Source organism: Hypomesus nipponensis, chromosome 26, assembly GCF_054491055.1.
Source record: "Hypomesus nipponensis isolate SF chromosome 26, ASM5449105v1, whole genome shotgun sequence".
NCBI classification, from domain to species: Eukaryota; Metazoa; Chordata; class Actinopteri; order Osmeriformes; family Osmeridae; genus Hypomesus; species Hypomesus nipponensis.
Window position 1 is genome coordinate 1,341,273 of NC_140386.1, and position 104,117 is coordinate 1,445,389.

Genomic DNA, 104,117 nt, shown 5'->3' on the forward strand with positions numbered 1-104,117 from the left:
TGACGTGAACTCCACTACGGCTAGCAGTTCTCGCCATGTGGTGCAATCATTCTGTTCAGTTTTGGATAATTTACAGCTCCCATATGCCAGTACGTGCTCCCCACCCTGCTGAAATTGGGACAGCAATGCCAACGGCGCCAATGCCAGTGTCACTTGCATCAGTGTCCAGTATCATATTTCCCCTCATCCAATGGGTATCCCAGGACTGGTGTTGTGGTTAGCCTTTGTTTCAGGTCATCAAATGTCCCATGGCATGCTGAAGTCCACTGGAATTGGGCATACTTCTTGGTAAGGTTGTGGAGGGGTTCAGCTATTGTGGCAAATCTTTCACAAATCGCCGATAGTACGAGGCCAATCCAATGAACTGACGGACCTCCTGGATGGACGTAGGTGTAGGCCAAGCCTGCACTTTCTGTATTTTAGCAGGGTCTGTGGTCACTCCTTGCTCTGAGACGATGTGGCCTAGATAGGCCACCTGATGGTGGAAAGGGTAGCATTTTGCTGGCTTCAACTTCAAGGTTAGCATTGTGCAGCCTATTGAAAACATCACCTAGACGATGCAGCATCTCTGGCACATCACGGCCCAGCACAATTATGTCATCCAAGTACACAAGGCACATCTCCCACTGCAGGCCGGCTAACACCCGGTCTATCAGCCTTTGAAACGACGCTGGCTGAATGGCATGCCGTTCCATTTGAAGAGGCCATTCCGAGTGCAAAAGGCTGCTGCCCGACAAGCTCGCGGGGTCAGTTCAACCTGCCAATATCCTTAGGCAAGATCCAGCGTGTGTCTTGGATTCGGGGCAATGGGTAGGCGTCCTTGATGGTGCAGTCATTCAGGGCACGGTAATCCACACAGAGACGGTAAGCGCCATCCTTTTTTACGCACCATCACTATGGGCGAGGCCCAGCTGCTATGGCCGCGACAGGCCACACCGACTTCCAGGCTCTGCTGTACTTGTTGATCAGTTGAGCAGTGCTGCTTCTCCCATGCCATCCAACGTGGAGGTTGCTTGACTGGAGCTCCTGGCTGGGTCATGATGTCGTGTTGCACCAGGCTAGTGCGGCCCAGATCACCTGGTCAAGTAGAGAATGCATTGCCATAGGTGCACAGCAGTTGGGCTAGCTAAAGCTGTTCGTCTTGGTTAAGCTCAGCTACACTCTGGTCGTACAGCTCTCGCAGGTGCTGGGGAACAATAGGATCTTCCGACGGTTTGGCACTGGCTGTGATATTGGCAGGCGCCAGGACTTCAGCGGGTTGGAGAAAACCCGCGATAGCTCCCCTTCTAATGGTTACAGCTGAGTTTCTAGGATTGATGATGTGGAAGGGCACACTTTGAGTGTTGTGCTTCCACCAGAACACGGGCAACGAGCACCTTATATTTCTCTACGAAGCCCTTGGTGGGACTCAACATCACTTTGCCTGTGAGATGGTCTTTAAGACAAGTGTTGCCTCTGACTACATACTCCAATCCAGCATCAACCACCACCGCCCTGGCCACTCTCACCACCCGCGTCCTGACGGGCCAATGCTCTGAAAGTATGGCACTTCCTCGCCAAAGAGTATGATGCGGCTATTTCCAAAGTCAAGGCGTGCTTGGGCCTGGGTGAGGAACGGATGACCCAGGAGGGCCTCTTTGCTTGTGATGTCAGCCACCAAAAAGTGCACGTTCACCTGCCGGTTGTTGATCTGGACCGGAACGTGAACCCGCCGACCACCGGAACATCACCAGGTCCAACACCCAGCAACGTTTTCACAGCTGATGGTTGAAGTGGGGTTTGTACGTCAGGGTGAATGGCATTGTAGTGGTGCAAGGGCAGCACACTCTTCCGTGCCCCACTGTCTAGCACAGCACAGACATCCAACTCATTGATTTTCAGATGAATGCTCATTTCTTGACTGTGGGTTCTAAAGTGAAGCACAGTGGACTCTGGGTTGTGAGGGAGAACAGCTGGTGGTTGACCCCTGGTAGTCTTCCTTGGAGAGGGGCAATTTATTTTCATGTGGCCAATTTCAGAGCAGTTATGACAACAAATGTATTCCCACTTAAAATCCTTATATCCTTTCTGTGAGACTGCCACACGCTGGTGTTCAGGTGTGGTTGATTTGAAACTTGCTTCCGGGGCAGCCTCTACAACATCCACGTCTCCTCCTTCCCTCATCACAGCTGTACGGGGCTTTTGCTCAGACAACCCACGTACCCCAGTATGTGTGAAGCTGGTGACACATGACACTGCCCGCTTGGTGATTTCATAACGCCGGGCAATGTCGTAGGCTTGGGGTAGTGTATGGGGCCTCTTCTCCAACAACTTCTGCACAATCTGTGTATCCCCAATAGCATGAGTGAAAACTTCTACACCTCTGGCATCTTGCTCTTTTTCAGTCCTGTCACTATAGGCCACAGACACTCTTTCATATGTCATCCCTTAACAGATGGAGAGATTCACCTGGTTTGCGGACACCATACCTGCAAACTCTGAAGGGCTGAAAAAGGTCACACATTTTATACAGCCCAGCCCAGCCCACCTCCCTGCCCCCCCAGGAAAAGACGTCAGGTAACATAGTCAAAACATTTATTTACTATTTACACCACTGAACATAAACTCCTCAAAAAAAGTTCGGAAACGTTGTTTCGGACGATTATTCCTCCGCTTCAATAATACCAATTGGTATTGTATTTTATATAATTGGAAAGCCTGATTAGTCACCTTTACAACAAGGTACAACTAATGAAGCTTAGCGCAAGTTCAGTCAGGCAAGACCAATCCTCGGGCTCAATCGTAGTGTACACTACTCACTCCCCCCTCTAAGAATGCCCTACCTTTCCCTGTTCCTGGGTCGGGCGGTCACTGGGGTTCAGGTTGATTAGCGCTCCCGCCTACAATACATGGCGTCATATGATCCATGCCTTTAAATACGATTCTCTCCCTGTGTAGTTTGTTCATGCTGTCAAGTGCGCGACCCTCCACCTCCACCAGTGTCTGGACCAGTGGCGGAACTAGAGTTTTATACATGGAGTGTCCAAGGGGTGGCCAAGGCTACTTCAGGGGGTCCATAGTCCAGAGTCTTGGGTCACTGTTTTCATTCATATATACAGTATAATCTGTCTCTATAAGTGTTCGAACATCCAAAGTATTTTTAGGAAAAAAAGCTCAACAGGGATTTATAATAGCATTTATGTGTTACAGAAATAACACAGTGCATAGTTTATTTACAAAAAAAGTGAATTTACACACCCTAAAAAACACTGCAATTTGACTTGACAGGTAGCAGAAATCAAGCAGAAATTGACTGCCCAACAACATTACAAATTTACAGTATAATATTTATCTTCATATATATTATGTTAACTAATAGCAAAGAAAGGTTTTGGAATTGGCAAATCAAGACAAAATCAAATCTGTATGATAAGAAACCCTTGGATGTATAATTTTAGAATGTCAGTGTACAAGCTAGTACACAGTGGAGGTATTATTTATTATACCTACAAACACAGATGTAAACACAATGTTACTGTTAGGCTAAATTGGGAACCGATCTCTCGTCTATCTGATTACCGTAGTTTTCAGCAAAAAAGCCGCATCGTGTATAAGGCACACACCCCCCAGAATGAGCATTTTGTGTTTATAAATCGGAGTATATACCGCATTGAAATACAAGACGCACTTGGAAAGCAAACAACGTTACCGTTGCGTGGACCAGTGCCCACGATTGATTACTTGCCATCTAACTAGACAACATTCCCAATCAGGGTGAACACTCAAATTCTCTAAAGACCGTAGCATTACACATTTCCAAACAGAACGAACACAACACTCCAAACAATGCTTATTTAACTAAGCTAATGCCTTTAACTTAGTAGCTTTTCAGCTTGCCGCAGGTCATTCTGGGTACCAAGCGATCTTACAGCATTGTGTAACACACTTCGGTTGTGGATAGTATGTCCAGAAATATGTCTACACAATTAAAAAAGTTTGCAAATCCTTACTATGGAAGACCTTTCTATGTGATAACAGACAAGGGTTTTTTTGTCCCTCGGGAGTTGCCGTAGGCTAGTCTGGTCCAAACCAGACCCTCGTACATTACATTTGTACAGAGGGTCTGGGATCTCTCCATTGACAAACGTTAACTTCCTAGAAGGCGGGTCCTCTGTTGAAGTTTAAAACTATTGGATCCGCCCAGAGCCACTCTGATTTGCCATAACCAATCGCAAGCGTTCGCCTTAGCCAACTCCTTCACCACTACTGTAACGGAGCTAGCTGCCGTAGCTGGAAAATCAAACTTTTCCCGAACCCTGTGGGGAGGAAGGCCACAACATCATGGCCACCAACAAAACTCAGCAAGGAATGTTCTTGCTCTGGCTTTAACCTATGCATATTTGGCAGCGTTGCTGCCACAACCGCAGAATAGTTTCGCTCGCATCTTTCTCCGTCGCCATTACTGAACTACTCAAACTAGTGCACGACATTAACGTCATCGTTCTCAGCCAGTCCCTCTGTTTGCTGATTGGACCTACAAAAAATTTGTTTCTAGAAACTGACTTCAGAGCCTAGCTCCCAGACCTACTACTGAAGCAAAATCCAAATTGAGCGGAAGTACGTAGGAGGGCAGAGCCAGGTTAGCCGTATGCTTGATGCTGTAATAATATGTGAAATCAGCAAGGGCTGTTTGAAGAGCAATGTCAAGAAGAGCAGTGGTAAAATACAAGTTATGAAAAGAGACCGCGTTTGTGTCTTATTGTCCACAAGATCATATACAATTAGATCTAAAACGAACTTACAAAAGCTCGGTTACACTACCAAAGTTATAGTAATGTTGTTAGCAATGCTAGCGTTATTTTGCTAGAGCTAGCTAGGCTATAACATTTCACTGGGTCTACTAGCCATTCGCCTACTTTAGCAAGTCACTGTATAGCCTACTGACTGTCTCAGTTTGTCTGTTATTGGAGTTGAAGTTCTAACATTGACTTACACAGCTAGGCAAATGAACATTTGTAAAAAAAAAATCTGGAAACCTATACCCAATCCAAACCTTAAAACTTACTTCAAATATTATGCCTTTGTCAATCGCGAAAAAAGCTTGTGGAGCTGTGGAAATATTCTCTATTCTGCTGGCTGTTCTTCTTATTCTTCTGTATCTGGCAACAAACGTCTCTCTTCGATTTGAATAATGCACCGCAACGCATCAAAATAAATGCCTCTCTCTAATGAGGTCAAATGAGATGTCAATCAGCATCAAATTTCCAATAGCGAATTAAATTTTGGGGTGGCACCAGGGGTGGCAAATCAGATGTCGGGGTGTCCAGTGCCACCCCAGACACCCCTCTGGCTCGGCTACTGGTCTGGACTCCGCGGGGGATTCTTCTTCGGGCATTGGGCAGGCGTCCGTTGATTTATATAATTCCCCGTGGGGTCCAAGCTCCAACCATTATAGTACATTTATTATTCTGTAATAAATATCTTTCACTTATCCAGGTCTCTTCTGATTAAAGTAAGGATCGTGCATTTGTGGAATGAGCAACACAGCTAACCGTGTGGGTAGCTACCCAAAGAAATGTGCCAATCCCCTTCACATGGGTCTTGACCTCGATCTTTAGCCAGGCCCAGCTCCATTTGGACCTCAGCCCTGAATCAAGCTGTGCTTTACAAAATGAATCCTTCTCTTTAAGCTCGCTTATTCTGGAAAACAATTGTCTATATTTTACGTGCTGGACCAGGGCTACTTTTTCATAAACATTTGTTAAGGCTAACTCCGACTGCATTAAATCAACGACAAATGATCCGCCAGAGCAGGTGTTTCGATCACTCATTAAACCAGACACTAATTGGTCTTGTTTCATTACGTGTTCGTTTTCATTTCGCTCATATCTTACGACAATATATAGATTGAAAATCAGATAACAATACTAATGCAGTGGAGGAGATAGCCTTGCCAAAATCATTCACATTGAACTAGCTCTATCATTGTAGGTAGGCTACTGCAACACATTTTGCTGATCTTACGTTAGCTGACAAGCTGACTGGCCGACAAGTTGACTACTGTAGCCTTTTCAAAGAAGACGCTGCAGTTCACTTGATTGTGATTGTGATCAATTGATTGGCTAAATGTCTCGCCTGACGCGTCACCAAAGATGCTTTATTGTGGAGACGACCGCAGTAGGTTTTTGAAACTCCCGTTTATGGGAAATTGTAAACCCCCACCCTAATAAAAACTCTCCGGATCTGCATGATTCACATGGATGACATTTTTTTCATTCAAATGGCTATTTTCAATGAACAGTGACAAGTTCGCAGGTATGGGACAAACTCTCTCAACTTGATAGCCACTGCAGCGCATGCTCTGAGGATGGCCCATAGGCAATTTCAACTTCCTCCACCAGGCGGCTGTAATCCCACTGAGCTGACCGTGGGTTCCTGTGGACAATGGCCCCTGCTGCACCTACCAGGCAGAACTTTAACTGAGTGCCCATGGTCTCTTCAGTCCAGCAGTTCGCCTTCGCACAGCTCTTAAATCGGTGCAGGAATTCCCTCCACAGGGTAGTACCATCATACTGGCCAGGACGCAGGGTGGGGATTCTTTCCCTGTAGTCATACTCATCCTCAGAGGAAGCCTGATGGTGTACGGAACAGGGCCGGCGTGCACGTGACTTATGTGGCTCATGTATGGGGCATGGGGGATGACAGGAGACTGGAGTGTTATGAATGAAACTCCCTGAGTGGGCAGTGGCAAAGGGGTTAGTGCTGGGAGTTGCAACAGTGGTCTTTAATGCCACTGCCGGTGTGTAATCACCATGATTATGCATGTGTGAGCATGGTTCTTTACATCTTACATTGGTCCCATAGTCTCTTTCCACATCAGCTTTAAATCGGTATGTGTCTAATAACTTGAGTGGCCCGATTGGTATATCACATGTTTCACTTGCATTTCTTTTTAATGCATCAGTCTGGCCATTGCATGAGAAAGGGTTATCGAGCCAGTCATATTCGTTTCTCAAGTGCAAACAGTCAGTTTTTATTTCAACTTCCTCCATAGCAGTGAAGGACATTGGGCGGGTAGAGTGGCTGGTCACTTTCCCATGTAAACTTTGTTCACGTTCATACACGAGGCGCTGACCGGAGGCTGCCATCTTGGCTAATGTTCAAACGTTGTATGGAAAACAGTACTGTTATGCTAACTGCTCCGGTTTATCTCACCGGTTATTTCACAGTGTGCTTACCACAGCAGATATCTTCGTGGTCGCCTGTGTTAACCTTTCCTGCTCTGTCTCTGACCGTAGTTGGAGATTGCAGGGGAGACTTGTTCAACGCTCCAGGGCTGAAGTATTAACTTATGACTTCGGGGTTAATTCCCTTCTCTTTCTCTCTGATTCTGGTTAGCAAATGTGTTCTTTCTTGATGATGTATTATTCACACACTGAAATACTGTTACGTGCACATACGTTTTGCTCCGGTTGCTACATCAAACACCACTTGTTAGCATCACTTCTTTTTCTCTCTCTCCTCCTCGCTCTGCCACACCCACCCTGTAAGTGCTGTTCTTAAAGGAGCCGCACTAACCATTTTACAACACAGGGTTTTCTGTATCACGACGGTGGATCACTTGTTACCGGGGTAGATCGCCATGGTAACACATGCTGAATGGCTAACCTGGTCAGGAGCAGGTTAAGATGGAGATCAGAGATCAACCGGTATAAAAGCCCCGCCCACTAACTCATTCTTGAGGATAATGGCGTCACCGTTCATAGAAGATCCTGTGGAGCTTGGTGCGCATATAGTGAGAGGTGAGCTGAGAAGAGCCAGAACATCAGAATCAGAAAGGTTTTTAATCGCCATGAACATTTTGCACAGACAAGCAATTTGCTTTGGCAGTAAGGTCCATACATTAAACATATAGGAACCTTTAAAAATGTCATATGAGATCTAAAGGTACATAGACTAGCAATGCATAGAATTAAAATAATTTAGAGAAACATTTGGAGACGACAAATCCCTTTGGCATTCCCTGATGAGAATCTTTATGAAAGATATAGATTCTCAGCTGAGGGAATTAAGTATATTTGCCAGCTCTTTGAGCCGTATGTTGCCAACGTGACACATCGAAGCCATGCGCTCACAGTCCCTAGCCTATGCATAGTGTTGCGTTATATCGCTACGGGTACTTTTATGTAGTGTCTTGTTGATATGTTATTCCTATTCACTGGGGTGTCTCCCCTTAACCCCTTATGTTGTCCCTGGGTTGCTTTGACCCATTTTCTAATTATTTCCATATGAGAAATTTGGGTTTCCTTCAAACAAAACATTTCAAACCAAAAAGAACAATGTGTATGGTACCGTACAATGCTCTACACAAGTTAAATGATCATTTCACTACTTTCTAGGACATTGAAAGAAGGAAATTGTGAAAACACCCACTGAAGACTCAGAAGGCACAACAAAGAAGCCACAAAAAGGTATAAAGACCAAAACGTAGAAAAAAGTTTAACAATTACATCCTCATGTGTTCTCCCTTTCTCCCAAGTCTAATTTTGTGGATGTTTATTATACAGCAGTATAGTTTGTGAGTGAATAAAACTCCCCCACAATTTAAGTTGTGTTCCATCTAAACTTGTTACATGGACATTATCATCCAGTTAGGCCTATTTGAAGATTTTAAGTACACTCTTTATTGGGGTAACATTTTAACAGATTGAATAGATTGAATAATTTTGCAATTAATTATATGAAATAATGCGATTAATCGCGATTAATCATAGTAAATAATTCGATTAACCAGATTTGTGCGGGCCCGCCCGTGGGCCCGAAACGCTGCCTCCTCCTCCCCCAGTTACTAAATGTGAACAAATATATTTTTTAGACTGCTACACATGTTATACATCATTGGAAAGCTACTATTCTTGTGCTTCCATTGAAATAAACCAATTCAAGATTAACTCGCAACAGCAAGTACCGTCAACGTTTTTGTGCGGTGACCTTCCTTCAGCAAAGTCAGAGAAAAAAGTCACTACTTACATACGATTCTTTGGAATGTGCCAGGTATGCACACAACCCATCAAAACCTCATCTGCATATTGCCAAAGGTCCAAAGTATCTAACCATGTCGAGAAGTTGTCAAAACAATGAATTATAGCCGATCTTGTTGCTTCATTCTTCAATTGCCAATCATTCTTATTTCAGTCTCTCACGCACTGTCGCTCATAGGAGGAGATGTGGGTCGAGTACTAACGCGGGGGTAGTCTTAAAATGGCCGCTACACTCTGCCCTTTCGATTGACATATTGTTTGACCCAATAGGAGCTTCCATGCCTCGTTGACAGCCCTCTAAAGCCAACCAGGTCTGTGCGTCCCCCCCCCCCCCTCCCCAGCCGCACTCTTTCTCGACGATTATTTCCAACTGGCTTCGACTGGCTCTGAAATAAGCAAGTTAGCCTTGTAGCTTAGCGCTGGCTGTAAATGGCGATACCCCATTTGTTATGTTTTGGTGGAGCCTTCAAAATAAAAGTCGATTGCACAATATGGTTGACAGAATAAGTGCCAATCCTAGGAATCAGATAAAGCACTCCAATGTGTTCATGCTTCAGTTTTTGTGTTTCAGTATACTAATGTGGGATTTAGCTATTATATATGATAGTTCTAAGTACCACCTTTCATTAGAGATAACAATTATACCTTTTTATACTAAGAATTTGACCTTGGTTACAAGGGTCATTCTGGAGTCTCCAAAAGGCCCTTTTAGAAAACGCCTTGATGTACTCTTGTAAAACATGTGACAAATATGAATATATTGTGGTATTATGTTTGACTTTTGATTTGAATTAGGTAAGGCTTCAACCTGTGGTCCAATTCTGTCTTCCAGCTAATACCTTCCATCTCTAGGCCTCTTCAGGCCTCTGTTTTCAAAACAAAATCTAGGCGGAAATAGAAACTTTCACTTTCCTTGTGTTTAAGCTTCTATTACTGAACACCAGTAGGACTGACAGATGTCCTGACAACAGGGAAAATAACTTCAGAGTGTCAGCTTTCAAAAGACACCATTTACATGCATGTACTCCAAATGGTTCAAGAACAGCTTTCAATTTACTTTGGGCATGCTGTTTTGGCGTTTTTAGGCACATTTAACAGGATCCAGGAAAAGGTTAATCGCAATTAAATATTTTGATCGCTTGACAGCCCTAGTTTTAACAGAAAATTTTGGTGGAAATGTTATTAAAATTTGTTAAAAAAAACAAACATTTTAGTGTTGTTTTAAGTAACAATATTTTGCTGTAATTTTAATCTAAATATATAAATTTACATTTTGCCATTGTCTTTCTATCTGTATTTCCTGTCATTTAGAAATACAGAAAAAACACGTATAATCTTCAGAAAAAATACTGTAATTGAGTTTTTCCTTGTCTTCCTTGAGGGTTCAGGTTGGTTGAGGGGCAGTTCTATGGGCGTATGTGAAGCCCTCTGTGACATTGCTTGTAAAAAGGGCTATATATATATATATAAAGTGGATATACTTTCAGAATAGATCTGAGAATTTTGTTACAAAAATGTATGTGTTTACTGATGTCAAAACTGCCTGCACATTGCAAATGAATATGCATTTGCTGTATTTTGAATTAACCCTACAATTATGACAACTAGCTCAACCATTGTGCATGTAATGACTTCTGTTATTAACTAAATGTTTAGATGTTTGTGGTGGTAAGACAATTTAGCAGAGAACCAAAATAGTACATTTTGATCAACATAAGATAAGTAATTCATTACATAGGAAACACCAGATAAATTAAGGCTACATCATTTACATGAATGTAGGCTACCACAGCATTGGCAATTTGACTAGAATAAATGATGTCGAGGTTGAACAAGTACTTCAAGGGAATTTCTATTGTGATTTGAGAAATATAGGTACCAAAACCACTGAGAAGAACTGTCATCACCAGCTGCATCACAGGCACTGCACTATCTATTTATAATTCCAGGAATTATAAATGTGTGTGTATGCAACCAATTTTATCACAGGCACTATGCACTATCTATAGTAAGTCAAGTAATCTGTATTTCTGTGTTTCACTCACATCTTAATCACCTACTACATCACGGGTACTATGCACTAGTAAAGTTAATTGTTAAAACTAACATTTTAGATTTTACTGAGGCACTGCAGATTTACTGGGGTACGTGACAGTTAGCCTACTGATTTTGTTGTAGCCTATAGTTTTCTTAAAGAGCGCTCTTGTTTATTTTCGATATATTTTATTTGTCCATGCGTTTTGCTCCCATATTTGGAAATATTTTCATGGTGACGTTGACGTTGAACAAAAAGATAAATTAGTCCCATGACCTTTGTTTTGAAATTCTTGAGAATAAGATAACCGGAAATAAATTCCATTTAGAGCAACAACAACCTGGACTTCATATCTGTTCGAACTTTGTGACACAACCCTGAAACATGGCACCGACAGGTGAGCGTTGTAATTGATGTAATGTAACAGAATGCTAGTAAATAACTAATAGTTTTGTGGAACACTAGCTCGCCGTTAAAAGTGTCCTTAGCTTGCTACTAGCTGTAGTTTTCCATGTTTTTACGCCACATGCACGCTAGTCTACAGTAGCTGCCCGCTAAAACAACAGCAGTGACGCTAGGCTATTTACTTTGACTATTACTACTAGCAGCAGCTAGCTTGTCTAGGTAAAGCTAGCTAACCTTTAGTTCATTAAACCAGATCGAAATGTAATGTCAGCAATTGAGTCCATGCTCGACAGCTTGCTAACATTTAGCAAATTAGTGTTTACTTTTTCTATTGTCGTCGCCAGCTACTAGTAATATTAGAGCTAACTAATAGTAGTAATTACTGTAATCTCGTCCATCCCAATTCTGTTCAAATGGCTGCCTTCTGGTCGGCTGAGAATGAAGTACTTTAAAATCTCCGTTAGGCGCTATTATTGTAATTTATGAAGGAAGGTAGACTAGTACTTCATTCCCAAAGGAAAACTGCGGATTTTACGTAATTGATCAAACTCGCACGTTATCAAAAACGACATGAAGCTAGCTCACTGCTTCTATTGTGCCACACTGGACTTGATTACAATATTATTACTTTGTTAGAAGTCGTTTACCAGGGTCCATTCACCGTTTACATAAGCATTTCATGTATTTTCATGAAACAAATTTTAAATTTCTACCAGAGCAACAACATGCAGAGTCAATAAACCAAAATGTAGGATATCTTACATCCAAATTGAAATGCAGAAATGTCTTCCTGCATATTAGTAATGTAGCCTCTGCTAGTTGTTCCAATACTGGAGGAGGTGAGTGAAGGTACTTTAAAACTGTAGACAAATACAACAAGGGACCTAAATAAGGAAAATATTGAATATATCTTGTAAAGCGGGACTCGGTGCTATCCACATTTTCCTAAAACAGTTCATGCAGAGCATTTCTACATGGATCGTGGTTGTCTCAAAGTAAACCAAGTAATAGTATTGCAATTCTTTCATGAAATTTGACAGGAAAAATAGTATTTGGTAGTCCGGCACAAGTATGTGCCAACAACCGTCTACGGTGGGACCTGACCCCGGAGCAGATCGATCAGCTCTCTGATGAGCTGATTTCCAAGACCAAGATGGTTTATGATTCGGTTGGGTCTTTGGAATTGACCTCAGTGACCTATGAGAACACACTGAAAGCCCTTGCTGATGTAGAGGTGGAGTACACAGGTGAGTGGTAATTAAGCATACTTCAAACTACTATTGGAATGTCGAGCCCCTAATCCTAATTTTCAGATCTCCCATTATTGTATTGTAGTAATCAAGGGGCATGCATTGTCATTTTTTAATGTTATCGGTGGAACAAACACTTTAATCCAGTGCATTTGCATTTTTTTATACATTATTTCTAACAATTTAGTAAGAGGTAAGTGTTAATAAGAGTTAGGCCTAAGTAAAAAAACTACTATTCACTTTGATAAGAACTGGGACACCTTTCACAGCAACACTCAGGAGATGTTGTAACCTTCATTCATTTGATCCATCTGATTCCATTTCAACAAATCTAAATACTGACTGAAGGTATTAAAAAACAATGGTTGCAAAAAGTCTGCGTTGGCAGGAAAGAGGTATGCAGTTGTATAGACAAATCAGCACTTTTTGCATAAAGGCTAGCTAAACCAGCCGACAACCTACTGTTCATTGGCTTTGTTCTGAATCCAGTTAATAGACAAGAGAGTTGTATGTTAGCACTTGCATGGTTGTAGCCTTTTATAAACAGAATGGTAACAGACTCATTTAAATGACACAAAATAGTATTCCTTGTACCTCTACAAAGAAAGTGTGGACCAGTGTAGTTTTTACCACAGGTTTTCACAGAATTAGTCACCCATAATAATAGATGTAATAGTTTTGAGTACAAGGCCATTGGATCTCAGTTGAAGTGAATTAAGTACTAATGCATGTGTGATGTTTACCTCTAGTCCAGAGAAATATGCTGGATTTCCCTCAGCATGTGTCCTCCTGCAAGGAAGTGCGCACAGCCAGCACTGAGGCTGACAAGAAGTTGTCGGAGTTTGATGTAGAGATGAGCATGAGAGAGGATGTCTACAAGAGGATTGTAGCCCTGGAGGTGAGAGTCGTGGAATCTGTCCCAAATGCCCCTTTCCCAGATCTGAGAAAAAAATGGAAATATTTACAAAGACTGCATTTTGTAACATTGATTAATATATACATTTTTGCAGAGGGCTCAATTTACATTTTGGAGAAGTTGCAATCCAAAAATCCTATTCCAACATTCTGTAAGGCTATATTGTGCCACTTTCTCAATTTCATGCACACACGCAAACACGGTCTTAATCATATCTAACCAAATCAGAATCAGAATACAGTTTAATAGCCAAGTGGTTTAAAAAAACAAGGAATTTACTTCGCAATACACTTGCGAGGATCAGCAACTGGAACCGTGAAAGGACATCAATTACTCGCAAAGTCATGACAACTAAATAAACAACAGCGCAAGTACAGCAAAACACTTTCTGCTCAGTCAGGCAGTGACAAACAGGGCTGAGGATAGTATAGGATACTACTTACTAAAGTAGCACTACTACTAGTAGCTTATGAACTCTGGCTGCTCATTTTAAATTTTTTGTGCTTTATGAATGTTTCTTGTACAACCCCAATTCCCCAAAAATTGGGACATTGTGTAAAATAAAAATAAAAATAGAATTCAATGATTGGCAAAACTCATAAACCCATATGTTATTCACTATAGAACATATAAAACATATCAAATGTTTAAACTGATGAAATGTACAATTTTAAGAAAAAAATACAGTAATTTAGAATTTGATGGCAGCAACAGGTCTCAAAGTTGGGACAAACCCATGGTAGCACTGTGTAGTTGTCCATCTTCTTTTAACAACAGTCTGTATATGTCTGGGTACTGAGGAGGCCAGTTGCTGGAGTTGTGGGAGAGGAATGTTATCCCTTTTGTGTCTGATACAGGATTTTTGCTGCCAATGGTCCTGGGTCTTTGTTATATTTTTAGTTTCATGTTCCACCTAATGTTTTTATCTGGTGAAAGGTCTGGACTGCAGCCAGGCCAGTTCAGCACCCAAACTCTTCTATTACGAAGCCATGCAGTTGTAACAGACGCAGGGATTGGTTTATCATTGTCTTCCTGGAATATGCAAGGCCTTCCCTGTAAAAGATGTTGCCTGGATGCAAGCAAATGTTGCTCTAAAACCTGTATATACCTTTCACTATTAAGGGTGCCTTTCCAGATGTGCAAGTTTCCTGTTATATAAGCACTTATGCACCCCATACCATCAGAAATGCAGGCTTTTGAACTGAGCGCTGATAACAAGCTGGATGGTCCCTCTTGTCTTAAGTCCAGAGGATTTAGCGTCCAGGCATTGCAAAAATAATTTCAAATTTAAATTCTTCTGAACACAGAACAGTTTTCCCACGTTGCTTCAGTCCATTTTAAATGAGCTTTAGTCCAGAGAAGATGGCTGTGTTTCTGGATCATGTTCACATATGGCTTCTTCTTTGCATGATAGAGCTTTAACCTGCATTTGTGGATGGTACGGCAAACTGAGTTCACAGACAATGAGTTCTGGAGCCTTTTCTGAGCCCATGCAATGATTTCCATTCCAGAATTATGCCTGTTTTTTTACTCAGTGTCTGAAGATTACAGGCATGCAGAATTTATTTTCTCCCTTGTCCCTTATATAGAGATTTCTCCAAATTCTCTTTTTTTTTCTTTATGTACTGTAGATGATGAGATATTCAAAGTCTTCACAATTTTACGTTGAGGAACATTATTCTGAAATGGTTCCACAATATGTAGATGCAGGTTTTCGCAGATTGGTGAACCTCTGCCCACCTTTACTTCTGAGATGCTGCCTCTCTGAGATACTCTTTACATACCCAGTCATGTTACTGAGCTGTTTGCAATTAACCTAGTTATTTCCAAATGTTCCTTTAGTTGTTTTTTTGTTAGTAACACTTACTTTTTCCTGCCATTTACTGCCATTCTCCCAACTTTTTTGAAATGTGTTGCGGCCATCAAATTCCGAATTACCTTATTTTTTTCCATAAAACTGTACATTTACTAAGTTTAAATGTGTTAGATGTTTTCAATGTCATATTGTGAATGACATTGTGAATGATTTTCAAATCATTGCATTCTGTTTATATTTACATTTTGTACAGCGTCCCAGTTAATGTGCCCCAATTATTGTTTAAATACAACTTAAACTTTGAAAAGCCATGCATTTTGTATCCTTTGTCCTTATTGATTAATCGATTATTGATTGTTAACGTGTTCAACTAGGAAATTGCAAGAAATGTGCAGCCCTAATTTCTACTCATGAAATGTCAACATCGGACTCACAAATTAATTCAGAATTTCCCCCTCCCGGTCTGAATGAATGCAAGTTGACCAAAGAACTGCCAGGTGGCACATGGGAGAGTAAAAAAATATTTAGATATTGCAATAGGACTGGGGAGTACATTACTGAACATAATAATACTGCTTTGTTGAAGACTCAATTGTGATTGGTTTATCTTGCCATTCAATCGTCTGTTATTTTGGAATAGTAGACTGCTGCTATGAATAACATACAGATATGGACACAGTTCTGATTCTAGATTTGGGAAACCCCCCGGAAAGAAGCAAACAGATATGATTGAGGTAGAAACATTCCCAAGGAAGTCCAATTCAGCTCCTTATAAATAGAAATGTTCAGTTTAATGTAATTTATAATGCTAAGAAGGCTACAGGGTTTGTTTCTGCATTTCCAACCATATCATTTTAAGCAGAAGCTGTAAAGTAATTTCTAAATCAATATTTTCTGTTAAAATTATTGATTTCTCTAGTAAGTAGCTGTGTGTGGATAACACGCAGTGTCATTATTGCAACATAAAGTTGTTCAATCCCCAGAACAAGCACTTAACGTGGGAGCTCCATACTGTTAGAAAAGCATTGCAGGTGACTAAAGCTAGTTGAGAAAGCCGTCATCCAGGAAAAGGATAGCTACACTTAATAATCACAAATGTAAAATATATTTATATTAGTTTGACCGTTACTATAAAGAATCCATGTTATGTCCATGTTTATATCTCTTTATTGTCTCTATACAAAGTAGAAAATTATAAAAATATATAGCTGCAAGCAGCGATGCGGCTTCCTCCACCAAAATATTATAAACATGTACACTGTAGAAGATCGAGAGTTGGACAACAAAAGACTAAAAAACTACTTCATGTTTGGCCAACAACAGGCTGAATGGGGTTTTGAACTCATGAGCATAAGGTTACAAATCAGTCTCTCTGTCCTTTCTGTTACACACCAACTGTTGAGATTGTATGAATAGAAAGGGCAGAGTATTAGCTTTGGTCATCTTTGGGACAAAGGTTAAACGGTTGACATTTCAAGGTGAAATTGCATGAAATTGTGCATGGTATTTCAGAATGATGTCATCCTGTTTAACTAAACAGATAATTAAAATGATGACAGGCCAAAAGATAATGGCTGGATTCCAACCTACTACCTTATACTTTACAGGTCACCATCCCAGCCCATTGAGCTATTCTCAGTGTTGAATAGTGTCATGTTCAGTAACTGTATTAAAAAGTAAGCTGTTTCTCCTGTGGTAAGCGTTGTTAGATTCAGCCAATGTTGCTTGTACATTTCGTATGAAAATGGGACAACGGGATGACTGGGTTGCTGCTGTAAAGAATAACTTACTTACAGTTTTTAGAAAGGTTGTTTGGAGTGCCATAACTTGTCATTGAAGGGAATTTCAAATCATGCCTAGCATCAGTGGGGATGTGTCCTGGCTTAGGATACTGAAATGAATTTGTGCAACGGACAATCACCCACTTGGATGTTGTATCAATGTGCCAAATTAGAAAATTCATGACCGGGGACTTTTTGAGATATTGGGGCGCAAGAAAAAGAAAAATATTAATGAGAATACCAACAATAACAATAGGTTCCATCCTACCGGAGGAACCCTAATAATACCAACAATTACAATATGGTACTCCTACCGGAGGAACCCTAATAACATTAAAAAGCACAGGAAGCATCCAGCAGCATTCTGTAAACATTTTGTTAAACTAAATTTAAACTAAAACTTTACTAAATTTGTAAAATAAATTTAAACCTCAACAAGCGACACATGCAAAAAAAAAAATACAGATACATTTTTTGGGAAAATCGGTTTTGAAAATTACCAATAACCATAAAAATGCTTATTAACGGCGCCGATAATTGGCGTGGTCGACCCCTGTTACAAACATTTTTCTTCAAAACATTCTTTGTACTTTCACATGCACTTCATAATAAGAAACAATTACAGTAGGCCAACTAGTACTTTTGAATGTTATGGGTGTTTTTATTAAAGCTATAGGCCGCATTTCCCAAATTTGTTAAGAAGCTCTTAACGCTAAGAGCTTAAGAGCTTCTTAAAGAATATGGGAAACGCGGCCATTATGTGTAATTCAGAGAGGATAGCAGTTAGCAAGCTAGCATTGAAAGCATAGAGCCATCCCTCGCTTTGGAGGTGTCTCCAAAGTCACGCCTCCTGTAGCACACATAAAAAAACGAGTCCACAAACGATATTAGCTAAATACTTCATTAAATTAACAGTTGAAGTGCAGAGCAGAGGTCATTAGACCCCAGTGAAGATATCAAATGTTTTATCTTTGCACTTGATCAAATTCCAGGACCTTGCTTTCTTGACTTTTCCTAAATATGTGTGTTTCATCACCCAGTATTTTTTGCTTTTCAAATCACACCGTGGAAAGCTATTTTCCTCATGTTTTGGTTTAATTGCACATTCTGCCATTTTTCCTCTGCCTTTCAAGGCTGTAATTTGCCTTTCTATCAGCAGATGTTGCAAGGGTTAACTCTGGAGGGCATGCAGGCAGGGCGTGGAGGCAGGGCCAGCAGGCTGGCAGGCAGGGCAGGCCCGTTGGATGAAGCTGTCTTGGGGTCAGGGCTGAAGTGACGCTGTCCAGCTAGAGAAGGGTAGTCCAGCAAGGGGTCTGTGTTGCTCTCAGCATCCTTTGTTGCATCCTCTGTTACACTCAGCATCCTCTGTTGTTGCTTTCAGCATGCTCTGTTGCACTCTGTTGAGCAGGCCTCTGCATGACCCTCCAGACCTGTCAAAGTGAAGAAAGGGTTCATGTCAGTAGTAAAAAAAAATGAAGCTTTTTCCATCTACACTTATAAACTACAGTTTTGACTGTGAAATGCAATAGGACTAGTTCAAACTTGAATCCAAATGTGTTGACCTGATGGAGACCCATGTGAAGTCACTCAAAACACGGGTTTGATTGCAGGCTCTGGCAAGAGTATTTACCTCTAACCTGGTCAATATATACACATCTGACCAAAGACAAGCTTGACCTTTGCCTGTAAACAGTTTTGCTGACTGTCAGAGACGTCTAAATAGCTTGACCTAGTGAAATTGGCTAAACTAGCCTGGCTAATGTTGGTTGCTTTCTCAGGGTATATGACGAATGAAACAGGCTCGCCTTGAAAAATCCCTGACGTTTTTGAATGAAATACAATGCCAGTGGGTGAGCCGAGTCGGACTTTGAGGCTAACGTCAAAACAATGTACCCCGGGACGCAGTCTCACTCCAATTGTCCTCAAAAAGTCCACAAATCACAAAAATAATTGGAGCATCTGGCTAAAAGCACAATTCCCACATCTCTGGAAGGCTGCCTTGCTCGACTTTTTTGGTGTAGACTAGGGCTGCCACTAACGACTATTTTTCTTTCGATTAATCTGTAGACTATTTTATCGATTAGTCGATTAATCTAAACGAATCATTTTCCTAAAAAAAAAAAAAAACAGTTTTTTAAACAAAACTCCAGGTTTAAACTATCAACTCCAACGTTAATTAAAATATTTAGATAAGGTACATAACACATCCCAACATACACACACCCCTTTTAAACCAAAAATTCCAAGTTGCTGGTTCTGGGCTGGTGCTTATGCCAGTTCGGTAATGATTAGATAGTGATATTCGCCAATTATCTAAGAACCAGGTAGTCTACATTTACCACACTCTAGAGCCGGAGTAGGGCTAACATCTTTAAATCACTTCATACGCCTCCATTGTCCTAGCAAAGCGTCATGGTTACGGTTAACAAGTTAGCTAAATAGCAAGAGCTAACCTAGAGAGCCATCTTATCGACCAACGTAGAATAAACCCTGATTCTAACCTACCTAAACATTTATTCAATGGAAACTCTAAGGTAGCAGGCAGACAACTTTATAGCTTTAATAATGCGTGTATTTAGCAGCTACAATGACAACATAGATTAAAAAGGCTATCGCTTATAAACATGAATAGACAACACCAGACAACGGTGGTTTTGCCTTTTTTGCGCCTGTATGTTTTCTTTTCAGGTGCTCGTGCATAGCGCAAGTGCTGCTGTGGTAAGCCATTTAAACTTTGCACAGTGTACAAACCACCTTATTGTTTGGTGATAGCGTTAAGTCGAAGTATTCCCATACTTTTGAAGCCTCGGGTATTTGAGGACTCGGGTTTCGGAACCAAGTCGGACTCTGCATCTGCCATGGTATTTGAGCGTTGACTGGAGCCGACCAATGACTTGAGCCAACAACGACCGACGTCATGCAAGCACCAATTACGATGTGATATTGAAGAAGAACACTTGTTATAATGAATTGAAGCGTTTTGTATTTTTTATAATAAAAAATTTGTTTTAAAAGATGCGTCGATTTAAAATATTGATGTCGACGCATTTTCAGCGTCGACGTTGTCGATGACGTCGACGAATCACGGCAGCCCTAGTGTAGACAGAACTGTAAAATGACTTTAACGACCCAAATCAAAATTCTGAGCCGAAGGTCTGTGGGGAATCGCTTTTTCTGCTGAAGGATAACCACCTTCTTGGTGAAGAATTCGTCGAGATGCAAAATGGATCTCTAATTATAAACACAGAGGGAAACAGATAGCTATTTTTCGAGTTCAATTTTCCGTCACTTCAAGCTCACGATCTAAAGGTCTAAAAGTGCTCAAACTTTCACCATCATTCAACAGCAGTGTACTTTCACAAGCCCAATCATCGATTGTAGCTTAAAATGTGTAAAAATAGGTGACATGACTTACCGAACGTGGCTGCCTCAAACACGGCTATCAGGCGATTCCAGTTGAAAACAACAATGGCCGTCGAAAAAGAATTTATATTTGTAACGGCGAGCTGCGATTGGAAGCAAAAATAAAACAAGAGCTAAAGACCGAGGGTGGGATCTTGGTCAGCAGACAATTTCCAGAAAGGATGTGTGTGCGTCGGGCCAAGCTTGCGCGTGTGTCAAGTAGAGTGAACATCTGTCCCGCTTTGCGCTGTATCGTACAGCATTTTCAATATGCGACGTGCGGGACAAGAGGTGAAAATGCTGAAAACGCAAAGCTGGACAGGTGGTTACCCTAGTGTAAAGGGGCAGGATGAGTCTGTGAGAATTTGGAGCGCATGCTGTGGAACAATTCAATTGATTTAATCATATATAGAAATACCAAGGTCAAATTGTTTATGGTACTTCAGAGTGCTGTCATCTTGAACCATATTAGGTTTGAAAAACCATGAGTCAAAATTATATTGGATTTATTGACACAAAGATATTGAGGCAATGTGGACATTTACATAAATACACCCCTTTCAGCCATTTTGTAATGCATTTCTTATTCAATTTGACCCTTCATAAAAACATGTATTCTACAAATCTGTAAAAAATGTCAAGTTGATTGGATCTGTGGTTCATGAAGGGTTTTGAAGGTTGTACCAAATTTGGACAGTACAAGAAAATTCATAAGCCTGACAATATGGCTCCCTGAGACTTTTTTGTTCCCCATGAGAAATAAGGCATGTAAACCAATTTTCAGGCATTTTGGAGTAATGGGGCGCTGGGGAAATCACGTAGACGCTGGTTTTATAGCGCCACCTATGGGCGCACATGGGCCACTAGCCGCCTGGGAGTAGTGAGTGACCTGTTGTATCGTTGTGCCAAATTGGAAAAAAATGGGTCCAGGACTTTTTGAGCTATTGGGCCATTTAACGGAGAAAAATAATAATAAGAATATTAACAAAAACAATAGGTTCCCTCCTACCGGAGGAACCCTAATAAAGATGCCCTAAAATGAGTGGCCGTCTAAAATTTGAACTGGTACTGTAGTTTATTAAATTGTTTTAAAGAGCACATGTACAAAAACAATTCTGCTGTAGTATTGATGAAAGATGTGGTTGTTGCAAGTTAGAAAATGTCCATAACCGTATTATTTTGAATTAACAATTGTGTTTAGTTAAACCTGTGATGAGTTGGCCATACTGTATTTGTTTGATTGTAGCTTTTTAATGGTCTGAGAAGCGGCCTGAGCTTGAGTTCCTTTACTGCTAATTAGCCTTTTAAAACAACTAGCAAAGTTGTGGTTCACTTTCCCATAGACACTAGTAACATTTTTATCATTGGATTGTGAAACAGTTAACTAAGTTCATTTAATCAAATTTGATTATTGTATCACTCACTTGGAGTAGGTCTACAAACTTTGGGCAATTTTACTCATTTTACTTTTCAGGGTGTGCAAGGATGGCATTAAAAGGGGTTACTGATGCACCACAGAATTCATTTTTTCCTGGGAATATAGACAAGCGTTTGAACAGTCTCTCAGTCTAATATTTCTCTCTAAACTCTTGGCTAAGAACTTTTACCGATATTTAGGAAAACTCAAGTGGTAAGACAAAATGTTTTGTGAATATTGCCCTTGTGCTATAATCGTCCACTTGTGTGTGTGTGGGGTGCAGAGTTTGGAAAGAAATATTAAACTGAGAGAAAGGGCGTGGTTGACCTTGTTGCTATGAATTATGTCAACAAGCTTACTAACTTTGACCCAAGTGATTTAATCAACAATGGTATCATGTTGCCATTTTCAAATAATATTTTCATGTTGCCTTTTAAGGGATGTGTATAAATGACATTTATTGAAGTGTATTTATGGCAAAACATATATAATCCTGCTCTATGTTAAAGTGTGCTAACTCAGAACTTTATTATGTATATCGGGTGTTCTCATAAACCCTTTCCTAATTTGCAGAAGCTTGGTATGGACTCCCCGAACCCTGAATCTAAGAGGTATATGGAGAAACTCATCAAACTTGGCAAAAGGAATGGTCTCCATCTGCCCAAGGAGACACAAAATGTAAATATACACATTTTCTGTCTGGCAATGGCAAGAGTAATTCACATCCAATGTTCTCACCCTTTCAAAACTTAAATTCATACATTTATTTTGCTTCTTTGTAACAGATGATCAAGAATATCAAGAAAAAACTGAGCAACCTATGTATTGACTTCAACAAGCATCTAAATGAGGACACCACTAGCTTGGCTTTCACCAGAGAAGAGTTAGGTGAGTGTAAAAGCCTAACTTTCCAGAGGTGGGTTATAAAAGTGCCTTAGTTGATTTCTTTACTTTGTAGGCAACAGTCAATGAAAACTTTATTGTAAAGAATAACATAATTATACATTTGATCCACGATCATGTCTTCTTCCAAATTGTGTCATTTGGTGCAGTGTTGAAAACGGTTGCAACAAATGGAATGGAAATTGAGTTTTTCTTTTTTGGATTCATCCCTTTCAAGTGCCGCAGTGCATATGACAGTTCTATGAAAAGTTAAGCAGTAGATCATTTACAGACATTCTCTGCTTAATTTCAGTATATTATTTTATATTGAGTATATAACTTGGTTTACGTAATCTTCAAAATGGTATGATTTATTTTAAATACATTTTTATTGTCACATCACTTTTCCAGTGGCGACTGGTGACTCCAAAAAATTGGGGAGGACAGAAAAAGAAAACCTATGGCGTGTTGTTGGTAGCAATAAGTCGACTAGCAACTTATTCATTAAATTTACTATAACTAGATTAACTTGATTCATCTGAGGTTTATCCCCATTTTCCATTGCTCTAAGTAGCAAATATAATATCATACTGTATAGCCTATTGATCGTAACGCAAAGGATGGGAAAAAAAATGGGCCAGGTGACCAAGAGTAAAAGACGCATCTAATCACTGCGGGCATGGGATAATTTTACAAAACAAAACCCTCTGTAAAAAAAAAAAAAAAAAAAAAACAAGGTATAGATAACTTTATTAATACCATGTAGGCAAATTTGATCCATGCGATTTTTTTCCTTAGAAGCTTGAATTTTATGTTGCCATTTATATGCTCCCTGCTTTTGTGTTGCCAATGTTTCCTAAGGTCGCAGTACAGTACCCCTTGAACCTTTGTACTTTAACACTATTGTCTATCATTCTCGTCTATGCCGTGTAGCCCAGAAACTAAAAGTGTTCTTCATTTAAAAAATCCACAAAATCTTTGGTAGGGGTAGTCATTCTGGAGCAGAAAAATCTTTGTTTCGCACACGCTGCTACTAGCTAACTAGTAGCTAGCTAGGTGCTAGTAGCTAGCTAGGTACTAGCTGCTACTGAAGATGGCAATGCAAATTTAATACAGTAACTGAACTACACATTTCTAAAACCAAGAAAACCATTTATAAACTTCCTCAGTCTCCTGTAACACAAAATGCCTCATTTGAATTGAATGATATTACTAAAATGCTCAATTAACACTCTCTGTCTCTATGAAACAACAAACGATTGGTTTGAGGACGTCCTCCGGAAAAACCATAGTTCTATCACAGAGAATGCTGTTGAGTTACCATAGACCTTCAGTTCAATACTGGCTATTTTTATACATTTTCCGGTGACATATTAATATATTTATTATAGTTTTATCAACAATTTGTACCTCTTCCTCCCCTGATGAGCTTCCACTGCACTTTTCCTTTATGTTAAGGTCCCATGACATGCTGTTTGTCGAGGCTTTTATATAGGCCTTAGTGGTCCCCTAATACTGTATCTGAAGTCATAATGTAATGTTGTAATGTATCCCAATTACAACTGAAAAAGACTAGTTCTTAAGGAGGCATTCTCTTGTTCGGACGGTCGTTTATATATTCGTTAATTGTTATTTATATTATTATTGAGTTTCATTTTTAACACAACCTCAAGGTTTGTTGCAGACACAAACAGTATATTGCACTGTACGATAAGTAACCTGTGTTATTATTTTAGGCTAGTTATCTCAGTTAAGCACTAGGGATGGGGATTTGATTAATTAATCAATTTTTATTAATACGGTTCTGTTATGTAGGCTAATTTGCCTGACATGACGCAAAGCATACAGTAAACACATGAACCACCACACATTCTGTCAATAATTGTGACACATGGAAAAAAAATGCATATTAACTTGGAACCAGAATCCTATAGGATACGGTGCGCCATCACACAAATGCAAAAATGCAGGACACTAAGCTTCTTGTAGCGCCAAATTAAATTAAAGGAGACTCGCAGCAGAATGCACGGTCATGAAGCCTACCTTTTTTGATTGTTTTCATAATTTCTAACGTCACAACTATTAGAAATCATGACACATGGAAAGCTTATTTAAATTTGTCATTATTTTTTAATATATTTTTTTATTATACGCTCATAAGTATTCAAAAAAATTATCTGAATACATACTAACTTTCGGATATCCGGATATTTGATTAACCACTCCCATCCCTATTACGCACTAGGATTTACTCCAGAAAAGCGCACGTAGAAAAGTAGCTTCATTCATTTATGTATGGTTATCTTTTTATTAGTGGTGGGCCGTTATTATTGTTAACATGCTGCGGTAACGTGAGACTTTTATCGGGCAATGAAAAAAATATTGCAGTTAATCTCTTCTCAAAGTTGGATTGGGAGCTGGGTCTATACTACGCAAGCGATGATGACTTTCACCTTGAGATTTTAGTGCGGATGAATACCTAGCCTAATTGCAGTGTAAAGGGCGAGAAAGAGTCTTCAAACCTGTGTATATGCCTTGTGTATGAAATTATCACATCAAACGTGACGTGCCACAGTCCCACACATAGACTAATTTGTGGCGGTGCGCCACAGAATCAACACCGGCCGCCACAGATATTGCGTTTAGTTATAATTTATTTTTAACGCTATCTAAAACACGCAGCGTATTCATTCAGCTGCATTTCCTTTCCCTGCTCTCCCTCTGTCACTCACGCGTCTCTCACATACACACAGTCTCAACGTCAGCACATGTTAGCAACGACACTATGCGATATCAGTAAGCCTTCAGCATTAGTACCGTAGCTAAGTCTAGGAAAGTTTAGGTTACTTTTTGCTAGGTACCTATGAACATGTCTTAATCTGCTAGACAAGTGGGTTCCCCATCGTTCTTTTGGTGAGCTGTCTCACGCGCCCTACTTACCCGCCGTCATGGAGCCGACCAGCTAAATGGTTATTTAGCACTAGCGTTGCTACCTGCATATATGCAGAAATGTTTTACAATATGGCTTCAACCAGTGCTGCTCAAGCATAAAGACAGGGTCAGGGAGAGAAAGAGATAGATTTGTTAGGCATTGAAGAAAGAGTAGGAGAGGACAGCATCCAGCATAGATAATACATATTTACATTTAGTCATTTAGCAGACGCTCTTATCTAGAGCGACTTACAGTAAGTACAGGGACATTCCCCCAAGGCAAGTAGGGTGAAGTGCCTTGCCCAGGGACACAACGTCATTTGTCACGGCCGGGAATTGAACCAGCACCTTGTGTTTGCACCTTGTGCTATGTGGAAATAGTTTACTGTAGGAGTTCTTCCAGTCTGAAATACCACCTAAACGCAAAGCATCCCTTAACTAATGCGGAAGATGCTGGGCAAAGCACTGATGTAGCGCAGGGGAAGAGTCGTCGTCAAACTACTATGTTTGAGTGCAACCGAGGCAAGCCCGTCAGCACAGCTCTATCAGCCAAGCTAACTAATCTAATAAACAGTTAATAAACACTAGTACATCTTATTGAATATAATTTATTTTCATCACCAATTATCATAGTAGAACAGCTTTCTCAAGCAGTTTTTGATGCATTTTGGAAACAGGAGATGAGCCCCCTGGTCTAATGTGCCACCTGGCTTGAGAAACCCGTTCTCAAAGACTTACTTTTAGTCATTATTTGGGTAGCACACATATTCTGAATGCCTTTGGCGGAATTCAAATGAGCCATTTTAATGTAGATTAATCTAGATTAATGCCAATAGTACAGTGAGATAAATCTAGATTTAAAAAATTCATCTAGTAATCAATAAAATATCTAATTTAAGAATGTTCATGTAATTTGACATGAATGAATAAATAGATTTGGTCCCTCCATGTCCCTTTTAATGTATAGTCCACTCAAGTTACCTTCAAGATTCCAAGCATTCCAATGCTTACACAGCTCTTTCACCAGCTCAAGAATAAGCTTATATTTCCTTTGGCTTTCTAAGCTGTTGTAAAATAGTCATTTACTCATTTGTAGTAACTCACTTGACTCATTAATATCTCTATTTCAGAAATGCATTTATTTTTGCATCCCCTTTACAAAATGTACTTTATTTAACCATTACAATTATTGTAGAGGCAAATGTCACAACATAAGAATTGCGCTTACCCGTCTACACAAATGACTATGTAGTGAAGCAAATAAATATATATATTTTTTTTTTTGCATAGGCTATACCTATTTTGCTTTACATTAGGAATGGGCGATATAAACGATATGCGATATAAACGATACAAAATTGGCCTACGATAAAGATTAATTATATTGCACTATATATATCGCAATAATGCATGTTGATCATGCGAACTACCCGCGAAATTTAAAGGATGCAATGCGTCTTCGTATTCTTCATCTTGCGCAAACATGGATGTAAGCGAAACGGAGGAGCTGGTTAAAAAGACCTGTGCAACGTCCATTATTTGGACTTGGTTCGGATTTAAGACGTCCGACAAACAGCAGCAAACTATACTTTGTTAAGTGTGTGGGGCAACAGTTCTGGCTGAGAAAGGAAACACAACCAATCTTTTCTACCACCTCAAAACCAAACATGCTACTGAATACCAGCATTGCCAGGCAATGCAGCCAAGTTCCGATTCGAAGAACGCAGGGCAGCATCAGATCCAACAACAGATGATCCAGACCTCCATCCAGAAGGCATTTTCGAAAGGTACTCCTTACTGTAGAAAGAGCCCGCGATGGACTGAAATTACAAGGGCCATACATTTTTACTTGTGTAAGGACACGGTCCCGTTTCAAACTGTAGAGAGGCGCGGCTTTAAAGCCATGATCAAGGCTATTGATCAACGATACGAAGTGCCAAGCCGCAAGTATTTCACAGAAACGGAGATGCCAAAATGATATGCCGAGTTCCGCGAAAAGGTTCAAAAAGAGCTGTGTGACTTGAAATACTTTGCCACTACAACGGACCTGTGGTCCAGCCGTACCATGGAGCCCTTCATCAGCCTGACCATTCACTATATAGCGGACGATTGGAATCTTGGCAGCCGGTGTTTGCAGACGTCGTACTTTCCTGCTGAACATACGGCCGAGGAGATAGCACATGCGCTCTTGTTGACCTAATCTCGATCTTCTGCAGTGTACATGTTTATAATATTTTGCCATTTTGAGGAGGAACCTGCATCGCTGCTTGCAGCTATATTTTTATCTACTTTTACTTACTCAAATTTGGTTGGGTGGTTAGTAATACATTTTTCTGTGGTGTGATGAACTCAGAACACATTTATTATTACTTTACAGAGACTTTAACCGGGATTTCCACAATTGAGCATGCAAACTCATGCCAGTGGGTAAGCCCCCACTCGGTGATTTATTACAAACGATACAACTCTAGTCAAAACTAAACAGGATCTTCTTTAGTCAAGGTCAGATAGTTTGATGTGTACTTCAGCCGTTCCAACCTTGTCTAGTTCTAAAGGCAAACAGCAAAGCATACGTTATTTCAGTTTTCCAGATGCTGCGTTGTAGGCCTTCACTTGCTATGTTCCTCACATTTTCTGTGATGACGACAACCAAAATATGTGTGCTGTCTGGTGTTTTTGCTGTGGGAGTCCCTAATTAGTAGACATGCCACAGCTGCAGCACTCATCCACTGACTGGGAAAGGGATGCAGGTAATACCAGTCATGGACCACCTTTCCCTGGCCTGTTTCACTCCTGTTTACTGTTAAATGCTGATGGTGCACGTTCTGCTTTTTTTTCTTCTGCAATCCAAGGCTGCGATTCTCTTTTCCATCAGCAGATGTCGCAAGGGCTCCTGTATACAAGTCTTCTGTGTTATTCAGACAAAGTTAATGTATATACCTAATATGTATAGTGTGTATATATATATAATTTTTTGTGCTGTCAGTTTAACGCGTTATTAAAGGCTTTAGCGCAAACCCATTTTAACTGTCAATTTTTTAATTGCGAGAAACATTCTTTTTGGTCAAGCAAACTTTAGTTTTTTCACATGCTGTTGCAACAACTACTGCCATTAGAAAAACTACAACACCACACCGGAAATAGCTTGACCGGAAACAAAACAACAGGCACGCTGCACACACTTGTTTGGGCTTGCGAGCTGGCGAAGAGAGTTGAAAGAGTAGTAGGCTAACGTTACGTTTTGAGTTGATGGTGAGCGTGAGACGCCAAAATGGATGCCAATAAAATTCTGAATGGAAATTTTACTTTTAAAAAGTTGCCAATTGGTTTCGTTGACAAGACCAAGTGATCTGTGTGTTTTGTCCTTGTGAACTGAGCTATCATCGCAGCACATCCAGTCTGAAAACTTGAAGGCCAAGCACACAGCTGATTAGAATTCTCCACCCCCTCGTCAAAGCCAGGCGATTGCAATGTTGTTAAAAAAAACAAAAAAAACAATGTTGTTTAAAAAAAAAAAAAACATTTGCACCAAGCAATCTGATCCACTTTTCCATGTTGATAAGAGCATTAAAATGAAAAAAAATTATGGGACCAAAAGAAACCAAGGGACATTTTGAATAGATACAAATGTGCGATTAATCGTGAGTAAATATTTTAATCGTTTGACAGCACTAACAATTTTAGAATTATGTGCAAAATGATAACAATATTTTTTAAGTACATTTGTGTCACATACATTTTTGTGTTGATAAGCACAATTTTTATGTCCCATTATTTTAAAGCACCAACAATAATTTACAATGGTAGATTGCAAATAGGCCTAAACTATGTTTTGTAAAGAAGATGAACGTATCTAATAAATACATTTTTGCATGTATTCAAAAGATGGGTCAAAATAATCATTATCCAATAAAATCACCAATGAATTGACAATCTGTGTGTAAGCTGAATTAGTGGATACTCAAACTGTACTTTGCGATCTGTTGGTCTATTGCAGGAGCTATTGAAATGTTGTCATAAACAGTCAAGGGTCTGATAGGTCCAGTTGTCCTGGCAAAACAGTTATTGTTCTTTATTTATTGACAGCGCACAGTCGAAGTATTGCAAAAATTAGAGAAGTGTATCAGTTTGTAACTTCTAAGCTAGAAGCTACGATCTGTCCTTGCTCTCCCGTTTATCCAGACCTCAAATGTTTGCTTCCTGAACAATAAATTGGACTGTGGCTTGTGTGTTTACATCAACACAAAATGGTGCAAAAACTCAATGCTAGTTTCTAATCGGGCTTTGGCTCATCGCTGGGGGGTGTTCCATCTACGTCGATTAAGGAAAAGCAAGACTTATTTCGCCAAGTCTCACTTTAGCGAGAGTTCCGTTCCATTAAGGTGGCTTATTTTAGTTCTAGCCATAGACATACTAAAGAATAGACGCCGCATCGAACGCTACTGCGTACTGGCGCTACTAGACGTGGGGCCGCCATCTTGGAAAGGTCCGATCACTCCACTCAGTGTAATCTGTTTGGTTGGGGCAATGAGCTGTCAGCGCATTTAATTAATCATACCGCACTGAATATCAAACGGATTTTCACATGTTTTTTTTGCTGCAAAGGTCATACATGTAGCTATGATACAGGCCACATGTTTTGGCGTATTTTAATATTCATAGTGGGCCTTTCCTTTCAACCCTTTCCTGCCGCGTCAATATCTTTGCCATCCAATTGCCGATTTTATTTCTGAAAACTGCCAGATACTCATGACAACTTAAAGGGGCATGGGGGTATTTCACACTGTTCCTTAAGGTCTTTAAATAGGGTATGTACATTGGTTGGGTTGAAAATGGCCCGGGTGCTGTTCTATGCCCTCTGACAGATCCTCTGAAATGTTCCTGGGAAAAAACACTAGCCTTTCTCCTTTTTTGGTATGCTCATTAATATTTAAATGAGCTGCACGCTGATTGGTTGGTTTTCAACGAGTGAAGCTGGGGAGCAAAAATGCAACAGGCCAACAGCAGCACTCGCTGAAACACCGAAGTTGGAGACTTGAAATAAAAACACGCAAATAAATCTATTGTGTCTACACAACACTGTTTTCAACAGATTGACTATATATCATTGGGTGGGTAGAACGTTTGGCTAACCGCTTAGCAACCAAACCATATCCTGATTCTACTCGGCTTCAGTAAGCTAGTATCCTGTATCAAGCACCTGCCTTTCTCCAGTTCTTTCTAATAGATTATCTAGACAGGCTTTAGCAATAAGCCAGACAGCTGTTCGTTTTCTGGCTATTTTTCGGAAGCTTCCCTTCTCATGCCGGATACAGCTAGTCTCGCTAGAGTCATTTGATGTGTGTAGAAACTTATTTAGCATTCTACCTGGTATGCTATATTATACAGGAAACGTTAGCATTGCTAATAACTGTTAGCACAACATCATACTGTCCTTATAGGCGGTTGCAATGAGCATACGGTCGGAACAGCACCTCTTTCCAGGTTCAGTTTTCTAGCAAATCCTGCTTGCAATTGTCCAAGGTTGTCAAAACTGTCTTGGGTGAAATGTTCAGAGCAAATGAATGATTGAGTTTCGAACTTCGCCGGGATCTTCTCATCCTCCTGGGAACCAAGTAAAAGTAATGTTTTCATTTTTAGTTTTTTTTGTTGCCATTTCCTGTTTATTTAGGCTTAAAAGAACATCTTAGCATTTAGACTTTTGTAATTGTATTTTTATTTTTTATTTCATAGCATGTCCACTGTAGTGGACCACGGGATCATTTTAGTGTGAAAAGGTAGCCAAATTTAGAAAATAACACATTATGGCTGTAGAGTGACAATACGGGTTGTAGGGTCCTCTTGACAGTCAGGAAGCCCATGTGAATCTATTATGATGAAGGAAAAAAAACATGAATAAATGAAACTGGCATGAGGTTTTGGTCCTGATGGACCGCAACCTTCTGCCTGAGGGGAGTAGCTGAAAGAGTTTCCAGGGTGGGAGTCGGCACAATCTTTTCCTCGCTCGCCTCTGGGTCTTCAAGGTGTGCAGGTCCTCAAGGGTAGGCAGATTGCAGCCAATCACCTTCTCAGCAGTGCGGATGATAAGCTGCAGTCTGCTCTTGTCCTTGGCAGTGGCAGCAGCGTACCAGATAGTGATGGAGGAGGTGAGGATGGACTCAATGATGGCTGAGTAGAAGTGCACCATCATTGTCTTTGGCAGGTTGAATTTCTTCAGCTACCATAGGAAGTAGATCCTCTGTTGTGCTTTCTTGGTGAGGAAGCTAATGTTCAGTTCCCACTTGAGGTCCTGGGAGAGGATAGTGCCCAGGAAGCGGAAGGACTCCACAGTGTTGACTGGGGAGTCACACAGGATGATGGGGGTGAGTGGGGCTGTATTCTTCCTGAAGTCCACAACCATCTCCACTGTCTTAAGAGCATTGAGCTCTAAGTTGTTCTAGCTACACCAGGTTGTCAGCTTCCCACCTATAATCAGACTCGTCCCCGTCAGAGATGAGCCCAATGAGGGTGGTGTTGTCCGAAAACTTCAGACGTTTGACAGACAGATGACTGGAGGTGCAGTTTTGGTGTACAAGGAAAAGAGCAGAGGAGAAAGAAAGCAGCTCTGAGGAGATCTGGTGCTGATGGACCAAGAGTCAGAGACATGTTTTCCTAGCTTAACGCATCGCTTCCTGTCAGACAGGAAGTCTATGATCTAACTGCAGGTGGAGTCGAGTACGTTCAGCTGGGAGAGCTGGTGGAACTCATCAAACTTTGGATTTATTTCATGGCATCACTTCTAATCTTAAGCATAACAGATAAATATAACATAAATAACCCTTACCCTGGTACTAAATAAAACCTACGTGCTACTACTGGCCCAAAGAGGGCAACATCTTTCCTGATCCTCCCTCCCTGTCTCTGTGTCTGTATCATATGAGCCTCTTGCATCATCTTCCTCTTCTTCAACATCTTCTTCTATCCCAGGGTCAAACTCATCCTCATCTCTCTCATCATCTGAAAGCTCCAAATCGGAATTTCCCTCAACCATCCGGAAAAGAATCCTCTCTGCTTCAGTTCTGTTTCCTACAACAATTTTACATTAAGATGATTTTGATGTCCACTATAATTGACATTCATGAAAGGGCTATTATTTCAAACAAAAAATAATTTAACTGCTTTCAAAACTAAAAATATATTTCCTCAGAAGTTAATAAACAATAAAATATACAATTATCATGGTAAAAACGAAATAGATAAACAATATTTGACTTATTTCTCCATAAAATGTGCTTGCGGCAATGGCGGCCATTTTGGATGGAAAGAAAAAGGAAGTTACCAAAGTCCCACCCCATTAAATGACATATCAATGGAAAGCCCAGGATGTCCTCTTTCGAGTACAACAGGGATTGATAGAGTAGCTCTAAAGAATAAAGTTAGATGCATGTGAACAAAATGTCCAGTATAGAGCACAAAAGTTAATGGGCGGGGTCTCAGGAGGATAAGACAACAGCAGCCATGCCTGTTGAATGTTTGGCTCCTTGGGAAGACTGTGAGTGTTAGCCTTCCCTGTACAGCCTGGAACACAGCATTTACGACCGTGGTCCATTTTCAATATCCTTGTTATAATTCAAAACGTTCTTCTTTGTAATTCCTTATAAGTAGCTTACACAGAGCAGCGCGCAGCTTAACTAGTATCGGAGATAGACGCTACCTCGGGCTGGTCTGGATGTAAATTCGGGGGCGTGACAAAGATACAGACCAGAGCCAATAAGAGGGCGATCACCGGTCCTACGTAGGACCGGTAGCTTTGTTGAAAAGCTAGCGTTTTACAGCCAAATTTTTTCTTTTTGAGATTTGAATAGGAAAGAGGTTTCAATGGACTTTGATATTCACGGTATGTTCATTTTACCCACCGAACTGTCGTTATTCAACTATGACAAGGTAAAATCGGTTTTGCAGTCAATTGCCCCTTTAAGCTCAAAGTACATGTCATTGGTTAGGGGTTACTGGAAGGGGGAAATAAATGTATCGTCAGCAACGGGAGCCATCGTTTTCCGAGGCGGAGCCAGAGCGGAGACCATGGGAGATTGCCTTCTGTGTTAGATTCACAGCTTCGAATTGAAGTCGGAGACGATATTATGAGTAAAGACAAGTGTCTTAATGTGTTGTCAATATTGTCGATTAAAAGTCTAAACTTTTTACTTACGAAGAATTTGTTTGTGGGAGTGACGTGAGTTATTTGAGCAAAGAATTACGTGTCCGGCTTGGCCGTTTTTGATAGGCAGCTATGACAGTAGTAGCACTTTAGCCTCGATTTTAGCAGCTTTCTGTGAAATTTGGAAAAACAACATGAACTAGCTAGATTACATAAACTATAAGCTAAATGTACGTGCCTTGTTTGGCCAATTCGGTCGATTGTGGAAGAAGTACAAGTACTATAGCGACTGCCCTGATGCCTACAGTCGGTGCCACTTGTGTAAAATTCGCTGGCCAATGTTATACCAGTAATATCTATTTTATTTCTACAATAGCATTCTTGTGTCAGTTGTGTCATCGAAGTCAGTGTTATGGAATATGACATCAAGTCTCAGTTCATAGCCGGGTATACACCGGCCGGTGCAGTAAACATAGGGGGCTAGGCTAGCTTGCTAGCTACAATTTCAGTACAGTAAAATCAAAGATTCTCGCTCAAAATTTCTCAATGTTGGTAAGATTCTATTCACAAAATGCAACAAATAGTACTGTAATGGTAAATATTACTTGTCAAAAGTAATCCCCTGAGCCCTATTTCAGATGGTTCGCTGATTAGAGCATGAATATGCTGCACAGTGTTGCGGCATCTTGTTTATTCTGCTGCTACGCAACTGAGAATTTGACCTTTTCAAGATGGCAGCCGCATTTCTCGCGCCCAGCAGCCAATGCGGCGTCTACTCTTTATGTCTATGGTTCTAGCTACATAACCAAGGTAACTTATACTTCGGAACTAGCCTCATCCGTGTCAGGCTAAAAGTCAAGCTAAACTAAAATGTGTTGCGAATAATTTCAAACAGGCGGAAACAGAATCTCAAAAGACAGTTCCGTCGGGTAAATTTCTGCGCGCAAAGCATTTTAGTAAATTCAGACTTTTGAGGTGCAGACATGAATGATTTGTGTTTATTAATCTCCCAAAAATATATGACTTTAAATAAACAAGTTAAGAAATAATGTAACTTTAACTGTTTTCAAGTCATTGGTAAATTGACATAAAATAAGGCCTTAGAAACTAAGCAGTCTAGACAAGTTAAAATCAATTATGGCGTATCTGTTCTTTGACAACCCTGTGGTGGACAAAGGTGTTCAGATTATACAAAGAGCGTTTATCCCACCAGCCCCAAGGGTCTTCAGAGACAGAAGTAATGCTTACCTGACCAGTATCTGTGGAAGAGGTATAAGTTCAGCAGGCCAAGCATTGTTTATCTAGATAGATTTAATTGTTATTCTTTACAAAAAAATACATAAATATATAAAATAACACTTTAGCAACTCTTAAGGATGGCAATGAACACATAAGAGCAGCCTACCATCCTTTGTAGAAAGTAATAGAAAGGAGAGTAGTAGGCTATAATAGTAGAAAGGAGGGTAGTAGACTGCAGTGTATGTAGGTAGGCCTAGACTATGTAGTCTGCTGGAATCACACAAGGAAGCAAAATCGCTGTAGCCAAGCCTTAACACTGTTCAGTCTGTCTGCATCTCTGTGTGTCTTTGCATGTGGGATATTCTTGAACGGGCAACTATGCCAGGATATATGAAGGGTATACCTTGCTCCAAAGCAGTACCTGGATATTATCATCAGTTTTTCAGGTCATCTTGAAACACAAAGATTCAAGGAGACTTTTTATTCGATTGTATAAAGTATTTTCATTGTTTAAAGTAGCCTATATGTTGACAAGCCTCTATATTACCTCTCCCTCTGGCTTCCCCAATATTATAGGTGCAATATTGTGTCACCATGGGTGTATCCAGGCCCACTGGAAGACTCAGGGGGTGACTGCCTGGTGCCCCTATGGTTAAAAAAGTGTTTCTAAAATGCCCTCTGGAGTGGCAACAATTACACCAAGTGCCCTACTATCTGCCATTCACATTGTGAAATATACTTGAGTGCACAGGATGCCCCATGCAATAAATGACAGTGTGCCCTCTATAAATGTAAAAACATGTCTTAATAAATTCTTTTATAGTACAGAGAAAATATGATGCAGTACCCTGTAAGGTGCCCTTAGAATGTTCTAAATTGGACTGTTCCCATGCCCTTACTTCCAATGGAAAAGGGTGCTGTTATGAAGTGCCCTTTATGCTGCCCCTGCATGACAGTGTCCCAAATGTTGCCCTTTCCAAAGAAGACAATTAGATGCTGTGCTAAACAGTCTCCCCTAATGTTCCCACTAGGGCATGCTTTCCAAGGTGAGGCTGTGACAACACTTGGCACAGCCACAGCCTGTCACTGTCCAAGCCCCCTCTGGATCTGTGCAGGCAGACTATGTTAATTCAAAATTAGGTAATATGGGGCAGCTGTCCATACACTGTCAGCCAGAATAGTAATAATTGGATGTGGATTAAATATGTAAGCGTGATATAATAATGATATATTCTTAGTCAGGCTGAGCAATTTTAAATAACTGTTCTACCAAGCAAAGTGTGCTACAGTTTGGGTCACCTTCTGATCTAGAAGTCTGTGCTGGATCTGTGCAATACTAGTTATTTCAGTGAATCTCCATATTAGTCATGGTTATCTTCCCCATTTATCTTAAAGCTCAGCATTTAGCCTATCAGTTAAATGCATGTGGTAAAGTTATTTTGAAGTCATTTATTAATTTAGTTCAAGATTTGAAGACAAAAACATTATTAGCCCACATTAAGTGCAATTAACCATGGCCTTCTTCAGTGTTTTGAATTTTATCCTACAATTTTTTATTGCTGCCACATTCTTTTTTGGGCTATTATCTCCTGTCGAGAATCGGCCATAGGCTAGCCTACTTTCAGAACGGTTTCAGACAACTCATCAAATTACGCTAATTATCAGTAGGCCTAAACGCATATGTTAAGTAGATTTGGTAGGTCTACCATTTACGCATTTTAATGGTTTGACAAATTGTCTCCCTTGCCATGTTAATTGCGGCAACATTGCCCTTTTTGGGAACAACTGCAAAAACCCTCAAATCAAATTACGCTGCTGAAACAACACCACTCGCTGGTTTACGCTTTGCTTTTTGCGACATTACTCCTCTTTTCGACGATCGCCTGATCTGGACTGCACACTCTAATCTTATTGAGGTCTAGCTTGAATTAGCGTTGCCTGTTGGTGGAACGGAATGTGAGTGGAACCGCTTGAGGCTCAAGTCTAAGTTGACGTTTACCCAAGTGAGACTTATTCGTGTTAGCGTGACTTGCGTCAGCGACGTTGATGGAACACCCCCCTGGTGGCGCTTATGACTGTTGTGTTCACACTCGTAGTTCGTTTCTCCTGAGTCTTGGATCTCTTGGTCCGGACCAAAAAAAAAAAAAGTGTCTGTAGCCTACATTTAGTCCTGCTACTGACAAGCTGACCGGCTAACCCAAAACTCCCTTTGCCGGGTTGCTACACTACTTTTGACTAGAGACATCAAAGTGATCATTGTCAGCAGTTTAACCTGCAACTTGTGTAACATCCTTTTTGATGAATTTGATTTTACTGAATGATTGAAGGGCTAAACAACAAACGCTCTAATGAAATAATCACTGACTTACAACACAGTTGTCTGTAACAAATTACAGATTGACAAAGGCACGTTCATTTTCCAACTGTGCCTTTGCTCGGTGCAAGAAGCGCCATCTAGTGACCAATATGTGTCAGTAACATCGTCCCTGTCTCAAGACTCGAGTCTTGAGACAGGGACGATTTGAAACCTGCGCTACATCAGAGAATGTCTAATATAGAGAGAACTGCCACTCTCGGGAAACTTCCGGATTCTGAACTGGTTGAAATTCCATGTGAGGGCGCTAACGAGCGAGTGCAGAATGAATGGAGGTCTATGGAGCGGTACCCCTCAAAATCCACTTTTCTCAGTATATAATTTTTTGTCCAGTAATTTGAATTCTGAATTCGAAAGGGGAGGCCAAAAAAATACACACTGCCGGATTTTTTGAAAGTCGCCTTTCTGTTCTAAAAAGCTTTTGAAAATGTCATTGACGTCATACACATCGTACGACCAGAGCTACTGCTTGACGGCAAGCTCTGGTCACTTACTTTTTTCTCTCAGGGCATCGACAACACAGCTGACAGGTTAGGCTCTCCCTGTCAATACACATGCTTGAAAGAGTTTTGGCTTGCTAATGTTGTTGCTAATGTTGCTCCGACTAATGCTCCGACATTCTGATTCCGCTTCGGATGCCATCAAGCAAGAGCTCTGGTGGTATCAGTCCTTCACTAACCAATCAGCATTCAGTAGCAGAATGCTAGCGTGTTATGGGCAACAACGACTCACCATGTAAGAAATCAAAAGACATAAGTACTTGTTCATTCAATTTTCGACCTATAATGCATGTTGAACATGCACAAACTACAATCAAATCGGAGATTTTTCAATGACAATCAGGCGAAAGAGACAAATTTAGCCGTTTAGCTCCATAGACTCCCATTCAACATGCACTCGCTCGCGATCACCCCCAGTGGAACTCTGGTAGAACTGCAGCCAAATTCGGTACAATGGGGTTTAATAGGGAGTGGCAAGGCTCTCCTTAAACAGGCTCTGGCTATATGTAGGAAAAACCTTATAGCACCGGTAGGGGTCAAAATGACTCATTAACTTCTTCTAGAGATTTTTTTTACTGAAGTACAAGCCTTTGCCCCGTGCAACAAGCGCCATCTAGCGATCATTACATGTCAGTAACAACGTCGCTGACTGTTGACGTGTGGGTCCATTTTTAAGTTATAAGCGTTATAAGTAGGGGAAATTGATTGGCGCTTCTAGTGTTAATTTAGTAACGGTGTCCCAAAATAGCTCAAGCTCCATGCTAAATTAAAACAATTAATGTAATCTACTGTATAATTTAAGGTGGGCTCCCTGAGGATTTCCTGAGCTCTTTGGAGAAGGACGGAGAGGACAAGCTGAAGATCACCCTAAAGTACCCCCACTACTTTCCCACCATGAAGAAGTGCTTTGTTCCAGAGACCCGCAAAAAGTTGGAGGAGGCCTTCAACTCTCGCTGCAAAGAGGTGAGGTGGGTTAGAGGCAAAATTAACTAAATGTATTAGGGCCCTTGGTTTGGGTTGGCTTTTTGTTTTGTATTTTATTGACTAAAACGGGTATTTTGACCGCTAAACTGTAGTTTGGGTTTTTATTGAAACATGCACAACAAACACAAAGAAAAGCTTTGAGTTTTTGTTCCCCCTACATGGGCAACACTAGAAGCTGGGGTCATTTGACCCCAGTGAACAGAGAATCTTATTTTATCTTCGCACTCGCTCAAATTCCAGGACTCTGCTTTCTTGACTTTTCCTAGATATGTTTGTGTGCTTTATCACCCAGTATTTTGTTCAAATTATGTTCAAAATCACACAGTGAAAGCTAACTTACCCCGTTAAGGAGTAGCGTCGCACATGTGTGATTCTGAACATTCCAACCGACTATTTTCCGATAGACAAAAACTATAAGACAAACGCAATAGTATGGCTTCAAAATGTACAATTAGGAGGCTAACAAGTAACACTAGTAGGTAGTAGCATATATGAGTATTATGCTAGGTTCCTAGGTAACGGAAGCCAACTAAAGCTAGCTCGATTCCGTTTTAGAAAAATAACTCACTCTGGTGGAAGTGTCGGAAATATTTAGAACTCATGCATCTAAAGGTTACATTTTGCTCATGTTTTGGTTTATTTGCGCACTCGGACATTTGTGACACGCAGTGGTGAAAAGGGGCTGTTGTCAGTATTCTGTATTTTACTTGCCGAAAATCCAGTCTGAAGGCGTGAAAAGGTGTATAATCTTTCAAGGGAGATTTTTCTGCTAGAGCATTCCAGGTTTACCAACATTCAGATATGCGTATCTTCTTCAACGAAACATTATTTGAAAGCTTACAATCTGCACTTTCATCATCTGTAAAAAACTGAGAAATTACCTTGGCCGACAACTGCCGGAGCATCTCATATAGGGCTGGGTGATATGGGTAAAAAATTATCGATATATAAATTTATATTTCCATTCGATAACAATAATTAAGACGATAGACCACAGGTCCATAGTAGTAGCAACATAAGTGTCTTCATCAACTTTTTCCCTACACTCGGCATAAAGTTTAGGCAGTGCGGTTTGAGAGAAATGTTTGAAACTTTTTGTACAAAAAGTGTGTGAAGGTAACAATAAGCTAAATGAAATTTACTCTTAAGCTGTAAGTATATATCTGAAATGAATCATTGTAATGTTGGGTAACTGGATTTGGTAAGCTAGACAAAATTGAAAGTAAATATAACATCAAGTAGGCCTATAGCCTAGAATTTCCAAACAAATTACAAGTGTCTCTAATTTTTGCAATACTTGGACCGTGTCCTGACAATAAAGGAATTACATTACATGTTTTACCAGACTGGATCTACAGACGATTGAAGTTTTTTGATATCCCTGTGTGTTCATACTTTTGACTGGGGGAAAACAAGTTGATCTTTTCAGCAGATAATAATTGATAATTATGGGCTACTATAGACCAAATGCAGTCTAACCCGCAATGTTTGACATTCTTTAGCCAATAAATTACCTTTTGCAGAATGATTGATGGGCTAGACAACAAACGCTCACCGACTAACAACACGGAAATAAATGACAGGTTGACGAAGGCACGTTCATTTTCCAACTGTGCCTTTGCGTGGTACAAGAAGCGTCACCTAGCGACCAGTATGTGTCAGTAACATCATCTCTGTCTCAGGACTCGGGTCATTTGACACCCGCGCTATATGTAGGAAAAACGTTATAGCGTTAATACATATTATTAATTATTATAGAAGTTAATATATATTAACTACAAGCAGCTTATGATTTGAACCTAGATGCCAAGTGTAGTGGCTGGCTAGTGTAACTAATCTGACATTTGTGGGGAATGATTTAAAGAAAGACCAGCAATTGCTCTTGGTTTTCTCATAGCAGCAAACCGTGGACTGATTTGACTGTGCTTTCCATACACGGACATGAAACTGATTAATGACAGAAACAATAACGTGAAAAAAGCTTACTGTAGTCCTTGACAAGGTGGTGCTTGTGCCAGGTAGTGCGAAGCTTGCAACCAGGTTGGATTTTCATTAACTTGTGTCTAGGACAAAGATAACCAGTCAGAACAAATTGCTTTTCGTCAGCAATTGGGCAACATTCCAGAGCTGTAACCAGGTAATAACCGTAGATACTAGCTTGCCACATTTATATATACATTACAACACTTCTAATAAACTGATTTAATTTGGGTGCTGGGACGGGGGAATATTTTGTTTAAAATAGCTTCAAAAGAAGGACTCTTCACACCAACTCAGAGTGTGGCACAGACCTGCTAATATCTGACAATGTTTGTACACTTTAAAAGCACCAAAGCACCTCCAAGGATCAGTGTATTTGCATAAGAATTTCTGAGTTAAGGTGTGTAGCTGTTACTCTGGGGGGTACGGTGTTAATTTTAGGACATCCTCAGATCTCAGACTCAAGTGTCAGACTCAAACGAAAAGGCGCCAAGTCTCAGACCAAAAGTCGTCAGACTTACACAAAACAGCTTCAGTCTCAGAAAAATGCTCTCAAACCAAACGCCATAATTCTCAGACAAAACGCTCTGAAACCAAACGCCATCATTTTCAGACAAAACGCTCTGAAACCAAACGCCATAATTCTCAGACAAAAGGTTTTCAACCCAAACGCCATCATTCTCAGACAAAACACTCTCAAACCAAATCGTTTGGTTTTAAAATGTTGCTCAAGCTAACGTTAGCAGTTTTATCGCTAGCTCACGCACTGACATTGAAACAACAAATAAATAACAACGAGGTAATGACAAAAAAATAAGTAGACATTTGCACTTGCTAACTTAAAATTGTATTTAAGGGTTCTAAATCCAGTCAAGCACATACCATGACAACAACAAGAAAAAAAAAATTATGACTTGCAAACTCGCCGTATTAGAAGGATGCACACTCAGTAGAAGTTTTCTGTAGGCTCTATGTGTCGCATCATGATGACGTATCCTACATTCAATATTAATATTTAATGTATTAATATTTAGACAGGCTCTGGTTCGATATATCCGCATGTGCTGTACATGATTGTTGTGTTGTAGGCCTATCGGTGTGTCTACAATTAATTTAAAAAACGAGTCAGAGACAATGATGTCAGACAAAGGTTTTTCTGATGACGTTTAGTTTGACGTTGTTTTGTCTGAGTCTGAGATCTGAGGATGGTGGAGTTTGTTTGAAGTGTCCATGGCAACTAGCTTGCAGAAAACGACTTTTTAGTATAATATCAAAAGTTTCTTGCTGTACCAGTTAACAGAATCAACACCATGGTATTCACTTTAAAAGCTGCTATTTTAGTTAATTCAGAAAGCTAGTCAACAGCTCCCTCATCAAGCTAGCTTTGACAAAAAAAATTCTGACAAAGTTTAGTTTGAGAATGATGGTGTTTGGTTTGAGAGTGTTTTGTCTGAGAATGATGGCGTTTGGTTTGAGAGCGTTTTGTCCGAGAATGATGGCGTTTGGTTTGAGAGCGTTTTGTCTGAGAATGATGCCGTTTGGTTTGAGAGTCTTTTGTCTGAGAATGACACAGTTTAGTTGGAGAGCGTTTTGTCTGAGAATTACACAGTTTAGTTGGAGAGCGTTTTGTCTGAGATTTACACAGTTTAGTTTGATAGCGTTTTGTCTGAGACTGAAGCTGTTTTGCCTAAGTCTGACGACTTTTGGTCTGAGACTTGACGCCTTTTCGTTTGAGTCTGACACTTGAGTCTGAGATATGAGGATGCCATAAAATGAACACCGTACTGGGGCGAGACATTGAAGTTATGTCCTAGTATTGTAGATTTGTTGAGGTAAGCAACCCATATTGCTCACCAGCGAGTCAATTTTGTTGACAAAACAATCTGCCTAGCTTGTATTTAAATTACCCGTAACTGGGTACAGCAACATTTAACAATCTTCAAATGAATGGATTCCAATCTTCCTTATTTCTGTCATTCTCTTTATTAGGAGAACTCAGTCATCTTAAAGGAACTGGTACAGCTGAGAGCCGAAAAAAGTTCCCTGCTTGGCTTCAGCAGCCATGCTGACTTTGTCCTGGAGATGAACATGGCAAAGTCTGGCAACAAGGTGGACACTTTCCTAGGTGGGTATTTCTGATTAGAGAAAATGAACTTCAATTATTGGAACATTTAATAAACTTGGGGAACAGAATCAGCTACAGCAGTTATTTAAATTTAGTCTATGGACAAACATAGTTGCTAAATGTATGTTTTAATAGGTTATTTGTACACACATCTGAAATTGTTATTGTTGTTTTAACTTACTAAAACAAAAACATTTTTGTTGTTTGATTACTCAAGTCATCAACTGGTATGTTTTTTTTTTTAGAGGAGCTGGCCCATAAGCTGAAACCCCTTGGAGAGGAGGAGAGGGCAGTGATCCTAAAACTGAAGGAAAAGGAGTGTCTGAAGAGAGGCCGGCCCTTCAATGGGGAACTGTATGCCTGGGACACACGGTATTACATGACCCAGGTAAATAACTAAATTTGGGCAAAATGTTGTTTACTGATTGGGAAGTGAATGCCCTTAGATGTCATTGTCAGTGGGGGATGCTGAGCTTGTCCTTAAATAAATAAAAATTATGGTGAACTTCCATCTTCGTCAATAACTTTTATAAGCATTTCAAAACCTAAAACTTGTGATAGATGTTGTCTTCCGTAGGAAGATGGTACTAGCTTGCCACATTTATATATACATGTCCCTAAGAGTACCATCACACAGGCCTGGGTTTAAATCTGACAAAGGCCATTTCCTGCACGTCAGTTTTTTTTCTCAATTATAAAGCAACTTAACATTCTCTGCACATAATTCATATTGTGTAGTTGTTGCCAATTTATTAAATCCATGGATTACTTTCTTCAAGATATGTCATTAACCTTTCAAAAGGCTTGTATGCAAAGTCTAGCGCCCTTGGTGTGCAAAGTGCATTACTTCCGCATTGCATCTTATATTGAACCCTTTCCTGCCTAAGCCAAAATGCATAAAATTCTATTTTCTGTTAGAATATGATATTGATATGCATATTCATATTCCTTTTTTATTTTATGAATTTGTATATTAAATCATACACCATAACTGATGACTACATATTGAAGAGAATAACTAGGGTTTTTTAATTATATCAATAATTAAATAAATATATGATTACTATATGATTACATCTCAAGGAGATTTCAGGCTGCCATTTGTTTTTATTTTACAAAAATCTTCTCCGTCCGCCATACTTCATCAGACAATTTCATTTTCAACCACTTTAATTACAAGATCGAGGAAAACGTAGAGCATAGGAAATAAACATGAACCCAAACAGGGTCACGTAACTCTTTCCTGAAACAACTTTACTTAGCATTACTCCAACAAACAAATTCTCTGTGATTAAAATGTTTAGACTCTCAATTGACAATATTGACAACACATATCAAGAAACTTAAGTCTTTAATCATAATATCGTCTCTGATTTTGAAGTGGTAAATCTAATACTGTAGGAAATCTCCCATGGTATCTTCTCTGGTTATGTTTAGGGGAAAAATGGCTGATGTCGCTGACGATACATTTAATTTTTCACGGCCAGTAACGCCTTAACCAATTATATGTGCTTTTAGCTTATGTTATCATGAGTATCTGGCAGTTTTCAGAATTAAATTTGGTGTTTGGACGGCGAAGATATTAAGGTGGGAGCCATGGGAAACTGGTTTCCCATATTTGAATTGTCTCTCTGGAAAGGGTTTATCTCTTGCCTATGTGTTCTCATCACAGAATGACCACTTCTGTCAGAAGTTTTAGGTTTTGCATAAAAGGCATATAAAACTCATTGACCTAGCTCATGTCAGCAGGAGCATTTATGCCTGCTTTGGTAGCTGGTGAGGAGTGTGAGACATTTATGCTTGTGATGGACCCGGCTCAGGGATGGGATAGGACACAAGCAAGCTTCTAACATACTGGCAAGTCGTGTAAGCATGTAGAAGTTTATTCTTCAGAAGGATTCTAAAAAATAGAGTCGGAGATGGAATATCTTTCAAAGTCAAGGTGGCTTGATGGTTTGTTCACTACGGCAGCATCAGTACATGATAAGACACAATAACGAACAAGCAAGGAAGAAGGGGAGGTGGCTGGCTCAGACACAGAAACATACTGACAGGGTCAGGGAAGAAGCCGAGGAGGAGGAGAGTGACCATGATAGGGCCATGGGAGCGAGTGAGGAAAAGATGGAAGAAAGAGTAGTTGACGACGTGGTAAGGAGTAGGCAAATTAACAGGGACTCTCAGTAAGGGAGGGAGGCTGTGAGTGTTCTATGTGCGCCCAATATGAATTTTACAATAGTTAAAATTAACAGTAAACAGTTTTTAAAAGTTGCTAAGCCAATATTAAGCAAAATAGTAATAATAACAATAATAATAACAAATACCATAAATATACAAATCATAATAAATAATTAATTATTTAAGCATAAGATCAACACAAGTCTTGAGACCCCTCTTGGAGGATCCAAAACTATCACATCAACGCAGAACACTAGGCAACTCGTATCATAGAATGCACGCTTATTTTAAGAGGACTGTCTGCAGGGAATGTGTCTGACCAATCACGGTGGGTGTGAGCCGTCTGGGCCAAAAATGCCAGGGACATATTGTATTGTCATTTTCAATTTGCAAGTATGCAAACGGCGCGCTTTTTCGGCGCCTCTCGCTTTTTTCACGTCAGTTTGGGTGACCTGCGTGAATCGTGCAGATCCGCAACGTTTTATATTTTTTTGGGGGGGGGGTGGGGGTGGGGTATGGCCCCGTCCACACTAGCCCGGGTAAATACAAATATGCGTATTCGAATTGAAAACAATCGCCGTCCAAACTAACACGGGAACATGACAATCGTTGTCATGGTTACCCTCCCTCCCGCCACACTGCTCTGTTTACAAACTCCTCAGGAAATACTATTTGGTGTTGTAAAATTGTCCCACCAGCTAGCTGTTCAACCAGGTCTCACCCAGAATCGCCGCTCTATTTGGTTAAAATTGTCTTCTCTGCCTTGTTCCCCTATCGTTCAGGCACACCGAGTACAACGCTCGCCTGCGTAGGAGTAACGCGTATGTATTAAGTGATAATACTTGTATCTGAAGTACACTAACTAAACTGGTAAAGCAATTCTAGAGAAGGAGCAGCATATTTCTTTCACCTTCCATGTTCATCTTGACATTATACCTATAGAGTGCAAGCAACCCCCACTGCCATGGCAACTGAACGTCATTGTATCTAAAAAGCTCCGTGGACCCCGTCCACACTACTACGCGAACCCGGTGTTTTCAAATGTCTCCGGCTAGGGGAGCATATTCGAAAAGCTCAGTTTTCAGTGTCCGTACACGCCGTATTAGTGTGGACGGGAGGCAAACGCAGACATATGTATGTGTTTCTAAATGTACCCGGGCTAGTGTGGACGGGGCCTATAATTGCACCAACAGTAATTCTGAATTGCCTCCACCAAACAAGTAAATAAGAAATAAGCAAATCAGCAGTAGCCTATGCGTGCAAGTATGAACCACTAGTGTTTCTTCTTGCTGCGTATTTTTTACTGTCTGCGGTGGGTACTCAATAAACGGACTCCTATCCGGACCGCAATACCTAGACGCAATTCATTGGTGCGTGATGTTGTGCTATAGCCTATATTTTTTTCCTAATAGATGTGCTTTATATCTTCCATGTCCAATCTAAAGCTCCAATCAGGAGCTGTAATAACTGTAATTACCATGACAACTCACTCACTCAACGTTGGCCGCAACCTCTGTTGGTAACGCAGGTTGTGTGTGTTATTCTCAACACCGCAGGCTAATCGATTTGCTAACGGTAGCTAGCCTACCTGTTTCTTCCTTAGCAAAAATCATTGCCGGGGTCAGAAACATATAATAACAAATCGTCTGCGTAAAGGGAACGTTTAAATTCCATTCCAAAACAAGATATACCAGAAAAAATGGAAGATGATCTCAGATGTATTGACAGAGGCTCTATGGTTAGCGCAAAAAGTAAAGGAGATAAATGGACAACCCTGTCTGGTGCCTGGTATTAGGATCAGTGTCTAATGTGCCCGCGGGATCCTTGATCCCAGGAATCATACGTGAGGCAGCCTGACGGCGCAACTGGTGGGCTAGGAGCCGGCTGGCCCTATCGCCATGCTCATAATATGTGGAACGTGAGCGCAAGAGAAGGCGCTCGGCCTCAATGGTCGTAGTAAGGGCAAATTCAGTTTGTAAATCAACACGGTCTTTGAGCAAGTTAGGGGAGGGGCAAGCGGCTAAGTGTTGGTCCAACTTGGCAAGATTAGTTGAAAGTTTCTGATGTTTGGCTGTCCAAATTGTATTTAAATGCGCTGAGTAGGAAATGATTTGCCCCCGTAAAAATGCTTTCAATGATTCCCATAATAGCGAAAAAGAAATAGGATCAGCAGCATTTTGATTGATCATGATGAAATCATCAATAGAAGATTCAATACAAGAGTTAAATTTATCATCTGACAAGAGGAGAGGGTTGAACCTCCACGGTGAGGAGTATCGGGGTTGCGAAGAGAGCTGAATATCCAAAGAGAGCGGGGCATGATCAGAAATAACTATAGGGTGATATTTAGTTGTTGACACCTTGGATTTAAGTTTGGCATCAATGAAAAAGTCATCAATACGGTAGGATTGTAGAACCTCCAGGGATCAATGTAACCATTCTTAGCCATGAATTCAGAAAGCATTTTGGACATCAATGAAGGGGTTATGCTTTTGGGAGAGGAGCGGTCTAGTCTAGGGTCAATAACGCAGTTCATGTCCCCTCCAACGATAAGGAGGTTGTCATGTAGAGAGGGGACGTTCAAATATCTTACTCATAAAGTCTGGGTCATCAAAATTTGGGGTGAAGATATTAACTAGTAATACAGGAACGTGTGATAGTGTACCCGAGATGATTAAATATCTGCCATTGTCCGAAATCAATTTAGAAGTTGAAAATTGAACTGATTTACCAATTAGAATAGCGACCCCTCTAGCTTTAGAGCTAAAATTGGAATGTAACACCTCAGAGACCCACGGGCATTTTAGCCTAACCTGGTCTGTGGTGCGCATGTGGGTTTCTTGTAAAAATACAACATCCACTTTCAGCCTTTCCAAGTGAGTAAATACCCTAGATCTTTTCATGGGACTACCCAGACCCTTGGATGTTCCAACTCACAAGTCTTAATATGTGAACCTCCTGGAGTGGGTCCTAAATTGTCAATATCAGCAGCCATTTATGAAATATTGTCGATGAATGAAAAACATCCCAAAGAAGAAGGGGAAAAAAAGAGAAAGAAAGGAAAAAAAGGGGGGGGAAGAAAAACAAAAATAAACATGTAAGCACACCTGCACATACACTGAATGGCCAAACAGACCGAACATTAACCCCATCCCTCCCACCCTCACCAAAGCACTTACATCGACCCCATCCCCAAACGATGGAGAACCCAGCGCTAACTCCAATAGTAGTAAAATCCCTAAGGACAAGGCTACCGGCATTAGCCTAATGGAAACGGTGAAGCTCAAAGCAGGCTCTTGCAACTTAAAACAATAGAGAAAAAAGGCACACGTGAACATATCAGCTGTAACATATAACTTTGTGTTATGAAAAAAAAAAAAAGAAAAAAAATCGTATTCGTTTACTCTACTTCCACAGCGGTGATACTGCCCGATAAGTTGTCAGATATCTTACTTGATTATTGTCTTAATGTATGCATCAATAAGCGTCAGTCGGTGATACAAACTCCCTCTTGGTACCCTCATGTGACACGGAGGCGAGCAGGGTAGTGAAGGCCATACCGCAACCCAGGTATCTCACGGAGCTGGCGGCGGATGTCATTGAAGGCGGCACGAGCACGGGCAATCTTCGCGGTATGGTCAGGGAAGATATGTATTTCCATGCCGCCAACCTTAATTCTTTGTTGAGCTCTAGCACGCCGCAGAATGTCTGTATGATAATGCAGTCAGGCGATTATGGGGCGAGGGCGTTCCCCGAGCTTGGCTTGCAAGGTACGGTGAGCGCGGTCCAAAATGGGCTCCTGATCCAGCTGGAAGGCCTCTTTGAGTGGAAATGGCCGACATCATGGAAGGGTTGGTTGAGTCTTCGGGCACGCCAATGATCCGCCAATGATCCGCCAATGATCCGCCAATGATCCGCCAATGATCCGCCAATGATCCGCCAATGATCCGTATATTGTTGCGACGTGATCTGGCCTCGAGATCTTCACATTTATTATCCACTCTTAGCAGCTCGGCAGACAAGTGTTCCACTTTAGACTGTAGCGAGGTAATGCTATCGCTGCAGGTGGAGAGCGATGTTTCCATGTTGACAGCAGTGCTCTCAAGGGCGCTAACTTTAGCCTGAATGTTGGTAATAGTAGAAGTCAATTCAGATTTAACTGCCTGTAGCTCCGTCTTGAGAGACGTAAGATTTTCGCTAAGGGCAGCCCGGAGTTCGGTTTTGAAAATTACCGCCAACTCGTTGCGAAGTGACGAGAGCAGCTCCTCCTTGCAGTCGTTGCGGCTCTGTCCCAGGGCGTGTGCTGGGGGAGGAATCACTTCCAGGCGAGGATGTAACGTGCGCAGCAGTCCGCTGGAGCTCCGCCGATGTGGCACTGGTAGTTTTGGGTTTAGGAGGCATTTTTGTCAGCGACAGAGAGAGGAGTGTTATATAGAACTGACACTAAGAAAAAAAGAGAAATAATATCACAAAGATGTGCTGATGAACGAAATTTTGGTGCTAATTGTAGGAACCCCGAAAGTTGTGTACTACTCCATAGATCGTCAAGCCGGAATCCTTAATGACATTCCTCACAGTGGAAACTGATAGCTGAAACCTCCGGGATAACTTTTTGTAGCCTTCCCCTAAACCATACTGCTGAACAATCTTTGTTTTTAGATCATTCGATAGCTGTTTTGATGCCCCCATTTTGCCACTGTTCAGAGGAGAATCAAAGAGAAGCACAGCTTGCAATTGGCTAACTTAAATACCCTTTCTAATGATTGAATGCACATTTCTGTGTAATAGAAGGCTTAACGAGTTAATCAAACTAAGTATGTGTTGCAGTTAATCAGCATTTAGTAGGCAGAGGTATTCAAATCAAATAAATGATTAGGGTGCCCAAACCTTTGCGCAGCCTTTTTTTCAAATTTGATTTAATTTCACACACCTAAATACTGCTACACCAAATATCTTTGTCTGGAAAACACCCCAGCACTCAGTGTTAACTAGAAAAGGAATATTACAATATTATATATTTTTTGGTGAAGACAGTAAATTATCATGCAGCCTCAGAGAGGTGCCTAAACTACGACTGTGGCAGTTATTTTCTCTTCGCAGAATGTCTAGTGCTACAGTGAGTGGCTTCAACACAATACAATATTCCTTTAAGAACAGATACTCCCTATCAGAGAAGCATTTTATTCCAAACTGAGTGCAAACAGTATCTAACTCAGCAACTGGAATGTCATTGATCCTGGACAGGGCGTTGTGAAATGAATTTCATCGTGTTGAAGTTGGCACTGAGTTTTTTTATTAAAAAAAATTCTCTACTAACTCTGAAGCCACAGAAGAACAGTTTGCTTTTCTACACAGTGCAGAACACTTTCAAATTGCGTTATTGTAGATGACTTTGGACTTGTGTGATTTAAGCCATTTCTCAACGTCATGAAAAATTAAGTGTGTGTGACGCACACCTTAAGTGAGGAGGGAGAGAAAACTGTCCATCAGTCTGTGGAGAGTCTGCTCAACATCAGTAAATGTCACCTCTTCCTCTGACTCCTCATCAGAATCTGATTGTTTGAAAATTCTAAAAGCTTTGAGAAAATTTGAAAATTCTAAAAGCTTTGAGAAAATTTGACTCCTTATCTGTCACAGTTGCTGTCACTTTAGAGTTAAGTCCATAAGCTGAATGGACTTGCTCGATTTCATTGGCGATTACATCATATGTGTCTCCCTCTAACTCTGTTACAAGCTAATGCTGCATGTACAAAAGAAAAAGGATCAATCCAATGTGCCGTCATTCCAATAACTTTTGTTATGGCTCGTCCAAATGTCGGCAGTTGTGGAAATATATTCCAAACTCTTGAATGTAATTTTAAGCTCTGTTTCCATGTTGATGTAACACTTATCTAGGTAAGAGGAAACGTTTTTTGATCAGGTAGGGCTGCTTTTTTGCTACACACAGGTGTGCACAGTTCGCATCAGCTGTGTGCTTGGCCATCAACTTGTATTTCAGACTAGACGTGCTGCGATGATAGCTCAGTTTACAACGACAAAACACACAGATCCCTTTGGTCTTGCCAATGGAACCATTTGGCAACTTTATTCAAGTAAACCATTCAGAATCTTATTGGCATCCATTTAGGCGTCTCGCGCTCGCCATCCACTCAAAACGTAACGTTAACCTACTACCAGAGAATGTCTAATATCCGTAAACGGGCTCTGCTACTACTCTTTAGCCGGCTCGCAAGCCAAACAAGTGTGTGTGGCGTGCCTGTTGTTTTGTTTCCGGTCTAGCTAGATCCGGTGTGGTGTTGTAGTTTTTCTACTGTCGGTAGTTGTTGCAACAGCGAAAAAACCTACAAAGTTTGCTTGGCCAAAAAGAGCGTTAATCGCGCGAAAAAATTGACGCAGTTAATTTGGGTTTGCGTTAACGCCGTTAATAACGCGTTAAACTGACAGCACTAATATATATATATTCCTTTTAAGCTCACCTTCAGTACACTTTCTGCACTGGCGATGTAAAATCAAGTTTTGCCTGCTTAACAGGTGTTGCTGAGGTGTTATCTTTCAATGAACATGGATCACTCAAAAGTGTTTGTCGATGCTGCCTTTTTAGGTGCTTCAGTAGGTTACTTGTGCTAGCCGCAGCCGCAGATGGGTTTTCCTCCCCAGGACATAGCTTGCACTTTACATTAAGATTATTGTCAACCTGTGACAAAAAGGTGAAGTACTTGGAATATTTCCATTTGCTAAAACAGCTATAGCTACTCCAGGGTTCAACATGAAAAAAATTGCGACTGGCCCCACGGCCCAGTGGGTTTGAAACTTACTGGCCCCCCCTCCAAAAGTTGTAATTTATCATTGTTACAACAAAACCAAAGACTTATAAGTTATGTTATTCTGTTAACATGTTTAACCATTTATTAAACACATCCTGGATATAAAAAGAACAAAATATAGCGAGCAACAGCAGCAGTGACTGACCATAGTTACAGGTGGGGGGGGGGGAGTTCTAGGGCTTATTAGTCATAGTCTATTTATCTTACTTCCAACTTTTGTTTTCACAACTAGTCATTTGGAGCAGATAAACATCTAAAAACCTTCAGGGATAGAGTAGACCAGGATCAATGACCGGAATTGAAGGAGGCTGGTATAGATATAGATATAAATATATATAGAGAACACTGTTTCATTATACACTCTTATTATTTTTGAAGTGTAAATGAGCAGCAACAAATGTAAACTTTTTAATATATGTCATCTTCATAAATAATGTATGCATACTTATTTAACCTGTTAAGGAGTAGCGTCGCATATATGTGATCGTTCGAAAGCGGGCCCCACAGCGTAGCGTCGCTTATGTGTGATTCTAAACATTCCGACTAATTTCCGATAGACAAAAACGATGTGAGAAATGCTTTAGTATGGCTCAAAATGTAAAATTAGGAGGCTAACAAGTAACACTAGCAGGTAGTAGCATTGCTTTGAGTATTATGCTAGGTTGCTAGGTAACGGAAGCTAACTATAGCTAGCTAGCTTCCGTTTTGGAAAAATAACTCACTCTGATGGAAGCGTCGGAAATATTTAGAACTCACTAAAGGTTAAATTACCCTAACTCCGGCACCACTCCGCTTCGCGTTGTGCCCAACAACTCCCCTTACCTGTTCTAAAATCAGCGCAAACCACGGGCTCTTGGGGCGTATTGCTTAAATATGACTTCCACAATTTAAGTTAAAAACGCACCCATCTGCAATCGACGCAATTACACCTTACCCTTTCTAGTTCCTCTTAATTTTGCATTGGAAACAATTATCCATAATCCAACCTCTTCAATTGAATTGAAAAAATCTGAAGGTTGGATTACTGTGAAAGTTTTTTTTCTGACAACACACTAAACTGAATATAATTGTGAGAATGGCCATTGCTCATGATTTCCCTGTACTGACTCTTCTAAGGTGGAGGAAACCCAATATGCAGTGGACCAGAACCAATTGAAGGAGTACTTCCCCATGGAAGTGGTGACGCAGGGTTTGTTGGAAATCTACCAGGAGTTGTTGGGCCTTTCTTTTGAACTTGTGGAAGGCGCCCCTGTGTGGCACCCAGACGTCTCACTCTACTGTGTTAAGGACAGTACATCAGGCCAGGAGCTGGGCCAGTTCTACTTGGACCTCTTCCCACGGTAAGCGTATTTTTAAATATCCAAATAGTTGTATGGACTTCACCAATCCTATGTAGTGATTTTACATAATTGGGAGTTTGTCTTTGGTAAGGCACAACCTATATTCTCTTTCATATTAATGGGTGTGACTGCCGTTGACAAGGCGCAACCTATATATATATTTATTATATTATATATTTATTTATTTACTCTTATTTTCACACCCCTAAAAAAACATGAATTCTTGCACTACATAGACAATGTCTGTGTCAAAAACAATATACGTTGATATTATTAGTATCGTCTATTATCAGAAACGGTAGTCAATTTTTGCTTGAGGCGTTAGCATTAGCCTGTGATAGCCGGGTTGTGATACATCGGTTTTCAATCGTTAAAATAACTAAATAAATAATAACTACTAAATAAGGGGGTACAGTTTCCGGGGAATTGTAAGGTGTGCTTGCGTCCGTTGCAGATGGGTCTGTTTAATTGCTTACATTTTACAGCTAATATTTCCGTATATTTTAAATAATTAGCTGATTTATGAAGATTTAGAAGCATACATCTGTTGCTGCTCATTTACACTTGAAAATTCTAAGAGTGAAGTGTAGAATGAAACAGGGTTGTCTTCTCATTTTCCTTAGTGTAAAAGGTATGGTGATAGGCTTTCTGGTAGCCTCACATAGTTACATACCCTCCCCCAGAAATGGTGTGCAGGGTTTTTCCTGGGTCAAAATGGGTCTTCGGTGCTCAAAAACATTTTTTTTTTCCAATCAATGTATTTACCCCCAGGTGCTTTACATCCCCCCCCACCCCCCAGGAACTAAACCTATATTTTGGAACAGGTTAATGTTATAGTCTAAGAGCTAATGTAATATTGCACATATTTTTGTCCTAATTCCCCTAAAGCAATAAAGTTGGGCTACTTAAAGACACCTTACACTCAGGGAAAGGGAACCCATCAGGACAGTTCTGTGAGATGGATGAAGTAAGAGACAAAAAGGGGGGTGATAGGGAGGTTTCTGAAGAAGGCAGGCCGGAAGGAGTCACGACAACGGAAAGGAGTTTGATTCTTTGGTTTATTAGTCGAGTACCCGGATAAAACAATCAGTTCAACACAATCTGATGGCATGAGTGACAAACATCTCTCTTCAGAGATCTTAAATACAGTTGCTGGACCTGTTCAGATAAAGAATGCACAGAATTGCTTCCTTAACGGGTCTTCAGTGGTCAGTACACTGATACACTAGAGCAAACGAGCAGGTGAACGGGTCGTTAATCATGTAAGCTCTGTTTTGTCCATAATTTGTCTCCTAACTGTCTGGACTGTTTGCTATATTCTGCTTGGTGGGAGGCCTCGCTGCAGGACCTTTGACCTCACAGATACTTAGGCTACACATGTACACAGAAAATCTGCATATCAGTTCCTTCCTCTTTCTATATTTGTAAATCAATTTGAGTCATGTGCAATCTCTACACAAATGTCTAATAAGCCTGCACCCTCCAAATCACTATGGAATCAAGTTGAATTCCTATCACAATTATCAATGGTGCGTGAGTTATCAGTCACTTGGAACCTATACTCGCATAACCAAAACTCCACTCCACAATTGACAAAGAGTGAATAAAAGATCATGCGACTAATCTACTCTACTCTTCACACCTAGACAATCACTTGGTCAAAACTCTTTGCCGGGTAAGGATAAAATCACCAAATGTCATCCAGTGTGACAAAACTAATTTCACAACACTCACATGCTAAATATACATAACTCTATAAATTCATTACATCACACTTAAATATTATTCCGTAATACATCCCTAAGACTAGGAAGGCTGTAAACTTTTAATCAAAATTAACATCCCACTCCAACAAATTCCAAGAAAGAGAATGTCTTCTATTCGTGGTTCATCCGAACTTGAATTCCTCTTTAGGCATGGCCTCTCCTTCTCCGTCTGTTTGACTCAGTTGCAATTAGAGTTAGACATGTCATGCAACACTATCTTCCCTAACCTACATTGTTGATGGAATCTATGGATGAAAATGAACTTTCAGAAGAAGTATCAGAACGACCTCGGATAGATTTGATGTTAACGGCTATGTTTCCAGTAGTGATGACCGGCATGTTTGTGATAGACTGCAAGGATTTCACGATTAGAGCTCGAAATATTGGAAAACAGTATAATACCTAAAATACCTACAATCCATGCCACTAGAGACTTTCCTTTGAACATGTTAGCTACAACATCCAAGATCTGATTGTTATGATATCCTCCTAACACTCTGGCTTCTCGATTGATTCTTACAATATTATCTTGTATGTCTCTGATGTTATCAATAGCTTTAGACAAATTACCAAGACCTTCAGATTCGGATGGAAGATACGTAGAACATGAATCATCTCCCAAAAGCACAAACACCTCCCTGTGCGGCTGTGATTGCGTCCAGAGCAATTCTGTTATTTATGGTAAATTCTCTAATTGCAGCAACTTCAGCTCCCAATGCCTGAAATCCCATAAGTGTAGCATTAGCCACTCTCGCGACATCAAAACGGTTGAGTCTCTCATGGCATTAAATCCATGATCCGAGCTATTGATCCACGATACAAGGTGCCAAGCTGCAAATACTTCACAGAAACAGAGATGCCAAAATTGTATGCGAGATCCGCAAAAAGGTTTCTTATATACTAGTGTAATAATTGGACTAATACGCTGATCCTATTGGTCCAGAGACGTTCTCAAAAGTCAATAAATCCGTTTATTGACTTTTGAGAACGTATCTGGACCAATAGGAACAGTGTATTAGTTTATTGACCTCCCGAATGTTCGCAGAGGTAAATAAACGTTTTTAACCAACCAAAGAGTTGTTCGCAGAGGTCATGAAACGTTTTTGCGGACGTAGCAACAAGCGGTTGCCTTGGAGATGCAGCAATAGACCTTAACGACGTGGCATCTGCTCGGCAACAAAGTAGCCTAAATTGCCTTAAAAACCCCTAAAACAACCAAATATGGTTTTTGCACAGGTCCGCAAACGCCACGCAATCGCTTCCCGTTTTAAAGAAGTATCCGAAGCAGACAGAAAACAAATTCTGGTTGAAAGAAATAGCTCAAATACAAACACAGCGACTAAAAACATTCTCCGGAGATTCGACGTGTTTGATTGGGATCTTCCCACGTATTGTTGTAGTATATAAGAAACCAAATGTTTACTCTTCAACAGGTCAGCAAACGCTTTGTCGTCTCGATTTGTTAAAACGATTTGTTTGTAAACTTCGACCTACGGTCTCGGTTAACAAACGTTTGAACAAATTTCGGTTTACAAAGGCGTTTGCAGACCTGTCGAGGAGTAAACATTTGCTGTTTATTCATTTTTTTTATTGGGGTGTGCTTGCCTTCGGCGAGCACAAACCATTGTTATCGCACATATATATTATTATTATTGTTTATTTTGCGTTGGTTCTATTGGGATTTATGTTCCGTTGTATGGTTTAGGTTTTAATTAAGTTTATGTTGCAAAAGTGAAGCTAACGGTGGCTAACTTGCTAGCCACAGTCACTGACGCTACTGACGTCACTAACGTTAAGAAATATTGCATGACTACCTCTAGCAGAACATTAGTTTAGCAGCTCGTTAACTTCTGGGAGATAGCTAGGCTAACTGCTTTACTGCAAGGGAGCTGCAGAAACACCACAAGCAAAGAGGCCAGGGTGATAACTAGTTACTCATTTTACTTTGTGATATGAAACACAATTGTGAAGTGTAATGTACAATATAAGCTGATATAAGGAAGTAATTCTACTTTCGGAAACAGTAGTCTACTATTTCACTGAAGCATTAGCATCATGACATTAGCCTCTGTTGCCCGGGCAACACATACAACAGCGATCTATGATGCATCTGTTTTCAATCATTAAAATAAAAATTCCTCACAAATACATTTTCGTTGTAGGATTTATTATGACATTAAACGATTTGTTGGTGAAATTATCATTACCTGTGGTTACAAACCAGTGAAGCTCACTGCAACGCTGTAACCTAGTCCTGTAGCTAACAAAAACATCTCCACAGCTGTTTACAGTACTAGTAGAAAGTCAAACGGCGGCACATGTTCAGCACTACCCTTACTTAAATCAAAAGTCTTTCAATGGGTGAAACTATCTGACTAGTGACTACTAACCTGAACTCCATTGCCACAGCCTTAACTTCAATCTGTTCATGAAAATAATTCATTTCAGCCTAGACCGTACAACGGAAGTAACGTTGAATTGAATTCAACCAACGCAATCGCTACGAAGACAGTCTAGTAGTTGTACAGTAGCCTAAAATTTACCGGGGCAGCTTCTCCACACAGCAGGGCTATATCGCATTGTTACTGACAATGATCGCTACCACTGACATTTTTATGAATTAGTGATTTTCCCCTAAATAAATGTCAAGCTTATTTATGTTTTGGGGGGCATATTTTCAGTTAGCAGATGATACTATTTGAATTGCGATTCCATCTGAGATAGCTAGCTACTGCTGGTAACGTCGTTGTTAAAATAAATTTCAAAGGGGGTTCTTTATTAATGAATGAATGCAATATGAGTAGGCTAGATGCCTGAAAATATCATGAGAAGGGAAAAACTTACAATGACGTTGAAGTCATAGAGATTAGGTCAATTTTTACACCGGTCTGCCAAATGTTTACGTTTTGATTCAACTATGAGGTTGCTGATCACCATTGCCTCTTGCAGGGGAAATGAGAATACAACTATTTCATTCTACTTTTCACTCTTAGTATTTTGAGTTGTAAATGAGCAGAAACAAATATGCTTTTAAATCTATGTAATCTTTATAAATAATAAGTAGGCTATGCATTTCAATATAAAATATACAGAAATATCAGTTGTAAAATGTAATTTAAATACGGACCCCTGCAACCAAAACAAGCAAGCACACCCTACAATTTCCCTTTGGGAATGTAAGCAGATGAGGTTTTGATGAGTTGGGTGCATACCTGGAACTTTCCGAAGTCATCGTAGGTAAGTCAAACTTTTTTCTCTGGCATTGTTGAAGGGACGGTCACCGGACAAAGACGTTGACAGTACTTGCTGTTGCGAATTGAGCTTGAATTGGTTTATTTCAATGAAAGCACAAGAATCGTAGCTTTCCAATGAGGTATAATATGTTTAGACGTCTAAAAAAAACTTTACTATTGTGTTAATATTTTAACTGCGTTAGAACACGTTCATATCGAAGACAAGTTTGTTCAGAATCAGCTACAAATATTAGCAGGTAGACTGACTGATTTCCGTCTCATACATTCCCGTAGCACCACAGTGGATTTCCCTGAGGAAGCTCAGCTTCAGTGGACTTCAATGGGGCTGCTGTGAACAGTTGTTTTCAGTGCTTCAAAACTATACGGTCATTGGATAAATGCTGCGATTATGTCCCACCCTGGACGCTCAGCATCTCTTGGGGTGAATGGAGGAGTGGGCTGGCCTGGACGCTGGGTTTCCGCGTGATGATTGGAGGGTCTGTCGAAAGACTGCATCTCCTTTTGATTGACAGCGATTTTGTACTATAAAAATTCAAGCTATTCAAGCTAAGTCTCATCACGGATTTTGCAACTGTAGTTGAAAGACAAACTACGGCAACTTATTTCTTGGTATTTCTTGGCAAAATTGCCAGCCAATTTTCATCATACATTTCATACAATTACACATCATGTTCCTTGTTTTATTTTAACCTAATTCCCACATTTCCTTCAGGTTTAATATTTTTTCTTTAGTTTGTTCATTCATTTATACAGAAGGCTAGGCTAGGTGTCGTAGGGGGGAACTAGCCAGTGAACTGAAAATGTATATGTTATAAGCCGAAAATGAGTTTCCCCATTTGACCAGCAGCCACCACTGATTTCTAGCGGTATGATTTGTGTGTAGGAAATGTTTGTAGTTGATGGTTTTAACCTTAATATGAATTTAAGCCTTAAAGTTTTGACCAAAGGTACACAGTTGTAAAATGGAGACACTTTCTTAGGTGGTGAAAAAGGTTTCAATATAAAACTGTATGAACAGATTATCTATTTAGCCTTCTTAAGCTTTTAAGTCATAAATTAACCATCCTTGCATTATTTTTATGTTTCCATTAAAGAGAGGGTAAGTATGGCCATGCTGCCTGCTTTGGCCTGCAACCTGGCTGTCTGCTGCCCGATGGTACCCGGCAAATGTCTGTCGCAGCTATGGTGGCCAACTTCAGCAAGCCCACAACCGACGCCACCTCATTGCTGCAGCATGACGAGGTGGAGACCTACTTCCATGAGTTTGGCCATGTCATGCACCAGCTGTGCGCTCAGGTCAGGAACCAACTGCACACACAAGACAACTTGGTGTAACGTGATTGGAATAAGTATTTTCATTTTCCAAGGCAAATTAAAATAATAGGTAGCTCTTTACGTTAGCTCTTTACATTAGTGTTCTTCTTAGTGTAATCACATAAGTACTGTGTTATAAGCAATCTAACTATCGAGGCAGGAATTGTGTGTAACAACAAAGTTGTTGACTTACACTCTAAACTAAGTAGACTAGGCTAATAAACCCCAGTATGAGTTTGTAACTAATGTGTAAGGATGTATAATGTGTACAATATGTGTAGAGTGTATGACAGGCTACTTCAATCAAAAATACCTATGAGAGAAGATGGTGCAAGCATAACACTAAATAGGAACAAAGAAACAATAGGATACATTGAAAATGATGACCCATTTAATGATTCGATGGGTCATAAAACAATTGACCAAGGGCAATAGTCATAAGATGAGAAAAGAGATGCTTTTCTAGTATCAAATACAAAAGGAACAATAACCATCCATAAGTGCTGTTAACCACAAACAGTAGGTTATCATATGAACATCATTACCACAGTAATAAACACAATTAGTTAGGGGTCCCCCAATAAAAAAAACATAATAAACATTACTAAAGCCGGCAATGTTATCCAATAAATGTCCCTAATTGGTACCGAGTGATAATAAAGGTTTCTGACGGTGCAGGCCTGATATGAATAGTCGATGCAGCCTAAGCTGCTATATGATGGCGGCTACTGTTACACGCCCTAAGAGTCCGTACTCACCAACCCCGAGGGCTACCCTTCTGTAATGGTCCCCCGAAACAACAGCTCTGTGTGCGGAAAGAAGGTGGCGCAAAACCACAACTCCGGGGAACAAAGCTATTCAAAACATCCAGTGTTGTCCTCGCCGGATGGATTTCGCAGGCTGGAACAAACAATCCAGCGCGGTCCTCACAGGTGCTAGGTCACACGGGTCCAGGGTTGTCCTCAGCGTGTAGGAGATCTTCTGCTCTAGGCTAAGCAGGGCTCTACGCCTATGTTTTCACCAAGGAGTACATGTGCTCCTTTACCTGTTCCTTGGCTCGCCGGCAAGCCAGCAACGCTGTGCCCCCTCCCTCAGTGAGAACGCACTCAATTAAAACATTTTTTTTTTTTTTTTTTTTGAAGACAGCTAAACATATAGCCGTTGTGACGTCGGCGCCGGAGATATGGCTGCCGTAGCTCAGTGTCCTAAGAGAGGCTTTACTGAATATTAGGCTGAATTTACAAATTACAAACGCATCTTGGGACTTTCACTCTGTTGGTTACCAGAGTTGTTTACCTGGCTGTTTACCCTGGATACCCGTGAAAAGACGCTGCCGAAGGAAACGGGGGACGAGCCGGGATCCTGGTGAAATTAAGGAAACGACAGCACCGTCCTCCGCTTCCTAGTATCCTACTTGCTAACGTCCAGTCACTTGACAACAAACTGGATGAATTAAGAGCCAGGTTGGCATTTTAATGGGATATTAAGGACTGCAATGTATTTGTATTTACAGAGACATGGCTGGACCCCTCAATTTCAGACTCTGCCATTCTACCCGGTGGCCTCTCCATTCATCGGCAGGACAGAACAGTTGATTCGGGCAAGAATAGAGGAGGTGGTGTGTGTATCCTGATTAACAACCAGTGGTGTGTGGATGCGCAAAAAACATTGTCGGGCTGCTCACCTGACCTCGAACATCTAATGGTCAAGTGCAGACCATTTTATCTGCCCAGGGAATTTTCTGCAGTTGTTTTAGTCGCTGTTTACGTCCCACCCCAAGCTGACACCAAACGGGCTATGGATGAACTGTATGAAATCATCGATCGGCAGGAAACTTTACACCCAGAGGGTGCATTCATTGTGGCAGACGACTTCAACAAAGCCAACCTCAGGAAAGTTTTACCGAAGTATCACCAACACGTTAACTTTCCAACTCGAGGTGAAAACATCCTGGATCACGTCTACTCGCCGTACAGTCATGCGTACAAAGCCCGCCCCCGCCCTGCCTTCGGCAAATAGGATCATTCCTCTGTTCTCCTACTACCATGCTATAGGCAGACACTGAAACGTGAAAAGCCTGTGGTTTGCTCAATACAGCACTGGACAGAGCAGTCAGATGAGGCACTATGTGACTGTTTTCAAACAACAGACTGGGGAATTTTTCGGGATGCCGCTGTTAACATCCATGAATACACTGAATTTGTATTAGGATATATATGTAAGTGCATTGATGACGTTGTACAGCGAATGAACGTCAGAACTTTTCCAAACCAGAAGCCATGGGTGAATGGAGAAGTGTCTTCAGCACTGAAAGCCCGTATAGCAGCCTATCATTCTGGAGACCCATGTGAGTACAAAATAGCCCTATATAAACTCATAAAAACCATCAAGCTGGCAAAGAGACAGTACAGAGAGAAAGTGGAGTCTTATTACACAGGATCCAACACCAGAGACATGTGGAGTGGGTTGAAGACTATCACTGATTATAAAGGAAAGAGCCATCAAGCAGAGGTCTCTGTTTTTCTTGCAGAAGAGCTGAACACTTTTTATGCTCGATTTGAGTCTCACACCATGTCAGAGGTACTGCTGGAGCAAGACAGCTGCCCTCTCCAGGTATCTGTGACTGATGAGTGCAAGTCATTCAGGAGAGTGAATGTGCATACAGCTCCAGGACCTGACAACATACCTGGCCGTGTTCTCAAGGCTTGTGCTCCTGAACTGGCAGAGGTGTTCAGTGACATCTTTAATCTCTCCCTGTCCCAGTCTGTCGTCCCCAATAGCTTCAAGAGGGCCAAAATCATCCCAGTCCCTAAGAAACCATCAGTGAGCTGTCTCAATGATTACCGCCCTGTCACACTCACCTCTGTTGTGATGTATATAGTTAATATTTTCTTAAAATACAGGGACATTATAGACTATGTAAGCACGCCACGGATTAAAAGGCTTGGTAGTCAAAGCTAGCAATGGCTTACAGTCTCGCTAAACAGAAAACCAGTGACATGGCAGGCTCGTTAGCCTGGAACCTCTTACGTTGCCCTTGCCAGGATACCAATTTATCCTAGTGAGCTATTGTCAGTGCTGGAAATTACTGTATTCAGTTACTGTGTAAAAATATATAAGCAGTTTTTCAACTGGCAAGCGGTTGTCAGATTTAGCCCAAGTTTAAACAGCTGTAATTCAGTCCTATTTTGACATGTCAAGGTGATTGCGGTCTGAAGATAATCTGTGCCAAATTTGGTGAATATTAGATACATTTTGAATAGGAATACAGATATTTTTTTTTTTATAAAACGTAAAATGGCAGCCGCATCAATTCATCTGGTATCACAAGTTAACATGTGTCAGACACGGGATTGCCCCCCAGCGGTTAGATGACACAACCTTTTGTGATCCTCTTTGGAACAGGGTCCGGAACACATGTAACAAGTTTGATGTCAATTCAGCAAATATTTCTTGAGATATGATCTCACTTCCTGTTTTGGTGGATTCATCGCCGACTTTAATCAGCTTTACCGGAAAAACTGTTTTGAAAATCAAAAACCATGTGAAAACCATTTTTTGCTTATTTGCAGCGCCACCAAGAGGTGAAATGGCATGACCTGTTGGAACTCTTAAAAACAGGGTCCCTAGTCCTTATACAAAGTTTGGTGTCAATGCAGTAAAGAGGTGCTGAGATATGACCTCACTTCTTTTATAGTGGCTTGGTTGACAACTTTGATTGGCTGTTCCAGTCAAAAGGTTTAGAAAACCAAAAAAACATGTCATGTCTTTTCTGAGGCTTGGTCTGAAGAGGATCTGTACCAAATTTGGTGAAGATTGGACAAGCTTTATAGGAGGGGTCGCAAAAAAACATCAGATTAATTCAATCAAAATGGCTGCCACATCAATTCAGCCACATCAATTTGATTGGCTGTAACTAACAAACAATTTCGAAAATCAAAAATCCATTTGATAACTTTCGAGGCTTGGTCTGAAGATCATCTGTGGCAATTTTGAAGAACATTCGACAAAAATTGTAGGAGTAGTTAAAAAAAATGCTTTTCGTTGACATCCAAAATGGCGGAGAATCTATATAACTGGGTATGACTTCATAGGACTCGTCTTGATCCAGGGAATACAACAATACCTCATTTTCGAAAATGAGACATGGTCAAAAGTAACGTGTGTAAACACACCTTCAACTTTGACCCATTGGTGGCACTAAATTGAGACAAGGTTTAAAATTAAGACATGAAACTTGGTGAAATTGATGAGGGGACTGGCCCCAAAGAGTGTGCCTAATTTTACAACTTCTGACAATACGGTTCTAGGGCTGCCATAGACTCCCATGGCAGAAGAAGATGTATAATAATAATGAATATAGCTGCAAGCAGCAATGGAGGGGCCAAGCAGTCCAGAGCAGGACATGGCCTCCATAGCACTGTTGCAACAAATAAGTCACAAAATTAAAATAAATTTGGTGTCACTGCCTCAAAGAACTGCTGAGATAGGACTTCACTTCCTGTTTGGTTCCTTTGTTGATGATTTTGATTGGCTGTACCGGACAAACGGTTTTGAAAATCAAAAATCCCAATGATAACTTTTTTGAAGCTCAATCCGGAGATCATCTCTGGACAATTTTGAAGAAAATGCAACCAGAAATGCAACCAATCTTTATTGTACAGAAAAATCCAATAAGGCGGCCGTTATAGGTTCTCGAGGCTTTTTTGTTCGTCATGAGAATTAAGGTATATGTAATGAATTTCAGAATTCTGGGACATATGGCCTTCAAATGGCATCACTTTGAAAATTGACATATTGGGCCGTGGCCTGTAGCGTCACCTATCGTCTCACATGGCCCATGTTTGGTATGGTAGTTACTAATGGTCTGCAGTATCAACATGCCAACATCACAACTTTTTACAGTACTGGTCTAGGGGCTGCCATTGACTCCCAAGGGTAAAAAATAATAATAACTAGAGAGGGTACAATTTCTGGGGAATTTGTAGGGTGTGCTTGCTTGCTTCAGATGCAGGTGGGTCCGTTTTCTCTTCTTAGGATATTTTGAAGCATTTAGCCTACTCATATTGCATAATTCATTAAGAAAACCCTTTGAAACAAGGAACCACTTTGAAACAAGCTACTGTAACAACGTTGTCACTGGCAGTATTTCAGATGGAATTGCGATTCAAATAGTACTGTCTGCTAACTGAAAATAAGCCCCCCAAAAGGTAAATAAGTTTGATATTAATTTAGGGGGACATGGCTAATTCAAAAGCAGTTTGCTAGAGGCAAGCTAGCTGCTGTTGCTATCCACACTCCACTGATTGTTTGAAAGCGCAGGAAATTAGAATGTTTCTTTTGTAAGGGATAATGTATATTATAAAACAAGTGTTTTTTTTTTCACTTAAATAGCTGTTTCTGATTGGACGGGAGACGTTCCATGAGTTGAATTATCTGACAACAACCCACTCTGACTTTTCACTCCAATAAAAAATCACTCCGCGATGAAACATTTGCGTTGATACAAAGAAATAACCATAACAACGGGGACGAGTCAAAGCCTCCATTTACAATTTTGAAAGACTTTAACAAGCTAACTTGTATTTACAACAATGAGAGACTTAAATATTTATTTTAACCTATTTGAAAAATGTTTCTTTTCAGAATGTACTGTGTCAGTGTCACTAACCGCTTATCTCACTAGGGAGGACAGACCAAAAATATCCTATCAGTTTTGCTCCGTTTTTCTTTCAATTCCGTATGTAACCTAACGTAACTTAAACTAATCCGAAGTCAGATTTCAGTTACCTCTATTAGTTTTCTCACAAATCCAGTTTTTAGGCGTGATTTTAGGTCATTTTATGAAACGTTCCACCGCTTTAAACCTTGAGTTTTGTGGCACCGAGAAGCTGTCAAGCTCCCTTTAAGAACGCCATTGTTCTGCGTCACAGAGGTCTGCTTCTAGCCAGGGCGGGAAATATGACTTACATTTGTCATTTAGCAGATGAGTATAACCATCGACTATTTCTGGCAATATTTGCATATGGTACTGAGAGAGTATTTCATTAAATTTCTTCTTAGTACTTGCTTTATCGCCTATCAAATTAGTAATTTTTGAAAAGATCCTGTCTGAGAGCCCACCCCTATCGTCCTCTACATGCACCGTTTTGACTACATCATGCACGATTTCAACAATTGTGTCGAAAGTGCATTGGGCAGAGCCTACTTGCAACTTCCCTTTGAGCTTTAAGGTGATCTATTTGAACGTCTTTCCTCTTAATTTTTCTACCAGACTTTGTCTTTCCGTAGATTTTATTAATTTAGCTCTAAGCGATTTTATTTCTTTCTCAGCCTGGTATATTTTAAGCCCCATATCTTTACATCCCTTAGTTAATTTATCTATATCTACTTCTACTTTTTGGTACTCTACTGTTGTTAACTATGCTAACTTGTTCATGTAAACCAATCACTAAATCACTCGCTTCTCTAACATCAAAAATGTCATTTTGACTTGTCTCACAGGCATCATGAGACGCGCAGGGTGGAGTTTCTACAACTTCACGCCCATATGGAGGCGGTAGCTCAAACACCTCACCTAGACATGAGTCTTCACTAACTCTGACTAAATTATTAAATCGTTTTATCAGCTTACTTACCAAAGTATGTATTCTCTTCCATATGTTATCATCGAAGTCACATTCGTGGAGTTTAAAGTTATTTTTAACTATATTAAACGTTACAAGGTGCGCAGGCATTTTAAATGCTAATTTGTGACTACGGGTAATAATCTCGATCATGATCCCATTTGTTAATGTTTCTAATGGTAATTTGCCACAAACCCTACTATTTGGATCTAAAATGATACCTAAACTTTTGCAAGTGTTTTGCTCCCCCTCACCTGCGAATACAATTTCAGTAGTTCTTGTCTTTTTATCTGCCATTTAATTTATTTTCTTGCTAAATTGATTGCTGGAAAGAAAGAAAGAATATTCACGCTTGTTTTTAAATAGATTTGCATTTCCTGACAGACAAAAAAGTTAATGATTGGTTCCAATTGGTGCTACGTGACAACAACATTTGCATATCACTACCATGAATCATTTCGGTAGAAAAATGTATTTAAAAAGTCACCAAGAGAGGGGGTTTTATATGACCAATGTTTGTTTTTTGTTCTGCACACTGAAAAGATGCATGTAAAGTCTAAATATATATTTATTTTTAAACCAGTAACCATGATCAATACTTGCATCCACATACGCGTATATAAATATGGGCTAGCAACTCTTTACTGTGTAATTCAATCGGTGTGAGCATTTGATGCAGCCTTGTCTGAGTCCAGCGCGGGAGTTTCTGAGGTACAGCAGGGTCTGACGTCATAGGTTGCAGAAAGACTCATTCAGGGAGCCAAAACACAAAATGTATGTCTTTCGATTTTCTTTAAAATTGGACTGTTGACGTCTTTATACGTAAGCTTGCTTTTCAGGAAGTGTCAGGGTGGTGCCGACATGCGAAAAAAAGTTACAAGGGAAAAACCAACCTTTTTCTCAATAGAACGTTCAGATTTCAATGCATTCCTATGGGATTTTCATCAACATGTCTTCAACTTGATTTTTCTCAAAATGTATATGATTTAAAATTGACTAAATATACCTTATTTTGAAGAAAACAATCTACTCTTTCATTTAAGATATGTCTCCCGGTGGTGCCGACCTTCTATGAAAGGTAGCCAAAGCACCAAAAACTATAAACATTATTTTCATACACTTTCTCAATATGTATTGCAACCAACATTTGATAGCATTAAGGGGTAAGTGTCTACATGTTAACTGGCATGTTTGTTTTTAATATCTCGATAGTAGTCGCTAGTTATAGAGCTAAGAAAGGGACGTGGACCTTAAAATTCCGGTGCCAGATTTCTCAGTGGCGTTCTTAGCTACATTCAGGCTAACTTAGCATTCGATTCAATGCGTCTTCTACCGGCGTTCCACAGTATTTGACAGTTGGTTAGCCTTGGCCAAAAATGACGCGTTCTATTGTCCTCCCTAATCTCACATCCCATTCGCTGTTCACCTCGCTAGTCAATCTAGCTACTTCAGACAGGCTGCGGCCAACACGACAGTAGCAGTAGCTAACTCTACACATGGACGATTATTTTCTTCTTAAAAATCTTGATTTTATTTGGGTACAATGACATGGGTCGATAGCTGGCTAGTCTTGTTGTTAAACATACTGTCAAATTATAATTACTGTTTGGAGCAAATGTCAACTCTGATGCGGTCATCTCACATCCATTTGCTATTCAACTCGCCACAGGCTGCGGCCGTACTGAAGCCTAGTACTAGTATGGCCGATACTTTGTTCTTGAAAATCTTGATATTGACTTTGAGACAGTGACATGGCTGGTCAGCTAGCAAATCTTCTTGTCAAACATACTGTAAAATTATATTTACTGTTTGTCAACCGTACACAATGTTATTGCCTTTGAATCTTGCTAGCATAATGTTAGCTTTCGGGCTAATAGCTCAGCTGACGTTGACACCGGAACTATTTTTTCGTTGCGGAGGAACAATGGCAAAATCTTTTTTTTTTTTTTTATCAATAGCTGTTTAAATTTTAATTGGTTGACTATAACATTTTTTATAAAAGCAATATAGTACTTGTGCTCGTGGGGTTGTTGAGGGATATACCACGGGTGTTGTTGCCTACGCCACTCGGCCTCCGGCCTTGTGGCTACGGCCGAACAACCCCACTCGCACTGGTACTATATTTCTTTAGTAGACCCGACAGGGCGAACAGCACCCCGACACGAAGTGGAGTGGTTTTGTTTCGCTCTGAAGGGGTTTATTTCCCTGATAATGACCGGCGTTCTATACATCATCCCTTATTACACGGCTACTTGCCAACAAAAATAACTTAACAGTGTGTATTTTTACAATGTATTTGTTACCATTCGTATTGTTGATCAGCAGAGAAATACTTTGCAAAAGACATTGAACTTCATAGACTTTGAGCATTATTTAGGTTTCAAATCAGCTGACGTCGCTAAGCAACAGAGTACTCTGGGGTTGAAAAGTTACCGGACTACTTGCGGAGTGCTACGAAAAACGTGAATCCGAGGCAAAAAGGCCACTTCCCTTGACAGCGGTCAAATATGCATAGCAATGGTCAAATATGAGAAAATTGTTCACCGCAGAACGTTGGGAAGCCCTATTTAAGTGAATGGAGCATTCTACAGCATTAAGAACAGCCGTGTAATAAGACATAAAAGTTTAGCTATAGCTGTGGCATTAAAGACAGTACTGTAGCCTATTACACTGCCAGTGGGCGAACCGAGTCTGTGGCTCTGTGGCTAACGTCAAAACAAGACGCAATTTCACTCAAATTCCAAGTTTTACACAAATAACAAACTATGCTGACCCGCTGGCTGTCTTCACAATCGCCATATCTTTAAAAACTGCTGTCCATTTAGATGTAGAATTTACCGTGGTACGAAATGAGGAAAATACTCACCAGGCGCAGATCGACAGTTGACTGAGTGTCAACACTGTTGACAACACTGTTGCTATCGCAATCGTCAATGGAGGCTGACAGGCTCTCACGTAGCAAACAAATCAACGTTTTTACAGCAATCTATATTAAAATCTCACCACCTGGCTGTTTTCACAATAGTCATATCGTCATAACATTTCCCTCTTTCAGTTTTTTCGTGTAAAATTAAACTATAAAGTTAGCTACAAAAAATACTATGACGCTTTCAAGCATGGCTGCCGCATAAAAGACGAGGCGGTCTCACGGGCGACCTGCACTCGCTCAAATTTCAAAGACTGTCACAACTTTAAAAAAAAATGCGAGATTGCAGTTCCACTCGAAATTGCTTTCTCTACAAAGACAAATGGTTGTGATTTTTTGGGGGTGGTATTTTTCACTCGTAATCCAAGCTCCAATTTGCGAGTTATAACCCAGGTAGCCAAAATGGTTTGGCCCGATAATGGCCCAGATCCGGCAGGCCAGAAGAAATTACTCGGCCCGAGTGCGGTTGCTGGACTCGGACCAAATCTGGTTTGAATGACGCCCCAGAATCGGCCCAAGTACACCGGCCCGGGTCCGGCAGCCCGAAACTGAACCAGTATTTCCAACATTGGGCCGGAATCACCCCAACAAAACTGCCAGAACTAGCCCATATGTTAGCCAGTTGACAGCCTGTAAAAAGTAATGACGGATCCACTATAATGCCAGAAGATTTCAAAACCACATATTACGTTGCCAACTTGCTTGAAGCAGGTCCTGGTGAGTGTGCATGAATAAAAACGGGCTCTTCCTTTTACGAATGCAATATTAGCTTTAAAAAAAGAAAAATACATTGAGACTTTGGGCCTAGACACAGAGCACAAAATAAAAATAAATTGTTTTCATTGTAACACTGTAACTCTAGTTGTAATGATTATCTTTTGATATTTAGAGTTTACACAAATTATGATGATATTGTGGCAATCCCTCCTACATTACCCCATACCTAACCCCATAATGTGCTACTTTTCAGTAGCAAAAATTACACCATGCATATCATTTTTTAAGAATTTATTTGAATAAATACAGTTTGTGTATGTGTGTGTAATGACCGCAGCCTCCTCAAGCATGCCCCTTTGAAGCTTGAGATGTACCCTATAAGATGAATATAGAGAGAGAAAAGGAGAGGAGGGAGTGTACAAGTGGCTATCAAGTTTTCACCCGCTTCTGTAACATGGTAGACATAGATCGATCGACTAAAAACTAAGCTGCATCTCAAAAATGAAGCAAAGTAATAACGGTTCAAGCTGTATAATGAATACAACTATTGATATCTCTCTATTAGATGATGGTGGTAAGCTATACTGTATCAAGAGTCCATCCAAACCTGACACATTGTAGCTAGCTGCAACACATCATTGGACTAGGCTAGCTAGGTTATTACTAGTAAGCTAGTTACATATCATAAACATTATCTAACGTAAGCTAGACTTAGCAACACATTATTATTTTAATATTAAATATCCCGAAAAGTATCATAATAGTGTATTTCTCTATTTAAATGGCCTTACCTGACAACAAACTGCTCCCTCTAATGACCGTTAACAAAATGGCAGTTGAAAATGTGAGCGCCTCTCACACACAGGCGCTGGATGGGTGCGCGAGTAGATGAGCGCCTCTCACACACAGGCGCTGGATGGGTAGGCGAGTAGCCTATATTCCCGCGGAATATAGGCTACTCAAATGGTGTTGTTTTTCAAATGTTGTGCAAGTATGATACAAATGTTAGTACAAACTATAAATACTGGCATATCAAGAATACGATACACACAAAAAATATCCTTAATTTGTTTTATTGAAATACAGAACAAGCCCAACCCACAACTCCCAACACTCAAATGTTATTAATATACTGATCCAGATAACTCCATAATGGAAATATGCCAATTCTCAGCCGCAATCGGCCCATGTCCGCACAACCAAAACCTAGCCAAATCTGGCAACCTATTCTGGGCCAGAGCCGGCTCAACGTAGGCGATCCGATGCCAGAACACAGCCGAGTGCGCCGGCACTTAACCGCAATCGGCCCGATTCGGCTGGCTACCTGGGAAAGTCTCTATCACGTTGTATCAATGCGTCGTTGCTAACGTGTGTTGACTTGGTGACGTAGCTAGCACAGGTTACCCTTCGTCGACAAAAGGCACTTTGTCCCCACAAAAACGTTGTATCCTCCTAAATTGTGCAACGGAACATAAATCCAAATACAAGCAACTCAATCGAGACCAAGACGAACATTTTGACACAGGCGTTGTCTATGTAGTCCAAATATTGACTGAGCCTTAGGGGGGCAAAAAGAAATAATAATAATAATATATATGTGAGATAACAATGGTTGTGCCCTTGCCGAAGGCAAAGCACACCCAATAATAATAATAATAATACGAACAATAACAATAGGTGCCTCGCAGCTTCGCTGCTTGCCCCCTAAATATAGCTGCACGCAGCAATGGAGGGGCCAAGCAGTCCAGAGCAGGACATGGCCTCCATAGCACTTGTGCAACAATTAAGTCACAACAACCTGTTGCACTCATGCAACACACCAAGTTTGGTTGAAATATATGTTTGCGTTCAAGAGTACTGAGAGTTCAAAGTAATTTTTCTCGTATAACACTGCAGGCCTCCTCTGCTCCTCATGGGAACGATGGAACCCAAGTTTGGTGACAATCGCGCAAATGGTTTGCGCGGTTTGCCTAATAATAATAAATATAGCTGCAAGCTGTAATGAGGTGGCCAAGCAGTCAAATGACCCACAAAACACGTTAGAAATCCTTAGCACAGGGTTCCGAGTGCATGCAGCAAGTTTGGTGTGAATCCATCAAAGATTTGCTGAGATACGACCGAACTTCCTGTTTGCTGGCTTAATGGCACATTTTGATTGGCTGTACCGGGCAAACGGTTCTGAAAATCAAAAAATCATGTGATGGCCTTTGTGAGGCTTGGTTTGAAGATGATCTCTGCCAAATTTGGTGAAGATTGGACAATATATGTGTAGGAGGAATAGAGAAAAAGTTTTTCAATTAATTCAAAATGGCGGCCGCATCAATTCGGCTATTATCACAAATGATGATGGGTGACACACGGGACGTCCCAAGATATCACAAGACAAAGGAATCACTTAATAAAGGCAAACAAATCAACAGTTATTGGCCAAAATACATTTTTGCTTCTTGCGGCCACGCCCAGTGATCTCATGACACCAAATTAATTGGACAGCCTCAGAAGAGGGTTCTGAGGCATCTTACCAAGTTTGGTGTGGATTTCTCAGGGATTTGCTGAGATATGACCCAACTTCCTGTTTGGTGTCTTTGCTGCCGATTTTGATTGGCTGTACAGGACAAACTGTTTTGAAAATCAAAAATGCCTTTGAAATTTATAGTGAGGGTTGCTGTGACGATGATGTGTGCCAATTCTCGGGAAGATTTGACAAAAATTGGAGAAGAAGCAACAAAACGTTTTTTCTTAAAATTCAAAATGGCGGAACTTAACATCAGTGTTGAACTCGTCTCGATCTAGGGAATCCAACGGTACCTCATTTTTGAAAATCAGTCATACGGTTCAAAAGTTACATGTGTAAACACATGTCCAACTTTGACCAGTTGGTGGCGCTAGAGTGCTCCAATTGGAGACATGAAACTTAGTCAATAAAAAGAGGGGACTGTGCTTAATGAGTGTGCCAAATTTCACAACTTTTTACCATATGGTTCTAGGGGCTGCCATAGACTCCAATGGGAGAAGATGTGTAATAATAAGAAAAGGTAGAAACACTTAAGTGGCTTGGCCGCTTTGCGGCTTGGCCACCAATTATTACACTGGTCGGACTGTTCAGCTGTTTCAGACTGATACCTCCGGTTCTGGCTGGTCCTCATCCTCATTACGTGCCTTTTTCAGAAAGTACTTTTCTATACTCATCTGGATTGAAGCAGCAAACTTTCACTGTTAAAGTAAAAACATTTCATAATTTTTTTTATAATAAGTTTATTGGATTCACAGCTGCTACACATAGCATTATGTTTTTACCTCGACAACCCAACTGCATTTTACCAAAAACTTGCGACTATCTAACTTTCTAAAGAAAGTGCAATCGCTTGTTTGCTAATGATCAGGTCTGGACTCCAATATTAACGCATTGACAACATTGTTTGAAAATATCATTTTTTTGTAGCACTTTTTATTGTGTAAAGGTGTTTACGAGATACCAACCTTTCGTGAACTTTCGCCAGCCGTCTTCTCTGCACCAAATAAGCCACGCTTCCAGGGATGATCTTGTTTTCATGACACGTGAGACAGACGCGGTTTGCACGGAGGCGAGGGGCTGTGTGTACATGTGTATGTGAGACGCGTGAGTGACAGAGACGGAGAGAGAGCTGGGAAAGGGAATGCAGCTAAACGAATACGCTGCATGTTTTAAATAGCATTAAAAAAGTAATTAATTTTTTTTTACTCAATGTGTGGCGGCCGGTGTTGAATCTGTGGTGCACCGCCACAAATTAGTCTATGTGTGGGAAACACTGATGTAGAGCGAAAATAACAGAGGGCCTAAAACTGAACCCTGTGGTACTCGTATTGTACTTATTGTACAGTGGAACTCCTGGATGAGCAGCCATCATAGTGGACAAATTGTGATCTGTTAGACAGATACTGAACTACTGAAGTGAAGTACCAGAAATGCCAACATAGTTCTCCATACGTTCCAGGAGAATCTCATGATCCACAGTGTCAAAATCAGCACTTAGGTCAAGTAGAACCAGAACAGAGATAGAACCTGTGTCGGAGGCTAATAGAAGATCATTGACTACCTTGGCTAATCCAGTTTCAGTGCTGTGGTGAAGACAAAATCCAGACTGGAGAGCGTCATAAAGATGTTTTGAGGAGAGGTGCTCAGTGAGCTCTATTAACACAGCTTTTTCCAAAAATTGAGAGAAATGGCAAATTTGAAATTGGCCTGTAGTTGCTAAGACAACCTAGATCCAGGTTTGGTTTTTTAAGGAGGGGCTTAAAAATTGCTTGTTTAAAATCGTCTCGTCTCGGCCGTTGCTCGACTTGGCCAGTTACAATAGATTCATTAATAATACTAAGCATGGGTGGTCCAAATATATAAGGAGAAGTTCCTTACGAAGTTTGGCAGGGAGGGGATCGAGAAGGCAGATGGTGGGTTTCGATGACTATCAGCTCCATGAATACTTCCATAGAAATAGGGTTAAAGTGAGGGAGAGCCTCAACATGCAGCATGCTGGGTATAGAGAAAAATTTAGTGTTGATGGCCATTCCTCCAGGGCTAGCCTGTAGTTTGTCCCTTATTGCATATATTTTTAGGTCAAAGAATTTTAGGAAATCATTTGGGAGAGAGATCTGTACTAACACCGTGTGTACTTTTCTTAGTGAGTTTTGCAATGGTATCAAATAGGAACTTAGTGTTGTGCTGGTTCTTACTAATCAACTTAGAGTATTCTGATGTGGACCTGATGAGGACTTGCTTGTACTCCATTTGACTGTCCTTCCAGGCCAGGTGGAAAAAATGTAATTTAGTGGTACGCCACTTACGTTCTAGTTTTCTAGTGGACTTCTTGAGAGTGTGGGTTTCCTCTGAATACCATGCAGCCAGTTTCTTCCAACCAACCAAAACTAGTTTCCCTATGGTTTAAAGGAAGATGGGAAACTGAACAGTGTATTAACATTAAGCACATAATGTCAATACAAATATAATTCCAGTTATTTGACTCTATGGGTTAAATCAAACCAAGAATGGTCAAAGTAAGGTTAAAATGAAATACGCATTTAATAACATTGCAAAGAATGAAATCAATTTCAAGGCAGACATGTTACAAAATGAAGGCTTTAAATCTTACCTACCATGATCATTGTAAATCAGAGAGAAAGCAAGAGTTGGACAAGGGAAAACTGAGGAGACGGTCTCAGAAGATAAAGAATCCAAAGAACAATGCATTACAATTCCCTTTATACACAAGAACAACCAATCAGACCACATCTTGAATGGGGTGTGAGAGCCATCCAGTTGAGACCGTCCAGAAACTTCTGACTTTAGCATATGAGAGGTAGGTTTAGGTTTGACACCCAGCCTTACAGTTTGAGTGGGGCAACAGAGTCTAGGGATAGTTGAAGAACCAAATTCAGACCCCCCTTTTAGTATTTAATGGTTTATTTGGGACGTCAAGTGCTTCTAGTGCAGCAGGTAGAATACTAGCCAGTTCCAGAGCTGTGTTTGGGGTTATGCAGCGGCTAGTAGAAATCTTCTGGGTGCCTCCAAGGCTCTGGCAGAGGTCCATTTTGAAGGTAACTAGGCAATGGTCTGATAATATAGGATTGGGGGGGTGGACAATGACGTTGCTAATCTTAATTCCCCGTGTGAGAACTAAATCCAATGTATGCCAGTGAAGATGGGAAGTTTTGGAAACCACCTGTGTGAGACCTGTGAAAACCATTAGAGCAGCAAAGGCCTTACTTAAAGGATCTTTTGGGTCATCCACGTGAATGTTAAAATCACCCATAAGGATGTTATCAGTATATGTCATGAGATCAGCACTAAATATGATTAATCAAAAATGATTCACACACCCAACCCAAAATAAACACATTTAATACCCTATACAAAATTCACACGCATTCAAGTCCTATCTGCCAGAAACGGAAGGATAGAAATGAGTTCCGTTATCCTGAGACCTGCTTTCATACCTGCATGTTTCTACATCTGTTTGTCCACCTCACCTGTTGCTTCGGCTGGCTCTCTCACAGCAGCATGTTGGATGCTGTCCTCTCCTACTCATTCTTCAATGCCTAATGAATCTATCTCCTTCTCTCCATGACCCTGTCTTTCTGCTTGAGGAGCACTGGTTGAAGCATGAAAATATTTCTGGGGAAATTGTGGGGTGTAGTAGTTACTGCACTACTACAGAAGTGTAGTAGTTAGCTAGCACTACAATTTACTGGGGCTAGGTCTAAATCTAGGAGAAAAACAGAGCAGCCAGCTGCAGGTATATGCAGATAGCAACGCTAGTGCTAAATAACTATTTAACTGGTTGGCTCCATGACGCCGGTAAGAAGGGCAAGTGAGATTGCTCACCAAAAGAACAAAGAGGAAGCAACTTGTCTAGCAGATGAAGACATGTTCATAGGTACCTAGCGAAAAGTAACCTCAACTTTCCTAGACTTTTAGCTATGGTACTATGGAGTGAACAATTATTTGTAGACGTTTAAACTTTTGACTATTGGCAGTTTTTCATTTGAAAACCATAGACTCCCAAAAATACTCAACTCAATAAGATGAGGTGTTGTCAGGTGTGTTAGTGAGAGTAATGGAGTGAGCCATTATGAATTACAACAAATTGTCAAGATCCAGTCACATGAGGAAATGCTAAACAATTACCATCAACAAGAAATAGGCCATAACTGTGTTTTTGTGTAACCAGATGCTTTTGTTTACTGAGTTTGCATGTAATGTTCAAACTAGAGCAACGTTAAGTTACACAGGGTTTTTCCTGGCTGAAAATGAGGCAGAGGTAGTAACATCCTGATCATGTGCACACGTGCATGTGTACCATTCCCAATTCTCTCAAACAAACACTTTTTACACATTTTTTTGCAAGTATTTGCTCAAAAAATTATGATGGAAGAAAATGACAATTATCACGTTAAAGCATGTTTTTTACATTTTTAGTTTAGTCATTTAGCAGACACTCTTACCCAGAGCGACTTACAGTAACTCCCTCACCGCTCAGCCCTCTGACTCCTAACATATATATATAAATAGTACATAAATAAACTTTCATTTACACATTTCATAACCTGCAACATATGGGTCTGTTACAGGGTAGTTGAACATTGCATTAAAGCCATTGTTTTCCCCAACACAGTTCACAACCAGAGGCAGAGCATTTTAGCCTCCTATTTTTCGTTTTTTAAAACCTCTTCACAAACCCCTTGTAGTCCAAGGCCTCCTGGTCTGGTCCATCGATGGCCACATATTTATTGATTTATGATTTAGATTATTTCCAGGTCATAAGTTCATAGTACATTGCTGTAATGATCCAATGATTTTGCTTTTTTTTCTGTGAAATGGTAGCATCCTTTGACAAAATAAGACCAACCCCAACATGCCTATAATGAATATTTTAAAGTGGTAATTGACTGATACCCTGGCCGGGTTTCCCAGATAACGCTGAACGCTAAGAGATTCTTAAGAGTGTTCTAAGAACGCTCTAGAACGCTCCAAAGAAGCTCTTTGTGTTAAGAGCTTCTTAACGAATCTGTGTAACATTGATTGGGCTGAAAATGGCCCGGATGCTGTTTTATGCGCCCTAATGCAACCCAGTGAAATAGCCCTCGAATAAAATGAGGTTTTCTCCCTTTCATGTTATGCTCATGAATATATAGATGAGCTGCACGCTGATTGGTAGGTTTACAACGAGCAAAGCTGCGGAGCAAAGACAGCAACATAGCCAAACATGCATTGTGAATTGTAGATTTACATGACAACACAGGTTATTTATTCGAATGAAACACAGTCAGGAAAATGATATAACGTTAGCCCCATTGCCAATAAACTAAATCATCACACATTCTACCCATTGGTAATAACTGTAAGTGACAAAACCATACTTAAACCTTGCGGTTGTGATGAGCATACGGTTGGAACAGCACCTCTTTTCAGCAACAGTGGCTTAGCAAATCCTGCTTTATAATGTCCAAGGTTTTCAAAACTGTCTTTGGTCAAATAGTTAGCGCAAATTAATAATTCATTGTCGAACTTCACAGGGATCTTCTCATAGACAAACATCAGCCATGCCCGTCGAGTGTTAAGTTCCTTGGGAAGACGATCAAAAGTGTCAGCATTCCCTGTACAGCCTGGAACACTGCATTTACGACTGTAGTCCATTTTCAATATCCTTGAAGCAAAACTTTCTTCTTTCTAATTCCCGTGGAAGTACACAGAGCAGGGCGCAGCAAATTTTGAGGCGTGACAAAGGTACAGACCAGAGCCAAAAAAAGTGGTGCCACCTTTGTGACATCACAAAGGGGGATTTTTTTTTAACCCGACCGTTTTACAGCAGCATTTTCAAATTGTGACATTTGCATAGGAAAGAGGTTTCAATGGACTTTGAGGTTTACTGTATGTCCATTTTACCCACCAAACTGTTGTTATTTAACTATGACAACGTAAATTCAGTTTTGCAGTCAATGACCCCTTTTTAACAAGTGCACCATATCTTTGTTTACTCTCCAGTTCAATAATTAAGTTGAAAGATAATTTGAATTCTATAAACTTTGGTATTTACATTAACATGTCTTTTATATTATGAATTTGCTCAGACAAACATTTGTAACACATTAAAAAAAATGTCTGCACTTTTAAGTTTGCAATGACCTATCTGCTGTTGAGTTGAGGCAATAGATGTTTGGTAAAAAAGATCTGTAACAGTGTCCTAATTTTCTCGCCTTTCATCCTCCTCAGACGGACTATGCCATGTTCAGTGGGACCCATGTAGAGCGTGACTTCGTGGAGGCACCTTCTCAGATGCTAGAGAACTGGGTGTGGGAAAAGGAGCCACTACAACGCATGTCCAAACATTACAAGACTGGCAAGCCCATTCCCGATGACCTGCTGGACAAACTCATTAAGTCCCGGCTAGCCAATACTGGTGGGTGAATCATAACGAGTCGTCTTACTTCAAAATTACATGTAGTGACTAGTTAAGTGATTGGAATATTTATTGGAAAGTTCCTGTAAAACAATTTTACCGATCCACAAACAAGGTTTATTCCAGTACACAGCTACCACACCTGTCACAGATGTTGGTTTAATGAACTTCTAACTTCCAGTCAAAAAACACCTTATTGTGCATCGGTAGAGGGGGGGTTTCATTTATGCGATTTGTTGTATTTCGATTGGATGAGACATGCACATTCACAAGACTCATTGGATCTGTGTTGCCAATTAAGAGATTTTTTTGCTAGATTAGGCGAGTTTTCACCTCCCCTGGTGACAAATTCTCATGTAGCGACTACCGACAAATCTGCTGACTATCTGCTACTTTAGCAATCTCAACTAGAAAGTTGCCAATAGTGACTTCTGGTGAGATGTTTTGGGCAACACTTCATTTGATAGAATGCGCTGCTAGAGACGTGGTTGTGCTACATTTGGGGAAACGGCTTTTAGCCCCCAAAAAATTTAAGCTCTTTTAAATGTATGTTGACTTTAATATTACATTTGATGATATTCGTTCCCTATTGACACAGATTGCGGTCCACAATTTTAGTATGACCAGTCCCTTTTAGCCAATCCACAGACTCGGATGAAAACAATAATTAGACAATAATTGGGGGTGCTGTGTCTCATATTCGAATTAATTTTATAATGTTACCTACTGCAACTTTAAACTGATGTCTTTTAACTCGGCATGCGTAATATAAAACATATTGTATGTTTTGCATTGAAATAATGACAGGGGCTGAAAGATACAATTGAATAATCAGGCCGATCTTGAACGCTTGACCAGTTAGTTGATGGTTGAATCCTGTCAACTCCTCCTACATTACTGCTTTTGTAATTCATAAAAGAACTGAGGGTAGCGTTTATATAATTTTTAGTGCTGTCAAACGATAAAAGCATTTAATTGCGATTAATCGCATTAATTTCATAGTTAACTCATGATAAATCGCACATTTTTATCTATTCTAAATGTCCCTTGATTTCTCTTTCTCCAATTATTTTTTCTCATTTTAATGCTCTTATCAACATGGAGAAGTGGGTTGGATTGTTTGCAAATGTTTTTCTTTTATTTCATTATTGAAAACAACATTGCAATCGCCTGGCTTTGACGAGGGGGCGGAGAATTTGCATCAGCTGTGTGCTTGGCCATCAAGTGGTATTTCAGACTGGACGTGCTGCGATGGTAGCTCAGTTCACAACAACAAAACACACAGATCACTTTGGTCTTGTCAATGGAACCATTTGGCAACTTTTTAAAAGTCAAATTTCCATTTAGAATCTTATTGGCATCCATTTTGGCGTCTTGCGCTCGCCATCCACTCAAAACGTAACGTTAGCCTTCATTTTAGAGAACTTTTTCTTTAGAAAGTTCCCCCCGTTCGTCCATCCATCAGCAAATCTCATCCCACCACCTTGACTAACACATTTTCTGCGGGAAACCCTGATGGCCATTAATAGTACTTTTATCAGTTGCTAGGTGTTGTTACATTTAAGTAACTATTAACTTTAACATATTAAAGGATTAATTCAATAATTTGTTAACCTCCTAGGCCTGTTCAACCTGCGGCAGATTGTACTGGCCAAGGTGGACCAGGCACTGCACACCAAGAATGGTCTGGACCCAGCTGAGGAGTATGCCAGACTGTGCCAGGAGATCCTAGGAGTGGCCGCCTCTTCGGGTCAGAGGGACTAGCATATGTAGCATGTACACACACACACATTCTTGTGGTCTAGCTTGGCATAAGCACTGATATTGCCAAGAGGAAAAGTAGTGATCAAAATTGTTGTCTTACCAACCCAATCTTTACCCACTGTGCTCTACAGGGACCAACATGCCTGCTACATTTGGCCATCTGGCTGGTGGGTATGATGCCCAGTACTATGGCTACCTATGGAGTGAGGTCTTCTCCATGGATATGTTCTACGCTCGCTTCAAGCAGGAGGGCATCATGAACCCTAAGGTTAGAGCTGTGCGATATTACCAAAATCTAATATCCTGATAGATCCTTTCACATCCCGATAACAATACATATCTCAATTTGGCACATTTTCTGCAAATTCAATGAATAAAATGAAATGACCACATGGAGAGGCCAGTTTCTAATTACATTTTTAATGATGTACTCAACAAATAAAAGTACTGTATTTTTGTATTTTTAAAGCTGCGGCTTATATTTTGAAGCGGCTTATAGCCCAGTTTTATAACAAAAAAGTGGCTTCATCTCAAGATCTATACAGACCGTGCAGCTAATTTAATGCTCAACACTTGACCGGGGGCTTATTACTTGAATGAGGAATTATTTCTACTGTGTCAGTTACACTATCAGGGCTTGGAAATACAGTGACTTGCAAATGGAAGACCCAGTGAAATGTTGTATACAGCTAGCATCGCTAACGACATTGGCTAATTCAACTTCGGTAGTGTAACCAAGCTCTTTGTAGGTTCTTTTAGATATGATTTTATATGGTGTTGTGGACAATAAGACATGGACGCGGCCTCTTTTCACAACTTGTATTTTCCCACTTCTCTTCTTGACATCGCCATTTGAACAGCCCTCACTGACTTCACATAATGCGTATGTCTGCATCATGCCTACGGCAACTCCCTTGTCCGTTGAACATAGAAAGGTCTGCTACATTAGGCTACTGTATCCTCAGGATTTGCAAGCTAGCTAAACGTACACTATATCTAAAATAATTTTGTAGACATAACAATGGATTTTTCCACTAAATTAGTGACTTGGCTTTATTTCTGTAATTACTGCACAGTATGAGCTTGCTGTGAGATGTTAGTGACCATGGCCCTGGCATTTTTGCTCAGACCGGCCCACCACAATCGGTCAGACTGAGCCACTGTATCTGACACAAGAAACAGAAGGGGAGGGGTGGAGCCTGTTAAGAGATGTGATTTGGCCAACACAGTGTCAGTATGGAAAAAGAACTAATGGGCCGCTGTCCCTGCTTTATGGGCCGGTCATTGGCCAATTTTACGTTTATAAAAAATATATACATATCATATCGCCCCCAAGTGCGTCGGCCCACCGGGTATTGGCCCGGAATGCCAGATTACCAGTCCAGGCCTGCCGGTCCATCCAACAATACATAAACAATTAAACTTAATCTTTAGATTCTTAACTTCTATGCATATTTTATTTTGGTTAATTTAACCCGTCAATCACTCCCTTTCATTGTGCTTCATATATTTGTAAATATTGCCGTAACAAGTGGGATTTGACGATATAAACGATAAACGTCTATCGTTTCATATTATGCTCTATCATCAAACAATATATATCAGCATATTGCCCAGCCTCACCCAAGGTAGCTCAACCAATAGCATCAAACGGATGTCCTATTGTAAAAATATTGCCATAACTCTACGATACATATTGTACATTTTTTGAATTGCAATATATTGTTCCACGATATATTGTTACACCCCTACTATTTACCTATTCAGTCAGTGGACAAGGTTTAGTCTGTGTCTGGACAAAATGGGATATAGTCTTCTCACGTTCATGCTTTTCAGTGTGCCTTAACTCAGTGTTGTTTTGGGTTGTTGTTTGAATTGACTCAAGCTTGACTGATAGCCAGGCAGATATTTTTATTCTAGAACACATGCATTGCTTGTGTCAAGAAGGAAATGCAGAGCATATTCAGATATGATTTAAAGAAAGTTCCTGTGTAAAATATTTGTGGATGCAGTGGATATTGAATTTAAAAATATTTTTCAGAACTGTTACTAGGCGAATCACTTTCCAACACACAATTAAATTAAAATGAGGGCAATTTGGTACAAGTTTGACCGTAACAGTTTGGTGACCCTGTTCTCTGGCTTTTCATGTCTTAGACTACCCGGAAAAATACATGTTTTGAGATGGAGACTGACCTCGTCTGAACATGCATCATCTCCAAACTGGTCATTTTCCTGGTTGCTTAAGACACAAAGAAGTAGAGAACCAGGCCAATATGTCCAACATGATAAAAACAACGTCTGCATTTTCAAGCCCATCTGGTTAACTGTCCCCATGTTATTTAACTATTTAATGCCCTTATTCTGCTTCTACAGTAGAATGTTTAATTGAATTTGCCTTAGTTATACTGTTACAAACTATAGTCTTCCTGGCCCTTTCGTAATCATGAAGTACTCAATACCACAACTCTGTATTAATTAGTTTCACTATTTAACTTAAATGGAATTAAGACATTAGCCATCAAAATACAGGTAAATCAACCTATATTTTTACCACAGGAAATCCAAATAGTCTCCTGAAAATGTTTCTCAAATGATCCTTGTTCTTACAGGTTGGTCTGGACTACAGAAACTGTATTCTGAAGCCTGGTGGCTCTGAGGACGCTGCTGAAATGCTCAAAAACTTCTTAGGTCGGGAGCCAAAGCAGGAAGCGTTCCTTCTCAGCAAAGGACTGACAGTGGATATAGAGTCAGGCACTCCATGTGCCTGTTGACCAGTCACATCCAGCTCACTGTACTCACTGCTGATCAACCATACACCCAGGATTAACTTTTTAGAAACAATGTAAAAAATAAAATAAACACCTTAATGTTTATTCCTATGCAGCTCCACCTTATACTTTTACAATTTCCTTTTTCCACTTGGAATGGAGTACTGTGTTTTGGGAGATTTGTCAACTGATTTGAAATTGTATTTGATAATGGTTGAAAAAACAACATAAACTATTAATTGAGTCAACCCATTTGCCACTTGCTGCTTTCTCTTGCTAGTCACAATTTTTGTCTCAGGTGTATTTATTTGTAGACACAAGGTTTGCATTGAGGACAAAGGTTTTACAGGTCTACATTTCCAAAAATGTTAACATTTACTTTAACAATAACTGATAACCTAGGGTACAATAACCAGCATACTTGGGTACTTTGTGTCTCCAAGAATTTGAATATTGTGGAAATGTTTTTTCCCCGGAAGTGACACCATATATTCTAGAATCATAACATAAAGTTAAATATTTCAAGCCTTATTTGTTTTAACCTTGATGATTACGGCTTACAGCTCATGGAAATCCAGTATCTCAAAATATTACACAGTTGTCCAGAAGACACTCATTGACACCCTCCATAAGGAGGGTAAACCACAGAAGGTCATTGGTCATCGTAAAGAAAATACGCTAAATGAGGGCTGCCAGCCGAGTATAACCTTTTACTTGATGCCTCACAAAGCTCACAGACTCTAATGCTTTCTGCGTCTCATAGACCGTCATTAGCTTTATTATTGTTTTGTTTTCTTCTAAAAACCATTGAGGTTTACTAACAGTGTCACCTGCTACCCTCAAGCACTGTGCCAGCAAGCTGGCTCCAGTGTTTACAGACATTTTTAATCAGTCTCTTAATTTATGCCGTGTTCCTGTATGCTTCAAATCTGCTGTCATCATTCCAGTGCCGAAAAAGACCAAGACTACCTGCTTGAATGACTACAGACCGGTCGCCCTCACCTCTGTAGTCATGAAGGTATTTGAACGCTTGGTCCTCTCCTATCTCAAAGCATCCACTGACCACCTCATGGACCCCCTCCAATTTGCATACAGACCTAACCGCTCAGTAGACAATGCAATCAACATAGCCCTTCACTATATTCTACAACACCTGGACAATTGGAACACCTTTGCAAGGGATTTGCAAAGGATTTTTTTTGTTTGTGGATTATAGTTCTGCCTTTAACATTATCATTCCCGACTTCCTCCATAGCAAACTGACCCATCTGAACATCCACCCCCTCACTTGCTTATGGATTACAGATTTTCTCACCAACAGGAGACAGTATGTCATTCTGGGCCCACATCTGTCACAGCTCCGCACAGTTAACACTGTTGCCCCCCAGGTTGTGTGCTGTCCCCCATGCTGTTCTCCCTGTACACCAACGACTGCTCCTCTGGTGACCCGTCTGTCAAGACCATCAAGTATGCAGACGACACCACCATGATAGGTCTCATCAGTAACAACAATGAGTCTGCCTACCGGAGGGAGGTGGCCATCTAGAGTCCTGGGGCCTCATGTATAAATGTTGCATACGCACAAAAAGATTGCCTACACTGGTTTTTAAGCACACTTTGTGATGTATCACATTTTCTCGCCTCCACCTCTGTTGTCAGAACCTCGATCTCACAGTCACCGTTGTTCTTCGAAAAAAATATATATTTTAAAGCAGCGTTTATTCGAGGGCGGCGTTTATTCGGAGAAATACGGTAAGTCAGACAAAGAAACAACCTCAGGAGCGCATTTATAGTGCATCTGCATATTCATTTATGAGAGGAGGCAAAGCGGGGTCAGTGGCTCGTTCACATGCGGTCAATCTCATGTTGATTGTGATTTATAAAGGAAAGGTGTGCAGGACCTGGCGTACGACCGGTTTTATACATTATTATACATATATTTCTGTGCGTTGGTACTTTGAGTTTTGGCCTTACGCCATCTTCTGGTATGAAAGCTGCGTAATTCTTTATACATGAGGCCCCTGCTGTGCAGTCAACAACCTAGCTCAATGTCAACAAGACAGTGGAGGTGATTGTGGACTTTTGTAAAAAGGTTCCGACACATCCTACACTTGTCATCAACAACTCATCTGTCACTAGTAGGGCATTTCAAGTTCCTAGGCACAACCATCAATAATAAAATTCAACAATAACATCACTCAATTAGTGAAGAAAGGCCAGCAGTGCCTGTTCTTCCTTTGGCAGCTGACAGGACTACAGGTCAGCCACCCCATCATGGTGCAGTTTTACAGGGCTTTCATTGAGGGTGTGCTTACATCCTCACTTGGTCTGGTATGACTCTGCCTCTGCCCGCTCTAAGGCCAGGCTCCAAAGAGTCGTACGAGCAGCAGAGTGCATCCTCGGCTGCCCCCTTCCCTCCATCAAGGACCTTCACAGCTCCAGATCTCTCAGGAAAGCAATAAAGATTACGGCAGACCACTCACATCCTGCCAACAGTCTCTTTAACCGTCTCCCCTCTGGACGGTGATACAGGGCCATCATGACCAAAACATCACATCACCTCAACAGTTTTTCCCCCCAAGCAATAGCCGTCCTAAATAGCTCTTACGCATGAACTTTATGGCACTTTATTTAACTTTATTTAACATTACTATTGTTGCACTACCTCCACTCTTATTTATTTTTGCTCATACTGGTACCATCTGTCTTTGTATTGTTTTTCTGTTTTGTCTTTTTGTTCTAATTGTGATGTTATAGCCTGCATGGATAATACCAAATCAAATTCCTAGTATTGTATACATTGCAAAATAAAGTTGAATTGAATTGGGAAGCCAAAAAGCCGGCGGTAAATTAAATTAATTGGACATACTTAACAAAGGCACACAGCTATGGCGTGTGATACAGGCCAAAAATGAATCATAGGAGAGTCACTCACCTAATTCGAGCGGCATCTCACTACTACTACTGAATGGCCAGCACCGATAAATGATATACTGGCTTGAGCAACTGATAAGCTGCCTATAAAGTCGGACACTCGGATTTCCCTTGCCCAGTCACTGACTTTCCCTGGCAAATCAAATCAATTTAAAGCATATTAAAAAAACAATAGTTCTGAACAAGGTGCTGTACAAAGATGTGCACCAATCAAATAAGACAGACCACAATATATGAATACAGTGCATCCGGAAAGTGTTCAAAGCGCTTCACTTTTTCCACGTTATGTCACGGCCGTATTCCAAAATGTATTAAATAATAAATTCTACACACAATACCCCATGTTGATAACATGAAAAAAATGGCCACTCTATAAAAAATAATCACTGCTGTATTCACAGCATTTGACATGGCACTCAAAACTGAGTTTAGATGCATCCTGTTTCCACTGATCATCCTTGAGATGTTTCTACAACTTGATCTGAGTTGACCTGTGGTAAGTTCAATTGATTGGACATGATTAAGAAAGGCAGACACCTGTCCATATAAGGTCCCACAGTTGACAGTGCATGTCAGAGCACAAACCAAGCCATGAAATCCATGGAATTGTCTGTAGACCTCCGAGACAGGATTGTATCGAGGCACAGGTCTTTGGAAGGGTATAGAAAAATGTATGCAGCATTGAAAGTCCCGATGAGCATAGTGGCCTCCATCATACGTAAATGGAAAAAGTTTGGCACCACCTGCACTGAATGACTGGAATGATTTGGAGAGAAGGGCCTTAGTCAGGGAGGTGACCAAGAACCTGATGATCCCTCTGACAGAGCTCCAGTGTTGCTGTGAAGAAAGGAGAAAGTTCCAGAAGGACAACTATCTCTGCAGCACTCCACCAATCAGGCCTGTATGGTAGAGTGGCCAGACAGAAGCCACTCCTCAGTAAAAGGCACATGACAGCCCGTCTGGAGTTTTCCAAACGGCACCTGAAGGACTCTCAGAACATGAGAAACAAAATTCTCTGGTCTGATGAAACAAAGATTGAACTCTTTGGCCTGAATGCCAAGCGTCATGTCTGGTGGAAACCAAGCACTGCTCATCACTTGGCCAATACCATCCCTACAGTGAAGCATGGTGGTGGCAGCATCATGCTGTGGGGATGTTTTTCAGTGGCAGGAACTGGGACAAATGTAGAGGAAAAGATGAATGCAGCAATGTACAGAGATATCCTTGATGAAAACTTGCTCCAGAGCGCTCTGGACCTCAGACTGGGGCAAAAATTAATCTTCCAACAGGACAACGACCCTAAGCACACAGCCAAGATAACAAATGAGTGGCTTCAGGACATCTCTGTGAATGTCCTTGAGTGGCCCAGCCAGACACCAGATTTTAACCCGATAGAACATCTCTGGAGAGATATGAAAATGGCTATGCATTGACCCTCCCCATCCAACCTGATGGGAGCTTGAGAGGTTCTGCAAAGAAGAAAGGGAGAAACTACCCCAAAATAGGTGTGCCAATCTTGTAGACACTTAAATGTAATTCTATCAAGGCCGTAACCATGGAGTCAACATTGGGAAGGGACTAATTAATTTGTTTATGATAACTTCAGACAGCATGCGTGGTAGCCTGCTGTAGTGTAGCACATTTATATTTGTATTCATATTTTTATATACATATATTGGAGGGGGGGGACATTTTGACCAGATGTGTCCCCCCCAATATATATTATGGTTACGGCCTTGAACACTGTCATACATCCCTTTACATCTCTTCAGTGTTTTTCAATAAACTAAGTTTAGTTTTTAAACATGATGAATTTGAAGTGTGGGTGAAATCAGTGTTACTGTAAATAATAGCCTACTATAATATCCTATATGTGGGCTTGCATTATAATTTTACTTTAGTATTATCCATTAGTACTTTGATTAAATTCTCTCTGGCTATTTTAATATGAATGATTATCATGTTATGCTGTTTATTTGTTATAGTGAGGTTTGTATGCTATAGCTGAACTCAATAGGCCTACTTTTATCTGAGCAAGGTCAGTTTTATTGTGGTAAAAACCGTAGTTCGCAACCGAGAACTGGCTGAAGATTACTTCGGTGGAAGGAAAGCAATGAGTTGCGGAGCTAATTTGAGTCCCGATATTTGCGCAGCATGAGCTTTGGGAAGTAGGACAAAATAATTATCTCCGTATTCAGCTTCGAATAAATCTTTAAGACGATGCATCAAAAACACGAGATGCAAACTAAACTAGACACCTGTTGGGGTTATGTAAGCGTTGTTGGCAACAGAACGTTCCTCTCTTGGTTTACGTAAATGCGCAAATGACGCGTCTGTCGGGTACGCAGATAAACGGATTACTTGCCGACAGGCAGCATATCTCCTCACAGTACCTATTTCATTCAAATCATACTGATAGACCAGACGGAATATCCATACTAGGCAATTTCAAGACGCCGTTCGAGCATGGGCCTGATAGAAGTGTTAACTAAAGTCAAAGATCGAGCAGAAAACTTCTTAAATGAGAAAAATATTGTTACAGACTGCCTTGGGAAACTAGAAGAGAAAACAGGAATTAAGAAAAGGATAATAGCATTGGGTTTGTATTTTCATACTAGCAACTGGATATACTTGACTAGGTTGATCCTTTGTTTTTGTGTCGCACTGTTGCATTTGTCTTAACTTCCTTCAAACATTAGGTAGGTTATTACTATAACAGCTATGTGATTGAAATCATAACGTCATCCACTATAAAATTGACAAAGGATTCAATTGCATTGTGAATAGGTATTCACAAATGTATATATTTTGTTCAAGGGAGGAGGACATATAGCCTGCTTCACACTCACACCTTTCTAATATTACATTTTATTTTTTTCTTCAAAACTAAAATAATTTATCAATACAAGCATACTACAGCCTATGTCAAATTGTGTTACTACATTCAGTTGTTTAGGTCAGTAGGTCACAGATAAACATGACCTTGGTACAAATATCTATCATATTATTCAGTAGTAACATTTAAATTATGTAATATAATTATAGCATAATTATATACAGTACCAGTCAAAAGTTTGGACAAGAATTGGAAAATGTGTCCAAACTTTTGACTGGTACTGTGTATGTAATATGTTGTATTATTATCACTATACAAATTGTACAACTGTATAAACAGTAGCCTGACATTGTCATAATAATGATAATAATAATAATAATTCTAGTCAGAATATGAGTCTGAAAACTCTCTATTGGGCTGTGACTATGGGGCGTGTTTCAACCGAACTTGTAAAACAAATGCCTCTTTGCTCAATTGGATAGACCTACAACCAATCAGAGCAACGTAATATGTTGTTTGTTGAAAACAAATTCAACCCAAGCGCTCTTTTGTGACGTTGTTGATTACGTTACTGTTGATCATCTGTCTATCATCGTATAAAGCCTGCCCTGGCAATTTCATTGGTCCGACCAACTCCTGGTCTTATATAGTTTGTCCCCTATAGGACATTTCAGCCTGACGTCACAACAACAAATATCTTACTTCCGGGTGGATAACGTCGATCTTGGCTAGTGATAGTTAACCTTAACAAGCCATTGAAGCCAACAGGATTTTCCATGTAATTTAACCACAAACATGTTTTATGATTATTATGATTATAACACGTTTCATGATAATGCTTGTGAACTGAAAAACGAGACGTTCCCGATGTTGTTACTGTTGATATTGTTAGCGAATAACGGTAATATTGTATCAAACTCGTAGAGACTGAGATTGCTAGCTACTGCTGTAGCTAAAATATCCAACTTAACAATTAAAGATTTTCTGGACTGCGTGAGCTTTCTAGCTATCTGTCTGGACACAAAAAAAAATATTTGGGGGGTAATTAAGTATGATGTTTCCCTGCTCCAACACACCTGATTCAAATTAAAGTGTCGTTATCTAGCTCTGTAGAAGCCTGGTAACAAACATGCATTTGAATCAGGTGTGTTGGAGCCGGGAAACATCGAAAACATGCAGGACAAGGGTTCACTGAGGACAGGGTTAAGAACCACTGTATTAGAGCCTTGAGTGTGTTATGATGTTTGTAGTTTGACCTGAGGTCTAGGCCCTAGGTCTGAAATTGAATGGCCTGTAAATGAAAAACTCCAGCCAGATCACGCCACTGTGTGTGGTTTATTTATTTACATCAACTGGGCTAGTACTCTCACGCTAGCAAGCTTGATATGCTACCCAACAGCAACCCAACAAAAACGTTTTAAAAATGATCTGTGAGGAAATTTCTTCCTTAAATCCAGTCATGAGTGGTTGGTTGTCAGCCTGTCCCTTGGTACCGTTAGATGCAGCGAGACCGCCCGGTAAACGTAGACTAGGCTACTATAGCTGGATCTGTGCTAACGTTATCTACAGGTTCCGTTGGGTCGATTTCGATTTAACCGTGGCAAACGGAAAAAGATACTTTAGACCGAAAGAACGAGATCGCGAATACAAGCGGCCGAAATGAGCTTTCTCCGCAGGGTGTCCGGGCTCTCCCTTAGAGATAGGGTGAGAAGCTCGGTCATCCGGGAGGGGCTCAGAGTAGAACCGCTGCTCCTCCGCGTCGAGAGGAGCCAGCTGAGGTGGCTCGGGCATCTGATTAGGATGCCTCCTGGACGCCTCCCTGGTGAGGTGTTCCGGGCACGTCCCACTGGGAAGAGGCCCCGGGGAAGACCCAGGACACGCTGGAGGGACTATGTCACTCGGCTGGCCTGGGAACGCCTCGGGGTCCCCCAGGAAGAGGTGGTGGAAGTGGCCGGGGAGAGGGAAGCCTGGGCCTCCCTGCTTAGGTCGTTGCCCCCGCGACCCGATCCCCGGACAAGCGGCAGATGACGAGACGAGAAAACGGAAAAAGCCTTATCCTTTACATGCCTGTGTACATTTAACATTACAACCCCAAAGACAACAAGATTTCGGCATGACGTTAATCTTTTAAATGCACTACTATGAACTACTATGCTATGCTACCATACTAACTGCTGTTGACAGGATGGCAGTTATCCACCCGGAAGTGTCTTGGCAACCTTTGTTTACAAACATTCTGATTAGGTCTATGCGAGCCCCTCCAGACCCAACTTCCTGACCAAATTTTTGTTGTGGGCGGGGCTAAATTAAGATGGCAGCCAGGCTATACAAACAGTATAGGCCTTCAACACTTCAAATAGAATAAAACATTTTACCAATTTCGTAACATATTTGAATGTGATTACAAAACATTATTGCAATATCAATAAAAACTGAAATACAGATGCTTTTGAGAAAAATTGTACAGTACACATTGCACTTGTATCCTTACCTACCTGCCCTTGTCCATGTGTAAAGATACACATGAAAATGCGAGGCTTAATCTGATACACACACCAGAATGATGCAAAATGTCAGGATTATCAATTTTTTTAACTAACTATTACTTGTATTATCAACAGGTACTGTATCTCTAACGGGACTTTATTTGGTGTATGGATATGGAGCTGCCCTTCTATGTAACATGATTGGTTTTGTGTATCCTGCATATTACTCGTAAGTATTGCTATGATAGTGGATAGGAGATAAGAGCATCCATTGTTATCCATGTGTAGCCCACCGAGCGAGACTGAATTGGACAAACCTGATTTGTAATTGCTTTAAGTGGCAAAATAATAAATGTTAAATTTTTAATTGTTCTACTTTAGGGTGGTAATAGATCAACATTGTTGGGTTTTAGTACTTTTCACAATGACTTCCCTTTTGTTTTTGTTAGTATTAGTTTGATCCATAATTAATTAACACTAGAACTGTAAAGCATCATTTTCTGCTGCCGTTTCAATTGGCTGTACTGGTTTTGAAAATATATAGATATATAGATAACCAGTGACATGACAGGCTTGTTGGCTTTGGCTGGATTCGAACATCTTACGTTGCCCTTGCCAGGACACCTTATCATAGTGAGCTATTCTCAGTGCTGGAAATTACAAATCTAAGCAGTTTTCCTGTGGCAAGCGGTTGTCAGATTTGGCCCAAGTTTAAACAGCTGTAATTCAGTCATATTTTGACATGTAAAGGTGATTGTTGTCTGAACATAATCTGTGCCAAATTGTGTGAATATTGGATACATTTTGTGGGAGTAGGGAAAAAAAACGTTTTATTCATTCATTCAAAATGGCGGCCCCATCAATTCAGCTGGTATCACAAGTTAACATGTGTCAGACACGGGATCGCCCCCTAGCGGTTAGATGACACAACCTTTTGTGGACCTCTTTGGAACAGGGTCCCAAGCACCTGTACCAAGTTTGATGTCAATTGAGCAAATATTTCCTGAGACATAATTTCACTTACTGTTTTGGTGGCTTTATCACTGACTTTGTTCAGCTTTTACCGGAAAAACAGTTTTGAAAATCAAAAACCATGTGAAACCGTTTGTGAGGCTTGATCTGAAGGTAGTTGGTTTTGCTTATTGCAGCGCCACCTAGAGGTGAAATGGCATGACCTATTTTGGACCTCTTGAGAACAGGGTCCCGAGTCCCTATACCAAATTTGGTGTCAATGCAGTAAAGAGGTAGGGTGAGTTCAGGTAATGTGGGACATCAGGTAAAGTGGGACAGTTATGCATTTTGATGAATTAATATGTGCAAAACCGACATACAATCACCAGAGCTGATCTTGACTCGTAAATACAACTCTTTTAGTCACTATGCAGTGGTTTTTATTTGTCTGACATCATCAGAGTAGGCGTGATCTGACTTGACTAGAGGTCTGTACAGAAAAAACGCATCAAAAGTTCAGCGACATATGACATTCTATTTCTCAATGATAAGGCTGGCAAAATAATTTAAATTAAGTTACAATAACTACAATTGCAGCACAATTAAGGGGTTTAACCACTGATTGAAACACAAACAAAAATGTGTAAAATAATCGTTTGTTAGAAGAAAAAAAACGTTTTACGTGACTGTCCCACATTACCTGATCATGTCAGGTAATGTGGGACAACATTCTTCAGGTAAAGTGGGACATGATCTAGTAATGCAGTGTTTATGCCATGAAAGTAATTTAATTTGAAAGTTCTCACATTTTTAATACCAATGCATCAAACTGCACTTAAGTTCCCTATTTAATAACAACTTTCACTGTCATCGAACCAGCGCTTTCAGGCTTGTAAGCGTGACCGTTAGTCCAACGGAATGCTAACGCATCGGGACTAGCTAGCACATAGACTGCAGATCATAAAGGTTTAAATTGGGGGAATTAAAGGAATACAAAAATATATACTGTATATGGACCCTTTCGCATTTTGTATCGCGTATCACATCATTGTTTAAGACTTAAACAAACCACACAGAGCTGTCGCAGGTGGGGTGCCAGGCCCTGTGCTAACTTAATATGCGAGGCACTGCTTATTGTCATACACATGATGCACGCGCAAGAATCACTTTCAACCCGCACGGAGACAGTCCATAATTCCGACAGCTATTATCCTGCGCGCACGCGGAGCCACACCATTTCTGCAAGACGTGCTGACAAATTTATCCAGCGATCCTAGAATCGACTAGTGAAATTCTTGCTTCTTTTTAGTTGTATTCCTTTTCTCAGCACCAGACTCATGTTTGCAAAACGGTATTGCTCTCTTGTAGGCATGGGCGTGGCCGCAATGTAACTTAGGGGGTCACGTCCCTTAGGGGGTCCCAAAAAGTTGTTTGGACCCCCCCACTTTTACGATCAAAATATTAGTGCATGACTGGTCTACTCGTCCCGCGATCTTTCCTTTGCTTCACAATCAAATCCGTTCCACTTAATCAGTAGTGAGAATACCCATAGCAATAGAATTCCACTCCACGTTTTCTAGACAAACGGCATCACGCACGCAGATTCAACTCCCATACTCTTTGATCGACGCATCGCGCTTGCAGCTAGCACTTCAGACATGACTTTTCCACAGACGAGATTGACATAAGGAGGATTTTTTCAAGGAAGAGGAAAGTAAGTCGGTGTTGCCCAAACTTTCCCTTCAGTGGCCAAAGCACCCTTATGAGACATTCTCTGACTATAATAGTAATATATAATACAATATAATAGTTAGCGTTAAGTCAAGTTAAGGCTAGCTAGATAAGCAAGCTTTTTACCTACATATAGCTTGGCAATAGCATACTTTATTTACCTATTGCAAGTGGAACAGCATTTGTTGATTTCTTAATCTGGGTATGAAATATGTTATGCTTTTGTCCGTGTTCAGACCTAGGCGTCTGTTTCAGGCAGAAATAGATGACAAGGATGTTTTCTCCAAGTAGCTGGAAAATAAATCGCTGGTGTTTTTTTTATTGCCATAACAACCGTGAGCTAATCTGGAGTTAAACGTAGCTAATATGATAGTTTTTTTAACGACTGAAAAAAAATAAGAAAGAAAAACCCTTTATTTCAGAATTGTTTTCCAAATTTAACAAGGTTGCTCAACTTGTAATTTTGGCAATTCGTAGCATTTCATTACTACATGTTAGTCTGTAACATGAAGGCAAAACTGATTCAACAATAAAAACCATATATCCTCTGAAAGCTTATACCCTCAGGATGTTATCTAATGAGACAAGAGACACGTCCTTCTCTCCATATTAGTATGCTGCCCATGCATAATAAATTCGGTATTGGTAAATGGAGTATATGGCTGATACTTTTTTGGGCTGTGCCATTTAGGGAAACGGATTCAACCACCTAACCCATTGTCACATCCGCGCACGGGCGCCAGCCCATTATAGGGCGACACTCATCCTAGAGCACCTAGCACTAACCTTTCTTCTTCTACACTAGGCTACACCTGCGGTGATCACTGCTTCCTACTTAAGCAATGGGTGTCCTTCCCCCTTCACTCTGTCATGGAGTGTTGTGAGTATAATTTATTTTGTTCCCTCTTCTCAGGAAGACTTGTTTGTGGGCCTTGACCCCGTTTTCTTATTACTGATGTGAACGTGAGTTAGCTTAGCACAAGCTAGCCGGACTGCCATTGACTCGCACTAAGTGTGTGCCTCTAGGCCGAAGGGGATACTTCTTTCCTTTTGGGATCATACGTTTTCTTCTGGAATACCTTTGTTAATTGGAATACCTTTGTTAATTGGAATAAACTCTTTTGTTGAACCTGACCTGCAATCTGCGTGTGTGCCTGAAAACCCCGGCCTGATAGCATGACAGAGTCAAGCCAAGGCACAGTGTATCTGCAGGATATCAGGGACGCTATAACTCAGCTGGGCGCTATCATCAACGCCCATGCACTGCGACTGAGTCGTTTGGAGCTGGCAATGCAACAACTGGACACTACGGTTCAGGGGCTGTGTGCACGCCATCCCCCTGGTCCACCAACCCCAGATCCTAGCAGGGGGGCTGGGCCCAGCCCCCACGTGGCCCCTGCTCTGCCTCCCGTTTCTCCCACCATTACCATACCTCTATCCGCCCTCCAACTATTCTCTGGGGATCCAAAGGCCTGCATGGGCTTTATGCTTCAGTGCTCACAGATCTTTTTCCACCAAGCACGTCTCTTCCCCACCGAGCCAGCGAAGGTGGACTACATTATCTCCCGACTCTCGGAACCAGCCCTGGAGTGGGCAACCGCTGTCATGGATTGCCAGCTGCCCGAGGGAAGTGACAGTCAGCTGTTCCTGCGTCGCCTCGGGCTGATGTTCGACACAGAGCGCACCGAGAACCAGGCAGCACAACGAGTCCTTGCCATCAAACAGGGGACCCAATCCGTAGCCCAGTACGCCGTAGAGTTCCGCACCGTGGCAATTTGGAGTGGCTGGGGGGACCAAGCCCTGCGTCCAGCCTTTACCGTGGGCTACAGGAGGCTGTGAAGGATGAGATGGTCAACCGTGACTGGGGACAATCGCTTGACGAGCTGGTCACTTTAGCAATCCACCTCGATGCTCGCATTCAGGAACGTCGCCGTGACCGCGACACCCATCCCCACTCCAACACCGACCCGGTTACCGGAAGAGCCCATGGAACTCGGCCGCCTCCGGCTGAGTTGCGAAGAACGCAGCCGCCGTCTCCAAAGAGGCCTGTGCATGTACTGTGGGTCATCCTGGCACCAGGTTCAACACTGCCCAGACCTACCGGGGCAAGGCAGCACTCGTCAGGGGACCCAGGGCCTCTGATGAGTGGTACCGCTAAGACCCCTGGACCCGCCAACTGTCTCTCCATACCCATATGTCTCCGTCACATCGGCAAGAACAATCCAATTGTCTCCCTCACTGCCTTGGACATCACCCTGGCAAAACAGCTGGGGATTCCAACCACCCCGCTGGCCGTTCTTCAGGCGGTCCAGGCATTGGACAGTCGCCCTTAGGGCTCTGGACATCTGGAGTGGGTGACGGTCCCTTTCATCATGTCCTCTCATTACGACCACCAGGAGACCATCCGCTTCTGGCTCACCACCACCCCGCAGGACCCTGTGGTGCTGGGTTACCCCTGGCTCACCATTCACGAGCCTCAGTTTGCGTGTATACTTCAAGTATATTTAGTACACTTTAAGTATACGGCTATGTCCATATACTTAAAGTGTACAAAGTATTTTTGAAGTTGTTCCACTTTAGCACATAAAAGTACACTTAATACACTTTAAATTGTGCTTTAGTACAATTTAATTACAATTTAAATATATTTAATACAAAATAAGTTGTTCCAAAATAGCACACTTCAAATTAATTAATCATTCAATAATTTAAAGTATACTCAAGTATACTCAAGTATGCTATGATTAAGTGTACTTACAATTAGGGCTGTGAAAAATAACGTGTTAACGCGTTATGATTAAATTACAGGATTAATTCGTTATTTTTGTTTAACGCATTTAACGTAATATCACCACAATTCTACCCAATCTGCAACTTCTGGATGAGAAGTTTGTGTTCCAAAAAAACTAAGATGGAACATCCAATAAAACCAAAGTGATATGCACACTGCGGCAGGGCTCCAGACTGCGACCAGTTTTTGAGACAGAATTTTTTACAAGCACTGGCGCATGTGCGACCAACAAATGTTGAATTCAATGGGTGTGCACAATGTGAGCACACGTTAGCAATAACGCAGATACGATGTTCTAGTAAGACAGCAATATCAGCTTTCCTTCTGCATTAGTACCGTAGCTTAAAGTCTAGGAAAGTTTAGGTTATTTTTCGCTAGGTACCTATAAACCTAGCTAAAAGTCTTGGAAAGTTTAGGATATTTTTCGCTAGGTTCCTACGAACATGTCTTAATCTGCCAGACAAGTGGGTGCCCCTTCGTTCTTTTGGTGAGCAGTTTCATGAGCCCTTGTTACCCGGCGTCATGGAGCCTAGCAGCTAAATACTTATTTAGCACTAGTGTTGCTACTGTATCCCTGCCTGTGTTTGAGCTGAGTTATACTCGGCAAGTATCGTGTTGTGGTGTCGGAGGACTGATCGAAAAGTGCATCATACATTTAAGTCATTTAGCTAAGACTTGCATGTACAGTACGTAATGTCACATTAAATAATGTATTTAAACTCAAGCTTATATGGTGCGTTGCAGGGGTGATTCTAGGATCAGACCTTTAGGGGTGCTCAGCCCCCACTGAGAATGTGACATGAATACAGTGCCTTGCAAAAGTGCTAAACGTAAACCCCCTTGCTAATATAAATCCCTGATTTCATTGGATAACAATTAATCCATGTATGTATTATTATGCAAAATATTGAATGAAAAAAACTAAGGATGTCCCTTTCTTCATGAACTACCAGCATCAAATGATAATAAACAATATATTTAAGAAAATAAAAAAAAATATTAGGAGTGCTTGAGCACTCCTAAAAAGGATCTAAAATGGCCACTGAATTGTACCCTCTCCAGTTACATTAATAAATGCATTGCAGGTGGTGTGCCCCTTAATTTTCTGCTTGCGCTCCTAACATTTTCAGTCAGGGGGCTACTGTGCACCTAGTAAAAAAAGTTAGTCTGGAGCCCTGCTCTGCGGGAAGACGTTATCGCTCTGGATAAGAGCGTCTGCTAAATGACTGAATGCTAAATGACTGAATGTTATTGTTTCACTGAAGCAATACCAGCTTAAAGTAACCTATACCACCTCAATGCGAAGCATGCGTTGGTCGGCGAGGAGAGTTCAAGTAGAATGCGCTAAACCACCCTCACTGAACAGCGTAGGACCCTCCCTAAGTCTGCCTGTGACAAGGTGACTAGCACAGTTGCCAAATGTATTGCAAAAAGCTGTTGACCGATTGCTATTGTTGAGGACGAGGGGTTCACCAAAATTTTGCGAGTGGCAATGGGTGACTCGAGCATCAAGGTACCGCAAAATCAAAGACGCACACTAATGACAAAAATTCGGAAAATCGGTAATGTGTGATTAATCATGATTAATCCACAGAAACCTGTGATTAATTTGATTACAATTTTTAATCATTTCACAGCCCTACTTAAAATATACTTTTTTTTACCTGGACCCCCAGAGGGGCATTTCATCCAAATCGGAGTACAACCCGCACTAGAGTACAATTCGTACTATGTACCATTGTGCAGCCAACGTTGAGCGAAAGTTCCACACATGATGGATTACTTACATATACGCTTCTAGTTATGGATAGCTATCTAACTAGACAACATTCACTATCAGGTTGAACACTCAAATTATCTAAACTATAGACCATAGCATTACACATATCAAAACAAAACGAACACAACAATAGAACTCCAAACAATGCTTATTTAACCAAGCTAATGCCCTTAATTTAGTAGCTTTTCAGCTTGCCGCAGGGCATTCTGGGTACCAAGAGCAATGCACGAGTATAGGCGATCTTACAGCATTGTGTAACACACTTCGGTTGTGGAAACTTGTATTTCTAGAAATAAAGCCACTCATTTAGTGGCAGAATCCATTGTTATGTCTACAAAATTATTTTTTTATAAGTTTAGTTAGCTACCTTGCAAATCATGAGGATAGCCTATTGTAGCAGACCTTTCTATGTGATAAAGGACAAGGGTGTTTTGTCCCTCGGGAGTTGCTTTAGCTTAATGCTGAAACCATTAGTTTACGTGAAATCAGTGAGGGCTGTTCAAATGGCTATGTCAAGAAGAGCAGTGGTAAAATACAAGTTTTGAAAAGATACCGCGTCTCATGGTCCACACGATCATATACAATTACATAAAAAGAGCTTGTTTACACTACTAAAGTTGAATTAGTAATGTTAGCGATGCCAGCGTTAGCTTGCTAGCTAGCCTATAACATTTCACTGGGTCTTGCAGCTGTTTGATTAACTGAAATTATTATGAAATGATAAGCCCCCGTTCAAGTGTTGAGCATTAAATAGAGATCTTGAAAGAAGCCAGAAGAAAAAAAAGAGGTACTTTACTAAACACTATAGTACAGCAAATTTATACCAGTACACTGAAGCCTGATGAAGGGACTTCGAAAGTAACTGAAAATGTCTAAACATTTCAGCATATTAAAATGTTATTTTTAAAGTAAGCTTTAAGTGCATTGTTACAAAGATAATTTTTTAGCATACATTTTAAAATATACAAATAATATGTTTAAACACAAAGTTCCAGTTGTACACTTTAGAAATTACATATACGTTTTACTTAAAGTATATTTTTTAATAATATTTACGAAAAGTGTACTGTAGTACAATTTTTTTAAAGTGTGTTCAACGTATTAACGTTAAAATTAGTAAAAGCATGATGGTAGTATACTTTCTATACATTCACAAATAGTACACTTTTTCTTAGTATATTTAAAATGTACTCTTAAGTATACTTTTTTTTCACCTGGGCTGCCCTACCTTTTGTGGTGGAGGGAGATGCTTCAGACTTGGGGGTTGGGGGTGTGCTGTCGCAGTGTGCAGCAGAGGACGGCAAGCTCCACCCATGTGCCTTCTTCTCCCGAGCTCTCGTAACAGGGAACTGATAGCCATAAAACTAGCGCATAAAATGGCGTCACTGGCTCAAGGGCGCAGCCAACCCATTCCTCATATACACCGATCATAGGAACCTGGAGTACATCGGGGGGTCCAAACAACTGAACCCCAGACAGGCCCGCTGGACCCTTTTCTTCAGTCGTTTCGACTTTGTGGTCACCTATCGCCCAGGTTCCAAGAACGGTAAGGCGGATGCCCTTTCACACCTCCACACGACTGGGGCCGAGCCAGCAGCGTCTGAGCCCATCATTCCTTCCTCTAAGGTCGTGGCTGCCGTACGCTGTAATCTGGAAGAGGAGATTCGACGGGCTCATAAACCGTTACCGGCTCCCTCCGGGACTCCTCAGGGCCTTCTGTTTGTGCCTCCATCCCGTCGCACAAACGCCTTGGAGTGGGCACACACTTCCCGATTGGCTGGCCATCCAGGGGTCCGACGCACCCTAGAATTACTCCGGAGACGGTTCTGGTGGCCAAAACTCCGCCAGGACGTGACGGGGTATGTGGCAGCTTGCACGGTGTGCATGGCGGCTAAACCAGATAACCGCAGACCTGCAGGACTCTCACAACCCCTTCCGGTCCCTCATCGCCCCTGGACCCATATCTCCCTTGACTTTGTTACGGGGCTTCCCCCCTCACAAGGGAACACCGCCATCCTCGTGGTGGTAAATCGCTTTTCCAAGGCCGCCCACTTCATTGCCCTGACCAAACTCCCCACGGCCAAACACACGTGGAGATTATGGTGAGAGAGGTGGTGCACTACCACGGACCCCCAAAAGATCTCGTCAGCGACCGAGGTCCCTAGTTCGTGGCACGATTCTGGAAGGCCTTCTGGGGAAACTCGGGGGCTTCGGTCAGCCTGACCTCGGGCTACCACCCCCAGTCCAACGGGCAGACTGAGCATGTCAACCAGGCGCTGGAAATCTACCTCCGGTGCTACACCTCCAAAGACCCCACCAAATGGAGTCAGAACCTCCTGTGGGCCGAGGTTGCCCACAACCAACAGTGGAGCACGGCCACGGCCGCCTCCCCCTTCGAGATCATGTGGGTATATCCCCCTCACTTGTTCCCCTCCTCCCCTGTGGATGGGGATGTGCCCGCGGCTCGCAGCTCAGTGGCTCGCCTCCACAACCGCTGGCAGCAGGCTCGTCGGGCCCTCCTCCAGTCTCAGAGACAGATGAGGTGACAGGGAGACCGGCGACGACGACCGGGTTCAACCCTGACGACTGGCCAGCGAGTCTGGCTGTCCACAAAGGGCCTACAGCGTTGCAGTGAGCTACACTGGTGTGATACCACAGGTAATGATAATTTCACCAACAAATTGTTTACTTGTAATATAATTCCATAATAAATCCTACAACAAAAATGTAATTGTGAGGAATGTTTAATTTAATGATTGAAAACATATGCATCATAGACCGCTGTAGTATTTGTTGACCGGGCAACAGAGGCTAATATCATGATGCTAATGCTTCAGTTAAATAGTTGACTACTGTTTCCGAAAGTAGATGTAACTACTTCCTTATATCAGCTTATATTGTACATTACACTTCACAATTGTGTTTCATATTACAAAGTAAAATGAGTAAATAGTTATCACCCTGGCCTATTTGCTTGTGGCGTTTCTGCAGCTCCCTTGCAGTAAAGCAGTTAGCCTAGCTATCTCCCATAAACGAGCTGCTAAACTAATGTTCTGCTAGAGGTAGTCACGCGATATTTTGTGACGTTAGTGACGTCAGTAGCGTCAGTGACTGTGGCTAGCAAGTAAGCCACTGTTAGCTTCACTTTTGCCACAAAAACTTAATTAAAACCTAAACTGTGCAACGGAACATAAATCCCAATAGAACCAACGCAATCGCGACCAAGACGAACCTTTTGACATCGACGTTGTCTATGTAGTCCAAATATTGACTGAGCCTTAGGGGTGCGAAAATAAACAATAATAAATAATAATATATATGTGAGATAACAATGGTTTGTGCTCGCCGAAGGCAAGCACACCCCAATAATATACCAGTTTATACCATTTTGAAGACAAGAAGTGGGCTTTCTAATGATATAAATATTTGTATGATTATGTTAAGCAAATTATTCTTTATCAAGACGAGTTCACAGAGCCTTTCTGACAAAAATCTTGTATGAAATGAACATATATATACATTTTTGAACTTTTCCTGACATACTACTTGTGGTAAGTGACATCATAATAAACATCAGAAGTACAGAGGTATTAACAATATTAACAACAACAGGCAAAGGGGACGATATCTGTCAATGATGGCTAAGCAAGATGTGTCAAAGAAGAAGTCCAAGAGGTGTTTCGTTCCATAGATTATATATAAACACTAGATGTCCTGTCCGCGTTGCTGGACAACGGTGTCGAAGGTCCGCACATGGCAGCCATCTTGCTACAGGCAACTCCCTCACCCATAACATTGTGTTGATGCTACATGTACTTTTTAAATGACCATAACTTGCTAAATTTTCAACCGATTTTTTAACGGTTTGGTTTGTTATCAACGTCAGAGACGTCGCTATTCCACTGCATACTTCAGTGGAATAGCGACATCTCTGACGTTGATAACAAACCAAACCGTTTAAAAATCGGTTGAAAATTTAGCAAGTTATGGTCATTTAAAAAGTACATGTAGCATGCCTGTAGCAAGATGGCCACCATGTGCGGACGTTCTAGATGCCGCCGTCAGACATCTAGTGTTTATATATATCTATGTTTCTTTCCAGCAGTATTTTATCCCATCACCCCATCCATCAGACACCCAAGTATCGTGAAATACAGGTCCATCTTTGCACAAAAGTGTCCATAGTTAACTGTAGACCTACAGTCATTCGCTCCATCGTGTAAACATTTTTCAGTCTCTAGACCCATTGACCGATAGTAGGCGATTTTACATCTCTCCAGTTCACTGTAATCTTTTTCTTTGCAACTAGCAGTAGAACCCTCAGTACATATTGCCGATCTGCGTTATATAGATCTTTAGGTATGGCTCCCAACAAAAACAACATAGTATTTTGGAAATAGATGTTGTTCCAGAACCTATCTATTTCCTTTTAATATTGACCCAAAATCCTTGTTTTACTGTGTGTGGTATCTCCAATATTTCCGCAGTTTCGCCAACATAGTGCTACATTAGGACCTTTCACAAATGAAGAGATGATAAAAGGAGTAATGAAATATCTGATCTTCACTTTCCACTCTTCACTTTGACAACCTGTACATGTCTATCCATGTATTGTCTTCAATTATAACATTTAACTCCAATTCCCATTTTTCCTTGATCTGATTCGTGTTTTGTAAGGTGTCAGTTACCAACCTTTTGTAAATATGAGATGTGTTTTTTGTTAGAGAAATGTTTCTCTATAACACTGATAAAGTACTCTTTCATGTCATTTGGATTTTTGCTGACCATCTCACTTTCTTTATGGCTTGTGATATCATGTCTTATCTGAAGGTATCTAAACAAATAATTTCATGGTAGGTCAAATTGTTCTCAAAGTTTAGGAAAATGATTTGAATTCTGTTCCTGCAAAGAGTTGATTAACTGTGTGGAGACCTCTGTCCGCCCACCTTCTAAACCCGCATTCCCACATTGAAGGGGGGATTCTATATTTCCTACTATCGGCAT

At 40.8% G+C, this 104,117-nt stretch overlaps 1 protein-coding gene across 1 annotated transcript; it reads left to right on the forward strand.

Annotated features, from left to right (window-relative positions):
- The first annotated feature begins 11,344 nt into the window (after positions 1 to 11,344).
- Positions 11,345 to 83,852, forward strand: thop1 (thimet oligopeptidase 1). The gene is made up of 14 exons (XM_084692397.1): positions 11,345 to 11,452; positions 12,501 to 12,707; positions 13,460 to 13,608; positions 22,616 to 22,720; positions 22,828 to 22,930; positions 38,908 to 39,068; positions 43,059 to 43,194; positions 43,440 to 43,582; positions 53,310 to 53,533; positions 59,648 to 59,849; positions 78,883 to 79,069; positions 80,691 to 80,819; positions 80,965 to 81,101; positions 83,446 to 83,852. The coding sequence occupies exons 1-14, from the start codon at positions 11,440 to 11,442 to the stop codon at positions 83,605 to 83,607; spliced, it is 2,058 nt and encodes a 685-aa protein (XP_084548523.1). The 5' UTR covers positions 11,345 to 11,439; the 3' UTR covers positions 83,608 to 83,852.
- Positions 83,853 to 104,117: the final 20,265 nt, after the last annotated feature.

Bases quoted from the DNA above. Each gene is read 5' to 3' on its own strand.
- thop1 (XM_084692397.1), top strand. The intron at 12,708-13,459 runs GTGAGTGGTAAT...GTTTACCTCTAG, and splicing joins TGTAGAGGTGGAGTACACAG to TCCAGAGAAATATGCTGGAT. The intron at 79,070-80,690 runs GTGGGTGAATCA...TTAACCTCCTAG, and splicing joins GTCCCGGCTAGCCAATACTG to GCCTGTTCAACCTGCGGCAG.